The sequence below is a fragment of the Amblyomma maculatum genome, chromosome 1 (genome assembly GCF_055883805.1).
Source record: "Amblyomma maculatum isolate TAMU_Amacu chromosome 1, ASM5588380v1, whole genome shotgun sequence".
Taxonomy (NCBI): domain Eukaryota; kingdom Metazoa; phylum Arthropoda; class Arachnida; order Ixodida; family Ixodidae; genus Amblyomma; species Amblyomma maculatum.
In genome coordinates this window covers 141,544,221-141,688,399 of record NC_139344.1, presented here as the reverse complement: position 1 = coordinate 141,688,399, position 144,179 = coordinate 141,544,221, and the positions used below count along the sequence as shown (strand labels likewise).

Sequence of the window (144,179 nt, the reverse complement as noted above, 5' to 3'; positions counted from 1 at the left end):
CGATACACATTTGAACGCAATAATACACGTCTACGCGCAGTGCAGGTCCCAGCATCCCATTCGAAAGTTGGCGCGTTCTTTCCTTCGACTTTTGCCAGTCCTCCTCCTCCTCTGTGCAACGCTGCTACGTGCATGCGTTTTCGAATGACTATTGGTCTGCTTCTTTGCGACGTCACACAGCCATTAAACTATCGCTTATGCCAGAAAAATTGAAATACGCTTAACTTTTAATTACCAGGAAAGAAAATTAGGATGTTTTGTAGACAGAAACATTTTTTCAAAGCTTTTTTTTCCTGCACTTCCGGTCTCGTGCGCGCACGCGCGCGCACGCGCGCATCTTTGCCCTTCGCGCAGACACCACGGCAATCGCGGCGCGGTCGCGAGCGGCGATCTCGTTTCAGTTCCTTGCAGTGTACTTGCGGGGCACTTTCCGCCTGTGAATGTTCTAGTTTCTTATGTCGCCCATGCGAAATGAACTTCGAAGTCGGCTTACAGGTTTACAACATTAAGTCGGTGCTTTAAATGTCGGGCCCCAATCCACTGCGCCTTACGTAGTGCAGCAAAATTTCGGAGGCAACCGCTGCTCCGTTCCTGTGTCCACCAAACCAAAATACGCACCTCGGATCAAGTCAAGGCGACAACATATGCTGGTAAGTGATGTGTTTACTAGCTTGAACATACCGCACAGATAAGCGACGGTTTCACAGGTGCAATGAGTTAGTCATTGTTGAGATGCATCATTACTGTGGCGGATATTAAAATCCTACAGTCTTCACCGTTGACTTGATTGCGTGAAACTAATCACGGAGGTTGCATTTTGTCTCGTAGTAAGTTTGTAGGTTATAAACTTTTGCCTTATAGTAAATTACCTAAGACAACTGCACCTACCTGGCTCGGCCGTGCGCGAACCCGCGGAATCGTGCGCCGGCGTTGGCGGCTTTCGGCCCCGATCCCGGTACAGACTGCGGGTTTGCATTGTACGCAGCAGCAACGAATTAAGCACCCTTACCTAACTTCCTACGAGCAAATAAAGTTTGCCGTAATATCAAAGCTCCGTGCGCAGTTTCACTACAAACGACTGAGCGGTAGAGCTGGAGAGATACAAGCCGCCGCGGTAAACATGTAGTATTAGGATACGCATGCTGTATCTGGCCCTTGCGAGGTTTCACATGACGTGCAGTGATGAGGACGCACCGAAGAAACAAAGAAAACAACTTTATTTCGAGATAATTCCTAGAGAATTGCTCTCCTCAGCGAAAAACTGTGCTTTCTTAGTTTTATAACTGACCACCTTGTTGTTTCTTATGCTTGAGCCGGTGTACATTCGAATGTATGTGACACTTTAATTTTTTTTTTGTCACCATGTCTTTCTTTCATGTTCTGCGCGTTAAAGATACTCAAAGTGTGTACAGGAGTCAGTGGCAAGTGAATGTAAATACATGTACATTTCTCACACTTTGTTTCCGACACAGCACCTGTCCATATTGCACATTTCTTTTACTTGCTGATCTTTTTTTTTTTTCGCTAGCAGATCACTGTAAAAATATGACTGTCTGTCGTCCATGTCAAACAGGGGTAAAAACCTCGTCAAGCTACTGTGTTAGTAGCCTTTTGTTCCTACCTTAGCATTTGTTTTTCTGTCGACAGGAGGAAAAAAATCTGGATGAAGTTGATTGAGTCGCTCAGCAGTTTAAATTGCCGCTAAGAACTCTGTATTATTTCGCGCACATAATAATAATCAGCACAATTACACTGTTGTCTTGTAAACTGTGTAGCTTAACGGATGGGGAACAGCAAGCCCATGAAAAGAGAGATGTTACATGGTCACTTGTGAAGCCGGCTCACTTGAAATTTCCATTTACTTCCAGTTTGGCCTCAAGAAGCTGAAAAACTCTGACTGGCATAATTATTCGCAATCTAGCCTTACACACCTTGAACCCACAGTTGCTCTGCCTTTTTTACTTTTGTTTCAAGCGGCAGCTTTGATATAATACTTGAAAGGCCTGCAAGCGGTCGCACACCATGTGTAGTTGCCGCGATAAGCAAACAGCAACATGTTTTGTGTGCACTTTTGCTTAGCCGCAGCCACAAGGAAAACGCAGAGATATGGGTACAAGATTGCACTCACTCAGACAACAAAAGTCATATGTAACTGCGCTCCAGCTATTGTCAGCCGCAGCAAACATATTGAAACAATTTTCTTGGCTCCAGTGGCCAATGCTTTGCGGCGCTGATGCCAGTCTCAAAAGAACTGTGAGTTGAGCTAGTTGGTAGGTAAATATGAATTAATTTTTCATACTTTGGAAAAAAATGTGTTTCTTGTTGCCTGCCAGCAAAATTATACAGAAGAGGCTACCATAAGGAACCATTATGCATTATATTCACAACACTGCAGCAGAAATTGCTTCTGATTTAGCTACTATGTTTAGCGCCTTTAGAATTAAGAATGTGATGCAATGATCTCTAAGCAGCAAAATGAATGTATGACATGGGCTATACAACATCATATCGTGAATCACCTGTGTTCTCCCTGCTGTTGTATTCTAGCGATCATCATTAGTTCAAGTGGTCAAGTGAACATTGAGCATTCTTGCAGCTTCAATACAGTAGCCTCGGGACATTCGAGATGGTTCTAGAGGGTCGGAAACTTGCGCTGATAACATCCAGTTCTTTAAAAACTGCCTTTGTCTTCTGACTGCACTAAGATGAGGAGCACAAAAGGGAGACGAGGTGTTTTTTCAGCCTGCTCTTCATGCTTGTCCTCAACTTCGTTCTTTATGTCATCCCATCTGCCTATTTTAACATAAGAGCAGTGGCTTCCAATGAGGACCCTTAGATGGCCTGTGCAGTCTGCAGCCTCCTGTCTCACTTTTTTCTATGGAAGGGGATTATAGAATGGCTAGTGCTACCATCCTAGCAAATATGTTTTTACGATATTATATGAAGCATTCTTAGAATGTTAGAAGTGTGCACCGCAGTCTCCTCAAAATGTATGAAAACTACCTTTGACATGGCAGCAGTCTGAGATTCGAAGAGAAAGACACAAGATAGGTTCAGGTAATTTTACAGCAGAGTATTTAATGTCAGGATGGAAGGATTGTGGAAAATTTCTCATTGGGTGCATACTTTGAGCAGGAGTTGGGATTCACTTGACATAGTGGGTGCCCTTTTTTGGCAGGTGTCAGAATTGACTCCTGTGAGTCGCAATTGTAAGGTCTCATATTACCTGGCCTGATAACATGACAGCTCCAGATCAAGCACTGTACTAAGGGGAGTGCTGGTCGTAGTGGCTATTGTAGCATTAACTAAAAGCGATCTGCTTAGTTGGGCTGCTTAGCAAGTTGAAGAATCGAAAGGAGGAAAAGGATATGGCGCGAATGAAGCACAGGCTTTCATAGATGAACTTCTGATTTTTTTTTTTTTTACTGAGTTCTGTTACCTCTGGCCTCTGTTCCTTTTACAATTACAGTATTATGAACATACATTAAATGCTTCATGCAAGGATTGATTGTTTGCATATGCAATGCAGAAAAGTTGGAATGCGTACTGGAACTGGAGTAAAAAATAATGTCGTATCCTTCTCTTTCATTCAACTTACCTTGCTTGCATCCCATCATCCGAGTATGCAATTGATTTGGGAGCAAATCTGATGACCAAATTATGAAATGATTCAAGGAAGGATGTTTGGGCTTTAGGGGAGAGTTGTCGAATATTCTTCAGGAACAGGGAGTTCATGAGAATGCAGTTTAGCTTCCTGAAAGCACATGAATCTGTAAAAAATATATATATATATATATATATATATATATATATATTGTTACGACCAAGCATCCGCAATTGCGCGCTCTATTGTTCGCCTGTGGGCATGGATAAGTTTTGTGAATATGTGGTGATGGTCCAATGGCTCTAAGTGAGCCTGTTTCCAGGAATCCTGTTTTGTAAGCATGTTTTGCTTTGTGGACAACCTGCAAATGCCAAATTGACCCTGTCAAGAGAACGTCTGGAAAAACACAAAGAAACGTCCCCCTGAGGGAAATAGCCGGAAGTGCTTTCTTTCTTTTGTTCACCCTTCCAGTCGAGAAGTGCTATCCTCCAGTGATGAATGCCTCCTATCCAAAGGAGACGACAGAGTGACATGTCCGCTGACGTGCAGGACAAGAAAGGAGCATGACTCATACGGCCATTAAGTGATTTCCCGGGAATGCAGGAAAGATTTGCAATTGTCGAAAAGGGACAATGTTGGGAGCCCTATGCGGCGCCACGTGCACTCGGGTTTCTGAGAAGTAAAACCCCTTGTCAGAACCAGCCTGTGGTTTCTTTGCTGAAGAATAGAAATGTACCTCCTCTCCTCGCCGTTCCCAAGCTTTTCCCGCCAACAAGTGATCACGCCCAACGAATGAATGCCGGACCAGTCAGTGCTTCAGACCATCAGTGCAGTGATGTGTTCGATTGGATGCCGATACCTGAGGGGCGTGCCCTGGATTTGGTTGGTCAACATCTTCAGAGAGGGGCTGGACATAGGGGGGTTTTAAGGACGCTGCAGAGCACGAAATGTCGCTCTGGGCCCTGGGTAAACGGCTCATCCAGTCGCTTCTCGCTATGAACTCTTAACGCTTGCCATTTTGCTGATGTACCCTTCTTTTTCGTGTAAATAATCTTGTAAATAAGTTTCTCAAAGTGCCATTAAACCTGCTTGTACATATTTCACCAACTTCGAAGATTCAATCCTACTTCAACCCCGAGTCTCTGCACGCTACCAAGTGAAGGCCGGGTCGACATAGCCCCAGCGTCACGACAACTGGTGGCAGCGGCGGGATAAAGCCCCAACACTGGTGACCAGCGTTGGGATCTGAATCTACAAGCCACAACATCTGGTGATTGGAGGTGGATCTGAAGCTACAAGCCACAACACCTTGTGATCGGAGGTGGCATCTCAAGCAACAAGCAGGAGCAACAATCGGCCAACAAGAGGGCAGCTCGGAACATCGATCGCATGTGTGGGTGAGTGCTTGGCTTTTCTTCTGATGTGGACCAGGTTCTAGAACAGGGTTAGATTTTAGAACTGGTAAAGAGAGTGTGGAAACGCCTTTAGGTTTGGTAGTTTGCACAGTTGTTTTGGAAGTAGCCGACACTCGGAGCGATCATGGACCTACAAAAGCTGCAGAAACCGGACCTGTTGCTATTGTGTGAGGAATTGGGAATTGATACAAGTGGTTTGGCACGAAAACCCTTGATTATAAAGGCAATCACTGATCTGGGAACCGATGATGAGGAGCTCAGTGAAGCATGGAACCTCATCGGTCAAAAAAAGGAACAGCTCAGACAGCAGAAAGAGCGTGAAATTGAAAGAGAAGCAAAAAAGCTGGAGCTAGAAATTGAGCTCCGGAAATTAGAACTAGAGTTGAGCAAGAGGTCGGGCGATTGTCCCCAGCTAGCGGTACCTCGTCTCAACAAGGAGGCAGATTTCAAGATGTCAAAGTATATGCAGCCATATGTGATATCAGGGGATATCGGTCTGTACCTGGCTAACTTTGAGCGAACTTGCGAAAAACTGTCCTTCCAGCGAGACACGTGGTCTCAGAGATTATTGACGGTTCTGCCCTGCGAGGCAGCGGAGGTTGTCGCGCGGCTAAGCAAGGAGGACGCGGACAACTACGAGAAGGTCAAAGCTTGCCTTCTGAGAAAGTATAGGCTTAGCGCCGAGGCGTTCAGACAACGTTTTCGGAACGCTACTAAGTCCAGGGACGAGAGTTACCCTGAATTCCTGTACAATTTAAGAGTAAATTTGGGCGAGTGGCTAAAGAGCACAGATTCCTACAGTGATAGGGACGCTGTAGTCGAGCGAATTCTTTTGGAGCAGTTTTATAACTGCCTCCCAGAAAAAGAAAGAAATTGGTTACAGGACCGAGGCGAAATTAAGTCGGCAACTGAAGCTGCCGAACTTATTGAGGAGTATGCTTCGCGCCGACAATTCAGCAACCCAGCAGTGGATAGGCCCCGCAATCCCAAGTTCAGTGTGAAAAACCGTCAGGAAAGGCACTTTGCTAGAGTTGGAAACGAAGAAATGAAGGTTTCTTCAGGCAAATTCCCTAGAAAGGACGGCAGTGAGAAAAGTGGGGAAGTGACCAACGTGCAGAACACAAAGAATAAGCTTGAGGCTAGGAAGCCGCTCACATGCTTTAGGTGTAATGAGCAGGGTCACATTGCCGTCAACTGCCGGAAAGAAAAGATTGCTTTCTCGTATGTCAGGGACTGCGATGAAAATATGCAGCTTTTAGAACCCTACCTGCATGACCTAGTAGTCAACGGGAAGCCTTGCAAGGTACTGCGCGATTCGGCCGCAACGATGGATGTTGTCCATCCGGCGTATGTATCGCCTTCGGACTATACAGGACAGTGTGCATGGATCCGACAGGTAGTTGAGGAACAGAGTGTGTGCTTGCCGATCGCGAACGTGGTCATCGAGGGCCCTTTCGGCGAATTAACAACCGAGGCTGCCGTTTCAGGAAAGCTTCCTAAGTGCTATCCGTATTTGTTCTCCAACAAATCGGACATGCTGCTGCGAAAGAGGGGCATCCTTTTCGGAGACAGAGTTGTGCAAGCCTTAACACGTTCAAAGGCGCGAGAACTAGCTACACTGCTCATTCCAGAAAAATCCACAGCGGAGGAAACGGCAGTTAAAACAGTGGTAAATGCGGAAGATAGCAGGTCAGAAAACTTTGAGAGCGAGGCATCTCAGATATGTCAACTTGAAAGGGAGCTTGATGAGACGCGGAAGGAGGACGTTCTTGAGAGTAACCTCTTGCCGCCAGTGTCTAGTAATCTCACGAGACTTTTAAGTGGAACCCGAGAGGACTTAGCTATAGAGCAAGCCAATGATCCCAAGATACAGGAGATAAGGGAGCGCCACCGCGCCACTAAGACAGCAAACAATATTTCTTTCGAGATGAGAAAGGGAGTGCTGTATCGCTTATTCAAGGATAAGCGCGGAGTAGAGCGGGACCAATTAGTCGTTCCCCAAAAGTATCGCGGAGACTTACTGCGACTTTCCCATGGCAGCTCGTGGTCATGTCACCTTGGAATAAAGAAAACAAAGCAGAGGCTGTTGCAAGAATACTATTGGCCTGGATGTTTTAAGGACACGGAAAATTTTATACGGTCATGCGACACGTACCAGCGGGTTGGAAAGGCGCAAGATAAGTGGAAAGCTCCGATGGTGTTAGTACCAATCATTACCGAGCCGTTTCACCGGTTAGTAATAGATGTAGTTGGGCCACTTCCTGTGACAGAGTCAGGGTACCGTTATATCCTCACTATGTTATGCCCAGCCACAAAGTTTCCAGAGGCTGTTCCGCTGCGCGAGGTGACGTCCGAGAGTGTAGTGGATTCGCTGCTGTCAGTGTTTGCACGAGTTGGATTCCCTTCCGAGGTCCAAAGTGATCAGGGTAGCGTTTTCACGAGTGTCCTCACCACCTCATTTCTCGAGCGATGCGGCATTAAGGTAGTGCATAGCTCGATCCATCATCCGCAGAGCAACAGCGTAGAAAGATGGCACTCTGTTCTCAAACGAGTCCTGAGGGGACTGTGCTATGAAAACAAGCGCGAATGGGATACCTGCCTGCCTGCAGCGCTTTTCGCTTTGCGGTCAGTGCCGCACGAATCCACTGGATTTAGCCCAGCCGAGTTGGGGTACGGAAGGTCACTGCGCTCACCTTTGCGAATGGTGCGCGAAGCCTGGGAGGGGCGCGGAGAAGACCCAACAGTAGTAGAATTCATTCTGAACCTCTTGAATCGCTTACATAACACTAAGGAACTCGTTGAGGCCAGCATGAAGTCAGCCCAGGCTCGTTCCAAGGTGTACTATGATAAGACAGCCCGTCAAAGGACCTTTTGTATCGGGGACCAGGTGATGTTGCTGAGAAGTTCAAGGCAGAATAAGCTCGAAGTACAGTGGGAAGGACCGGCTGAAGTCGTTGCAAAGCTTTCTAACACTAACTACGCAGTGAAAATTCCCGGTAGGCGTAAAGAAGTGCGCATTTATCATTGCAATCTTATGAAGCCTTATGTGCAGAGGGAAGCCGTGGTAAATCTAACGTTAAACCTTCCCGAGGAGATGGGGGACAACTTGATTTGCCTCAGCGGAAAAGGAAGCAACGCTCAGGAGCTTCTCAAAAAGACAGAGCAGAGAGGAGAACTAAAGAAATCCCAGCTGTCCGATCTGGGCGAGATAATAACAGAGTTTGAGGCCTGCTTCGTGGACAGGCCAGGCAGAACTGATTTGACTGAGCACGATATTGAGCTGACTTCAGACGTGCCAGTGCGATCAAGGTGCTACCGATTTTCTCCAAGGCAAAGAGAAATTCTGGATAGGGAAGTAACTCGCATGCTGGAATTGGGAGTAATAAAACCCTCGGAAAGCGATTATGCTTCGCCTATGATCTTAGTAGAAGCTCCAGGTAAAGACCCTAGGCCTGTGGTAGACTACCGAAAGCTAAATTCTCTCACCAGGGATCAAGTGTATCCTATTCCGAATATTGAGGAGAGAGTAGAACAGGTCAGTAGAGCGGCATATGTGACTACGCTGGACCTTACTCGAGGATACTGGCAAGTACCGCTCACTGAACGCGCCAGCAGATACGCGGCTTTCGTCACTCCGACGGGCAGCTACCAGCCAACAATGATGAGTTTCGGGCTCAAAAATGCTCCATTTTGTTTTTCCCGACTCATGGATAGGGTTTTAAATGGGTGTGAAACATTCGCGGTGCCTTATTTAGATGACATTGCGGTTTTTTCCGACTCATGGGCGGACCATATGGTACATCTAAGAGCTGTACTGAGCCTTTTGCGTCAAGCTGGACTAACCGTAAAGGCCGAGAAATGTTGCCTGGCAAGGGCGACCGTGGACTACTTGGGTCACAATGTAGGTCAAGGTTTCAGGAAACCCAGCGAGATTAAGATTTCTGCGGTAGCAGACTACCCGCGGCCGAGCACGAAGACGGAAATTCGAGCATTCCTGGGTCTGACTGGGTACTACAATCACTACATCCCTAACTATTCAGCTTTGGCTAGCCCTCTGACCGACGCTCTCCGCAGGACAGAACCGACAAATGTAGTCTGGGACGAACAAAAGGAAGCCTCCTTCGTAAACCTGAAGGCTGTGCTGATTAGCCGTCCGGTATTGCGAGCTCCAGACTATGACCGAGAATTCACGGTCCAGTGTGATGCCAGTGATCGAGGGTTAGGTGCTGTTCTCTGCCAGAGAGATGACGACGGTAATGAGCACCCCGTGCTCTACTTGAGCAGAAAACTGAGTTCTAGAGAGAGGGCTTATTGCGCGTCAGAGAAAGAGTGCGCTTGCATTGTATGGGCCATTCAAAAATTGCAGTGTTATCTTGGAGGGGCCAAATTCACCGTAGAGACGGACCATTGTCCCCTGGCTTGGCTGCAAACTGCGACATCAAAGAACAGTCGCCTTCTTAGGTGGAGCTTGATTTTACAGCAGTACAATTTTGAAATAAGATACAAAAAGGGGAAGTTAAATGGGAATGCGGACGCGCTTAGCCGCTCTTTCTAAGCGGTCCGAGATGTTCCTCACCATGTATCCAAATTGATAATCAGGTTTTTTTTTTTTTCGTGCGCTTGTATATGTGTGACTATGTAAAGCAGCACGTTTGGTTTTCTAGGAATACGTGGGTCCTGAACGTCTTGAGAGTGGGCTTTTCTCGAACAACAATGGCAGTTTTCTTTTGACCTGGTCTCTTCAGACGGGAGCCGAGTGCTTGCCTCGACATGTGGTTGAGTTTCAGACAGCTCGAGCAATTTGGCCTACAACAATCAAGACAACGCGACAAGCAACAGCGAGCTTCAAGCGTTCACGTGCAGGCCATTAAGTCGTCTCTTCATGCAGCAGCTGGGACTGCTGCCCTCCGAGACTCTTCTGGCGGGGGAGGAGGCTGTTACGACCAAGCATCCGCAATTGCGCGCTCTATTGTTCGCCTGTGGGCATGGATAAGTTTTGTGAATATGTGGTGATGGTCCAATGGCTCTAAGTGAGCCTGTTTCCAGGAATCCTGTTTTGTAAGCATGTTTTGCTTTGTGGACAACCTGCAAATGCCAAATTGACCCTGTCAAGAGAACGTCTGGAAAAACACAAAGAAACGTCCCCCTGAGGGAAATAGCCGGAAGTGCTTTCTTTCTTTTGTTCACCCTTCCAGTCGAGAAGTGCTATCCTCCAGTGATGAATGCCTCCTATCCAAAGGAGACGACAGAGTGACATGTCCGCTGACGTGCAGGACAAGAAAGGAGCATGACTCATACGGCCATTAAGTGATTTCCCGGGAATGCAGGAAAGATTTGCAATTGTCGAAAAGGGACAATGTTGGGAGCCCTATGCGGCGCCACGTGCACTCGGGTTTCTGAGAAGTAAAACCCCTTGTCAGAACCAGCCTGTGGTTTCTTTGCTGAAGAATAGAAATGTACCTCCTCTCCTCGCCGTTCCCAAGCTTTTCCCGCCAACAAGTGATCACGCCCAACGAATGAATGCCGGACCAGTCAGTGCTTCAGACCATCAGTGCAGTGATGTGTTCGATTGGATGCCGATACCTGAGGGGCGTGCCCTGGATTTGGTTGGTCAACATCTTCAGAGAGGGGCTGGACATAGGGGGGTTTTAAGGACGCTGCAGAGCACGAAATGTCGCTCTGGGCCCTGGGTAAACGGCTCATCCAGTCGCTTCTCGCTATGAACTCTTAACGCTTGCCATTTTGCTGATGTACCCTTCTTTTTCGTGTAAATAATCTTGTAAATAAGTTTCTCAAAGTGCCATTAAACCTGCTTGTACATATTTCACCAACTTCGAAGATTCAATCCTACTTCAACCCCGAGTCTCTGCACGCTACCAAGTGAAGGCCGGGTCGACATAGCCCCAGCGTCACGACAATATATATATATATATATATACAGCATTTAAAGGAGCGAACAGTCTGCGAGTGCAAGGCAAACATTTTTTTTTTATGTTTATACCGTTGACATTTACAGGAATTCCTCTTATGATGATTATTGGAATAAAGAGCATTAAATGCAAAGTGGAAGGAAAAACAACGCGCCGACGGTATATATATATTTGACTGATGAGTTGGTAGTGTTGGTGTGTATTCTAGTCAATCATAGATGCTGAACCTGCTTACAGCTGCTGCATTGCAGTTGAAAACAGTTTTAGCAACATATTCGTTAAAAGACACCTAGTCTTGTACTGCTATTTTACTGTGACAAGAAATCTAAGAGGTGTTGTTGAACAAACAATTGTCAGTATAAGAAAGTATAGAACATCCCATTGTTTTTGTGTTTCTTACTGGCGTTATAACCAAGCTGCCTCAGTATTAAATTAATCTCGCAGTCTCAGCACTCACATTTACATTATGTTGTTTCTTCACTTCATTATGGGTTTCTTTCTTGGCTATGTCTTGCTGTAATGTGCGGATGTGTAAAAAGTTTTTTGGATGAAGTTCTATTTGCATTACCTATCCCTTAAATTTATCATCGGTTTACGAATGCCACAAGTGTGGGCTATGCACCTGCCTAACAGCATCAAAGTGAAAACTTTGTAAAAGAACCTAGATAAAAAATATTACCTCTGCTCATCCATTGCCTGTTTGCAAGAGGCTCGTGCAGGCATTTGCTATATGGTCCATGATGGCCATCATGCTTATTGCATATGTGGTTCAATAGGCTGCACCACATACTGATGACCAAGTCGCCATCACCCTGGCCCAGGGCAGCAACATAGTAGACATGGTTTGTTATTGTCTGTATCCATCGCTCTATCCCTTCACAGCCCTTTGACTTGGCAGCAGCTTTCAGCTTCTTCTTCAGTCCTGTGCAGAATGGTGTTATGACAATGTGTTTGCACTAATTATTAAATAGAGAAACTGCACACACCTTTACTAATATGCCAGGCATCAAAGTAGTGCCGTATATGCGGTTGGCTGTTTCTGCAATATTTCCGGATAGCTGGGTGGCGATCTGTAGATAGAATAAATTAAAATCTCATTGCATAATAATATATGGCAGCAAATGTACCTCATCCTCAATGGTTTGCGAAGATGAAAATTTTTAATTTAATGTTTTTTATTGTATAATGACACTACAAAGGCAAGCAGCACTTGCCAAAGGCACTCTTGGTGAGGTTGAAAATAATTTCTCTTAATAATATGTACACATTGTTACCTGTAGTTAAAGACTGCACTGAGACTCCTTGAGTTTCAAGTTTCTGCAAGCACCTGGCCAGGCCTTCCTTCTCCATGCTCGCGCTATTGGGCACTGCAGCTGACTGCACAAAATTCATACGAATTACAGTTTGCCGATTTCCGTATCACAGCATTGACTTACCTCTCCTATTCTTATCTGTTCGCATTGAAGGATGCGACCAGTCTGAATGGCAACAACGCTGTACGTGCATTACTTGGCGCTGTAGCCGGGGGAGTCGCAGCGCCCGTCTCCTGCGAGATCCACTTCCATTCCATCCAGCTGGCTGATGGTCTGCGCCTGCTGTTCCTGGAAAAGCTGGGACAAAAATAAATGTGCATTTGTGAGCCACTTGTAATGTTGCACCGAACTGTGTCACTGGTTGCACTACTGCATCCGCGCCGCGCGCTGGTTTTTCGGCTTATCTCCCCTCCTCCCCCTCCCCTTTCTCGGCAGGACAAATCTTATATCTCCTGTTTCCCAGCGCTTACATTTCCGATCGTTTAGGGATTAAGAGGCGTAAGTTGGAGCGACTAAGCGAGTTCACGCGAGTGATAACTTTTCTCTCTCACCCCCCTCCCAGTTTCCTTTCTCGATACAGGGTACCCCTTGGCACTTTTTTCATTTTTCCATCTGTTCCTGAGAGTGTCCCTCCTTTCTCCCCTTCTACCTTCTTTTATCAGCAGCCTATATCTGTTCTCACGTGGTTCTTTCCTGTCATGCTGTGCTTTCCGGCCATGGTGTGATCATAATCGCGCACCGAACAGTCAGTCTGTTTACTCCCTGTCGGCGCGCGCTTTCTGCGCTTTCCTTCTGTCAGCAGACGCAGAACCGTAGCCTGACAAACACCACTGTGCACAACTATACGCAGTCCCCTTCTCCTCATCCCTTCTTTTTTTTTTTTTTTCGCCTTACTACGGGTCGTTATCTTTTACGAAGGGGCATCGTATATGCAGTCAAACCAGCCTGACAAACTACACCACTGCGCACAACGCTACCCCATTCTCCACACTCCACTTCCTCCCTTCCCCGCCCCCCCCCCCCCCACCCCTTAGTATCGATCGTTATCTTTCACGAAGGAGCGTATGCAGACAAACGCAAGAGGTGCCTAAACACAAAGGTTTCAAGGTTCCAGCGAGGTGCACGAGAGATTCCCTTCGCAACGTGCTGCGGTCTCTGATCAGAATTTCTAGTCTTTCGCTGACACCTCTCGCTGTGGCATATATTACTCGGATATTATGGACCCCGAGCTAGAGCAGCGGCTTCGGCGAATGAATGCCGAGATGGGACTCGACCCCTATAAGTACACACCGTTCAAGAATCCGGCGAACCCCGACGACGATAATTCGGGCTCGCCTGACTCTCCCGACGACGGTGCGGGTGAAGATGATCGTCGGTAAGTAGCAGTAATGATCAAACGTGAATAATAAGTGTTTTAGCCGCAGAAATCGCAATATATATTTGTCTGAGCTGCGGCCGGCAGAAATTTCAGAAATTATATGAAGGGAATTAAGTTGCAAATAAATCGGGATAAATAAGGAACATCTTTACAATTTTTAAAATAGTAAACATGCTCGTTATTTATACCGATCGCTTCTATTTGCAACTCTTATTTGGTGTTTCAGCGAAGGCGAATAAAAAAAAATCGTCAGCTAAGATGTTTGATAATGAATTCAGGTGCAGGCCCACGCAAAAACACCATCATCTAAACTAGTTGAAGCACGTGTTAAAATTAGCGTTTCAACCTTTTCAATTTTCTACAGGCTCGCTTATCTAGGCACTCTTCAATACTACACGAAAAAAAAAAAAAATGCGCCAGCAGCATATGGTGCTGTTGAATTTGGTGTGTTTGTGCACATGAAAAGCGAAACTCGTTAAGCAAATAATTCTGCTTTTAGTTTCACACAGCTAAGGCGTGCACACGCGGCAACTGGGCGATAAATTCTTTCGGGCAAGCGCGAAACGAAAACTTGCAAGTCACTACTTGGATGATGCGCTCGGGGAGCACGTCAATTCATTTATAAAATTGTGCTTTACACGATAAAGTTGCTGCATACGTCTACAACTACTGAAGAAGGATTATAAATGACTTCATTTGTTTAAAATTTGGTGCACCTTCCCGAAACAGCTGCAAGTCGTGCAAAAGGGCATAATCATAATGGCTAGGGTATAAGTAAAGTGCATGTTTTTCCGAGGGACGGTGCCCCGCAGATTGACCACATGCAAGGCTAACGCAGGTGCAGTTGCGGCTTCTGTCAGGAGATGGCCACGCCACTGGAACAGGTGTGTTGTCGCGACATGCCGGCTATTGTCGCAGTGCACCAGGATGGCTGCATAACACAACATCACGCATTCGAAAGCATATGCTGTCTCCCAGAAGTGCTGAGAGTTGTCTACTGGGAAATGCGTGAGAACGGGGTCGACGTTGTGCGCGACGATGAGGTGCACAGGTAATCCAGAAATATCTCCTTGCGACTTGCTGTTATGCTTCACTTAATCCACTTTTTTTTTTCTTTAAGAGCGTACCGGTACACTGCATACAGGATGTTCACTCGCTGGATTTGGCGAACGCTCGGAAGGGGGAACAGAGTGGTATTGCCAGCTTGCGTCGTCTCCCGAATCCGGCGTGAATTTCCCTCAGACAGCTACACCGGATTTCGTTACCCTGTCCTATAAACAACGCCGATACAGATACACTGGCATGCTGACAAGAGATATGATGTGTACATTTCCCGTCACTAAATAAAAGCCTACTTATTACCTATAGCATTGTCTTCTCATGAATTCAACTTTGTGATGCAGTTGGCCTCACGGGGACATGGACCAGCATTGATTTTAATGGTAAAAACAGCTGTAAGATATGTGCACTTTGTGCATTACGTATTGTTAAGTGATCAAGCTGTGAAGCCATTATTTTTAATTGTAAGCCCACGGTCAATATTTTTTCTCTTTTGGAAACTCTCTCCCTTCCCTCGGATTCTTCAGTGAGTGTTTCTGCTGGGCCTGTACTGTACTAGTGCTACTTTCTTCTTGCCTCAATCAGTTTTCTATTTTATAAAGATGCTGCACTGACTATAATTGCAGTTTGCCTCTGGGCCATGGTTTGTGTGTCCAACCACACCTGGATAGGCTTCCAGAGCTCAAATCAAATTTGGGAACCTTACCCTCTCTCTTGAATTCAACGTTTACTAACTGCTGCAGCAGTAACTGGCAAAGGCTTGCCCAGTTTGTAGCAGATAAAGTTTACTGGTTGACCGTTGATCCACTTTCGTGCTTGACACAAATATGCATTGCATCTTGCAACAGAAGCATTACCCAGTGTCTGTGTACATTCATGCTTCTGGTTATCCTTCCTTTAAATCTTGTACATCGATCAATATATTGCCAATATGCCTTTTTTCTCATATACTGTCAACTTGATTGCTCACCGCTAATTCAGATGTGTCATCACCCATTGCATTTTGGTGATTTCTGTCTCAATGTTTGTCTCTGCCATGCAATTCTTGAAGGCATTCCACATTTAAATCAACATGCTAGCCAGTTTAGGCTGCATTGTGTGGAGATATATGCACTCATATAAAGCTAACATATTAATTTCAATGTATATGCACATAAACTGGCAGTTCTAAAAAGGCACTCACGGCTCTTGTCAAGGCATGAAAAGCTAAACTTGATAACTGCACGCCTGAGAGACTCCATGATGAAATACCACGCACTGCTAGAAGAAGCATGAGATTATGTATATATGTCAATCTAATTTGCTCTGCTTACACTGGCAGCTGCTTTCAACTCAAATGTGATAAGAAAACAAAAGGGGCATTTACCTTTCTCACAGCAGGCAGCAAGTAGCCTCTCTGGTAGTTGTAGAAAGTCGTTTCACTGACCACCTGAACATTGATGGACTTGAGGGCACGTAGAAATGGAGCCACTGTGCAACCAGAGAACAGAATGGCTGCTGCCAGCAACACATTCCCAGCTGGCTTGTCACCAAGTGACGGCTGACTTTGCCACGTCATGGGGTGATCGGGACAGCCGCTTGTGACTTGGAGCATTGATCCCGTCACACTGAATTCGCTGTTGCAACGGCGTTTGCATGTGCGGCAAGAGGCAAGTAGCTCTCTCAAGTTGCTCTCAAACACCAAGAACTTTCGTTGCTTGTATGGAGGCTCCTCTGTGTAATCACTGCAAAAATATATTGTTGAAGAGTGTAAGTTCTGCCTTTGGCTTGGTCATTATACTTGTGTTTGCTTTTTTCACACTCTTACTAGTGATTTCCACATGCAAGCCATATGTATGTATTCGTTGCTGGTCAGGTCTTTCATAGTGAGCTTATTGCAGCATTGTAGCTTTAAGATTTTTGTTTTTGAAAAAAAGAAATTAAGAAATTTGATGTGCCTGAGCTGTGGTGTACAAACCTGCTAAAAGTAATTTCTAGAAGAAGTATAATACTCTGCAATTCATGTACCTCAGAATGCTGAGATCAAAGGATTCATGGTAGGTGATATCACGTTCAGTTGTTGACGCCTCCATTTCTTCTGTCTCCGTTTCTTCCACCTCCATTTCTTCATCAGACAGCACAGGGGTTGACCTACCAGGTGGATTGAAGCTGCTAGGTAGTAGTATAGGGTCAAGTAATAGCCCAGCATCCTGTGTTGTTGGCCGTACAGCAAGACTGGCCTCAGTCTGTGTTGCCACTGAAACCTGCAGCTTGACACCAAAGTGTACCTGCACGCCTGCAAATGTTTAAAGATTACTACCATAAAAGAGTAATGCTTGTTCCGTAACTTTCCATTGGTATCTGCATAATTGCTGGTTTTTCGCAAAAAGCATTTTTTTTTTAATTGACAAAGAGCAAGTAGCCACAGTGTGAATTTTTAGACTTGAATGAAGGCATTCATCTTATTTTTAGACTTAACTTTATGACAGGCACAAAAGAAAGACAAGCTTACCAATACTCTTTCCCATCAATGAGGCTTGTGTCCCAACTGTAAGCAACTCTTGAACAGTTTGGGTGGCTGCAGCACTTGTCACAGGATGGCAGCTGCACTGGCATTTCTGAGCCTACAAAGCATACAACATTGTGATGTATGCATTTTTCCATGATTTGCGAAATATATGCTTTTACTGTCAAAAAATGGTCACAGATGGGCAGGCTTTCCACAACGCTCTTAAGTAGCTGCACCTGTTGCTGGAGTACTTAGTGTAGCCTCTTTGGGCACTTCAATGAGAACTATTTTCTCAATTCTGTTGCAGAGCAGGGAAATTTCACCTGAAGGAAGGCTTTGAGAGAGAGGCGTCTTGACTACTGTCACTCACCATACAGCTCGATTATTCAAAGTTTTTGCTTTGGCTGCGTGTGCATGAACCGAAAAAATATTGTACGCTACATCACGCTGCGTTCTGGATAAGAAGTATATGTGGCATATACCTCTCACACTAGCAGCTCAGTGCCATGCATCTAAGTCTATAATAAGAACCTTGGATCCAGGTAAGCACAACTTACGAAAGACGAGACTCCAGATGACTCTTCACTAGGTGCAGTTGCTGAAGTTGCTTGGCTGTGCGACGCCTGTGGTGTATGGGCCTGCAGTTAAAGTCATGGAATTCAGTGGTCTGTTTACTGAATGTCAATAATCAAAGTACATTGCACAACTGTGTTCTTTCAAACACAAAACCAGCTACAAACAATGTGCATAACTCATAGGTAAAATAGAAAAATCGCCACTACAAGCCACAGACATTTGCTGGCTGTTTGGTGTCTGATCTATGGCACCCCCCCCCCCCCCCCCCTAGCATATCTGCAATAATATCAACTATTTATCCATGTCTAGTGTGATGCACTTGTTTCAAAGTTGTGTGCACTAGACTATAAGACTTGCCCCAAAAGTTTTCATGGTATACTGTATGCTATACTATATGCTGTACCATTTCGGTCATATGTACTAATTTCAGAATCTAATATTCCTCTTGCAGACTGCATTTTTTTTTTTAGTCTTTCATTTGACTTTCTCCTGCACCGTCCTGTTATGTGTACTTTTCTTTTCAAAGCAGAGTATCATGTCAGGGCTTTTTGCTTCCTGGGAGAAAAGTCTCTTTTTGTATCAAAACATGCATAAAATAACGAGAGTAAAAACAAACCTGTGCAGCAGGCTTCGCACTAGTGTTCCTTGCATTTCACTCCAACTGCCTGTATTCATTTAGATACCTTGTGATTGGTATAACTAATGGGCTACTGGTAATGTAAATGAAAATCAGGATGCTGCTTCGAAAACAAACTTTATTGAATCAACATCCTAACCTAGCTGAGGCTGACCTACATCACGACCGAAAGGATTATATACGAAGCATAGGCGTGCCCAGGGTTGGCTCTGTATTACGAGGAACGACATTTCACTGCAAAGCCCCTCTCCCCCTCCCCCTTCCTCTCACCAAAGTACCTACGGCTAAAACCGCTAAAACACAGCGCAAACATGAGGATTTGTTATGAAACATTTATTTTTGATAATAGCGCTTAAAATTGAAACAAGCTTCCCCATAGACACAGAATAAAAAGTACGCGACGACGCACTCTCACAACGGTTCCTTGCAGGGTGGCAAGTGCACAGTTCTTGTAATGCATCACGCATCCTCAGCCGCAAGTATATATAAAAAAAGAAAATCTGTATGGCCATGAACTTCCACGTTTACAACTGACAACCCAAGTCTGGCAGAGTAAAGGTATGGGGTTTACTTGGCGCCCCCTTGAGAAAATTAGGGGGAGGCGGCCCCCTGCTCCCCCCCCCCTCCCTTCCGTGTGCGCACGCCTTTGGTACGAAGGGCGGAAAAGAAATGAGACAAATGGGAGGGGTATAGAGGAGGAAAGAGGATGAGCAGCAGTGAAGTACAATGAATATTCGAACAAATAACATGTGGCCTCGACTACAGTTGGTGAAAAAGCGATGGAAAAGGGAGGCGGTGAGTGAAGAGGGAGACGGCAGCACGCTGCAAGCAGGAGCTGCGTGACCTTCCCTGCACATGTGAGGAAGGCTGGAATTCTTTGGGGTTCATGGTTATATTCTCTGGGAGGCGGCAGGAAGTTTAGCTAGAAAGAAATAAACTTTGGCCTTGAGTTGACAGCTGGTGTGACTGGTAAGTGTCGGAGACGGAGTTTGCCTGACGTCTTTTGAGGATGGAATTTAGGAGGTCTCTAAACTCTCTCGTCGAAAGCGATACTGTGTTTATATGGGCGCATTGCTGTGTGGTGTCGACTAGTTATAGCGCGACTGTAAAAAATAGCAAAATCCCATCGGAAGCTCGGCACTTGTTTATTTTGAGCACTGTAATTCACAGTGACCATGACAAATCACACTTATGCACGCCACAACGCCGAGAAAGACCGCCTGAGTTGAAAAAAAAAAGTTACACTGTACTGTCCCAGGTAGCAGCAATATTACCTGTTTGTTTCAGTCGAACGTTATTTAGATGTTGCTAATTTCCTTTTTTTTTTTCAATTGCTTTAGCAATGTTACACATAAAGGTTGGTATAATGTTTTGAAAACATTTAAACAATATGAATCTAACATGTATGCAACATATGTATAGCATTCGTGAAAATGTAGAGCAACCAATCGCACGAGCACGTAGGTGGCTTGCGCACTTTGCAAAGCCCACAATGCATTACAACTCCATAATACAACCCAACTCCAACACTCACCTCTGAACAAAAATCATAGAGTCAAGGTTTTATATCCATTGCCGATGGGTGTTCCATAAGTGATAGTGGCGAATGGATAATAAGGAACAATTTCTAACAAAATATTAGGGCTGTGCTTTCATTCTACGGTGGGAATCATCTCAACGCTCTAGGTGAGAAGTGTTATTTAAGAAACATGGTTACTGGAAAAAAAAATGCCAAAAGTGCTCGGACTTAGTGTTAAATATATATGTTATGTTGCTTATATTTAATGATGAAATATTACTTTAACGTTCAGAACATAATATTGAAAAAATTGTGTGCAACATACATCAACATTAAAATAATGTTTATAATGCAACACAAAACATAATACAGCATTATAATAACATTTAAAAGTCTACAGTAATATAATGTCTCTCTTTTTAATGTTCTACTAATGTTGTTTTTATGTGACAAAACTTCAAGCAACATTCAGGCAACTTGGATAACAATTTTATAACAATATTCTAATATTCGGTGCTATCTGGGTGACACTGCGTCTAAACCTATATTATAACAATCTTTTCATTCTGCACTTACCGGCAGTGTTGGAAGAAACAGCGTTGGTACCACTCCTTCACGCAGATACAGTCTTGCTTGGATCCCGAAATTGCGAACCACGTCCGGGTTAAAATTATAGGCATCGGCAGAGAAATGCCGTCCACAAACGTAGATGGACGATTTTTTCACTGATGCTGGTTGTCCAATTAGCTGTAGCGACTCTTTGCGGAGATTGACGTCTTGAGGCACTTTGTGGAGAATGCTTTTGCTACCGTCATTTGCAATACCTTCGCAGCCAGGGACTGCACAATGTCGCAACCTCCCGCTCATGTCCCGTCAAAGCGACAATTCCACGCTTCTACAAGTGCCTTCGCGAACTCAGACAGTGGACAGTCGAGTCCAGAGCTGTGCTGAACACCTCGCGCACACGATGTCACAAAATTGCGGGTGAGGTGAACACCAGGGATGTTTAGCGTGCAAACAAAACTTCCGAGTTGCACCGAAGAGCGATGTGCGCCATAGCAGACGATGAAGCAGACGACGAGTGCCCCACGCGGCGCATCGGCAAGCAAGCGCGCCAAAACGGAAGTTGCGGCGTGCGGCGCTAGGTAAAAAAGTAAAAGCGCAAACACGCCAGTGGTGACGTGACAGTGGGCGAGGCCCGTGGAGGAGGGCCAGCCTTTGCGCGTGATAAAAAGTTGAAACGAGGAGGAAAGCCGCGAAGGCGCAGATATTCAAATTTTGATTGCAAATAACTCTGCCTCCAAATGCCGCATTTCAAAAATTCTTGCGGGAAGATAATCTTACATCGACATTCTATCACATACTAGGCATAGAGAAACTGTGTCGCTAAGGCTGTTTTGGGCCCAGAGCCTTTCACCGACCACATACTGTGAGTGACATGCACAGGTGAAATCCTTCTACTTTGCATTCCACTTCTTAAATCTCAATTTCGCCAATATGGTTCAAGTTATACACTGCATCCAGAACGAAAAGTTTCCAAAGCGTACTGGTGCCATACCAACAGACTATATTAGCCACGAATCGGCCGTCTGTGGCTTGGTGACGGCGACCGTTGTAAACTCCATTTTATAAATACTTGAGATGTATTTCTAATTTTACCAAAAACGAACCTACTAAGAGAGAAAAAGTTGACCCACATAATGGAACACGTGAATCGTCACAAGTATTTTTTTTTTTCTTGACTACACGTCCTAAAGCGAGTTCTCACCTACTCATTTCTCTCAGGTTTTTTTTTTTTTTTTTTTTTTTTTTGGTAATCAGCGCGTAGTGATTATAGAAACGCTACTCTTCGTCTTAGCCAGAGGCACACCGCGCATTTTCAGTTTCAGTTCATTGAGTAATTGATTGCCATTTCGCCCCGAACCCCACTCCACCGAGCACTGCAGTCTGCTGCCGACGCGGTCTGCTTCCTCGTAATGACGACTCTGTCTTCGAAGCAATAACCTGCACGTCAAAAAACGGTACCGTCTTTTTACGTTTGTCATCTTAATAAATAAATCGGCCATAGGCCCAGGTTGCGGCGTCTGCCACCAGTAATACATACCGTACCGTTCTGCCCGCTGCTATGGTGGTATGCAGTTTTTCTGTATGCCGACCTTGCTAGCCGTCGCTGTCTCGTACCCAGGGCTTTAGAGGTGCACTAAGCGGTGAATCGACCACGTGATATCAATTCAACCGGGAAAGCTCAAGATGCCCCACGTGTGGAGGCTGCCATGCAAAACAACGCTATAAAAGGCTAAGCTTGTGAGCGCCGGGCAGTTACTTGTGAAAAACCGCCGTTGTCGTATAAAAAAGAAGACTGTCAATTTTAAGATTTCTAGGTTCGTGAAGCCCTTCGAGCTTGCGGAAAGGTTACCTCCATCGCAGGGGATCACTGGAGAGTTTCAGAAATACAGGGGATGCGAAATTTAAATCCACTACTTGCCTTGACGCCTGCTGATGGCCCAAGAGGTGTGTTTCGGTGCCACCAACCAGTGTTGTAGCAGCAGTTCGTGAATGCCATACTATGGCCGCGGTTTTCATATTGTGTGGAATTAGCTTGAGATGGCCATCCCGCCTCGCTTCATATCAATTAATCGTGCAATCACTTAGTACGCTAACAGTACCTCGGAGTAAAAAAAAAAAAGAAAAAAGAAAAAAGCAACATTTTATTTCAACGAAATAACATTGTGCGCAAAAATCACAGCAGGGCATAAAAACATGCAAATATATATATATGTATATGGACTAAATCTTGTCATCTAAAATTCGTGAGAAATATATACATAGATATGCTTGAAGTCAATAGTAAGAGATTGGAACTTCATACAGCATGCATAATTTGTTAAGGCCACTTCAGCTGTTTCCTTCAACGCTAACAGCATCATCTGAAGTTGTGCTTGGACGGCGTTCCCCGCTCACCCGCGCCCTCTTTAACTATTTAACTACGACCCCAGACCGCCTTAGTGTCCCTTCTGCGGAGCCACTACCAACCTGACCCACATAGTTTGGAGATGTCCAGACAAGCCACTCATTCCCCTCCCAACCAGCCCGTCTTGAGCCAATAAATGTGTTTCACCACCACCATCCCAAGCTTGGACGGACCAGCTCACTCAAACCTCGTCCCCCAGCCAGTTCTGGATGATAAACCGGGCTGAGGCAGCGGCTGTTGCATTTGGGGCCTTGGAATGGGGGGCTTGTTTTAGTGTTTGTTTTCTTTATGCACTTTTTTTTTTGCAATTAACTCTCTTGCTGCTACTACTGAGGAACTTATAACTGTAGAAGTACGTCCACAGTTTGTTGTGACAGCAAAGCAGTATTAACCAGACATTAAAAAAAAAAGAGAGAGAGAGACCTCTGCATAAATGCATTCTTAGTGTTACGAGTTCAGGGGGTTTAGAACAGAAAAAGAGGACTCGCCAAAGTAATCGCTAAACGGCCCTACGAGCCCAGAAACCTCGTCAATGTCAGGAATCGAGAGTGAAAGATATCTGTCCTCTATGCTTGGCAGAGAAAAAGGATCAAATTCTTCTCCACAACGTTCCTCCGCGTCTGGCAACAGGTCACCGCCAGTGCAAAACTCTTGGAGGTTCACTCGATTGTACACTTGTTCCGTCTCATCAAAGGAAAGCCTGTGACAGTCATATTCCATCGGCAAGTAGGGTGCTTCGGAGCCCAGTGGTGTCATAAGCAAATCGAAGCCGGTCGCCTCCTCCTGGTGCTGAGCATCGGACGGCTCCGTCACAACTGTCGGCTCGGAAACCGTTGTTAACACATTATTAGGCGAGGCTGGCTCCCAGAATGCGTCGGGCCCTGAGGCGACTTTGGGCAAGGTTTCTTCAAAGTCTACGTCGGACACGGTGCCAGACGAGCGACTTGGCGACGTGGGAACTCGCTGCTCCGCATTCTTCAAGAGGTAACCTGGATAGAAGAGTGCACCAGAATGACAAACTACACGTTAATGAAAAACAATGAGCGCTAGGAAGAGAAAACTATCAGCTTAGCCGCAGCAATTTGTGCCCGCAAAACTCCTTCGTAGCGAGCACGGAGCGACTGAACCCAACAAAGAAAAAGGCGTTCATTACAGCGTTGATAATATAATGGAAATAGCAGTGTCTGTATAACCCCTGTAGAGGCTGTTCGGTGTTCATCAGATTATAGTAGTAGTAGTAGTAGTAGACTATAAAAACTGAAATTCTACAGCTGTCGCTGGCTTTCGCTTCAAGTGCTCATGCCACCTGTTTTTAAGCTCTGTGCATAGCCTCACTTCCGCGCAAACGTTCGCTTTTCGAACGTAGCACTTGCAGTGAGGTGCCCCTTTGCAGGGAAGTACACTGCCCAGCCCCTCTACCCAAGATTGGTGCGAACTGTACCTCCTATTCGAACCTCAAGCAAGTGACCACTAGTGGTCCAGTTGGCCACAGAAGTTTCAGTCAAGCGCACTTTCGCAGTCACTTCTACCTTATGTGTCAGGTGCTTAAGATAATGTACTGTATTGGACAAGCGAACGTTAGCGCAGAGGAGTTCACAGCTGACCTAGATCATCTTTGGGGAACCTCCTGTACTGGAAGTCCTTCGGCAAAGATCGATTCTTCCATCTGTTCACAGTGATCAGCTTCATTTTGTTCATGGCTGCACGGAAGCGCTGCTTGGCGTCCATGGGCTCGCATTTTTTATTTCGGCGAGTCTTGTACCGATGCCATTCCTGCAAACAGAATAGCAACAAGTAAAACGTGGGCTTTGTATCACATGACCATCGTTGAATGCATGTTTCGTTTTCGTGCAAACCACTAAGACGATGCGAGTCTCATTGTGCCGCTACGCTCGGCTTTACACCTCCGAGAATGCATAATGGGAACAGCAAAGGCGAAATTAGTGAACTCCAAAATATTTGTTTGGCTACAACAGAAAGATAAAGAGGTGCTCACAGCTAGAACCATCAGACTTGCAATATTTATAAAAAGTTACGGTGTGGAATCTGACTCTCTTTCCATCGCGCATCGTTAGTGTTTTTTTTTTTATTTATTGTTTTGATCGTTCATGTATTCATAGCAGGCGATCTTCCAGGTACCCTTAAATCAATTATTCTTGTTTTGATGAGCAATAACATGACAGCCGCGCCAATTTCGGGTTGATATGGGCTTGATTCGGTTACACGTAGTACGGCTGCAGCTTCATCTAAACACGGGCTCGCTGAAACTTCGGGGAGCACACGCCTGCAGCCCGGCGCAGGTTGTCGAATGTTCTAAAATAATTTTGACCAGCTACATTGCTTCAACAACAACAACAACAAAAAAAAAAAAACCCGCGCGATGGAATTCGCGTTCAGCTTCCATCGCCATGAGGCTGTATCGTGCTGAATATGATAACAGAGCTAACGATAACACCTTCAGATTGTTCTCTTCTAAAAGAATTAAGTTGGCAGCGGTGCTTGGTATCCAATTTAAGACCCTCGGGTAGGGAAGGCATGGTTGTTTCATCAACCTGGTCTTATTTTCTAGTGTCATGCATCCGAAAAATTCTGATAAAGTGCGCATGCGAGACAGGAGGGACTGGCTTGATACACAAATGTGCGTACAGTGATTCCACACTTAAGTGAAATATGTGAATTTCAAACAAATAATTTGCACAACACATATCTTTCGAGGGAACCCTACCATGAATACGGCGCAGTCTTCGTCGGGTGTGGTTGTCGCACTGTTTCCGTGCCTCCATAATATCTGGAATACTCCCGCCGTCCGGTCGAGCCACCGGAGGCGCTCGCCGAACGTGCCTCTCTCGAGGTGGTCAAAAAGAAAGCTGCACAGCTTGCCGGTGAAACGCCTAGGCATCTGCACAGCACCAGATAAAAACAAGTTGTTAATGACCAAATTGATCATCATCATCATCATCATCAGCAGCAGCAGCAGCAGCAGCAGCCTGATTATACCCACTGCAGGGCGAAGGCCTCTCCCATATTTCCCGGTTCCGTGCTAGCTGTATCCACTTGACCCCTGCGAACTTAATCTCATCCGCCCACCTAACTTTCTGCCGCACCCTGCTGCGCTTTCCTTCCCTTGGAATCCAGTTTGTTACCCTCAGCGACCATCGGCTATCCTCTCTTCGCACTGCATGTCCTGCCCATGTCCATTTCTTCTTCTTAATTTCTACTAGAATGTCGGTAACCTGAGTTATTTCTCTGACCCACTCTGCACGCTTTCTATCTCTTAATGTTACCCCTACCATTTTTCGTTCCATAGCCCTCCATAGCCCATAGACCAAAGTGATACAGGAAGCTATATTACCAAAGCTCGGAAGGCAGAAAAAGCACTTGTCGGATATCCTCCGATATCTTGAATACCAGGTCTCGTACGTAACGGAAATTACTGATTTAAAAAAGCATGGAGTTTAAAAAAGGCCGCAGCGAAGAGCATTCAAGATGCAGCATCTCGAATAAGCATTGTCAAGAAATTTATTACCATCCACGAACGAAGGACAAATCTGCTACATACCGGGGCGTTGCCCTACGTTTCGGGCTTTTGGCATTGCTCTCGCAGAACCGCGAAATATGGATTATTTCTTTGTCTTCAAAATGCCTTTGTTTAAATATAGGGCGGTTCTGCATGGCGAAGCGCATTCATTTGTGATAGTGAGCGTCAATACTGGGTCGATAAAGGTGATGCAGCACGAAGGCGTGGTTAACAAGCCAAAAAGGCTAAATATTATGCTCATTGTACAGACGCAGGATTCTGTCACAGAATCCCCCTCCCCCCTAACCCCCACACACACACTTCCCTGTTCCGACGCCTCTGGACAACTGCAGTCGTCTGAAATCCGTTTCCGTTGAATCGGGGCACTAAAATCAGACAACAGGCAGTGAGCAACCCATTCTGCCTATGCAATAAGTAATACGCTGTTATCGCGTCCTAAACAACAAACTTTTCACTCGTTTCATGTTTCTTAACGCCATAGCGCAAGAGGCCCCGTACTGCAGGAAATCCGGCTTTGACGGCGTTGCGAGCGAAAATCACGGGTAAACCATTGGCAAGTTGTAATTGCCAGGCGACATGGCCGGTTACAGATTGGCCGGCGGGTTGTGTGACGTCGCAAGGGCACATGACGTGGTAGGAGCTGCCAATTTGGGCTTCGACTTTGAAATTGCAGGTCAAGATGGAAGTCGAACCCTCCGGGCTCCTTAGATCCCGAGTAAGACATCCTACTGCAAGGCGACGCAGGCATGTTAGTACAGCTAGGCTAAAGCGAGGCTTTGTAAGTATCTATGTGGGGATAGCCCACATAATCCCACGAATATATGCTGACGAGTATGTGGGATAACTGTGGAACAAACGAAGGCATTATGCACTGATTAAACGAGTACCAAAGTGCTTAAGCGTTAAATGACCCCTCCTTTTTTTTTTTATTTATTCATGCCTCGCCTTTTCTTTCGTCCAGCATTCTGAATATTGCGTCCTTGATGGCGTTGGCTCGGTATAACAGCTATTTCGTAGCAGAGGAAAAAAACTGCCTCCGGTGAGACGCTGTCAGTGAACTATGAGTTATGACTGCATCGCTCATAACTATTTATAAATTCAGTATCAGAATGTGACACCTGAGGCCAAAACTGAAGGACATGTTGTCATTCCCAGCGACATCAAATCTATGGCGTGCCTTCTCCCCAGAGAAAACACTAGTGCACTTCCACTTGCCTGACCCAAGGAAAGGATACGCAGCTCTGTTTGGGATTCTGATTAATCTGACTCGGACACCCTGGCTAAATAGTCATAGATTTGGGGCTGCATAATTGATCTGATTGTTCTTGCGAAATGACTAAAGACACATCCAGCGCGCCCAGCTGTAAAAATGCATTATTCGCATGCCAGAAGTTACACGTACAGACACGTTCGACGTATGAGCATTTTCACAGTTCAGCCTTGGAAGTGGCTGCGCGCTGTTCCACTCACCATAGAATGCTGTTTCAGGCCCCATTCACTGCTCAGTCGTACCAATTTTGTATATGGCGAGCTTTTAATGTTCAGGGTAATTTAATGATGGTCCGAGCGACCGAGATGGATTAAAAATGTGAAATTAAAGTGTCGGGGCTCATTCAAGCGTAACCTCGTTAATCTTAATAGTTTTTCTTTTTTCACCTTCATTGAAACATTATAAATGCTGGGGTAACTGGCCTTAATTAAACATCAATAAATATTTAAGCAAAGTAGCTGTCTTTTTCGCTAAACCGGCAGACTGAGCATGCGGGAGTAGCCAGCCTGTTGCGTGAACAGAAAGCTCCAATCAACATAGCAAATAACAAAAGTCACAGAAGAAGATACTAAGTTTAGGTCGATTCGGTAGTAATAGGTTTCTAAAGGAATTCTGTCGTTATGTGTGCAGTCAATGGCAGGCGCAATCAAGAGATTTATCTAAACGTTCTGTTAGTTTAATTTCGTTGTTATAGGAAGGATAACGAAAAATTCTCTGGGACATATTACCTAAAATATACTCATTATTTTGCAGTTAGAAGTTGCCCTTTAAAATACAGCTTTAACATTGTCCTTACGAACAGGTTTTCCGTCGTGTCCCGTTAAAATGGACGACCCGAATTATGGACAGTTTTTTTTCTTTTAGGGCCGAACGTTTTCGATGTATTTATTTATGCTTCGTTAATATTGATCTCGCTGTCCTGACAAGGGACAGGTACGAAATCGCGAAACCTATTGAGGCCGACGTATTTTTGTCGCCTTAATATGGACATCGGCTTGGAAAAAGCAAAGCAGTCCGAACGCAAGTAAAAGGAGGGCTCGCTACCCGCGAACGGGCCCCTATGTAGTTGGAGAGAACCAAAAGATAAGTAAGAAAGGCCCCGAGAGGAGGAAACCGGGAGACTTATGGGTGCAGCGGGAATGCCTCAACGAGACTGCCATATGTGGGTGCAATAAATTTCGCTAAATGTGAGCAAATAAACGAAGCAGCGCGAAATAAAACCATAATGTCTATTTCGTGAAGCCGTTAACGCTTTTTGGTTAAACACAAACTCACAAACTAGAGCAATAAAAGAAAGGCGGCGAGCATACTACCAGGACTGCGCGTCTCGTCCTGGACGCGAGGACACCTGGTTTTCGTCACTGCTCGAGGGCCTCCTGCACAATTGCCTGCTGCACCTGCCAACTTGACTCTCTTGCTTTACAGTATAAACTTACAAAAACCGTACTAGGCAAAAAAAAAAAAAAAATGCATGAAGAAACAAGCGCTTCTAGGACTCAACGTCAGTCTGGCTTTAGGCATGGCGAGGTTAAACGCAAAAGAACGGAGCTGAACGCATGCGCAAAGCGGAAAATCCCTGCTTACAAGAAGCAAGCGCCAAAAGACCATATTCCTGAGAGCCAAACGCGGGACATCTGAATGAAATGGCATGTAGTTTAATACCCAATTTTTATTATTCTAACTATCAAAACGGTTTTTAATTGGGCTAGTTGGTGACTGACATGTTAAAACATCGTTGCGCTTTTGAAAAACAGACGTAGTCCCGAATAGTTTTCTACGTCTGTTTTTCAAAAGCGCTACGATGTTTGAATATTCTAAATATACCATGCAGCGTTTCTTTTTCCTGAGCGTTTGCCTAGCTTACATATACATCTAATACTACTGGCTTGAATTTATCTTTTTTTCGCAGACCTTCATTTTTTTTTTGTTTTTTTTTTTGTATCCATTGCACTGAATTTTTTGAGGATCACGTTGACAACGATAATGCACACAAAATTGCCAGTGTCAGTGTTCTGTCACATTTTGATTTCGCTGCACACAGCCACACATACAAGCTAGCACTAATTGCAAAGTTTGTTCTCAGTAAAAGATTTCTGTTTTTCTTCACGACTCGTTGTTATTAAGGACGACCACCTTTATGGACAGTTTTGCCCGGGGAATCAAAGTGTGCATATTAACCAAGCACGACTTCAAAGAATTTAACGTCCCAATGAGACTGCGAGGGACGCGGCAATGAAGGACTGCAGAAATTTCGACCATCACCTCGGGTTATTTAACGCGCACTCACATCACACAGTACACAGGCTCTTTGCTTTTCATCTTGATCGAAATGCGAACCCACGTCCCCGGAATAAGCAGTCGAGCGCCCTGTCCGCTGATACACCGCGGCGGGTCTAATATTTTGCACAGTACGAATGATACACTACCGTTTATTGCATAGCTAAACACTCTGCGTTTATTTTTAACAGCACAGACACCTAGCATATCTACACGCGCGCAGTGGCCACATTTTGCCCTACCCTGCTGTGAAACATGGCCAGCGGGCATCCCCGCTACTGTAAAGTATGTCTCCGCTACGATAAAGGTCCGTCCCTCTTAACGTTTTAGTGGAACATGCACCGAGCACGTACGTACGTCTCGTAACATTGCACACGTACTCTTCATCAAGCAAATAATTACACGCGCACGTTCCACGTATCCTTTCATTACTTTTTAGGGTCATGGCATCTTTCTTCTCCCGCCGTCGACCGTATAACTTAGGAAAATTCGGCTGATACAGCTGCACAACCTGTAGGGCAATATAGTTGGCTTAAATTCCAGGGTACATCCTGCTCTTTTGTTTCTAGTTAGAGGGTGCACTTAATTTGGTCCTCGTAACACTCATGTGGACTATTATCTATACGGCGGTAGTTATTTTTGGTTGACTGACATTTTCCCATAGCCCAGGCCAAGGCGACTGGAGGTGGAGGCTGTGAAAACGGGGACTGTGAATATAGAGCGAGAAAGCGATGCTGGCTAAATGGTATAGAAACCGCACAAAGGCTGAACAGAAACGTTTGGCCGGCACAACGCAGGAGTGAAGGAAAGCCGCACAGCATACCAAATTTTTTTACTCGGTGCTAGACGTTGTGTTGGATCGTCGGGTAGCGTGAACCTAAGAGAAGTATCAAAGTGTGGCAGAAAAAAAGGGTCAAGATTTGATATTTATATGTTGGCGTAAGAGCCTTGAGAGAAGTAGGCGGAACAGCTGTCTCCAACATGCCACCCGGCTGGTTTTATAGTCTGAGATCCCCAGCTCTTTAGCTGCGGAATGTGACTAATTTAGATAGTCTAATCAACTCGATGCACATTAAGTCGTGGTGGACCGCCCACTTTAGGAAACGTCGCTGGAACCTGCTCACTTATTTTCCGGTGACAATGGCGATAGCGCAAGATTCTTGCAGCTATTTCGATGGGCATGATACACTGCAACAACGTAATACAGTCCCAAAGAGAACGGGTCGTTGACCCAGGCCATCTTCAGGCCAGGTCGTCAGAAACGAGCCACCATGCTTTTTGGGAAATGGGTTTCTTCCTTTTTACCTCCGCCATTTAGAAGAAGGGAGAAGAAATGTTTGGTTCCTCCAGAAGGCGCAATTACCTAGAGTGTCCCTACACTCTCCTGCGCCCCCACAAACTGGCCCTTTCTCCCGAAAACAATGCGAAACGTCACTGTCGGTGACTGTGGGCGCCCTGTCGGCGCCTTCGGTGAACGCGTCGTCATTGTTACCTTGCCAGCCGTCGACACAGCGCCTTCACAGCCAGTCACAACAACGTCTGCACGTGCCACTATCCAGACCCTGCTCGCTGCCACTTCGGCCTGTACCCGACCGCAGCCCGCTATCAATTTCCAATGACCGGGGTCCGCCCTGGTGCTCTTCGGTCGGGCCCGTGCAGGCCCGTTTGCTTACGTGAGTCATAAATAACGTGGCAGAGACCAACGGAGAGCTTCTTCAGTCGTTTCGATTGCCTCATCTGGCTGTCATATCCAACTTACGAGAATCGCCCGACCAGTGAGTGCAATTGAAAGCACGCGAGCCCTCGAAACTCGCAGGCGCGTATATATTGTTTCTGTGAACTCATCATCTACCGTTTTATACTACTCTGGTGCAATGTGCTAACAGACGTTTCTAAAAGGTGTTGATGGACTTGTCTGTCAACCCTGGTGTGTGTGTGTGTGTGTGTGTGTGTGTGTGTGTGTGTGTGTGTGTGTGTGTGTGTGTGTGTGTGTGTGTGTGTGTGTGTGTGTGTGTGTGTGTGTGTGTGTGTGTGTGTGTGTGTGTGTGTGTGTGTGTGTGTGTGTGTGTGTGTGTGTGTGTGTGTGTGTGTGTGTGCGTGCGTGCGTGCGTGCGTGCGTGCGTGCGTGCGTGCGTGCGTGCGTGCGTGCGTGCGTGTGCGCGTGGGGGGAGGGGGATGGCTCATACTCCCTGATCTAACGACTTCACTAGATTGGCTTTCGCACAGACTGCAACCAGACTGAATCCTTTCCTTGAAATAGCTTCGTGTAGACACTGAACAGATGGCTATCTGCCTTTCCCAGTGCAAGGCAAAAAGTGTCCACTACCGCTACCACACTGCGCCCTCAACTCGCAATCTTTTGTGAAACCGAAAAAGTACCAGCGAAAAGCACACATGTGGACAATAATTAAAGGAGTGCGCTAACTTGACAAAACAGACAAACGAGAACAAAAAAATACACGACACGAAACACAAAGCGCAGTTATGTCTCGTGTCGTGTAATTTTTTCATCTGGTTTGTCTGTTTTGTCAAGTTAGCACACTCCTTTAGTTATTATGAACAACCAATAAGCCCCATTTAAAGCATTAATACATGTGGACAAGAATCCATAAATAAGTAGTTCACATGTCAAACTTCCGGCGTGTCTGCATATAAATTATCTGCAGATCATTGTCATATGTAATGTTTCTAATGTTGCTGGAATAATTCACTCAAGATTTCTGGAAATTTTACATCTCTGCTCTCAGCACTTTTCGTTTAAACGTGAGATTAACCCGAACGGATAGCTTTTGTCGAATGTTTTAGTGCATTTTTCTTTCATTTTTTAGTTCACTGGATATATATATGCATAGACATTTTCGGGAGCTACTTTTTATATTGTATTCAAAGTGGAAGATGGTACCTCTATCAATAGGGTTATTCTATCTTGTTTTTAAACTTCGCCTTAACCGGATATTATGACATCATCACGTAATAAAACAAAACACGTTAGAAGCATCGCAAATGGTCAACGCCGTTAGCTCTCTTTTTCAACCTGTCATACCTTGCTTATTAAAAAACAAAATGCAAATATTCAAGATGCTACGGCAAGCTATATGTGCACTCTCCTGAAATTTGCGTCGGTTTACGCCACTAAAACCTTCCAGTTACTTAGGCTCCTCCACGGCATCTGAAGACATTGACGAAAAAATTATCATGTTCAAGTTATCTCATGTCACTTCGATTCCTTTCTTTTTAATGGTGACGGCATATATTTCTACAAGCACTGCTCTAAGCACATGGCGCCATGTCTAACTAAGCACGACGATTTTAGCGTCAATGACTGTAAATTGTATGATCCGGCTGACAAACAAAAGTAAGGCTAAATTCTAGATGTCTTTTGATCGCACAGGAGTACCAAACCGGCAATTCATCCGTAGAAAATCGTATTCGATGAAGACAAAAAAAAAAAAAAAATAGAGAGAGAAACGTGAACTTGGTTGTGAATCAGCGCAGAAGAAAGCCGAATTTTCGAAAAATAAAAGTCGGAAAGTTCGACCCCCACGAAACATACCATATCATATTCGAAATATTAGTAGTTAGGCAAAATGTTGTGTTATGGTAAGCATATGAAGCTTTAGGATACTTAAGTTTATTCTAAATATTCTACGAGGTATCGTTCTTCGATCCAGAAAAACACATAGGCCCACACGCTGCTGAGAAAAAAATATGCTACGGAATGCTACGGAAAATGTTTTGGCAGACCAGCAATAAAAATAAACCGCTGAGGAAACAAATTCACCGTGCAGACCCATGCGGAGCAATGGAATATATACGCTTTATAAGCTCACTATTCGCGTGAGTTCCCTTGCGTAAGGACACACGTGGCCGATTATTCCTGCCCCGATGAGGATATATACTGCTAATTCCTCTCGCCCGCTAAACTGCATAAAAAAAAAAAAAAAAAAAACATTGTTGTAATGCATGAGCTGCTCATAGTAAGCTCAACCGTGAAAGCTCCCCCGCATACCTGACCATGCATACTAGTACACATTCAACGTAAACACAATGAGACGTTTTTAACGCGACAATTAATGCACGCTCAAATAATTAACGACCATAGGAAAAGAACATACTGAAACTAAAGGTGCGTGGTAAGAACAACTTATTAAGTTAAAAATAATTATGCCAACTTACCTCTGCTTGACACAGCGCGCCCGATACTTTCGACAGAAGCAGCTCGAAGCGGCCACTGACAGACAGAGGCCGGGAGCAGAAAACGCTGCGCCCAACGGCACGGCGGGAGTCCCCGCTTCTGAGGTTCGTCCGCGTGAAATAAGCATGTATAAATGACGTCTTGTTACCAAAAAAAGACAATAGCTTTAATAAATAAAGAAAGTGCTTTTGAAATACCTTTTCAACACCATAGAAAAGGCGTGTTTCAATATACGTGACTTGTACAAAACAATTACAAGTTATATGCAATGTTCTGCTGAGTTCACGAGCCCGGACAAGAAGGGAAATCCCCTAGGAGAAAGCTCGAAAACCTGTGTGGCGACATCTAGTGCGGTTTCGCTGAAACTATTTTGCCTTATCAGTTTCACAGCTCCCCGTACCGCCCAGCGGAGGCACGGACGGTCTCGAGGGAGAGAGCGCGCGGAATTGAGAAACGCGCTCTCCCTCGAGACGGGCCGTGGCGGAGGAGAGTGTCCCAAGTAGCGGTCGCGAGAACTAGTGGCGCTGCAGTCAACTCTTGCTCCTTACCGAGCGCGTCGTCTGCTCCTCGCGACGCGAAAGCATGGAGCGGCCAGCACACACGTAGCTTTTGCGTGCTGCCGTTGCACTGCACATGGCTGCAGTATAATTATAACTACATTACGACAGCTTTGGCTTCGAAGCAGCGCATTACCTTCATTAATTCATTTGTTATTGCTATGAAACAAGTGTGAGCGCCGTCGGCTTGCTCACTTTTGCTTTACTCCCTTGCCTGTGTTTTGTAGTACGTTCTTTCAGAGCATAGATACTGTCATGCAAATAAATTAGCCAACTTTTCAGTGAATAGGAGCACTAACCTTAGAAGGTAATGCAGTGGGTGTCACGTTTACTACTGCGCTGCGCAGATTGCCTCAATTACGCGCAGAAATCTGCTAGCCTGGGCAGCCTGTTCATGCAGTGCATGAAGTCTGGCTACTCGCGTCACAAGATATAGGGAACAAAGATTACGAATAAATGGCCTCCATCGTCGCCTAATCAGAGGCGCTTTTCTTAATGTCTCACTTTCGAGGTATGGCGTGGAACATAGCTCCGGATCGGCACTCTCGCACTCCCGTATACAGCAATATGTAAAAAAAGAAAAAAAAATATTCCTTTGTCGTCCAAAACAACGTCAGATGTCGAGTTATTTAATGAGTTTACTAAAAGAGGAAACAGTAACAATAGGCGTGTGTACTGCGAAAGGAAATGGCTGAACAAGCGCATGAGTCTATTCAAAAACTTATATTGCAAGTAATCAAGTCGCGCCCCTGATAGATTCCCCTTCTCCTGTACGCACACAGAGAGAGAGAAAAAGGAAAAACGACGTAACTTTATTGCTTGTAGAGGAAGTTAATGTAATTTCAAACTAGCACTGGACTGCAGTTTTAAAGCATGTACGATATTCAAGGTATGTACAGCGCCGGAAAGGGTATTAGAAGTCAGTTGCATTAACCTATGTTATTTATTAGCGCAACAAGAAAAATGATAAAAAAATGCAATATTGCCAACAGCACTAATGTGGAATGGTAATGAAATGCAGCAAACAACCAGAACTTGACTTCATCAATGCATAGACAGACATTGCAAGGTTATACACACAGTTAAGAGGAGAACATTATACCTCTTCTGGGAAATATTTGAGTGGGCAGCATAATCCTTGTGTGTGTGTGTGTGTGTGTGTGTGTGTGTGTGTGTGTGTGTGTGTGTGTGTGTGTGTGTGTGTGTGTGTGTGTGTGTGTGTGTGTGTGTGTGTGTGTGTGTGTGTGTGTGTGTGTGTGTGTGTGTGTGTGTGTGTGTGTGTGTGTGTGTGTGTGTGTGTGTGTGTGTGTGTGTGTGTGTGTGTGTGTGTGTGTGTGTGTGTGTGTGTGTGTGTGTGTGTGTGTGTGTGTGTGTGTGTGTGTGTGTGTGTGTGTGTGTGTGTGTGTGTGTGTGTGTGTGTGTGTGTGTGTGTGTGTGTGTGTGTGTGTGTGTGTGTGTGTGTGTGTGTGTGTGTGTGTGTGTGTGTGTGTGTGTGTGTGTGTGTGTGTGTGTGTGTGTGTGTGTGTGTGTGTGTGTGTGTGTGTGTGTGTGTGTGTGTGTGTGTGTGTGTGTGTGTGTGTGTGTGTGTGTGTGTGTGTGTGTGTGTGTGTGTGTGTGTGTGTGTGTGTGTGTGTGTGTGTGTGTGTGTGTGTGTGTGTGTGTGTGTGTGTGTGTGTGTGTGTGTGTGTGTGTGTGTGTGTGTGTGTGTGTGTGTGTGTGTGTGTGTGTGTGTGTGTGTGTGTGTGTGTGTGTGTGTGTGTGTGTGTGTGTGTGTGTGTGTGTGTGTGTGTGTGTGTGTGTGTGTGTGTGTGTTAGCGTTCCTAACTTCCCCTGACCATCTTTTTTTTTTTAGCATGTGATTTTGTATTCTTCAACAGCAAAAACCATATTTGCAGCGAATTCACTTCAATGCATGCATTAATGAGCTCATATGCTTGGTTGGCAGCGTATCTTGAGCTCATTCAGAAGCTTATAAGCTTTTGTGCTTGCCCGCCTCACAAAAATGCAGTTACGAAGCCGTTCGACATATCATACCTCAGTTCAGGCAGGAGCTTGACGTACCAGCCATTGCAAGTCTAGAAGGCCTAGCTTTTAAATGCCGATATAGATCATCTTCTGAGCTTTTTAGATGCTTGCCTTTTAACAACGTGAAACCGCTTGAAGAACCGTGAAGAAGCAATAAGCTATACTCTCATCCCTCCTAACTCCTTCATTACCCAAACAGCAGCCGAAAGTCATCCCTTCAATCAAATAAAGGCTTAATTCATTCATTATTTTTTTTTCTTTTTTTCTTTTTTTGTCAGCTGCCGCAGCTCGCTGCGTTTTCTGCGCCGCATGCTCAGTTATTTTGAAGATGTTTTAATTTTTGTGATCATCTTGCTTTTTGATTTTCTCTGCAGTTCTTAGATGTCTCCTCTCTTCGCATTAGCTCTGAGTTGGAAGCCCCGTGCACAATTTTTCTTCATTGACATGCTTCAGAAGAGCTGTAATCAACGCTCAATTCACATGATATGAGAACTTTATGCGCAACATGTCACTGCCGTGACTAATAACCGCTCAATGACAAAAGTATTCTCAACAAGCAGAATTCCTCACCCTCATGGCTCGTCTATTTCCTCGTCGCGAAAATACTCAAATTTCCTTCGAATTGCTTGTACTGCGACGAACTCAAAATTATACTAATCAAAATCCGTTTGTGCAGCTCAGCTGTCCGATTTGTGCTATGTACATTGATAGGCTCCTGGAATCTTGCGTTACTGGCACTGCTGTCGAAACACACGGGGCAGCGCGATTATTAGGGTGCTCTGTGCCAGCAAGGAAATAAAAAGCCTTGCTACACGAACTATAACGGGAGTACTTGAATAGAATTCCGTTTCTAAATGCAGATCAGAAATTGTTCACTTCGAAGTAAATTATATCTCTTATGTGCAGAGCTTGTGCCCACATTTTAATCTCGAGGAATTGTCTATCAGTGACACGAACAAATGACGGACTTCCAATTCGTCCCAATAGGCTTCGTTGTACACGGTGCAAAGCATGCAGGCAAGCATGAAGAGGCCTTACGTTAAAAAAATATAACAGAAAGCTTCGTCTTAAAACCGGACGCGATAGCGCCTTTAACGCTGTCTCTTCGTTCCGCCAATGTTAGGCATCTAAAGGCTGGTACATAGTTGGCAAAGCGTACATCTATTTGTTGTTGACTTTAGGGTAAAGACGCAGCATCTTCTTGGCGCACAACCTACGTTTACAGTGAACGGCATATAATTGGAGGCACACATTTCGGCGGCTTGAATCCCTGTCACAAATTGAACTGAAACTGGAAAAGAAGGTGGATGCTAAATAAAAAGCGAAACATTGCATGACAGCACGCTGAACGCTGCACAGTGAACAGCTACGTCATATTTTTTTACAAAATGACCTGCGCCTCACTATATCGCGTAATAAAAGGAAATGAAACCGAACAGCTGCCGAACGTTACTTAGAACGCTGGTTCTGGCCAGCAAGTCGACAACGCTGTCACAGCTGTTTCACGGCATTAATTTTCGGATCACACAAAAGTATTCACTGAGGTAATGTATGCTTTCGAAGCCAAAACTGTCACAATGTAATCCTAACGGCAGTGCAGCCGTGTAGAGTGCAACGGTAGCACGTAACAGCTACGTGTATGCCGGGCGCTCCATGCTTCCGCGCCGCGTGTAGCAGACGACGCGCCCGGCAAGGAGCAAGAGTGGTATCGAGGCACCCTAAGCAAGAGTCAACTGCAGCGCCACTAGTTCATGCGACCGCCACCGGAGCACCTTTCCGGGTAGAGCTGTGAAACTGAGTTTTTTCTAGCACGGCCGGTCTCGAGGGAGAGTGCGCGAAGAAAAGAGAAGCGCGCTCTCCCTCGAGACCGGCCGTGGTTCTAGTAACTTTGGCCTTATCCATGGCCTCCGAGATTAAGTAATATCGGAGGCCATAGAAGGCCATGCCTTATCGTGCCCTCTGTTGACGAGGTAAAGCTTTACCGCAAGAGCGGGAATTCGAAATCTCATCGAAATGGTTGAGGTACAGTGGCATTTTAACCAGTGTATTTGACGTGAAATGACGAGAACTATAGAAACGTGCGCTGAAGAAAAGCCGGCTACATCCTAGAACTGATCGTGGAAGTATAAAACGTAATTTCAAAGGCGGTTTAAACACGATATATGCGCGACAGAGACACCGCAGTGGGCACGAGGCGTGTGCGCAGCCCATATGAACACGTATAAGCAACATTCTGCAGTATACTTTTCACGTTTCACAGAGTACTCATGGAGGGGAGTACTTTGGAGAAGAATATGTGGCAAAGTCCATGTCATTTCGAAGCATTTATTTTTAAACGCCTCGATGACTGTACGTTCTGTAGCCGGGACATACGTTCAAAACGTTCTATATCTGTTAATGCTTCTCCGAATCGGGCGAAGTTCTCGTGTACTCGAGCATGCTGCTGCATGCGCTATATTTGCTCGCACTAATAAAGTCGTTTAAGCTTGACTGCCTCGATAGCATTACACGAAAAAGCAGCCCTCAGATTCTATACCAAGCGAACGAAAGAGAACAACGCACTGTAGCAGACGGGCGACACAAATCTTACAGCATCCTGCATCGGGGCGATCCCTCGCTTCTGTCACGTGCCTCTGCGTCACCGCTGCGCCCGATTGGATCATCGTCGTCGGCGGCGGCTGCGACAGCTGAGTGCGAGTGTCGCAAACACTACGCGGCCGCGCGCTGCCGAGCAGCCTTTCTGTTTTCATTTGTTTCTGTTTTTTTTTTTTTGTTTTTTTTTTTCGCGTTAGTTTTCACAGAGCAAAAGGACGTCTTGAGGAACTTCGTTACATTTAGACTGCGTCAAGGCAAGTATACAAATAACCATACGTACTTATGGCTCAGGACCAGCTTTGTTATATATTTTTTTCTTAACCAAGGCACTTACCTAGAGATACGCAGAGTGCGGTTTGTTTAAAAAGTACGCATAATAGCCGTTTTACTAACTGTGACATTAGCAGAGTATATAGCCCAACTACAATTTTAGATTCCTACTCCTTATAGAGCCGCGTTTGATCCATCAATAAATTTTCCAATAATATGGCTCTCCGCGATTGTGATACAAACACGCTATTACAGATGTGTGCATGATGCCTTTGAGTGTGATGCACTATTCAGTCGTAGTAGCACTTTAGTTTAGATCAGAAATCAACCGCTCAAAATGAAGTTCGCCTGCCACACCAAGCCGAGCTTATCAAACAGCAAAAATAATCTAGCAATGCACACAAGACAAAAAAAAAATTGTCTGTAAATTGGCTTTAATCCATACAACGAAACCTTACAAGAGGTCCAAACTGAACTGATTTGTTCACTGAAAACCTTTTTGAAAGCTGGAGGAGGGTGCAGCAACACACACACACAAAAAAAAAAAGAAAAATACAATTAACTATGAATAAAAGCAACATGAGAGTGATACTGAGCTAATTTGTTTTCTAGCATAATCGCAGATATAATTAGGCTGGGAGAGCCTTGGCTTAATAGATAAGGGTTTGAGTGAGGAGCACCCTTTCGTTGGTGAGCCCCTTAAGGGAAGCCCAGAATTTTCGGGCATGGCTGCCACTATCTTCTGGAAAGTAGCCTGAACTCAATATTGAATTTCAAGCAGCGTTTCAACTCGATAGTAATGAAAAATAGGAGAATTGCTTTCCTGCAACTCTTCTACAATATCCTTTTGCTGCGCTGTAGCCGTTGCAGTAGTAGAAGGCGGCGGTTCAAACACTGAGTAGTGAGGAGGTTCTACCGTGTTCTTGGAAAGCAAAACAGCGCCCTTAAAACACAGACACATAAAGGTAACGACAACACAGCGCTGTTGAGGGTGTGCTAACACAATTATGACCTAGCTTTAGAATGTGAGCGGCTTCTATGATTTCGCGTGTGACCGGATGTGAATTTCTCGCAATGATAGTGCATTTATGAAGGGATGGCTCACAGGACCGAGAGGGACATTTTAGGCAGTGAACACCTAGGTTTCTTTATGCAGTATTGTAAACGCTGTTTGAGTGTTCCATAAGACGTTAGTTTAGGCAACGCCCGGTTTGCCCCACGTAGGCCTTGCCACAGCTCAGGGTATTCTTATAGACGACACCAACTTGGCAGATAACGAAAGGTGCCTGGTGCCTAACAGGGCAGGCTGGCTTTCGTACAGCCGAGGCATTGACTCTGGGACGAAGCTTGGAAAGCTTGTCGCACCCCTCACCCTCAACAGCGCTGTGTTGTCGTTCCCTTTCTGCATCTGTGTTTTGAAGTGCGCTGTTTTGCTTTCCAAGATGATTTACCAACTAGCCCATTCCTTCACCATTGCAATCTACCGTGTTCATCTCAGCAGTACTGTTCTTGTTAACGATTTCATAGGATTGCGTACAATGGTAGAGAATCCCACATTTTCATCCCATCTGAAGCAATGATCAACGTTTAAAAAAAAATAAATAACAGCGCAAGTGTACAGCTTGAGCACTGTTTCACGGAATACGCGATCGTCCTAACTATCCGGAAGCTGCATGTCAGATTTGTACAAAAAAATAAGTATGCTTCGGGCCCTTTAACACGCCGATCTCAAAAGTTGAAGAAATACTCTTACCTTTCGGTGATGCATTTCTTGAAGTTCGTAAAGCGTACTTCACATTTTTCAGCGGCTAGTTATCTTTCAAAAAGCTTTAGATATCGTCGTCGATTTGTATGTACCCTCTCCAATAACCGCCTTCGAGATGCTGAAGATGCTTTTGGAAAATTAGTTGCTGTTGATCAGGCGAGTCACTCATCGTTCGATCGATCGCCGAGGCCACGCATTCTACAACAAACAAGATGCAACGCGAGAAAGTGGGGGAGTGTCGGTGAACGAGCAATTTCAAAAAGAGCAGAGAGCACGAGCGCCGGCTGCCTGCCCTATGACGTTGGAACCAGGATAGTCCTGCGACTTCCTTATTATTATTATTATTTTTTTTTTTAAGGTGAAAACGGGAGTGGGGGGGGGGGGCGATGGGGGGACAAATATCATTAGCTTTATTCCGCACAACATGTTTTGAGAGCCGGTGGACGGGGTGTCCGCTGTTTTGTGGGTGCAGCTTGTGGACCCCTAAGGAGCTTTTAGAGCCGTGTGGTGTAGCACCTTCTGGACTTCGCACAATCCCTCCTTTCTTTGGAAAGGTACTGCTCCATGAAGAAGCCAGCAACTCTTTCATCCTTCCAGCAATAGTATCGTTAGCTTCACAAGTGATAAGTGCAAATTAAAACTCGCGCGCCGTTTTTTCTGCCGCTCACCGAACATTTAGCGCCAACTCTATGGACGAAATCTCGCTCGCTGAAATGTCTGCTGCGCACATCATGAGAATGACCACTCGCTGATTTGATCATTCAAATTTTGATTAAAGAAGGTTCTGTGAGCTTATGCTTCGGGTAGCAATGTGAGCTTGCGCCGGGTTCCCACGCTTACGCCCGGGTACAGGGCAGTAACGGACCGTAGCAACAGCTTAAATAAACTTCAGCAGTCTCAGTAACGATACAAGATCACAAAAGTGCAGTGCTGACACTCTATATCAACCCAAACTACAGAAATGAACGGGACTATTAGCTTTTAAAACGCACAAATTCCATCGAGCGTCTGCTTCAGCAGCAGTAAGAGGAGTCACGTGATCCCACTTGCTCTCCTAGGTCGACACTAGCGCCGTTCGCTCCAGTGGTGGCGCTCGCGCCCAGACCGTCACGTATAATAGTGAGAGGTGGGCTAGTTGGTTACTAGTATTCATCATAGATACCGTCACGACTGGATTTGGTGCGCTCACAGCGCACCAATGCGGGAGGAAATACGAAGGGAACAAAAGCAAACAAAGAAAACAAATCGTCTTGCTGCACTGTGAGCAGAATGAATACAACTCGCCGAAATTTTCGCTTTATTGGCTGCGACTTCGTGTTGACTACAAAACTATATAATATTTGTATTGAGTGCCTGGCGAGGTATTACAGATCGTATTCAAGAAATTTGTCGTAATTTTTTCGCATTGCCACATTTGTTGCACCACAGCTGAATCACCGGCGTAAGCATGGTCATATCGTATGAATGTTTATGAAGGTAATTTACTCAAAATAATATAGGAAAAACCTTAGTATGGGATGTTGGGGCAATCCATGTGAACTGTTGAGAAACCTTTGGCGTATTTTTTAAAATGCATTACGTGCGTTTTCTTACAGCACTCTAGTTAAATAAATTTGATGCTGTATTTTGTTTATTGAATCAGCAACGCATGGTTCTGTCCGTGAGGTGGGACAAGGGAATTAACCCGTTACGCGTTCAAACTGTTTCCGTTGTACGTAAAAATATCGTTTCTACATTATTTTTGTGAAGGCTGGACTTGACGATTTCTTCTACCTGAAGCAATGTTGACTTAATATTTGAATGAAGAAGCCAGGAATTTACGAAAAACATTATACAACGGCAGCCTAACCCGCTCCGCAATGTACATGCACGGTCGGTTTCATCTCGGTAAGTTGAATCAGTGGTGTCAAATAGACCTCTCCCTGTTTGTAAACAATGTGACGTCGGGGAGGCGCGTGACGAGGGCGGCGCGCCGAAGGAAAACCTGCTTGGTGGCCGAAAGCGTCCTTTCTAGCCGGGTCTCCCTGCTAAAGGGAGCGCCAGGAAGCTGTCCGTTCCTGTGCAGTTTTTACCTCAAATTGTGCGTTAGTAATAGTATTCATATCCTGTCCAATATGCAACTTTCCTTACCATTAGCAATCCTCACCTTCAAAAAGATGACAGTCTAGGCAAGCATGCAATTATTTTTCTGTCCCGTGAACTGGCATGGTCAGTTGCGGACTACTTGAGGTCCTGTCAAACGCATGAAACGCAAAGCATGCTGGAAAAGGGGTCAATGCAGGCATATTACAGGCATTATTATTTTTTTTTCCCAAGATGTTTTACACAAAAAGCACTGCTGGGCCCCACGAAGCATGGGCAGTTGTGAGCGAAAACAGCAGCGCAGGCGTGAGCTTCGTGCTTGGATGGGTGATTTCTCTCCCATGTATATACATTTTGTAGTGAAAGCTACATTGGCCACGAACTTGCGATTTCGCTGTGGCGGTGCTCCGAGGAGGCACAGAAAGACCTTAGGCTAGCGATCGGCGTAGCTGGCGGACGCAACGCGCTCGCCGCTGCCGCCGTTTGGTGTGATGTCACAAGGTTGACGTCACACTTCCTCGCCAGCGAGGACGAGGAAGAGCAAATATTTCTCGTATCGTACTCCGAGCCACAATGGCAGCAGTGAGGTGCGGCATCCTGGACAGAGGATCGACCACGGTGCACAAGCGACCAGCAACGATCACAACACATCGGATCTGTAGAAAATCTGTAGTTTTTTCCATCCATCCTTCCATCATCGTTGAGCTCGCCTCCGTTCCTTACGCAAGCTGCGTTGCATGCCTGATAGCATGGAGAGCTCGCGTGCGCCGTAATCACAGTTGAAGCGGTAGTATGGACGGCGACCATCGGCATCGGAACAAGATGAAGAGGAAAAGAATCGCCCAGGAAGCAGAGGTACAGCGCGCCAAACGACTGGCAAAACACCGTGAATATGCCGCCGCGAGACGGGCACGTTTAGCAACCGATGTCTCGCCCGCTATAGCAGCAGCGACAGCAGCCGGAAGAGACCTGAGTCCTGCTTCACTGAAGACGGCCCGTGATGAACTATGAAAAGCGACCAAGACACTTCAGCGGGCTCAAGAAACCGAAGAACAACGTGCCGCTCGCTTAAAGAACAGGCGTAAGAGTGACGCGGCCCGAAAGGCTGCACGTCAGGCCGCCAGTGCGTTGGACGAGGAAGATGTTGCTCGATGTAGAACGGACAATGCGATTCGACTAGCCTTAGCTTTCGCTACGTATATCCTGGCATAGCCGAGCTAATTGCCACTGCCAATTTTTTTAGATTGTGTTATGTTTGGCCAGACAGACAAAATATTTTATTCCTACCTTATAGTCGGTTAGTAAGCAGAAAAGAATTATTTCCGCATGGTCGTGTAATTCAGTCACCTAAGCTGGGCTACAAGGAAGCGTGAATTTTCCCCCGCTGCTAGGAATACCACAATCCCGCGGTATGAAAAGTAACAAAGCGCGTTTTGTACCTCATAATACTATTCATGCAAGGCGTACAAATATCCGCAAGTGCAAATAAATTATTCGACTGGGACACTACAGCCCTTGAAAGCGCTATTTTACGATTCCGTCTAGGGATGCTTCTGTACGGGAGCGATCATGTCTCTGGCATGACCTTAGGAGCCGTCTTGTGAGAGAGCTAGTTCCTTCAATATGGCTCTGCTGAACTGGAATAATTTCAACGGCGAACAAGAATCTCTAAAAGCGCTGCCATTGACCACATTCCGTCCGGCCTTCGAGAAATCGTTCGGAAGGGCAATAAAGCAAACTAATAGTGCTTGTTTGTTCTAACAGAAATACGTGAACGCACGAGTATACCAAGTATACCAGAAAAATGTGCTTACTGTCAAGTACTATATCGAAGCCTGCCAGCTCATGAAGTTTGTCGCTTCGCTCTTTGCACGGCTCAAAAACACATTTTGGCCGCTTCTAGAATTGAAGAAACACATGTCGTTGGTCACCTTCGATCGAATATCGCATCACACCACGCGAGATCTTGACGGCATTAAAAAAAAAAAAAAAACACAGCGAGTTGTCACCACACGAGACTGGATCGTTCGCACCACGCCACCAGCAGCGAAATGTTTTGCCCACAAGGCCAATCCACGTGGCGTCCGCTCCCTTCGCTCCTCCTCCGAAACGTCATTCGTGACGTAGGCCAGGAGTGCCCCGTCAGGAGTGCACGCAAAAAACAAATGAGATTGTAACCGTCGTTGATCGGAGTATCCGGTGGAGGAAGGTTATTATGCGAAGCATACTAGCCGCACAACCGAGCTCTTCCTTGCTGCGCCGCGCTCGGCCGCGTAGCTACCACTTGACCTACATCGGCGCACCACGTGATATGACGTCACAACAGCTGTGAAAGCTGGGGCTCAGCTCGTGCGCTCGCTTGCGGACGCGCAGCCTCCACCGGAGATACTGACGTCACGCAATTGTATAAAAGGCGACGCACTCGTTGAGTCAGTTGAGCAGTGAGATGGCGACCAGGGAGAGGGCGGCTTGCCAGGCCGCAAAGCACAAGTTACGAACAGCCACGGAAACGGGAGAAGAAAATATGATATAAGCGATGTTCAAAGAAAGAGCCATTACTTTACTGATCATCATAGTGTATTTATTGGTTTGAGAAAAATAAAGGAAGAAGCAAGTAACACATGAGTTGTTCTTGTCTATGAAATGGCTAACCTCCTTAATTCAGCCGTAGAAGTCAGGATCGGATACCGGGGCGAACGCGACGAGGCAGCCCGATCATGACGATGTCAGAGAGGCTCTGCAGCGGCCGAGAACGCAAGGCCCACCGTGCAAGCGAGCGCACGGCTAGTCGGTCTCGGCTCCTCAGGATGGATGGACAGATCTTTTTTGTCGTTTTTTTTTTCTTTCTCAGAAAATGAGCTTGGGAAGAGTCGGTGAGCACGACTGACGCCCGCGAATACTCAGAATAGGCTCGGCCGACGAACCTCACGAAAAGCACGTCCTATATCCGGGAATATCTGACTATAGCGGGAGATTGACCGAAAAGCCCTGTGCCGAAACGGCCACTTCCGCCAATTCAAATTTTCTTGGAGATCAATATTAGTTGCGAGGAAACTGTGGAATAGTGTAAGGTACTGTAATGAATACGAAATTATTGAAGCGATGATGCAATCTATGCCCATCAAACTTGTTCTTTTCATGTCTGTCCTTCGCTCGCATCAAGTGGTCAAATCTACCTCATAAAACCAACGTGGAACGCTCTTGGCGGTTACTACAGGCCTCCAGAAGGGAGGCTTGTGCATGCCTATATTAGGTCGTGCAGTTTAAGAGCACGATTCACGAAAAACTTGACTTCATAAATAACTTCCGTTGTCGAAAAAGGCACTTTTTTTTAGAGCTTATGGATATGTAATACGAAAACTTAGACGTTAACCCTCCTTTTCATTCAGTGCTCGTTCAAGCAGCTAATCAAATTTTAAAGCAAGCATCAAGCGGTGAGCACATCGAGAAGGTAAAACTTCCCACTAAGCCAAAAAAAGAAAAAAAAATACAAGTGTTCAACGCTGCTGAACCAAATATTGAGCGAAAGCATTAGCTACGGGTGACCGAGCGTTCTTCTTCTTCTCTTTTTCTTCTTCCTCAGCCCACATATAAAGCCCCGCTTTAACCAAGCCGTATGAACGTGCCTTAGTGGCCTATAGGGGTAACGTGACTGCCAGGGTCTTAGCACGCTGATTCTGACATAACCGTCCCATGTGAAAAGAGAGACCAAAGTTGGCAGCTCTGCCAACTGAGCCGTGGCTTCGACCGCGCCACGCCGACCGCTTGAGTTGGGAGCCCATCTCTCGCTTTTGTGTCACGTGAGGTGTGATGTCACAGCGTAGCGTGGGTGAGACGTGGCTACCACCGCGCTACGCCGACCGCTTGAGTTGGTAGCCAAGCTCCCACCCTAGTGTCACGTGGGGTGTGACGTAACAGCGTCACGTGGGTAAGACAAACGTGGCTACAGCCGCGCTACGCTGAAGGCTCGAAACCTAGAGTAGTATTGATTTCGCAATAAAACTAGAGGCGTGTTTCAATAACGCCGCTGTTGTTGCAGCCGTTTGTGGACGCTGTAGTCTCGAGCGATTTCAAAGTTATCACGCGCTCTTCGGCAAAACAAACCAAGAAGTTTTTTCTGGCATCACGGCCTCTGCGTCCGCGATAAATATGATAGTGCAAGAGAGAGGAATTATTAGGCTAGCTTTCATTTACGGTACAGTTTTCGAGAAATTAACCATGTTCGAGCCGTTTAGTTTGAATAGGTTACGCCTGAAGCGATCGTCATATCGTGCTGGACTGTCACTGTACTAAGTATCCAAACTTGAGATCGGAATAACATCTAACTCCGGGTGAATCGTGCGCTTATCCACGCTAAAAACATTTCAGAGTAACAAACCACTTTTTATTCCAACCGAAACGTTGCAAGTAAAAATCACAGCAGGGCATCAAAAACACGAAATATAAAATTGCACACAAAGCCCAGCAGCTATCCTTTTAGAAAAACACAAACGTAAAAATACACATATAAGGGTGAAATTTGTCAAGTGCATATGAGTTACATATACAGGCACTTAAAGACATCAGTAAGAGATCGGTGCTTCAAACAGCGCACATATTTTGACAGTCCACGTCGGGCATGGCGCCAGGCGAGCGACTTGGTGACGTGGCTGCAGGTTGCCCAGCCTTCCTCAGGAGGTAATCTGCACGGATGGAAGAGCAAAAGCGAATAACCACGCTCAGTAACTATGCGCCGAGGAAACACAATGAGAGCGCTTCATCTAGGAGAGGGCAGCGGCCAGTTTAGCAACAGCAATGTGTGCCTACTGTGCTAAGGAGATAGAGCGACTATCACTCAGGGATAGAGGCATTCGTTATTGCGTTGCTACTGGGATGGGACTAGTACTATTTGTGCATTATCCTGGTGTAAGGCTCTCAAGCAGTGGCCAACAGAGAGTACAAATTGAAATTCGGCAGCAGACAGTAGCTTTTTGGTGAGGTGCCCCGTTCAGAACACAGTAGTTGCAGTGAGGCGCCCTTTTGTTATCAGGGAAGTGCGCCGCCCGACCATCTTACACAAGACTGGTCTCAGACTGTGCAGGGCCGAGAACACGGCTCCACGTGGCTGCGCACGCGCGGAGCACCATTTTGCCCAAGTCGGCAGCAAATTCACGTAATGATTACGAAGGACCGCCTCGAGGTACCTCTCCGCACTATTCGAGATCGAGTTAGATGGAATGACACTCCTCAAGTGCGTGGCCAAAAGGAGCCGTGCTCACACTGAGTATGATATACACTCTGCACGCCTAAGACCTCGATGCGACTGCCTACTCTGGCCCAGGAAACAACAGTTCCAATCTGGCTGCATTTTCGCAGTCACTTTGACCTCGGGAATGTGTTCGGTGTTTAAGAAAATACACAGCAACGGTACATTAGGACAGACGCAGTCATAACTGACCGAAGTCATCTTTAGGAAACTTCCTGTACTGGAAGTTCCTCGGCAAATATCGATCTTTCCATCCGTTCACAGTGATCAGCTTCATTTTGTTCATGGCTGAACGGAAACGATTCTTCGCTTTGAAGTGCCCGCAGCTGCGTCCAGTCTTGTGGCGGTTCCATTCCTGCAAACAGAATTGCAACATGCAATAGGTAAGCTCTTTCACATGAACAGTATTTCGCGCATGCTCCATCTGCATGCACACTAATGAGACATCACAAGACTCAGCTTGTTTCCGGTATTACACTATACAGCGTGATTTGACTATAGAGGCTCGTTCGGTCGGAAAGGCATCGCCGTTACCCAGAGCCGAGAAAAACGCACTGAAAAAAAAAAAAAAATGCCCACATAATTTCGCATCAAAATAGTTATGCAACCGTTTTTGTACCGCATTGACGGTGGTGTAATACCCTTTTCGCTTCCCATCTAGCGTCCATTTGCTCGTCATGTCGCTCTGGGATAGGGATTCGAAATTGCGTCATATGGGCCTCACATTTTATGCCGTTTATTGTAAGTGCATGTGCTCGCCGAGAAGCGAAACAGATACTGCACCTTCATGTCCCCAAAAACTTTTTATGTCCGTAAAGGCGTTGAACGTTTTTCCAAACTCTGTGCCAGTCTTTCAATGCCAAATATACAAGGAATGAAAAAGCGACGTTAAGGGCGCTATCGCGTCTACTCCTTAGGAGACGCTAAAGCATCCTCCTAATTTTAGCATAGATGCTGTTTAAGCCGGAGGTTCCGTGTGTTGTGCGCAGTTGAATGTGCTCGCAGTAATGACGTCAACATGACCGGTCATGACGCCATGAGCGGATGCCTAGTCATGTCTAATAACCGCAACTGACATCATGCCGTCACATTCAGTCATTACGTCCGGGTCTATACATGACGTCCCAATGAGCTGACGTGACGTCATGCCACGACAAGACGTCAGCATGGCGCCACATCCGGGCATGTCTAATAATCAGAACTGACGTCACGATTACGTCGCCTCCGGTCATGGTACCACAAGGCGATTCATGCATATACGAAGCTGACCCCGCCGGGCGTCCGATCTAGGCATCCGTGCGGCGCCTTTGGCGCTTCCTAGAACGCCGCACCACACAGCATACAGAAGCAGACTCAGTGTAGCAGGAATCAGCGGCGTTTAAAATTGGTTTAAGGGAAACAAAAGGCGCAGTATCGGCCACACTTCTCAGTTGACGACAACAGATAGAAATGACGAGTCTCGAAGTACAATCACGGATAACTCAGTCGAACCAAACACAAACAGCATCGCTGTGTCATCAATCTTACACGAGAGTGTAATCTGCCCTAACTTTAACTGTTTACATATTTGTATTTTAAAAACTGCGAGTGATGTCTATGCGGTTGTGCAGGTGGATTTTACAGCAAGACTGACATCATTCACGTCCTACTACAGCCTAATGATTTGACAATTAAGTACAACTAACTAATCCGTTTTTACACTGTTAATTTAAATGAGCAATATATGTGGTGAAATTGAAGGCCGTAAACATCAAAAGTGAGTTCAACTTTTAAAATTTCTTAACCGAGAGTTTGGTCCAATTAACCGAAAATCAAAAATACACATCTTAAAGCCGGCTGAGTTGGCCACCCGGCACTGAACATTTATAAAACGGGGTTGTTTCGAAACGCCAGGAGTGCAGATGTGCTTCGTAGAGTGCAAGGGATGGCACAGTTGGACGGACTTCTAAGCAGAAATGTGCAACTGAATTTACTTACACTATAACCACTTTTTACACTACGACCAGGGCGGTCGCGACCATCTCGAACGATCGGAAACGTTATGTTCGCCCGCAACGAGACCTCGTCCTGCCTGAAAGACTTGACTCGCGCCACTCGCAGCGGTTCCTCGGAGCGCGGTCTGCGCTTGACCCGGTCCGAACCCTCCCCTCCGACCGCCCACCAAGTCTCCTCCTTCTTGGCGCCAAAACACTTCCTTAAATCAGTTTTCCCTGCATTTTGGACAGAGATACAGAGACCAATCGGGAAAACACCTACTGAAACTAGTCGGGTCGTTTTCTTCAAATTTGAGATGACCAATGTTACGCTGGTGCCCACGAGTTTATTTACTCGCGAGCACAGCGTGCATTCTGCGAACTCGTTTCAGCTCTTTTCTTGAAAACTTGGCAGATAGACACATCTCCAAAAAACCGCATAAATAACAAACACACACTCAAACACCATATCTACCAGCCGTGCTCGCAGTACAAATACACACAGCGTCCAAGTTCCGCTGACCATCGGCGAGGAGTGAGAAAAAAAAACAAGCGTCCCATTCCGGCGCGACGACTCGCTCGTGTTCCTAGCTGGCATTCCACGCGCTAGCATTCCACGCGCTACAATTTCTAACCGCCCAAGAGCAGGATTCTCCAAAAATGGAAGTAAACCACACGCGGACAATGCACCGGGCAGCAGGACACACAGCTGCCGTCGTAAAGCCAGCGTCTCCTTTCTGTCCCTTGCGGCTGACGCTGTATCTACCTTATACTCGACAACCCATGCGAGCACGTCCGAACAATCGGAGTAGAGGCGACACGAGGAGCCGTTTAGTAAAAAGAAAAAAAAAAAAGTCTCAAAACGAAGAAAAATTTAGCAACCTCCGGGTGAGACGCGCATGGTCGACTGCCCGGCAACCTGCAAATCTAACTGGGCCTATTTACATTCTTATAAAGACGTCATTAATGTATTTGATAGTGTTCAAGAAGTTAACATTGTCTTGGCGGAATTACCACAGGTAACTACGTCATTATTACTAATGCAATGCGAGAAAACCAACTCAGCAAACTATAAATGCGCCTTCTTGACATTCGCGGGGCGTCTACCAGGCTGATGTTCCCAAATTCAACGAGTGTTCCAGATTTTCCCTGGGCGCTTTATAAAATTCCCTGAGTGACAGAGTACACTGTTTTATGCCAAAACGGGCTGACACAATGCTGCGTGATGCTATCACTATCCTGTCAGCATGTTAAAATTAAAATAAAATTCCACCTTTATCCAACCTGAATAGAGTCGCCGACCGATTTTTCGGCCTCAGCGGGACCCAGAAAATGGTCCGAATACCCCAACACCAGAAAAATACGTGAATTTATTCCCGAATTGTGCCGTTCCTCATAATTCGTTTTATACAGATAAAAATTGGCAGTAGTTTATCTCTGGTTAAACCTGGTAAGTTGCGCAAGCAATATTGCAATATTGCGCTTAAGGTTCGGCATGTAGTGTAGCACTGCATAGCAACTGATTTACCCCGACGCGAACTCCTAATTCTCTCTTTCCACTTTAACTACTGTTAGCGATAGTCTTTTTATTACTGCGCAATTCCTTACCCTGGGCGGCGGCCGTCCGCCCCTAGTACCCTGAGTGGTGCGTCCCGACCATCGCTTTGGAGCACGTGCCTGGATTTCGACGCGCGCATGCAACATCGGACCTTGCTTGCATCGCATGCGTTGAGAGAGTGCCAAGTGCGAGAGGACAGGAGAGTGCGGTGCGTCAGCTTTCGTTCTACTCCCTTCCCTTACGGCGCGGTTCCGGTGTCGACGCAGCTGCGGCTCAAAGTCAAGCGTGGCGTCAGCCGGGTATACGCGAAACCACGCAATAACCACGCAAGCTGTCTCTACCCATGCATGCGCACGCGCTAAACGGCCCCGAAGCGATAGTGTGCATGCCGCCAAGAAGCATGACTCTTCCCCCAAGGCGATCTGCGCATCTGCAATGGTGTCCCGTGGGATCGGATCGTGCATACGACAGCTGCCTCAACTAGAGTCGTGTTTTCATCATGTCCGCACCGCTTCACTTCATGTGCCAGTGCGACGGAGCTGCAGGTTATGCCCCGAACAAATGCACGTGTGAAGCAATAACATTGTTTCCATGGGTCGCTCGCGAAGATTGCGAGATAGAACTCACGGGAAGAAAGGTCTCCAGCTTGACGGTCTTGCCGGGGCCGTCCTTGGGTGTAATATCAGCGTTTGTTTTCTTCGGGTGCACCCAGTCGTGGGCCTTGAAGGCGTGGGTCCATAAATCGGGGTTGTCATATTCTTCCGGAGGAATCTCCTCTCCTTGCACTGTGTATTGCATCTCGCTCGGCTAGACGTAGACCGGCGGTGGGTTCCCTAGTCGTGCTAAGCCTAAAATAGGCCTGGCTCGGCCATATGCGGGTCGAGTGCTAAAGTACCCGAAAACGGGCTAAACTTGGTGGTTCCTCCCAGAAAAGGTGACGGGAGGGTACTAGGCACCCTTACTGACCTCGGTAAGATGTTTCCGGGTCCTTTAGGTCCGTATTTTCGCCCAGTGATGCGCAAATCTCCGGAGCCCATGCGAAACACGTCCGCACTGCTCGGTGGCAAGATGGCGACCGAAGAAAGCGAGCATTGACTTCGTGCACCCCGTGCGGCAGAAACAGACGCTTAGATCAAGGCGCAGCGCAGGAAGGAAGAGTTCATGGACTCACATTTCTCACATTATAAACCGGAAGTCTCGCAACATTTTGCCGTAGCTGCCTACTGAATAACACCAGAAAACACGGGGAAGCCGGCGGCCATCGCACACTGCGAACCGTAGGAAGCGCATTCTCTTTGGTCTCTCTTCGAAATTCGACGCGCCGACACGCTTGTGCCGCTTTTCTGGGACTAGACAGCACAATGCATATATAGGCCGGCGGACGCTAAGGAAATGACGCGCGTCGTATTAGCCTTGCGAAGAGTATACTCTTGAGTCTTGCATTCTCACGAATTTTGTTCCCTTCAGTAAAATTGCACCTAATCTTCCCTGAGATAATAGTTCTGATTCGCTGCGCGCGCGCGCGCGCGCGCACACACACACACACACACACACACACACACACACACACACACACACACACACACACACACACACACACACACACACACACACACACACACACACACACACACACACACACACACATATATATATATATATATATATATAAGCACATCAATTAAGGGGAAATGAGGGTGCTCGTTATAATACATGAAGGAAAGAAGCGAACAGTCGGCGAGGCTAAGGAAAGCGTTGGGGATGTTACTTTCTTTTTTTTTTAATGTTTACTTGGATAATCACAGAAATAATTAATGTAATGTGTTTAGGGGAAAGATAAATAAACACAAAGTAGAAGAAAAAACAACGTGCCGATGGTGGGGACCGAACCCACGACCTTGCATTCGGAGGTCGTGGGTTCGGTCCCCACCATCGGCACGTTGTTTTTTCTTCTACTTTGTGTTTAATTATATATACATATATATATATATATATATATATATATATATATATATATATATATATATATATATATATATATATATATATATATATATATATATATATATGTGTGTGTGTGTGTAACAAGATGTCCACAACTTTCCCGATTATATATTTTATTCCAACAGCTTCGGACGGTGGACCGTCCTTCTTCAAGGTAGAATTGAGAATATATATATAGCCGTTCGGAAGAAAGCACTATGAACCAGGAGTTATATTATTATAAAGTAGACTGATACACGCTTAAAAACAGAAGATTTTACTGACGTTTCGACTGGGGACCATGCCGTCTTCATCAGACATGAAGACTGGTCCCCAGTCGAAACGTCAGTAAAACCTTATGTGTGTCAGTCTACTTTATAATATATATAGGATATCAGACGTTTTTAAGGCGACTGATTAAAAGTAGTATGTTCAGAGAGTCACATTAAATGACTTAAACCATTTATCGCAGCACGACCATTTTCAATGTGACTCTCTGAATATGTGCGTTCGCGCTTGCGTGCGTGCGCGTGCGTGCGTGTGTGCGTGCGTGCAAACTTATGGTGCTGAATCTTTGACTCCGCCTCCATTGCGCATCAGTTCTCACTGATTGCTTCTACCTTGTATAGGTATGCAATAATCGAGGGCGATCTTTTGGGTATCCCTAAACTGAGCCTTCTCGCATTGATGAGCTGTGAAGAAGACAATTAAGCGGATTTGTGGTTGATAAGGATCTGTTTCGATTTCGTGGATCACGCATTCAGCGTCACCTAAATACGGGCTCGCTTAAACATCGGAGAGAGTCACCTTATTCTAAGATTACACGCGTGCTCGACCTGGCATCCGTCGAAGCTGGTTTGAGTGGGTTCGGAGTGAGAGCGGAGAAGCACGACTCTTCAGACGGCTGGCCTAGAACGAAAAGCGTTATACTGCAGAAAAGTTCGGAGGCGCGTGTGCTTGCCCTTCAACCTGCTCCGAGAGGACACGGTCGCGCGTTCACATTAGATGGCGCTTGGATGTGCCACTACATGGGGCCAAACCACATCTCACTACGTTGCTTCCCACCTCCACACTGCGCCCCGAGCGAGTGATGGCATCTGGAGCTCTTGAAGCTGCAGTTTGAGTGCCGCGATGTGTCTCGTGTGGTGAGTTAATGCTGTTGTGCCGGTGGGGTTATCACACAGTAGCCCACCGTCAACAGGGTTGTGCCAAGGAGTTGGTAACGCAGCGCTCGTCACCCGTTTCGTGAACGAGGGCTGTCAGCTCCCTGGACGGTAGCGATGAATCCGAGTCGGCGTTGGTGAGATGAAGAAAAAGCTTTATACACTATTTACAGGCATTTAAACAACCGAGTTAGGCTCTGGGGCCGAAAGCTAACATAGCCATACGCGACTGTTCTCGCGCAGCGACGGCCGGGGGGATTCCGCCGCGTCCGCACTGTCAGGGGGCGAACTGCTCCCGATGGACGGTAGTGACGAACTCACACTCGGACTCGGAGGCTCGGAGTCTCGAACGGAAGCACTTGAGACTCCGTCGCCGAGAACCACTGACGCTCAAACTGGTCCAATCCGACGGCAGCACTTTCGCAGGGCCAATGGCTTGTTGCGCTCTCGCTTCAAATATGCCGCGGGGCGAGAAGGGGCTCAGCGTCAGGGCCACGGCGCCGTGCTGTCTGGACGCTCAGCTCATGTTGAAACATGTCGCTTCTCTCCCTTTGGCACGGCTCGTCTCCAGTGCATTGGTGCTTTGCAGAGAAGTATCCGGATTTTGTGAAGGAGGCGTTCGCCGAAGCGAAGATGTTTGGCGTCCGGCTCAATTTCTGGGCGGCTTCGGCCAGGCACAACAATGCCCGCGCAGAAAACTGGGGCGTTTCGCGTTTCACCGCGGTCCAGCACCGCTGTGTTGAACTGTTGGCGATGCGCTTGGAGCCGACTCACAGCCTTCGTTAGTCGTACTCAAAAAAGCGAAAGAAGGCGGTGATGCTATACTCTTCAATGCGATGGCTTCAGAGAATACAGCATCGGCGGATCGTGGCGCATATTCCAGCGGAGTGCTCAGTATGATCGAGGGGTCACCTCGCAGCCGAAGTCTTTCACCCACACTCCAGTCTTGGACGAGAGAAGCGGCAGCTCTCTGGCTGCGTGTCGATGGGTGAAATTTCGCCTTTGTCGCTCTTTGGCTCAGCGGCTCATAGAGGTTGCTTTTTTGCCGTCGACGCCCCGCGGCGAAAAGAGAGCGGGAGACGTCGGAACACATGCACGCAGCCGTTGTCCCATACGTAATTGCGATAGGCTGAATGAAGCCTGTTGGTTCCAGTGTCTATTTGTAGACCATTAACTTCTTGAGTGGGAATTTCATTTTTTTTTTTTTTCCACTGCTCATTCTTCTTCCTCGTCAGCTTTCAAATCGAAGGGTGCTCGTGACGGGTAAAGCCGCAACAAGCCTTGCCGAATTTCGCGAAATCTGAGCATGAAAACTGTGGGCCGTTTTCCGACAGCAGTCATGGAATGCCATGACGAGCGAAAAGGCCCTTGCTGTAGTTTATGACTGCGTAAGCAGTCGTGGAAGCCAGGAGTGCCGCCTCCAGAGATCATACACTGCTTGCCTCAAAACAGGAAAAGATCTACGCCCTTCGATGGAGGCTAAAAGCAAGGCGCCCATGTGCTGTGCGATGTCAGTGCACGTTAAAGAACCCCAGGTGGTCGAAATTTCTGGAGTCCTCCACTACGGTGTCTCTCATAGCCTGAGTCGCTTTGGGGCGTTAAACCTCACAAACCAAGAGATCTACGCCCACCATGTGCCCAGGTAGTTCAGATTGGATGTTGGCAGGAGCAGCTCGGCATTTTGCTGGCAGGTTTCAGCACAAAATTCACAGACGACTTGATGCAGTTCAGTGGATAATACCGGCCACTATACGGACTGTCTGCACTGGTTCTGCAGCGCTCGATTCCTTGGTGCCCCTCATGGAGGCGATTCCTTGGTGCCGCTTCGCATTGGTCAGGTGATAACGAAGAGCGTCCCAAATATCAGGAAGCCATGGTTTTCAGACACCTGTTATGTGCTACCAGAACTGATATAGTGAATTGGGAACTTGGCGTTTTTTTCGGCCATCCGTGTATGCTTAACAGCAGAACACGTTGACAAATTTCGTCTTCTTTTTGTGCTTTCTTGATCGCGTAGAAGAACTCCGCAGTCCGGTGGTTCAGGTAGGCACCCCTGGTAGCAGGTCGGTAGCGTCACGCGACCTGGACAAGATATCAGCTGCTTCAAGGCTCCTCCCATATTGCATTGTGTAGGCGAAGTGCATGAGACGCACGTGGAAGCGTTGAACGCGTGCAGCAGAAGATCCAGAGACGCCTTTTCCAGAAGAGTGGCCAAAGGCGCTGGAATGTTGCCACGGAGATGTTATCCAAAGCGTTGAGATATCCAAGTTATTGACAGGGGTTCTTGCTATATCTAGGCACACCGAGTTTCTGCCGCGATTAAGGACCTTGAGGCGCGTGCAAGTGGACGCTCGTACTCATGTCTGTGAAAAGACTTCACCTATAAATCATGGGCTGATGCATCCGCTGACGACGTTATAGGCTTTTCTAGGACCGGGAGAGATACCCTGGCGGCTGATGAATCACCCCAGGAAGGTGACCCAATTTACACTGAAAACGCATTTTGAGCGGTTTAAGATGAATCCTGAGGAAGAAAGTCGCTCCAGCGTCGCGCCATGATTTCGGTCATGCTTCGCTTAGTAGAGCCAAAACCAGAATCTCACCCTGAACAATCCAGTTCGTCCACTAAAAGCCTGAGTTCGCAAATGTGAACCACATGCTTAGAGCGCTAAAAAAATAAAATAAACAAATATAAAATCGTACATGCAGCACAGTTCCTCTTGACAACACATGACAATAGTGCACACTTTTCTCCTCGATATCGCGGCACACAGGAAAGCTAAGCTTTAAGACATTGCTTTAAAATCAATAACAAGAAAGGTGACTACAAAGCAAATAAAACCTCAAGCGTTCAGCGCTAAAAAGAAATCGTCATTACATAAAACAGAAGCCACAGAAAATGGCAAATTATTCCACTCCTCCACCGTTCTGGGAAAGAAAGAATGTTTAAAATAATTACTTTTGCATTGAAATGGTCGGATATTGTTCGGGTGGTCTCTTCTTTGCGATACATAGCTTGGGGGCTGAATGTAATTTCATTTGCTTATACAAGTGCAATCGTGAAATATATTATGTAATAACTTAAGGCGGAGGCATTTTCTCCTATGACTGAACTCTTGCTATCCCAAGCTTTGCTTAGCACTTGTAATGCTTAGATTCCTACTATAATTACCTAAAACAAAACGGCCCGCTCGGTTCTGGACAAGTTGAAGTTTCGTTCTTAATGTTGCGGTGTCAGGATCCCACACCGTGCACGCGTACTCCAAAATGGAGCGAACATTCCAGTCTTTCTTTCAGAAAACGGGAATGGTTTTGAAGTTGTGATGCAGAAACCCAAGCATTTTTGCCCTTTTCGATACTGTGTAATCAACGTGTTTGTTCCAAGATAAATCTGATGCAAGGATTACACCCAGGTATTTAAATTCATACACTGATTTCATTAACACACCGTCAATGGAGTAAGAAAAGTCAGGCATTTGAACGCGTCTTGAAAAAGGCATGTGTACGGTTTTCTTCAAGTTAATGTCCATTTTCCATATCCGGCACCAATCGACAATTGAATAAACATCTTTTTGTAGAATCCTGGAATCATCACTGTTTCGCACTGTTCTATACAAGACACAATCGTCCGCATAAAGACGCACAGTGCAGGCCGCTCTGTCAATAATATTATTCATGTAAAGTAAAAACAGCGGACCAAGCACGGAGCCCTGAGGGATTCCGGACGTGACATCAGCACATGCGGATTAGTAGCCGTTGAGGACAACGTACTGTTTTCGAAAGGAGCATATAACCTTGTTATCCAGTTTGTAACCATGCAGTTTTTCTATTAACAAATCGTGCGGGACATCAAACGCCTTACTAAAATCAAGAAAAAACGCAATAAATGGTGTTTCGGTCATCATGTGCTGCCGCTATCTCATGAACAAACTCAGTTAATTGAGTTATGCATGAAAAACCATGACGGAACCCATGTTGGGAGTTATCCAAACGGTTGCATCTGTTTACATGAGCTATGATGTTAGTATATAACGTGTTCAAGTGTATGCAACACTTGTCAATGAGATCGGCCTGTAATTAGAAACAACATTCCTGGGGCCGCTTTTATGTATTGGAACGACCCGAGCAGTTTTCCAGTCCACAGGCAAAGAAGATCTACTTAATGATTTTTCAAACAATACATGAAAGTACAGGCAAATTACACTGGCACATGACTTTAGTATAAAAGCAGGGATATCATTGGGACCGCCTGACGTATTAACATTAAGCTCACATAATAATTTTAAGATACCCTGAACTTCAAAACTTATGGGGGGCATTACCTCGTTAACAGATGGTCTGTCGACGGAAATATGACAGTAGGATGGTGAATGGAAAACAGAGAAAAATAAAGAGTTCAGTAATTTGGCTTTTTCTACATCGTTGTGCACGACTGCATTATCATATTTTAAAGGCAGTATAGATGGATTACTGATAGCATTACTGCGCACGTACTTCCGAAATTCCTTAGGATTACGTTTTACCCTTTCCTCAAGAGCTTCAAGAAACAAATCTTTAGCCTGTTTAATTTCAGCTTTGACACGCGCTGCTAAGTCACAAAGTTCGGCTTTATGCGCTGGCAATCTTGTAGCGCGATATTTTTGCTAAGCTTGTCGCTTCTTTTGGATAAGAGCGCGCAACATGCGATTTATTCATGGCTTATCACGAGAACGCTTAGGGGAAAGAACACGCGAGGGAACAAATCTATTGATCAAATCGGCGATTTCCTGCTTGAAAATGCACCAAAGGTCTTCAACGCTTAAATCGTCTGCTATGGTTTCAAAAGTTGGAAAATATAAATCAAGGGCGGTGTTCATTCTGCAGTAATCTGCTTTGCTGTAGAAGAATTGGTTTATGACGATTAGAGTTTTTAGTTTCTAAGTTAACATTGGCAACGACTACGTCATGATCGCTGATCCCGAGGGTGACATGCGTATCCGAAATCATATCGGGTGAATTGGACACGTGTAGCATCTTATGCATGCTGGTCAAATGCGTACAAGTCGGTAAGGTTGAAAAATTCGATATATAATTGACCACCCATTCCTGACCTGAAATCTTGCCGCTCCAACGGATTTCTGGCAGGTTAAAATCACCAGATACAATTAATTTTCCTCACCTAATAGTAGAAACAATTTCCCTCAATGATATGAGCACATCTGCGTGTGTATCAGGAGGTCTGTAAGAAACTCCGACTGCGATTCGTTCACCATTTGTGGCGCAAATTTCACACCAGACGTTTTCAACACTGCCAGTTTCAACTTGAATGTTTGAAGAAGTTACGCCGGAAAGAACAAGGATAAAAACGCCGCCACCATGGGAGTTTCTGCCTTTCCTTTAGTGTGCAGGAAACACCTCGTGATCTGAAATGTTAGCGCAAAGCCACAATTCTGTTCCGACTACGATATGTGGCCTAATCATGCTTGTCATTAGGTGAAAACCATCAACCTTGTTTTTTATACTCCTGCAGTTTATAACCATTAACGTTAATGAACACTTCTTAGGAGTATTAGGTAGTCATTGCTTAACCACTTGCATTTCACCTTCATCCCAGGTGAACTTTACTCCATCTATGTATAAGGAATCACATTTCAAGTGTACCTTGCTCTCTGAATGAATGTTTGCTTTCGCGTACTTCCACAAACATTTTCTCTTATCGCGAACCGGGAAAATCTTCGGAAATACTCACACTTGAGCCTTTAAGTTTTCTAGCATTAAAAAAAAAACAGCCATCTTATCTTTTACAGTACGAAAATTTGCGATTACTGGCCTATTACGATTAGTGGAAAGTTTACCCAGCCTATGTGCCTTCACTACATTAATGTTTTCAATTCCAAGTTGACTACGGCAGCTAGAGGTTGACGACCAGTTTTTCGCAATCAGCAGCACTTTCCTGTCCCTCCGATTCAGTGAATAAAAAAAAAAAAAAAAAAAACGTCAATTATTGCTGCGATCACGGTTATCAAACATTTTTAAGCGGGAAGACAGGGATTCTATCTGGTATTGTTGGTGATCGCACTTTTCTTTGTACTCCTGCAGCATTAGATGCAGGTTATCAAACTGCTCAAACTTGTCTTTTATGGCCCGCACTCGGTTGAACAAGTCTCCAAGCTGAGTTTCCACAAAAGCTTGTTTGGTTTGAATTGAGGGTATGACGCGATAGCCTACGCTACCATCATCATCATCAGCCTGACTATACCCACTGCAGGGCGAAGGCAACTCCTATATTTCTTCAATTAACCATGTTCTGTGCTAGCTGCATCCACTTGACCCCTGCGAACTTCATAACCTCATCCGTCCACCTAACTTTCTGCCGCCCCCTGCTACGCTTTCCTTCCCTTGGAATCCAGTTTGTTACCATAAGCGACCATCGGTTATCCTCTCTTCGCACTGCATGTCCTGCCCATGTCCATTTCTTCTTCTTAATTTCCGCTACCAGCCCACATATAAAGCCCCGCTTTAACTAAGCCGTATGAACGTGCCTGTGTGGCCGAGGGATAACGTGTCTGGTTCAGAATGAAAGGATCCTGACAGGCTGATGCTGACATAACCCTCCCATACGAAAGGAGATGCCCGATCCAAACGTAACGCCAGGGAAACGTATACATCCAATGAGGGAACATGTCAGCTGCCGTCTGCTACCTGCCAGCGTCATTTTTCGCTCACGACGCCGACAACATCCACGCCAGATTATCTGGTGAACGGGGCATTTAACTAGTTCGCGTTAAACGTACAGCCTTCATCAAAAGTGTAGAAGAGCCCAAGGGGGCTGCTCCTGAGCTGGCGCTAATTTAGCATTAGTGGAGGTCACTTCCATTGAAGAGGGTAGGGCAAAAATCTTCTTACCACCAAGAGATTTGGGAACGCAGCTGGAAATCCATTACAAGCCGCACGAAGTGGCTCAGAAGCAGACCCCCCGCCTCCTCCCACCCGGGCTCTAAACTTTTGACAAAGACTGTACGTAGCAGGGACTGATATCGAGCATTATTCACCCTACGTCATGTCACATGAAGGTCCTTTTACGCGATCTTTCTTTTCAGGTGCCATGCGTGAGCAGAAATCTGATATAGTGCAGAAGAGTCAATAGAGCGGCTTGATGCACAACGCCCATATAGTGATCACGCCGCAAAAGTGCAATATGAATCGCAATTAAATGGACCGTTGATATCCACTGTGATTTTTCGATCTTTGCCCAGTGCACGACGCGCGGGAGACGTACCGTGAAGACGGCGTAGTCCTCATCGAGTGTGGTCTTCGCACCGTTGCCGTGCCTCCAGAATACCTGGAATACACCCGCCGACCGGTCGACCCATTGGAGGCGGTCACCGAACGTGCCTTTCTCGAGATGGTCAAATAAGAACTGGCATAGCTTCCCGCCAAACCGCTTCGGCATCTGCACAACACCAGATAAAAGCAAGTCGCTAAGGGCCAAAATACGTAGGAATTGACCAAATATTTAGGGAAATCCCCCAAGGTGGAGTAGATTTCAATTAAGGGAGTAATTACTCATTGACATCCACCCAAACGCAGCCATACGGCTACAAAAGAAGGCTATACAGCTTTACTCAGAAACTGTAGTTAAAGAAAAATTCGCCCCGGTCCGGGTTTCGAACCCGGCACCACCGCCTTTCCGGGACAGTCGCTCTACCGACTGAGCTAACCAGAACGGCTAGCACAACGGATGGTAGGGCGAGAGCGAATTGATCTATAACTCGATCTACAACTATAGCCCACTTCGAGTTATAGATCAGTTCGCTTTCGCCCTACCATCTGTTGTGCTAGACGTTCTGGTTAGCTCAGTCCGTACAGCGACTATCCCGGAAAGACGGTGGTGCCGGGTTCGATCCCCGGACCAGGACGAATGTTTCTTTAACTACGAAGTTTCTGAGTAAAGCTGTATAGCCTTCCTTTGTAGCCGTATGGCTGCGTTTGGGTGGATGTCACTGAGTAATTACTCCCTTAATACCTAAGAATTTTGGACATTTTTTTGAAAAAGAGTATCTTATTTTGTTTAACATCCCGATAACACTCAATATATCCGCAAATTTCCTCTCGGCAGGCTTCAAGTTTTTTCCTATTAATTATAAAAAACGCGCCCCGTTGGCTTTCTAAGACAGTCCGACTTTTTTTTTTTTTTTTTTATGAACGCTAGACAATGAGAAGCGAAATATTGCTACGCACGGTTTAGACCATTTCTATCAATATGTTCACAGAAGTGTCTCGCAATGTTCTCCACATTTGCCTCACCAATATTTAAAAACACACCCCTCTGGCTTTCTAGTCTTGATGACTCGCTCTGGGCGCAGGAAAAGCTTTAAAAACAAATTTTGTCGCCCAACAGAAGTTCCTAGCATTTCTGTCAACGAACGCATAACATTATCTCAAAGAATATCCCACAGCTGCCTCGCAATAAAGTGCGTGCCAGAAAGCCATGGATCTGAGTGGAAAAGGCAGCTGTTTTACCAATGCTGAGAAGACGGCAATCGTAGCTCTCGAATATCCTCTGCTACCTTAATTGATACAAGGCCTCCTATGTTCCGCAGTCAATGCACTGCTTTAAAAAGATCGCTGTATAGCACAAAAATGTGTAGTTTGCAAGGCACAGGAGAGAGGAACAGGGTACGACTGCAGACTTACAACCGGTTTACTGAAACCACGCCTCACTTCTTTATCAACAATAAAATGAATGCCCGCCCAGCACTCATGGGCACAACTTTACCTTATCAAATCAAAGAGGTTTAGTTCCTGCTTGTTCAAGTGAATTTAAGCGTCGCTTGCTCACTTAACAGAGCTGTGCCTTTCAATTCGCAAACCTTCGAAGACATTTTTAGCCGTTAACGCCGCCGGTTATATTTGCATGCTTGGAAATGAGCGTGCACGTTTTCTCACAAGACTGAAAGTGTATTGGGAATTGCTGCCCTCAGTGTGAATCGAAAAAGTCGTTATGAGCTTTAGGCGCTTATTCATGCGTCGTCGTCTTTGAACCACGTAAACCAAACTTCATCTGAGAAGGATCTCGATACCCCTCCCGTTCTGCAGTACACATACTTCATTCTCTGAATAATATCATATTTTCTTTTCTCTACAATTGTTGACTAATAAGCACAGATAGGCCAGCTTGCAGAACGTGGAAAAGAAAAACAGGCTCCGAGCCCCGCCGCGATGGCTCAGCAGTTACGGCGCTCGATTGCTGCGCCCAAGGATGCGGGATCGAATCTCAGCCGCGGCAGCCGTCTTTCTATGGTGACGAGAAGCTAGGCGCTCGTGTGCTGTGCGATGTCAGTGCACGTTAAGGAACGAAATCGCCGGTGTTCTACACTACGGCGTCCCAATGGCCTGAGTTGTTCGCTTTGGGACGTGAAACCCTACAAACCAAACCAAACCAAAACAAACCAAACCATTTGCACCGAATCCCCCCCCCCCCCTCCTTTTTTCTAGTGCATGCGAGATCTTATGAACCTAAGGCAGAACTCTACATCAGCATTAGTTGCATATAGAAATAGGACTCTCAAAGCAAGATCATCAATACAGGGAATTCCAACAGAACGAGGGTGCACCATGGAAGAAAACGACTTAACTATAATGACGAGCTCCGGTCCCTGCGATTCTTACTTGCAGATCGTCAATAGGGGGGTTTCACTTGACGTCATCCTCAAGGGGCGCTGGCGGCTATTGAGCAGCCCGCCAAATTACCATGGTCGTCGTAGCAGACACCGTAGCGCCGTAGTTGCCGCGCGGTAGCGCGACCGTGATACGCGATGCGATTGTTTTGCACGTGTCGGAGTAATAATGCGACTCAGTGGATACGCGCGTGATCTACATGGAGCAGAGAAGCATCGGTATTTTGAAAAGGTTCGGTTGTGCGGCGACATCGACCCTTACGACTACGGTGATTCCGACGTGGAGCGGGACTGCTGCCGCGAGTCGAATTCACCGACATGAAAGACTATCTTGTGCACGGAACAAGTTTTATGAAGCGAGACCAGCTTAAAGCTCATAGATCTATGGAAGCACACAATTTTCTGACGAGCGGGTGGGTGCAAGAACCACGCATCATGGTGCTTGCCGACGGCCGACGCGTCATTCTCTGAAAGGCGAATGATTTGCGGCGTGGCTGTTCATATACTAGCCTATAAATATTCCCCCTCTGATCTACTTTTAAGTGACGAGCTACAGATTGATATAACGGAATCGTTGCGCACTAGTTCAGTGAAGATCGATTTTTCGTTGCGTTCATTTGTAGCAAGTGCGCGCAGAACGGAAAAGTGTTTTCGCTGTGCCATTCGGTGCTGCGTGAGCACGGAAAGTTTTTGTGGACTGTTTTACTGCTGAAATACTGCAGCGAAAGTGTTATATCAGTGTGCCGGACCAGTGTCGATAAAGCTTGTGCAGCTAGTCCACTACAGCTACCAAAAATATGTTGCCGCTGTCGGGCGTTTTTTTTTTTTTTTTTTTTCTTTTTCTTTTTTTTTAGTTGGGCTGTCTAAGCCTTTGCGATACGCCGAAACCATTCCGCTCTCCGCCTTGTTGTGAGCTCTTCCGTTTTCTTAAACTGGCTGGTAGCAACTGTGGGAACCCGGGCCCTTTTTTTTAGTGATTACTTGACCCAAACACAGCACAGTCACATTGCTGGAACTCGGCACTGGCAGCCGCGCTGGGCGACGCGGCGCAAAACATTGCCAACTTGCTCAGCACAGAAAGCTCCACGTACGAAGGCAGTCGCGGGCACAATTAACTCAGTGCAGTTATCTTGCAGGTCACTTCTGATGGTGTCTGTACCCGATGGCGAACTTGAGACTGCGAGCAAAAGCATCGGGCGTGCGAACAACGACCGCGAAAATGGCGCTCTGGACCGCGCGACGCTAGCGCCGCCTGGAAGCATGGCGTCAGTGAAACCCCCCTATACAGTTGTCTAATGTTCTCTAAAACACTGAGCGCAAGGCCTACCATGTAACGCAAACTACTGGTTTCAACGACCCTTGCTTTCGAGGTTCACTAATTAAGTTCAGCAAATTTTAGTGAGTAAAACACTCATTAGAATCCGCTCAATTCCGCCTCAATATGGCTCTTCAGGGGTTCCGCAAAGTGTGGGCTATCAGCATTGTTACTCGTCGTAGAGCCGCAAAATGCGGAACATGGTGTACAAAACCAGAACTAGTCACATTACACGAACTGGGTACTAGTGACCTAGTACCTAGCGAGGTACTACTGGGTATTATAGAGTCACAAAGCCAGATCACTTAGGAATATTAGAAGGTGCACCCAAAATGTACCTGCTATCATCTACCTCTGCATACTGGGCGTATCCGATGGAGCTAGCTTTTCTTTCAGTTAGATCAATACTCTACCGATATTCTCAGCCAAGATGAGACCCTGGCCGTTGTTATCCGACTTCTTCGCAAAATCAGCAACTGGTTTTACAAGCTTTTTGCATTATCAGAGGAAACTTGGGAGAGAGTCCCGTTGATTAGATAAAAAAGCACTGCTGCTGTCAATAAACAAGCAGGTGTCTAGACTTATGCATGTTAGAAGTTTATAAATGACGGATGTAAATTATATTGGCCGGTAATTACTATATTTCATATTTTCTGATGCGTAGGTTGGTGTAAACTTTGTTACTCGCTAATGACCTGAGAGCCGTGCCGCTTCAATTAAAATACTGAAAATCACGAAGGCAGCAAGCAACCGATTTCGCCTATCCTCGCGAATATTTCATTTTATTACCTAAAGGCCTACGTGGGCATTACATGGAAAGGGCGGGGGGGGGGGGGGGGGGGGGGGAGTAGAGACTATTAAAACATTACTTAGAATTATATCACAAGTTAACAATATTGGTAAAATAAGAGCGGTGTTGTGAGACGCGCAAGTTTAGTTTTTTTTCTTCTTTTTTTTAAGTATTAATAGTGATCTGCAGACAAGAGCATCATTTGGTTAGGCTCTGTTGGTAATTTTTAAGTTGCTAACATTCGCTGAGGTTAGTTACAGGACGGTAAATAACCCATTGGTCTGCAAACAATCTGAGTGAAGAAGTAACAATTAGCGAGACATGATATATGTAGATAAGAAATAATGTTGGCCCCAAGACGGAACCATGTGGTACACCGGATTTTATTGCCTGAAATGAAGATTGGGCCTGCTTTATTTTAACGTCCTTTCGCCTATTAAGTATTCCTCAACCCAGTTAACAACTGAGCTATACAGTGGCGCAGCCAGAAATATTTTCCTGGGAGTGTTATACGCCGGTGAAAAAATATACAAAGAAAAAGAGGGGGACGCAACGGGGGATATGCAGAGCACAGAAAATTTCGGGGGCGTTTTCACGTTTTTTTTTTTTTTCGCGTTTTCGGGGGTCCGCGAGGGCTCCGTGCACAGGGGTAGTTAAAAGTGAATCAGAAGAAAGCGTAATAACGGAGGCTGAGCCCCCAAAAATGGCAAGGAGGAGGTCAAGAAAGAAATGTACAAAAAAGAGATTTAACCCTAGGATCAGCTACATGAACATGCAAGGAGGTAGAAAAAGAGCGAAATGGCTAGAGATAGAACAGCAGTTGAAGGATGACAAAATAGGTGTGTATGCTCCATACGAGACTCATCTCAGGGATCTAGAAGATCCGCCGTTTATAGAAAGCTACGTCTGGGAAGGGTGCAACAGAACGAGGATGAAAAAAAAAAAGGGTGGAGGGGTAGGTATGTTGATACACCAGAGAACAAATTGGCAGAGAATGAAGTCATCTTGTACAGAACATATCTGGGTATCAGGAACAATTGCCGGCATAAGGACATGGCTAGGGGTAGTTTATTTAGGAACAGGACACCAGTTCAGGCAAGAAAACAAGGATACTCAGTGACGATATAAGCCAGTTTGGAGACGGAGCCGGTATTATTCTACTGGGGGACATGAACGGCCACATCGACGACCTGGATGGATACACGGATTGTAATGGGAAGCTAAGGCTAGATTTCTGTGAGCAACACGACCTAGTTATAGTAAATAGAAAAACAAAATGCAAAGGACAAATCACGTGGGAATTCCGCAACAGGCAGGCGACCATTGACTACTGTCTAAATTCGCAGGGAATTTATAGCAAGGTCACAAAAATGGAATTAGACGAAGAAGGGGAGTGTAGTCTGGGAAGTGATCATAAACGTATTAGTCTGCTGATGGGGACCTTGATGAAAAGAGAAATGGAACTTAGACAAAAAGTAAATGCAAAATTAAACGAAGGTCAAATAACACAGATAGCAACAGACAGAGGAAGCAACAAAAAAAAAAAATCCCCATGAAAGACTGGGATTATGAACCAGTATAACTACTAATAAGGAGTAAAACTAAAGAGGTTAAAGTAGCAAACCGCTGGAATGGAAAGAGGAAGCCATAGAGCTGCTGGAATAAGGAAATCAGGGAAGCCATTGAACACCGACGGGCCGCTTCAAGGGAACACCGAGAGGCAAAGAAAGCACAGATATCTCGGGAGGAAATCGACCATAAATGGGAATCATATAATGCAGTCCACCTATCGCTGAATGGCTGACATACAGGATGCTTCTAGAGGCGGACCAAGAAAATTCTGGAACCATATAAGCTGGCTAGGTAAAAACAATCAAAGAAAACAGAACCGGATTCAAGATAACGATGGAAATTGTTTAAAGGGAAATAACGCAGTGATCTACATTACATCAGTTATAGCCGAGTCATTTAAGAGCGACGATAGGGTAATCTCCGCAAATCAGGAAGCAACACAAGATAGCAGAATACAAAGAAGCTTAGAACTGACCAATCTAAACTGGAAAAAGGCAGAAAAAATAATTCCTGAAAACACATGTACAGGAATAGATGGAATTTCGATCAAGCCGATTAATGAACTTGGTCCAAGGAGTAAAGAAACGCTGTTAAAAGCTTTGGAAACAGTCATAACAAATAAGAAAATTCCGGACAGCTGGCGGCAGAGTAAAATGAATTTGATTTATAAAGGGAAAGAAGAAAGGATGCACATAAAATCCTACAGGCCGATTACCATAACATCTGTAATGTACAGGTGGCCATGCATGCGGTGAAAATAAAAGTGCGAGCATGGGTAGAAAGTAACAAGATACTCGGAGAACTTCAGAACGGCTTTAGAAATGGTAGACGCTTAGATGATAGCCTGTTCGTGCTTACCCAATGCATCAAAATATCTAGAGTGGAAAATAGACTTTTGTATTTGGCCTTCCTGGACATAAACGGGGCGTACGGCAGCGTAAACAGGTAACTCCTGTGGAACATATTAAAAGAAGGTGTTAGTCATGAAATAACAGATTTCCTACAGGAAATTACTGGGATAACAAAGTAGAAATTACATGGGAAGGGATAAGAAGTATACAGAAGCTGCCAAGGTATTAATACAAGGTTGTCCTCTATCACCGCTGCTGTTCATGCTTTATATGATAAATATGGAACAGAGGATACAAGAAAGTAACCTAGGTTTTAACTTGTCTTATAGATTAGGCGGAAAGGTGCTAGAGCAGCGCCTCCCCGGTTTAATGTATGCAGACGATATTGTGCTGTTAGCAGATAGCCAGGAAGACTTGCAAACTCTAAGTATTGCGGAGACGAAGGGGACACTTTAGGCTTCAGTTTTAGCATAGTAAGTCCGGTCTGATGATTTTCAATGACTCAACTGATCAGGGTCTTAAAATACAAGGCCATGAAATACCCAGAGTGGCAGAATACAAATATCTCGGGGTATGGGTAAACGAAGGATTGGCATACATTGAAAATCATGAGCAATCACTTAGGAAAAAAGGGCGAAGAAATGCCGGGATAATGCAGCCTAGGGCATTGTGGGGATACAACAGGTATGAGGTTTTGAGGGGTACTTGGAAAGAGATTATGGTGCCCGGGCTTACTTTCGGAAATGCGGTTTTGTGCCTCAAATCAGAGGTACAGTCGACATTAGAAATAAATCAGAGAGCCGTCGGACGATTAGCACTAGGTGCCCACGGCAAAACCACAAATGAGGCGGTACAGGGAGATATGGGCTTGGCATCTTTCTAAGTATGGGACGCTCAGAGTAAAATATATGAGGAACACCTGAGGGAATTGGACAGTAACAGATGGGCAGCTAAAGTATTGAAATACCAATACCTAAAAAGCGTTGACTCACACTGGAGGAAAAGAACTAAGAAACTAACCAGTAAGTATGCTGGTCACAAGGACGAAGAAATAAAGAGCGTTAAGCAACAGGTGAAAAACACAGCAGGTAAAAATTGCATAAATTCGATGGAAAAGAAACAGAGTAGATTTATACCGAAAGTGGTAAAGGCAGATCAGGAAGGAAGCTTTCTTTGATAACTCAAGAGGCAGTGCCCTACGTTTTGAAGCTAGATCAGGGTGCCTTAGAACACGCAGCTACAAAAAGAAATTTAACAATGAAATTGACGCATGCGCTGTATGTGGTAACTCCAGTGAAACAATTGACCATATTATACTCGAATGTAATGGTATCCATCCGGGAGTCGATGCAGGCGCATCCATTCTTCCTGAAGCTCTGGGGTTTAGAGATACCAGTGGCCGGGTGAGTAAACCGGCGGTGGAAGCTAGCAAAAAACGACTGGAAGATTGGTGGCTTAAAAGCAGAAAAGTGGCATAATGTTAGTAATGTAGAAATAAAAATTCAATAAATAGAATGGTATAGTTAACCAATCTAAAACGGTAATTAAGAAATAGGGAGAAAACGAGCACGATAGCAACTGCAACCACCCCGTTTCAAAGGGTATGTCATCCATCCATCCATCCATCCATCCATCCATCCATCCATCCATCCATCCATCCATCCATCCATCCATCCATCCATCCATCCATCCATCCATCCATCCATCCATCCATCCATCCATCCATCCATCCATCCATCCATCCATCCATCCATCCATCCATCCATCCATCCATCCATCCATCCATCCATCCATCCATCCATCCATCCATCCATCCATCCATCCATCCATCCATCCATCCATCCATCCATCCATCCATCCATCCATCCATCCATCCATCCATCCATCCATCCATCCATCCATCCATCCATCCATCCATCCATCCATCCATCCATCCATCCATCCATCCATCCATCCATCCATCCATCCATCCATCCATCCATCCATCCATCCATCCATCCATCCATCCATCCATCCATCCATCCATCCATCCATCCATCCATCCATCCATCCATCCATCCATCCATCCATCCATCCATCCATCCATCCATCCATCCATCCATCCATCCATCCATCCATCCATCCATCCATCCATCCATCCATCCATCCATCCATCCATCCATCCATCCATCCATCCATCCATCCATCCATCCATCCATCCATCCATCCATCCATCCATCCATCCATCCATCCATCCATCCATCCATCCATCCATCCATCCATCCATCCATCCATCCATCCATCCATCCATCCATCCATCCATCCATCCATCCATCCATCCATCCATCCATCCATCCATCCATCCATCCATCCATCCATCCATCCATCCATCCATCCATCCATCCATCCATCCATCCATCCATCCATCCATCCATCCATCCATCCATCCATCCATCCATCCATCCATCCATCCATCCATCCATCCATCCATCCATCCATCCATCCATCCATCCATCCATCCATCCATCCATCCATCCATCCATCCATCCATCCATCCATCCATCCATCCATCCATCCATCCATCCATCCATCCATCCATCCATCCATCCATCCATCCATCCATCCATCCATCCATCCATCCATCCATCCATCCATCCATCCATCCATCCATCCATCCATCCATCCATCCATCCATCCATCCATCCATCCATCCATCCATCCATCCATCCATCCATCCATCCATCCATCCATCCATCCATCCATCCATCCATCCATCCATCCATCCATCCATCCATCCATCCATCCATCCATCCATCCATCCATCCATCCATCCATCCATCCATCCATCCATCCATCCATCCATCCATCCATCCATCCATCCATCCATCCATCCATCCATCCATCCATCCATCCATCCATCCATCCATCCATCCATCCATCCATCCATCCATCCATCCATCCATCCATCCATCCATCCATCCATCCATCCATCCATCCATCCATCCATCCATCCATCCATCCATCCATCCATCCATCCATCCATCCATCCATCCATCCATCCATCCATCCATCCATCCATCCATCCATCCATCCATCCATCCATCCATCCATCCATCCATCCATCCATCCATCCATCCATCCATCCATCCATCCATCCATCCATCCTCTATTGTGCGGAAGCAGTGTGGATGTTGTGGCAAAACAAAAACGCAAATGAAACGGATAAAGGGTTGGAATATGTTAAAAAGTTATTAACATTAAATTAATCATAAAACGATAACTAAGATAAAAATTTTCGGAAATCGTCAAGCCCATGCTGACGTCACGCCAACTTGGTTGTCATGGTTACCACCGCCGCTGACGACATTGTGCAGCCTAGCAACAGCGTGAAATCATGGGAGAGAGCGGTAGCGCGATGGAAAAAAACACAAAAAACAAGAAAGCTTGTGCGTGTCGCCTCCGCTTCAGGTGCTTCCAGCATGGTGTCAGAATGTCACGTGGCTAGAGGGGAAAGTGTGACAGGTATTGCGCCTTTCCTTTCCTGTAAGCCAATTATAATTATGTATAGCAGTGCAATGAACGCGTGCCAAGGACAGGAAATTTCCACTGTGCGGCACGAGCCCCGGCCTTGCTAGCGATAGCTCTACAAGGGGGGCGCGATGGATACCGTGGGCAGCAGCAACACTGAGGCTTTCGCATTTCTCCCCTGCAGATTCTGCAGTGATCTCGGACTTTTTTTTTTTTTTCTTGCAGTGCGCTAACTACAAGATTGCTCCAGGCTGTTTCCACGCGCGAGTAAGACACATGCACTGCCCTTAGCAATCGAGCGATGAACGTCGGCGCAGTCAAGACCGCATCTTTCGAAACCTTCAAAGCGCAAGCATGTTGCTTACCTCGCAGCGAGTTGCCCAATGTCGTCTAGATGCGACAAATAGCTCAATCGAACAAAGTTTGGGCCTTTTTAATGCAAAAGCATTTGGTTTGGTTTATGGGGTTTCGACCACCTGAGATTCTTTCACGTGCACTGACATATCGCACAGCACTCGGGCGCCTTGCAAGTTGGCCTCCATCGAAAAGCATCCTTAGGCACCGCAGTCGAGCGCGGTAACAACTGCACCCCCACGGCGAGGCGTGAAATAATTTCTTGCCTGTCATCAAAGTCTGTCACCAGAGCGCGTCCTCATGAACTGACATAAAAAAAAAAGAAAAAAAGAGCGTGGCCACGACAGGACTCGAACCACCATCCGTACATGTCCAAGCTAAGCGCTCTAACTGCTACAGTACGCCAATTTTTTTTTTTATTTATTGCCAGGTTTTGACAGACATCAAAATAAACTGCTGAAAAAAAAAAAGTAAAAGCCGCTAATTCCAAGGAGTATGGATCTGGCACATTAAAACAGAACCAAGGACTCTAACCCTAGTAACCAGTCCAGGGTATTTGTTTGAGATTTTAATACCTCAATAAACGTGTGAACATTTTCACGAAACATGCGTGCAGGCCGAGCATCCATATTACAGTGATACTCGGTCATTTGTGAGCGCCATATATACAACAGAGGTTCACAAGCATAACTAAATCTAAAGGACAACCATTGATTAGTCGTCTCCCGTATTCTTTACGCTCTTCCCTACCATCGTTTCTCTCTCCAGCAGATTAACCGCCTAAACGTCATCATCCGCACGGCCTACAGGCAAGCGCTGGGTCTTCAATTGTACGCAGCTACCTCACGACTGCCCGCGCCATGGGCGTTCACAGCCCCATCGAAGAGCACAATGAAGCTCACCTGATATCGCAAAACAAACGACTGGCACACAGCCCGCAAGGCTACCACCTCTTCCAAGCACTCTGTTACCCTCTGTCCAGATCAGACGAAAAAACTGCCCCCTTCCCCCAACGCATCATGGTTTCTCCCGTTCCCCGCGTCATAAATCCTAAGCTCAACAAAGGCCGCCACCAAGCTCGCGTCGATACATCCAACGCCACTAATCTCGTAAGGATGCCACCGGCCACCTTGACCAACATGCTCACACCGTGGCCATCGTGAACGCATACTTACAGCAGCAGGTCCTCGCCGCTGAGCGCACATCACGCTGCAAGTGCTAAAGAGTCTGCACGTCTGCATTGCTCTTCGTCGCTTCCGCGATGTCCGAATCTCCAGCTTTTGCTCCTTATCCTGACCCCTCTAAACCACATGTTGGACCTCGTGTAGACCTCGGGTCACGAGTTGGCCGCCGGCAACAACAGACCGCACGCTCTAGCCCGCGAGACTACTCACTGGGCAACGCAAAACTCCTCCTCTTCTCCACTAAAAACACTGGAACACTGTTTCAGGGACTTGAACCAGATCCCACTCCCATCCCGATCCCATCTACATAAGCCGACACACACACTTCCTAGCTGCTCGGCTTCTGTGTCCCCCTTCGCATCCTCGGCTTTGACGCCAGAAATGTACTGACGGCGTGCAGCAAAAGCTCATAGTGTGGGCACGGTTTGCTGCATGCTCAACTGGTGGTGCCTTGGACTGAAGACGCCACCCAGGACTGCCGTCAAACCCCTCCCTCTTCTGAATAAAAATGTGTTAAACAGCAGCTTCCTGCGAACTTGTCAATGATTCTTTCTAGCGCAAGGACGCTGAAGGGCTTTGAGGTAAATAAATAATAAAAATGAACAAAAATAAAATAAAAATGGCAAAACATTTTCAAAATTACAAAAAAAAGAAAGAAAATGTTTTAAAAGCACTGCAGCATCTGCATTGGAGTAATGCGAAAGCACGGATGCTGCTGTTGGTTGCTTCTAGTTGCTTAATTTACTACTTGTTTACCCATTTTAGTCTTTGATACTTTCAAATTGCTCGCCAATCCCTTCCTACGCTCTTTTTCGGCTCTACTTCCGGTTTCGTGACGTCACATCCTTAGCGTCACCCTAATTGACTGTCTTAATTGACTACTTTAGTCGTTGGTACTTTCAAATTGCGCACTATCCCTTCCTATGCCATTTTTTGGCTCGACTTCAGGTTGCGTGACGTAACATCCTTGACGTCACCTTAATTGACTGGTTTAATTAACTATTTTAGTATTTGATACATTCAAAAGTGGCGCTAAGCAATTGGCTAATGAGACCATTTTCGCCTTTACTTTTACATTTTTTGCCTCTAATTACCTAACTAACTTCTTGGCCTAATTATTTTTTTCAGGCACAACAATAAGTCACCCTCTATCGATTTACACCACTCATTAACCTCCTACCGCTTCTGAATTACAACTGCTGCGGAGACGATTTCGCGTGTTTTGCCTCATTTCACAGTGACACCTACCCTTACAATGAACGGCTTATACAATTGGAGGTAACATCGCAAACTAGCCTCCAATTTGACTAGCACGTAGAGTGGCACCCCAAACGCTGCACAATGAACGGTTGCGTCGTAATTTCGATCCGAAATCACGAGCGCATTTCCCCCTACATGCTTTTCTCAATGCTGGGTTACGGCAACGGCGTCGGCGACGCCTTTTCAACCGAAAGAACGGTAGACGCTCCTCGCAAAATGTCGAACTGCAGAAGGACGCCATGTGACGAAGCCCTACTGGTACCGCAAATGGCGTAGTACGCCGCCTGACCAAGGCATGTAATGAATGACCTTGGCCTGACGATGCACTTTGGCAGAGTGCGCCGGCCTCGACACCGGCAGTGCTTCGTCAGCGCCCGCATTCAGTTCAGTTCGGCGTGATCCCGGCAAGCGCTTGCAGGAGTCCCTTTTTCTCGCAATAGTACACAGCAGGGGTTAAGATAACGCTTCAAATAACGAGATGAGCTGGCACACACAGCGGTACAACTTCAATGAAATGCATAGAAACTTTGCGCAGTCAGCAGCTCTGGAGCGATAAAAATATGCCGCGAAAGGCATTTTGATAAATGACGAATAAAAAAAAAATGAATCGAAAGAAAATACGCCTTGCAGCCTTACACAAAGGCTACCCCCTACTTTACAAGCTCATTATTCGTTTAGATTTACGTAAATGTATAAGAAAACACTTGATCTCTCCTAGGCCCCCAGGAACATTCCATTCTGCCTTAAAATTCACGGAAAAGCGACACCGTAATGCATGAGGTGTTTATTTATATTGATTACGAGCCATTCATGTTGAGTTGAACTACGCACAGGCCTCAATATGCATGCGCTTTACGTAGTACACATACTGGGCACCCTCCAAGTATGAATTATGTGCTTTCCACACGAACATTTTACACAGTAAGCAAAGAACAAACAATATCGAAGCAGGAAAAGACGAATTTGACATGGCTTAAATATAAGCTTGTCAACCTACCTCTGCTTGATACAGGACGCCCGAAGTTGGGACAGCAACAGAATTATAACAACCGCCGTTGATAAAAGGCGGGAGCGAAATAGTACACAAAGGCAAACGCTCTCCACCGCTTCTAAGGTTCGTCCGCGTGAACTAGAGAGCGCAAAAATAATTTCTTGCAGTCAGACTAATTACTAGGTCTACAAAGTTAACCACCTGTTTTTATAGAAATAAGTTGTTAAATAACCCGCGAGCCTTACGTTTGAAGATACCTTACTCGCGCTACGAAATTTGAAGTCACAGTCAATCTTGCCCGGAGTTCACGCAACTGAATACAAAGGGAGATCCCCCATCTAGTGTCGCTTTTGTGAAACTGTTTATAACATTTTGCGCCCTCTTTCGGTCACTTAGAGCATTTATGAAAGACGACTGAGACAAAATGGTCTCGAAGCGATCCATCACATTTTATTTTTGTTACAACCGCGGAGGGGAAAAAAAATAAATCCTGAGCTTGCCCCGCCGCGGTGGTGCAGTGTTTAAGATGCCCGACTACTGTGCCGGAGTACCTTGGTTCGATCCCATGGAGGAAGGAAAAAAAAAAAAAAAAGTTGTTTCCTTGCTCCATGTTCGATTCCGACCGTCGGCGGCTGCGTTTCTATGGAGGATCTGCAGCGACAGCCTGCGGCTCTTTTTGCGCATCTTGGAGCGCATTCATGCACTTTGCTACTCTCATGACCACGGGGCCTCTCTGATGCCATACATATTCATTAGCATAGAGTTATAAGCGACCATATTGCAAAACGATCAGACAGGCATAACCGTGCAGGAGTAATTCGCGGCGGGAAGGAGATTTTTTCAATTGCCCGTGCGCCCGCCCGTGCAGCGGAGACGCGGCGGATCTGCTGTGCGTGGTCATAGCCTCCATAAAGGAGGCTAGGCGTGGTTCGTATTCGCCGTTGCTTCTTTCGATTCGCGGCATTCTATGGTCACAAATAGTCGCTGGGTTGCTGGCTTGCACACATTTTCACCGGTCTGATAAAATATTTTTCACGTCCCCGAATAAGCGACGCTAAGTTTGGAAAGCTGCCGTCCAACGAGCAGTGAGCTGGCAATCATGCCCGGCTTTGCCGCGTCCAGATTTTTCGCGAAGCATTTTTCCCGAAGGAGGACACAGTATACCTTCACCTGCGTTAGCAGCCTTTCTCAACTCGTAAGAAAAAATTGTCAAAAGAAATTGAACAACTCATATAGATGCACGTCTACTGGGACCGCCATGCGCGCTGTTAAGGCGGAGTCACGACACCGTGTCACACCGCGGAAACTTGCTGCTCGTTGGGGCGCCGATGTCAGGAGTCTCCCATTTCGCTACTATTTCTACCAAATTCATGCGCTATACGCGGGGCTGGGAAAAATTAAATAGCGAAAGAGGCTGCACAATACTGGCACATACCCTGACAAGCAAACATCTCGTTTCTCGAGGAGTGCGCATAACAGGATACTCACCGTTGGAGCGGAAGTCCCAGGCGTTATATCCGTGTAGTTCTAGCATTCCGGCGCGCATAATTTCATATGGCAGCTTTTGTTGTTGGGCTAGTTGGTTTGATTCCAGTCTTGCGAGACTCAGTGCACGAAGGCGAACCACAAGAACACGAAGGACGACTGGACGAAGCGGATACTCCTTGCTTTTGACGTCGTGCGCCGAGCCCCGCAAGCATTTCGTATTGCGCAGTTGAGGGGACCCAACCACACGTCGCGTACTGTGGCAGCGGCAGCTCCTATAGGGCATCGGCCCGTCTAACGGTCCAAAGTTCCATCCATCGTCTGCGCTCAGCGCGCGCCTCAGATTTCTAGAGCAGGCGTCGCGTAGCGAAGGCATTCCTTCAGAGCGCAACCGCAACCGAAACCACCGAAACCAGCTACCGTCTACCGCTTGCCCTGTCACTTGACGGCTAAATTCCCATGATGCTTTCTATTATATTCTTTTGTGACTAGGCTTCACCCCCAGCCCGCGGCGCTCCCTCGTTTTTTTTTTTTTCTTCCTCCATGCCGTCCGTCAAAACAAACTATGGCCAGCGACGAGTACGGCAGGCAGGCAGCAGCGCATAGCATCGCCTGGCGCACCTCCGAAAGCCGCTGTTGCCGAAAGCTGCTCCACGCTTTGTGCAGCGTGCTGCTTTTGCACAAGTATAGCAGGCAGTCCTTCTGACAGCAGCTTTTTTTCTGATACGAACGTGCTCTGGATCAAACCAAGCAGCACTACATATGCTGCGCCGCTCCTATAGGTCTCGGCTGCGGCGACGGACAACGTGGACCATCGGCGCACCATCTGCGACAGCCTCGACAAGTTTTAGTGAATGAAAACGGCTATTAAGTAGAGTTTTGGTTACAGTTAGGTGTACTCAACAATTGTTTACATCACAGCATGGACGTACATATAATCCCTACGAAGCGCCGGTGTGCAGCCGCATGGTCGACAACGGCAGGAGCGACCGTCGCCGCGTGAGCGCTCACCTGCATGCGCTGCCTGCAAGACACCACAACAGCCACAAGTGGAAAATGGTTTGCAAGAAAACTTTCTGCAAAAAAAAAAAAAATAAAAAAAATAAACTTCTCGGCAAATAAGAAATGCGGAGGAATGAGTCAATCAGCTCAAAAAAGAGTACTTTTGTTGGTGTGTTGTCGCCCTGAAATTCGCCCGGCCGGCGAACAGGCCAAACTGCTTTGACGCACACAGTTTCCTGCTTGTTTTGGGTGCCGAACACTGTCACACCGAACCAACTCTGCAGCAACCTGTTCGGCTTTCCGGCTGTTCGTGCGGTGTGACATACTGTTGGAGAACAAGTTGGTTTGGAAACTTGTTGGCGGTTTGTTGGGCGAACTTGTTCGATTGACATCGCTTTTGTGTTTCCGCAGTGTGACTCTCTTACGATTCGCCACCGACATGTGCGACAACCGACGCGGCCCCAGCGCAGCACCAGTCAAAGCTCGTCGAATTTACACATGCCGAATGTGTGCGCGTGCGTGTGTGTGCAAACGCTGGCCAAGCCCGGAGCTCGAGGGAGAGATCGTCGTTCTAGCAGGTCAACAGGAGGTGGAGGAGTTTTTTGTCGCGCCACCGTAACTGAGAAACCAGAGCTTGCTCTGACATGAATTCTCCGTTTCCCTCTGAACTGACGAGCGTATAAAAAGCAGCGGCTGTTTCCGCTGAGAGAGACTTCACAGACCACGCAAAGACGACGCCAGACACCTGCTTTGCGAGCGTGTCAGTCTTCTCTCCGGGCCTGCTTCTCTGCCCGTTCCCACGTAATGCTGTATTAAACGTTGTTTTTGTTAGTCGGCGTCTCGTCTTTGACGGGACCGCGGAGGCCTTCCGCCGAGTCACGGAGCCGCCAGGCAAACGCTGAGCGGTTGTTGTCCGTACTTCACTGGTAGTGAGCCATGCGCTGCTGGCCGCGGTGCAGACGCGACGCCGCACTTTGACGACGCCGGAGCCATACTCACTCCGGTTACCGCTGGCTTGAAGGAGCTGGCGTCAAAATAAAGCAGAAAGCGAGCATTCAAGTACTGTCACCGAAAAGAGAGGAAAGGCCGTCGCAAGTCCTCCATGGAGTGCAATCATCGAAAGGAGAGGAAACTCCGTTTGCGAAAGGAAAAGGAGCGACTATCCCAACGGCACAAATGCGCCCGTGCCGAGAATATTCGTGACTGGTGCGCAGAGCGTAAGGAGAGGGATAGGTTGTTCAAAAAAACGATTGACTCATACTCGTGTGTTTCTTCAAACAGAAACAGGAAGGTAAGGTTGTTCCGGAAAACGGACAGCCGGAGCTTCAGTGAAACGGGTGGTCTCAATGGTAACGCCGATGGCCACTAGCGTGAGAATGTAAGCCTCGAAGTTGTCACTTATTGGTGTTTTTATTCCTTGCGTATGATTTTGAATATATTGTATTGTATTATCTTTGTTTGGAAGTGATGTACGTTTGAAGTGCAATTTTCAAATTTGTGGATGCGTTCCAAGTGCTTGTATACGAGGGAAAGAGTCTGGCATAACTTAGTGAAGTTTGTGCCGTGCTTGCTGGCTGACCGGCTGAGTTTTCAGCGTAGTTGTGATGCTTGTGGGTGCGAAGAAACCTCTCCGGAAGACATTTTGCAGAGTGCTTTGGTAACCAGAACGTGCGAAGAAAGCCTGGCTGACTTCTCACCCGGGGTACCCCGCAGGGTGCCGTTCTTTCACCCACGCTTGTTAATATCGCCATGGCTCCTCTCGCGGTTCAGTTATCGCCTATTCCCGATCTTCAGCACTTTTTTTACGCCAACGACATAACTCTTTGGTACTCGCGCGGATCTCCTGGTCACGTTCAAGACACCATTCAGCATTCAGGGATTGGATATCATTTCTTGCTTTCTTGACCATGCAGGCCAATAGAAGCAGAGTTGGACGACCCCAGGTAGCAGCATCATCACAGCAATCCCTCCGGACAGCGGATGCAGTCCCCTGCCCTTCGGGATCTCCCTCCCCCGGCGGGGCAGTCTGTTCGATTCGCCACCGACATATGCGACAACTGACGCGGTCCCAGCGCAGCATCAGTCAAAGCAACGAGCATTTAGGCCATTACAGCGCCGTGCAATCGGCCGCCCAACGCTTCCTCCCGCGGACGTGATCCGACATGCTGCATTTGCACGTGCCGAATGTGTGTGCGTGCGTGTGTGCGCAAACGCTGGCCAAGCCCGGCGCTCGAGTGAGAGAGCGTCGCCCTCGCCCGTCAGCAGGAGGTGGAGGAGTTTCTGTCGCGACACCGAGACTGAGTCATCACAGTTTGCTCGGACATGAATTCTCCCTTTCCCTCTGAACTGACGAGCGTATAAAAAGCAGCGGCAGTTTTCGCTGCCAGGGACACTTCAGAGAGAGACAATGCGAGACACCTGCGTTGTGAGCGTGTCAGTGTTCTTTCCGGGCCCGCTTCTTTGCCCGTTCCTAGTTATGTTGAATTGTTTGTCGACGCCTCGTCTTTGCCGGCACCGCTGAGGCCTTCCGCCGAGCCACGGAGCCGCCAGGCAAACGCTACCAATGGGGCCGCAAGCCACAGTGGGCCGCGCTCGTGGATGCAGTTGATCACTGCATAATTTTTGTTGAAGCTGTCCTGTGATCTTTCCCTGTCTACGATAGCTTGCATGATCACCAGTCCAACGCAGAGAGTAATCAACGGGAATGGAGCGTTTTAATTGCGCATTTACTGTCTTATGCTTAGTTTCGCAAATTTGTCTTGGCAACTTTTTTTTTTTTGCCTCTTTTGTTATTCCTCCTCCCCTCTCAGCTTGTTCCTTTTTTCCTTCCACACCTTTTCCTTCTACACTTATGTAGCTAGTTTCCTTCTCCTCCTGGGCGGTTCCCTTTGTCCGTCCACCAGCCTGACGTTTTTTTTTTCTCTCCCCCCCCCCCCCCTCCCCATCTTCTAAAGTCCGCCCATTTAACTGTAAACTTTTCTCCGTGCCTGCCTTGTCAGTTTTCTTAGCCCAGGTGGTGTTCCGCTGTGCGCCTCTAGCTAGCAATATTTCCTTGGGATTCCGACATGCTAGCGGCTGCCCTTGTGTAATTGTCGGATCACATGCATGAGGAGCTCGCGGCGCATTTTTTTTTTTTTAGAAACCTAAGCGACACCAGCATGCCGCATAGTTCGCCATGACTTCCCCACCATAGAGGAAACTCGTGTGAGCGACTTGCAGACACGCACGCCTACCAAGCGCAGAGAACCGGCATCTGACGTCGAAGTACGTTTCGCCCTCCTCTGTAGATGTGATTTATAAAGGCCCCGTCGGCCATTTCCTACACTTTATTCATTTAGTAGTGTTAATGACATTGTCACGAAATTGGCGCACGTGTTTATTAAGTCGGCGCGAAGCTCGCGCGGCGCCGCATCAAAGGTTCGATGACTTTCGAGAAACGCTTCCTTCCCCCGCGCGAGTTGAGCGCGTAGCCTTGAACGCATTGGTTTCACCCTCCTTCTCATCACCAGACAGTGACGGTGACTCAACCGGCCGGAAAGCGCTAGTCTTATCTAGATTTTTCGATGGCGCCTAAAACCAAAAACGACGCGCGGCTCGGCGTGAGAAAAGGGAACACTTCAACAAGCGAAGTAAAGTGTATGTGCTCGTTAGCTTTGGCGCGCTGGAACAGACAGACGCGGCGCGCCCTATTTATGGAGGTCGCGTCGCTTGTGTGAGTGAGTCAGTGTGTGAGCTAGTATTGCGGCGTGTTCGCAAGTGCTACTGCTCGACTCCCGGGGTTCACCCACTGCTGGCAAGCCTACAGACCGGAGAGGGAGCGGCGCTCGTCTTACATGGCGGCCACATCGTGACCCTCAAGGCGTCGGTCTGCAACAGTGCCCGGTGAACAATTTGGTGTTTGTTTATTTGACTTTCTCGTGTATTGTTCTGTGTTGTAAAGCCTCTGTGTTATTGAATGCCTCTTTAGTTGCATGCTTAGCGTTGTTTTCCGTGAACCTCTCGTCTGCGCATTTTTAGCGTTCGTGTGTATTCCTCTGTATCGTATCTTGCTGTGTATAAAATTTATTTTATTATTTTTTCTTCTTCTGGCTCCGGCTTGAACCGGCGAAAGCTTGGCACCAAGCGACCACCCCTTTCTGTCACTGGTAGTTGAATTCCGGTTGAGCTTGCCACGCAAGTCGAGGACATCTCCTTTGTTACCGGAACAACTACCCTCACTCACTCTTAGGGTGTCTGTGAGTGTGCGCACTGTTAAGGGCGCATCGTTAATAAACCTATAATTATTAATGGGTGACAGGCATTCCGATGTCTACTGAGCTGTTGAACCTCGAATGATGAGCTGTTTATCATGCCGTACTTCTCAATCGAGACTACAGTAAAAAACAAATTAACAGTATCTTTTTTTCTACTTATTTGTAGACACTCTGAATAGACCTTGCATTCATTACACGCCCTCCTGCTGCAAACAAGTGGTCGAGCGGCTGGCTGCTACCTGTTACCCTACCCTGTCAAAACTTAATTTTGTGGCAGAGGACTTGAAAGCACGATTAAAAAGACAATAAGTATCGTTACAAAAACAAAAAAACTAGCATTCAAGTCAGGATTTGAGGCAGGACGTTCTTTCAACGAAAGAGAAAATAGGCATGCTACAATCCTGACCTGTCTGACAGAGAGGAAAACATGCATGTGTATTAGAAACCATAGATCGCTTGTTGTGCCGTGCTGTAATGAAGTTTTCCATTCTCATAGCTCTGTCGCTGTATCAGCAACCGCATGCGCAAGCACCGCGTGGACAGAGCGATAAGTGTGAATCTGCCATACTTTCTTTTTTGCCGAGAAAAGTGGCAACCTCACCAGAAAAACAGCTAAATCTCTTGAAAAGTCTTCTGCGTAATAGAAGTGCCTGCGGCATTGTCAAGCCCCGGTAATCGCTTTCTCGAGCTTTCGGGCTTGTCGCGTTGAGTTCTTTTCTTTTTTCAGGCTGTTTTCTCCTCTTCGGCTCCAGCTTCATTAATTCCTATTCTTCTCCCACACTCGTTGCATCCTTCTCAGCCGCTCAAGATAATGGTCCCAAATATAACGATCGACAAGGCCAATTTTAATAGGATAAGACACATCGAGTGAAATATAATCAATGAATGCGCTTAGGCCTGAGCGTTGGTTGGAAAAGTTAAGCGAAGGACTGGAGAGAAAGACTGCAAAGAGCATGCTTTTCGGCCGATTCCACGAGCATTGGTAACAGAGGAAGCTTTGGCTAGGACGGGGCGCGATTTGTCGCCTGTCGCATACCCGGTTACTGCAGTAATACAAAAATGACGGCGTTAGAGCCATTCGTGATGTCTTGAAAGCTCCATCTCCGATTCGCTGACGGAGGCTGTAAGTTACGTTCAGTGCTAATGAATAAGAGAAAAAGGATGCATTCTTAAGCTACACAGCCAAGTCCCTGTCCCATATGGCCGCACCTTTCCTGCAGGCTTTTTTTACGAAACGTAAATCCCAACCGCTGTCTGTTGACAGCTCATGATTTTATTTAAGTTGCACACAGAGCCTTATTTAACTCAGTCGGGTTTGAATGGGATATTTCCTTTCTTTCTTTCTTTCTTTCTTTCTTTCTTTCTTTCTTTCTTTCTTTCTTTCTTTCTTTCTTTCTTTCTTTCTTTCTTTCTTTCTTTCTTTCTTTCTTTCTTTCTTTCTTTCTTTCTTTCTTTCTTTCTTTCAAATGTAGCTAATGCTGAACACGACCGCGGAAAACAGCAAGAATTCCACGGAGATGAGAGCTGCGTAAGAAGCGAAGTGTATCTAAAGTAACCAGAGTGGTTTATTCTGCAGTAGAGGAATACGTACAGGAAACAAGAGAGAGGCGGAAAACCGGCCCGGGCGACGCAAATCGCTGCAGCGCAAGAGTGGATAGTTTCGGATTCCACTTAGCCTGTCACAGCGCCAACGCGGCGGGGCTTCACTTTGTTGTTTTGGTCAGTTTGCCGAGTGTATGTTTTTAACGTGGATGGGCCGCACGTCCTCAGTGACACAGACATGTGCTCGTTACTAAAGCCTTTAGTTCCCGAGTAGTTCATTTTTGACGTACAAGGATGGCGCATCAACTAACGTTCGCTTCGCCACTCGTCGGCCAGCGCCCTACAAGCAACCGCAGTAAGTTCTAACATCCCTTTAGTAAACGCGTCATTTCCCCACTCAGCAGTGGGTGTTTTTTTTTTTTTTTTTCTTTAGGAGGTCCAACATTTAAGGCAAAGGTAACTGATCGTATATTTATTTTAGCCCTATAGGGCTACGAGTTGGGGCTAGGACACAAGGTAAGAGGCAAATTGCTTCGATTAGTTCGCTATAACTATAATCGAGCTAGTTAACTTTTTAATATTTATTCAGTGGGTATGCTGTATTTGCAGAATTTTATCTCGTACTCCAAATAGTATAGCCGAGAAAACAAATTTTCTTTAAAGTAATCGCGTTGCAACGCCCAGCCTTATAGGCAGTTTCACACCCTAGCGCAGTACTTGCAACGTAAATCTCTCCACCCAGGGATTTCGCACTCTGCTGCCATCATCTGAGAGCCACGCGGTCATGAAACGGGCGCATGGCAGTTCGTTGTCAATTTCGACCACGTCCTCGCTGATAGCCGCCGTATCGGTACCCAATGCGCGCATTCATTTATCTTGCAGTCCGGCCTCAGAGCGCGCATTTGTCGAGCGGCCTACGCTGGACGTGCCGCTGGCGCTGTTTTATTGAGTGAAACACCTACCATAGTCACATCTGTGGGTTTGTAATGCCGCACAGATATGACCCTCAGTTCAGGTAGTTTATACTTTCAATGAAATACTCCCTCGCGGAGCGAGCATCCACGTCCGCGTGTCTCACAGCCATTCTGTTTGCGCCACTGAAGCAACGAGTACGCTGTTGTTCATTTTTACAATATTTCCTCTATCTGTCGTCAGGTGACGCTGCTCAGAGGACCCTACTAAGGCTCCTCTATTTTTTAAAGGTAGCGACAGGTCTTGATCCAGCCATCCCTCCCTCCGATAGGCCGGTCGGCTGCACGTGACCTCTTCGCCACCAAGCTCCGCCCAAAGGGTCCAGCGGTGCTCGCTGCGCCGCTGAAATGCATGGTGGTATGCGCTTTTCAGCGTGATATTGGCCGATAAGTTAAGCAAAAGGTACTTCACATGCCTCTATTGCATCTTTAGGAGTCTATATGCAGTACTTAATGCTTAAGCGAACGCAAGAATTACATCTCTGAACTCAAATATTGAACGTACGCGTGACATGCGGCTGCGCCGGGCTGCTGTGCTTTCGGCTGCCAGAACCGTGCGGAAGACGGGAAAAAGTTATTTCCAATTCCTCGGGGTAACGATGATAGCAACAGAAGGAAGCTATGGCCTCATACGATCGAGCTCAAGATTTTCATGGCCACGGAGAACACCCCAGAAGTGATTTCTGTCTGCTTCAAGAGCCGTTCGCTTGCCCGGGATGACCTTTGTTTGGGCATATGCTATCAAGAACGCTATGACTATGTAGCCATTTCTTGTGGAGTCTAGTGAAAAGTCACTGCCGTTTCATGCTCCCTTACTTTCTCCGAACAGATCAGTACTGCAATATAACGCGTGGAATCAATGGTGTCAAAATGTTCAGAATGAAAAGGCAATGCTTGATAATGCTTATTATGAAAATTAAGTCCGTACACTTGATCAGTTAATTGATACAAATGAAAAATGAAACATATCGGATAAACAGGTGGGTGCAAATGTGTCGAGACTCGAAACGATCGAAACTGAAAGTCAAGATTTGCTTCTGTTAAATATCGGTGTATAAATAAGAACATAAACAAACATTTGCACCATAAAAAAGTGTAAAAACAATTCTGTGTGTGAAACGCTATTGAGCCATTCTTTTAACGGAGGAGTCTCGCGGCGCTGCATCGAACGCAAACAATTTCCGCTGGACGCGCACAGGGACTCGTCAAGCTTCAAGAGGCGGCCTCCAAGCTTACTGGTTACATTATTGCCCGACAGGCTAGAAGGAAAACAATATAAAGCAAATAAAGAATAGAAAAGTGAGAAAACACTATCCGTGAGCTTTGTATCGCATCAAACCCGATTTTTTTTTTGTTTTGTTTTGTAGTTGTTGGAAGATATACAGGCGTCGTTAATGCACACTTGCAGAGAAACTGACTTTTCTCTCCAAAATAAAGCTATTGGAATACTGTGTAAACGAAATAAACACGAGCCAAAACAGTGTGTAAAACGGAGTACACCTGAACGGTTACAAACGCAAGGACACCCTTTGCATTAGAGCTCTGTGCGCAACCACGTTCCCAAAAGTTGCAGGAAACTCGCAGTTTACTTATTTTTTAGTAAGGAAACCAGCCAAATACGTTTACTGAAAAATCGTTCCTACTTCAAGTTCGCTCCTAATTCCAAAGCTAAATGAATGAACAGTTTCTTAGCCTCTATACTGAGGCGAAAGGTTCAGAAGAATGAACTGGCTCGTTTAACGTACGCGTTTTTTTTTTTTTATGTTTATGCGGCACGCGCATATTTAGTTATATTTCTGTCTTTTTAAACTTCTTGAGCAGCATAGGACAGAAATCTGTTAAATTAACCGGTTTATGTGTGCACTGGGTGCGGCTTCATGAGTACACGGTATGCATGACCAAGTGCGGCGCGTCGTCTAGATGCTAGCGCTGCCCCATGGACCCCTCGAGAGGGCGCTCGTGTAGTTGTTGCTACCATAACCTCCTTTAATGTCGCTACCTTAAAAAAAAAAAAAAAAAGGAGGTGCCTTAGACCAACGTTACTAGTTTGTTCTAGTAACGTTGCCTTAGACCCTACCGTTGAGAGAACGGAATCACGCCACGGCTGCCGTCAAGTTATCTTCCGTCCTTGTACGCACTGCATATTTGCGACGATGGGTCTTTCACACATCGCTTTGCCGGTGCTGCATTTATTGGCTTTACCTTAACGAATGGTGTGTCACGTGTCAATCGTCTTTAATTAGTGTATATACCGCTTAGCCTGTAGCCTTGCATCCTGCCATTGTTTATGCTCTCTATGACCCTCCCTTCCACTAACTTCTACAACTATACAACTCCACCCCTATTTCCTGCCCATATCTTCAATTACTTATTTGACTCAGCACTTTTTCCGTTAAGAACGATCCTTGACATTTATCCTCTACTGCTCCATCCCTTTCATTTCAAGGTCACTCTGGAATTTGTGGCAACAAGTTAGGCGACCTGACAGCTGGCAGCCGCAGTCTGTACATACGGCCACTCACTCACGATTCTGCCCTTTCGCTAAGTCCATTTTACGACCCTCGGAAAAACCGGTTTGACTGGTCTGTTAAGGGGGTATCGTCAACTTTTTGCTACGGAAGCAGCCCTGCGCCCCAATATGGCAAAACCCTTCACCCTTCCGTAAAATCGTCGCTTGCTTCGCTCTTGATTTTAGTGCAAATGCATTATTGCTCGATGTCTAACCGGGCTTTCAGGATGTGCGCGAATGATAGTACGCCTTTTCTTTCCTGTCAACCAATTGCTAATGAAAGAATTAGTAGGGTATGTAAACATGGTAAATAGTGATGATGGCAGTTAATAACAAATACTAATAAAATAATAATTTACGATATATAGTGGGATAAATTAATAAAATAACAACTAAAATAACAAGAAAGTAGATAAAATAAGAAAAAAAAATTAAGAATAGAGAATGAAAGGAAAATAAATAAGGCTAAGAAGTTAACAGTAAAGCTTACAAAAACGTCGTGGTAGCGCTAATGGTTTCGAATTCTCCGTATGAAGTTTCTGCGGTGACCTCTAAATTTTGGTGCTAATGCACTATTTCACGAGGCCTAACGGGCCTTCAGGATGTGCGTCGCTTTACACTGAGTGTAACCCTGCCACAACAAGCAGCAACAGCTCACCCGTGGTCAAGCTCGCGGGCCCAAAAGAGGCTGCACAATGGGAAGTGGGGAGGGCCGGCCGCGCACCCGGCGTCTTTAGTAGGCGTCTCGAGTCTGGACGGACGCTGACAAAAGTTCCCTCCGTTACGCCTTGGGGCCGGGGTCATTATCGCATTTGCTGGACAACAGAATTGTCTCGCTCGTGTGGCACCGACAGTGACTCAGCCCTAACGCGATGTGACTGGCATCTTTGTGTTCGCCACTGTTGCCTGCATAGGCGCACAGCGCAATTCCTACGGCACATCAGACCACGCCAAGATGGGTCCTTCTACTGTCTCGGCCGAAGAAGTGTGACGTGTCCGCGGGCGACTCGCAGAGGTCGCGCAGCTCGATTCGTCACGGAGGGGGAGACCCGCGACAAGCGCCGATCGACATAGAGTATACACACTGGCGTGCGACTCGCATCACGACAAGCCCCTCTCCGAACTAGATATGAACGAAGAGCCGACTTTCGCGCCTTTACGGCCTCTGCTACCGCGCTCGGGGTAGATCAATTCGGACACATTTCGCGTATGAATATGTCCTGTCATCAGCGAGGAAGAAGACCTTATGGTTATGCACATGTTCGGGTAGTCGCCAGCGCCCCGTTTGAGGTACTTTGAGGCAGTCGCTCGCTGACCGATTTCTCGCGACGCGACTTCAAGTCGCAAAACTACTGAGCCAATCCGCAGCGCTTCTGTCTCCTTCTTAGGGCGGGAAAATTCAAGACTGCATGCGCACGTGTGCATGATCCACTTACCCAGAGTGAAGCGTACTAATTCACGTTTGTACTCGTACTCTTGGTCATGTGCTCGACGCTCGGGCATGAGCCGATTTCGCGATATGCTATTTCGCGAGACCGCAAACAACGCACATACCACCGCAGCTTCCGTCTTCGTCGAACTACAGCGCTTTGGCTGTCGAAACAGCCCTAAACATGGCCACAACCATAAGATCTTCTTCCTCGCTGATAATTGCACATATTTAACGTGAAATGAGTCCGAAGTATCTACCCCGAGCGCGGTAGCAGAGGCCGTAAAGGCGCGAAAGCCGGCTCTTCGTTCAAATCTATAGTTCGGAGAGGGGGTTGTTGTGAAGCGAGTTGCACGCCGGTGGGGAACACTCGATGTCGATCGGTGCTGGTCGCGGGTCTCCCCCTCCGTGACTAATCAAGCCACGCCAATTCCGCGAGTCGCCAGTGTGAACCAGCCTTAAACGTGGACACGTTGAATAATGTGCGTATATACTAGAGCGTAACCAAAGCGAAACTTATAGCAAAACAACAAATACCGACCGACAGCTAGATCGAATTAAACCGTGACGGGCATAGTTAACCGCGATTAGACTACGGTGGACCACACCGCGGTTATGCCACTAATCGCGGTTATCGCAAACCGAGCTTGGCGACCTCAGTTTGCTTCGATAACCGAGGTTATGGCAGTGTCGGTTGACGGAAGCTGCTCGTTGCCGTCCGAGTGTGCGAAGCGTACGAGCTGGTCTGGTTTAACAGAGATTTGCGCACTATATCACGTTTAAAGACCCACAAAATGGGCAGTGTCTACTGTGCTGCCCGACGTCTTCGGTTACGGCCGACGGCGCAGCGACCATTGACCTTGCAGCGACTGCGTACCGCAGTCCCGTTCTGTCTCTGCAGTATCGTTCGCGCGGCTCGTTGCTGAGCGGAATGAAAAAAAAAAAAAAAAAAAAAAAAAAAAAAAAAAAAAAAAAAAAAAAAAAGCGCGGCCTTAGCTGTATTACGAAAGTACTCAAGTTCGCAACGCTGGCATCACCGGGTGCCACGAGGTGGCTGAGATTCGTTGTACTTACCGCGGCGATAACTCGGCATACGGCGGCGCCGTGCGGTACCTTAGTCGGCATTATAGGCCTAAATTATTTCGCTTCGAAGCCGCGGCGTACGGCGCTTTGGAAATGATCAACGCTATCATAAATCGTCTACTCACGAAACTGCCTTATTGCGAATCCTATTCTGTCATAGTAAAATAACGATATGATTAACTTTGGCGATGCATTAGTCGCAGAGCGAGGGTACACGCAGAGAGGATGAATCGCGGTGCACCGGCGTCGGCTGGCTTGACAGAAACTTGCTTGTAGTCGCTCTTGCCAGCTATTCGCCGCTGGCCAGCAATCCTCAATGATGATTCATTCCTGAGTTTTCCAGATGCCAAAAATGTTAGCAAGCTTTATTCCTGATTTCGGCGCAAGGGATCAGCCGTGTATATATAGTTGACTCGTTCTCATTCGGCTTGCGGCAAGGATGCATACCTTGTTAGCGGGAGGAGGGGGCCACCGCGGCGGTGTTTACGGCGCTCGAGGAAAATTGCGCTGTTGACGCGCCGTCGGACGGCACTTTAGAAACCAAGTTATAAGGCAATTGTAAATGCAGCTTCGTTCCGCCGATCACCGCGTCGCTTCGGTTTTTGTAATTAATGGGGAATGGCCGCCGTAACCGAGAACGGCTGCAAACTGTGTAACAACAGCGATCCGCGATTGGCGGTTAACCGTGGTTAAGTTCGGTAACCTCAGTTAAGCGTAACCACGGTTAAACCGGCCGTATAACCAGGCATAACTCGGTTTTAACGTTAGTTTTAAACCCTGCAATTTTTACACGATTACTTCCTAGAGCCAACGCTTTGGGTACAGGAGAGGTTTAGAATAGCGGGATGTGTTACCACAGTACGCTTGCGCATGAAGCGAACTGCGCTTGCACAGTGTGGTAGCGTGTGATAAGCGTGTGGTAGCGCTTTCGCCTCGGTGAACGGGTCAGGAAAGCGCAACACCCATGGCGCTGTACTGAAACTTATACAATTTAAAACATGTGAGATGCAAATCACTAAATTCTGCATGCTTCCGAATCCACCCTGAACCACCCGCGCGCACGCATGCCTTCCGACACTTAGGTCCTTGAACACACTCCGGCTTCACGAAGGGAACGTCGCGGTCTGTTACCATTCGCTATTCACGAAGCAGCGGAAAGAGCTAGACAAAAAGAGGACGTTGAGCTTTTTTGTCCTCTTATTCGCTGCCATCCACGGTAGGCTGAAAATATATGCCTGTGATAGAGCAATTTCTTGGCGTGCGTATTTTGAACGTTTGGCTTTTTTTATTACGCCTGCACATGTTGCTCTCCCTCAGTGCCGGCTATAGCGTGACAAGCCTGACTGGCTACTGGCCTCTTGAATTCATTGTAATTTTATTTCAGTCGAATAAACGTATTGCAGCAGAATCTCATTAATTCAAGCTGGCTTAACATATACATGTCAGTCCCATTCGCATTTTAATAACAACAGGTAGATTATTACCATTTTTGGTTGTGTATGTTGCCGCTCTATCTTGCCGCGGGGACAAAGTCCCACAAGCCACTAGTGACTTATTCGGGCTTGTTGAATATTGTAACTATGATGGTAATAACGGTTTTATTATTATAATTGAGTTCCCTACTCTACATCCGTCCTCAAAGCTATATCTGTCCATATGTTTGCCGCTTTTGGAGAATGCGTCGGTCGTTTGAAATGGCACTTGCGAATCGAACTGTGGCAAGGTCGACAGAGTACAGGAGAAGTTTTTACGGGTATATATCTATATCGCTTTCCTTGCACAACTTCCTCCTCTCGCTCCACACGGAGTATCCCACCGCTTCTTCCTTCTCTTGACTGCCGTCGTGCCAGGGTACATATAATTTTTTTTTTTTTTTCTGTACAAATTCCTTCATGGCCCCGTTCTGTGCCTACTGCGCGTTCCGCGAAAGAGCATGAGGGAATTCAGACCGTTTCAAGTTTCTCCGTTTCTGCATTCCCATTCCCCTATGGACCGAATGCAGTGGTTGCTTAACTCTTTTTGTCCTCACTTTGACATCTTCCGAAACCTGGTCTACACATTCATATTGGTTGTTCGTAGCATTGTATTCTAAATAGTATTTTATCACATATAACTTCCACTTTCTAGCCTAAATATCGTACTTACTTCAATTTTGCTTCTTCTCCTGCTCAATGTTGTGTTGTTTGTATCTTTAACTGCTTTTTATCTGTTTCTTATTTATATTTTAACTTTAAAACTTTATATTTACATCTTACTGTCCCGCATTCAATTGCATTTCTTTATTGTATTTTCTTGTATTTCTAGCTTATGCTTTAGGTACTAAACATTTGTTGCGCCTGGGATGGTTTATTTTTTGTTTGTATATTTCTAGATAACTATAGTCAACGACTGATATTTGTTATATTTCTCCATGTAGTATTTGTGTGTGTGTGTGTGTGTGTGGGGGGGGTAAGAGAGAGAGAGAGAGAGAGGGAGGGAGGGAGGGAGGGAGGGAGGGAGGGAGGGAGGGAGGGAGGGAGATGTGCGCTACAAGACATGCTACTCACTGGTTTCATTCTCTCCGTGACTCTTTTTGTATAAATTTCATTTCATGCGTTATTTTTTTCTTCTTTTGTGTTCTATCTTTGTGTGTAAAACTTGCGTGTGCATTGTTTTTTTTTTCTTGTGCTGCTGCACAAAGACCATATGGTTGTTCCTGTGCACATTAAATGAAGATTTATCGTCATCATCATCATATTTATTATTATTATTATTATTATTATTATTATTATTATTATTATTATTATTATTATTATTATTATTATTATTATTATTATTATTATTATTATTATTATTATTATTATTCAAGTCGATCGTGGCCAGGAAGCGCAGTTCCTTGTGCTTGAGATTAGTGTGCCGCTCGGGTTATTGCCCAGTAATTTAGAAAAGTTATCTGGGAGAACTTAACGATGCTTTATTATGTAAAAAATTCCGTACCGAAGTATTAAAACTGTGCTTGGATAATATGAGCGAACATAAGATTGCACACAAGACGCTACGTTGCACTATTTAAATCGCGACAAACATAAAGCACAATGAGAACTAATTTTGTCACGTGCACAAGTACACCTGCTGCACCTCCTTAATAAATGACAGGTCCTTTTCTATAGCTCGCACGTTTGGATGGCTACCGCCGCCCCACGTTTACGTTGCCGATAGCCATCACTGCTACGAGATATCATTTGCGGCTACAAACGCGGGCGCTCAAGGACCTCATGTAGGTGTAAAACGTGTTGTGTGTACATGGGCACTTCGGAATAATGCTCTGTCGCGTGTGAAGCATTGCAGTTTCACAAAAATATGCATGATAAAAAAGTGGTGAGTTTCTACAGACGCAAGAGGGTCCCGGTATTTGGCTGCGCGAGGCAAGAAATGCGCGCCCTATCTCACAAGCAGCTATCACCAAGTGAAGCCGAGAAAGGGTCGAGCGGCTTCAAGACGGTGAGGGAAGGACACTGTCCGTCACAGGAACTGGGGAGTGTGACTAGGGGCCCGAAGACCTCGACGAAGCCAGGAAGGGGGGCGGGAAAAGCTCCGTCCCCCATGCTTGACAGGCAACTGTTATCGTCCAGAGACACCTCTGCGTCTGGCAGCAGGTCACTGCCAATAAAAGGCTCCTGCAGGCTCTGCCAGTTGTACACTGATTCCGTTTCAGGAAAAGGAAACATGCAATTGTCAGCCTCCATTGGGTATGGCGCTTCCGAGCAGAGCGGAGTATTAGGAGAACCCAAGGCAACCTCCCGAGGCCCGCATTCTTCCGACTGCTGCACAGTGGACGGCTCCTCTGCTTCCGGCTTAGAAACAGCACTTGACACATCATCCGGCAAGGCTGGCTCGGGGTAAGCGTCGGAATCGGAGACCACTTCGAATGAGGCCCGCTCTGAGTCTGCGTCGGACGCTTCTCCGCTCGAGCTGCTCGGTGAGGCGGGAACACGCTGGTCCACTCTCTTCAGAAGGTAATCTGTGTAAAGTGAGAAACAGAAGGACAGTAATACAGTGTATGTCTCACAGTGAGAAGTATACAGCACTATGCGTGAGCTCTGAAGCGCCGCCGAAATAATAGATTCGGCAGTTAGTGCGCCTATCGACGTCTGAGGCACGTCGCAGGGGCCTCTACTCCGCGCATGTAGCGCCCGCATACAAAGCGTGCACAGCAATCTCTGCCTCTTTTCCGAAGTGGCCGCCCACTGTGCGATGCCAGTGGCCACATGTACCGACCTTCAGTGGGGTAGGACAGTGTTGCGCCGGAGAGAACGGCGACAAGCCGATGCCTCTGGGAGACGGGTTATCGCTTCCGGAAGTATAAGGAAAGAAAAACCGACGGAAGCATTCCGGCGGAGCTGAAGAGTAAAAGCTTAATGTTCCACATTAATTCCCGACTTTTTGTTTCACGGATAGAAACCAGATCGTTCTTAAGACGACCTAGCAGTTCTCTTGGTGAGCAGGTGGTGTGCTAGGGTGGTCCGTTTTACTTTCATAAAAAAAAAAAAAAGGAGGGGGGGGCGGGGGGGCGTATTAGAGCAGTACTATGCAGCGAATGCGCCTGAGCGAAGAAAAATGGATGAAACACAATGAGAAGCAGCACAGAAGCGAGATTGGAATAATACGGAAAACTAATGTACGCTCCCCGTACACCATGCGTTTACTTCTGCTTGACAAGCGTGTGTAAAATCAACTGCACCGGTTACGAATCAGTCTTGATTATTCCACAGCGATAAGAATGCATACACACTACTGCGGTCGCAGTAAACTGTGTCGCATCTACTACTGTGCTGTAGGGGCAATCAATGTAGACAAAAATGAGACAGAACAATGCGTTCTTTCGGAGTCTAGCTGCGTTCAAATCGAGGACCGCAACTACACTGGAACGGTGCAACTGAGGGCTTGAAGGCAGCAGCTCAATTTACGAGCGCCATGCCTCACCCACTGCATCCCAGGAAGCCGAGCACAGGTCAACGGAAGCATCGCAGCTCCCGCGCCGCCGGTGTGGAAGCACGCGACATGGCACACAGTTGTGAGTCTTGCTACTTGCTTGTGAAATTGCCTGCCGATGTGATCGAGAGGCTCTTCTGCCAGACGAGCGCTAACATTGGCGACGTTACCCCTTTTGCTGATCGCGCGACACTTTCACAATTACTTGAGCCTATATAGCATGCCGGCAGAGCGGCCCTTAACGCGCAACTGACCTAAGTCGTCTTTGGGGAATCTCCTGTACTGGAAGTTCTTCTCTGAGCGTTGCTTGTTCCAGCTGCTCACAGGGCTTAGCTTCATCTTGTGCATAGCTGCACGGAAGCGCTGCTTGGCGTCCATTGCCCCACACTTTTTGATACGGCGATTCTCGTAGCGATGCCATTCCTGCAAACAGAATTTGCGGTGTGTCAGATCTGAGCAAACTAATGGGCGACTGAGTGACGCGCGCGTTTGCTTTGTGGGGTTCATCGATCATAACCTCGCTTGTAGCTGCAAGTGTGTGCCCAAGAAACTTTCTGCGTCCGTGTTATAAAACACGTTTTGGAGTGTTTTTTTTTATAAACTGGCGGGTAAAACAGACATTTGTATTTGACTGTAAAGCAAAGCAAAGCGCATTTATCATTAAGCGGAAATGGCAAAGCTGCGGCCATTGGAACGGCAAGTTCTGGTGCTGGCCGCGCTGTATGGCTCCGTTCGGTTTCTTTTCTTTTTTCTTTTTTTTTTGTATGGGGGGGGGGGGGGGGAGGGTGGGGGGGAGGGGTTAAACCAGAAGTTTTAAACACAGGATTTTGAGATATTGAAATTGGATCATGTCTGTAACACCATGGCTGTGGCTCAAGAAATTGTTTTGCCCCTGCGTGCCGTTTTCGAAAAACGCGCGCTGCACAGCGACGTCAATCTCCGGACGTCGCTGCGTGGCGCACGTGCCTGCAGTAAGCTAAATGGATAGATTTTTACAGACAGCGCGCACGTTTGTAAACGAAGAGGCGGTCAGTAATTATTTGGCATAAGTCCATAATGGCCATTTGGCATAATTCTCGTAGCACGCTCGTGTTTCCAGATCTTCGCCTTTAAATCTCGAAGTCCAACCGCGTAATTACCTATGCGTATACAAGACGATGGCGAAAGACGAGAAGGCCCTCCCAGATTGGCATAGCTGTTGCCCATGACGTTTAATGTTTTTTTTTTCTTTTCTGCTGGACGATAGTGAAAGGCGAAAAGTTACAAGCCTCACCCGGTGCTCTATACGCCACTGGCAGACAAAACGCCGAACACAAGCGCTGTGTCAAGCCGGAAGACGTTCAGCGCCAAATGTCGCCACCTTGCACGTGTAATTACGCGGTTTGAGTCGTAAATATAGAGGCTAATATCCCAGGACACGGGAACATGCTATACAAAAAATCCTGCGAATTCAGTAGTCTAGTTGCAGCCTCTACGTTTATAATACGTAAATACAAAAATTTTAAAGTACAGTGCATCACTACAAGAGAACACGGTATTTGTTTTCGCACGTAGATTATGCTGCCAGGCGGGTACACAAAGTAAGCATATAAATTTTATCCGCAACCACCCATTCTAGCTAAAATAAATCAATAAACATTGCAGTCATAATATCGGACGCGCATGCTTCTACGCACTCCACAAAGAACGTTTGTATTTATAGTGTACCCTCCCCCTCCTACAAACAATGTTGTGTGCACTGTCGCATTCGATGAAATCTGGAATACTTTCTTTTCATCGACTTCTTTTCATGGCTACTTTCAACGAAGTTCTGTGCGCGCAAGTCATATGCGCGGACAAAGATGTGACTTGACACAGCCGCCGATTTACTCCCACATCCTTTACAAGCGGCGCCTCTCTAGCTTAACAAAAAAGCAGAATTACTACAACTCGCATCATTAAATAAAATGAGGTCAATACCAGGCTAAAAGTAAAAAGCCAGCTGGTAACAACACTTAACTTTCAAGTTTGGAAACTTTTTTCACGCAGTCACATTGGTTGATAAAAATTAGAGGGTCACTTAAGCTCCACCTTTGAGGGCATGATGCGTTAGCGTTTCACACACACAATGTGTTTTTCATTTCTTCTGAACGTTTTATTTATTTTGTACTTACATTGGCTATCCATTCTGAGCAGTCTGATACCTTTGATGCATTTCTATATGTATTTATTTAAATTAATTATTGATCAATTACACTCTAGATTTTCTTAATTAGCGCCATCAATCATTGGCTTTTTGTTCTGAGAATGTTGACACCTTTGAAAGACTTTTTCAATTTTTCATTTTTTTTCTATTAACGAACTGATCAATTAGCATCAGCCATTAGCTTTTTGTTCTGAATTGAGCCCCCCTTTTTCAATTTTTATCGTTTTCAATTGTTTTAATTTACTATTTGATCAATTACACACTCAAATTTTCGTATTTAACATCAAGCATTGGTTAATTCATTCCAAGAATTTTTACCCCTCTGAACCACGTTTTCCATCTTTTTATTTCTTTAATTCATCAATTGATTACACATATTTCATTAACCGGTCATCGCCTATCACACACAAATTAATAATCAATCACTTGAACACAAATTACCATAATACTCCCCGATTATTTCCGGCAAGCGGTGCTGACTATATATATATATATATATATATATATATATATATATATATATATATATATATATATATATATATATATATATATATATATATATATATATATATATATGCTGCTACTACGCCGACGGCTTTTCTACCAACAAATAACCCGGCGAAACTAAGTGGGTGGAAGCGCACACTGACTCATGAAACCAAGCGGTCGCACTCCTCACGTATTCAGCAGCATTCAGCAAGTAGTCTGATTTCTCGGTCTTGGCGCTGTGAGCGACGCGCGTGTCTCTCGAGCGCCGTACCATGAAAACTGCACAGTCCTCCTCAGGTGTGGTCGACGAACCGTTGCCGTGCCTCCAGAATATCTGGAACACTCCCGCCGCCCGGTCGAGCCATCGAAGGCGCTCGCCGAACGTGCCGCTCTCAAGGTGGTCGAAGAGAAAGCGACACAGCTTGCCGGTGAAGCGCCTCGGCATCTGCACGGTGGAAACGGAAACCAACGCGTCAGATACTGTAATACGGGAGAGCGGGTTTTATTAATGTGTAAGCATTACTTCGTAATGTTTACAGATTTCTGTCCGTAGACCGCGTCCGCAGGCTGCGCCAGCAAAATCGTATCCGCAGCAGTTGTGAGTAATTGAGAAGCGGTAGAGGTTAATGAGTGGTGTTAATCGATAGAGGGTGAAGTAATGTTGTGCCCGAAAAATAATTAGGCCAAACAGTTAATTAGGTAATAATTACAGGCAAAAAATGCAAAAGTTGTCCGCACCGGTTGTAATTGAGAAGTGGTAGGTGTTAACAAGTGGTGTCAATCGATAGAGGGTGACGTAATGTTGTGTTCGAAAAAAATGATTAGGCCAATAAGTTAATTACGTAATTACTTAGAGGCAATAAAATGTAAAAGTAAAGGCGAAAATAGTCTCAATAGCGAATGTCTTGGCACCACGTTTGAATGTATCAAATACCAAAATGGTTAATTAAATCAGTCAAGGTGACGTAAAGAATGTGACGTCACGCAACCGGAAGTAGAGCTGAAAAAATGGCATAGGAAGAATTGGCACGCAATTTTAAAGTACCAAATAGTAAAATGGGTAAACAAGAAGTGGATTAAGCAACTAGAAGCAAGCAGAAGCAACCAACCGTAGCATCCGTGTTTTCGCATTACTCCAATGCAGATTCTGCAGTGATCTTTAATTTTTTAAGGTTGTTTTACACATGCCACTAAACGCATTCCTTTTCGAACGTAAGAGAACACGTGCGTCATTTTACTGTGCATAAAATAAGCTTGTGCACAGCGTCTTTCAAATCAGAAAGCCACGTTGCACCAAGTGAGCCGCTGTCGCCATCATAAAACAAACTATACTCCGTTTCTGAAGCTGCGTGCAGCACTATGAAGAAGTAAGGATGACCTGGGCCAATCAGAATGACGGGCACATATTGATTGTGCTCCCGCCATACTGTTACATCGTGATCGGCAGACGCTCAGAACCACAATCATGTTGTGCGCGTAACCCTGATTGATCCGGGACGCCCTAACACTTTCAGTAGTGCTGCGACGTCTGAAACGGAGTGCAGCAGAGTGGCTGAACGCTAGCATACGCAGCTAACGCGAACAGCAGGCTCACGTCGGGTTCCGGGTGCCCGTAAGTCTTCATACAGCTTATTCGCCCATTATGAGCCTTAACATGTGGAAGATGCGGTGCAAAGGTATGCACTGTGCACTCCAGCGCGCTTATGGACGTTTGCAGACCAGGGGATGTGGCAATGGTCACGAGGCATGGAGTACGATGCGGGGCGGTGTGCGTCCGACTACAAAGCAGCAGCACGGCGCTGCCCTTGAGTGACGCGGAGCGGGAATTGGCGGTGCTCGATTGCGAGATATGAGACACGGCGTCGCGCATACGTTCTCGTGGCGACCGGACGCTGACCCCTGTGACTCATCTCGCCTCGCTTACAGGTCTCAGCGCAAACGCCGAGCAAAAAGAGCCTGCAGCACCATCATAATTTGAGTACAGGAAGGGACATCGAAACAGCACTGACGCTGCTTGGAAGCATTGACGCGGTTGGCGGCTACCGCGTTCCGCATTCTTCGTAAAGTTGCAAGTTGCAACTGATTTGTCACACACTGCCTTTTCTTTCGGGGATGGCGATCGTAATTGCTTTAGCTGATGCATGTTTTCACAGACATTTTCCGCACCGACGGCAAATAGTGTTCCTGTATATGCTCCCGCGGGAACATATACAGAAACACTAACGGCAAACGAAGCTAAACGCCCACTAAAGCATGGGGCTTCCTCTAAATAGAGTGTACACCGACTGAATCCTGGCCCGCGTGGGAGCGTTTCTGCGTTTCTGGGCGTGAAACATGCGCGCCGTCGAACCTCCAGCTTTGTTGCGAGCGTAAGAAGTGGGCACGATAAATGCCCGCAGCAGCAAAAGTTCGGCGGCACGGCCGCGTGCGCAGGAGAAGCGAATTCGCGCGCCAGAATTCAGTCGGTATATAGAACTTATAACAGTATACTGGTTTATCACACGAGTAACACACGAGGCGTGGACGTATACTGGATTACCAGACGCATCTGCGTGCGTGCAGTGGCCCTGTCTGGCGCCGCCCCTGCTACTGCGCGAACGGGTAAACCAGTATACGTCAATACTCGAACCCCTATCCGCTATGTATGCTGAAAATATCTATTATAGTGCCACATCAATACTAGCAGGTGGATGAAATATGCTTCCTTCCTCCACTACTGGTGCCGGGCAGTCAAGCAGTAACGAGCGTGGAGAAGAAATGGCTGAGGATGAACCCTGCTAAACCTATGGCGAAGTGAAAGCATCGTTTTGCTTGGGTTTGCTTTGACTAGTCTTGTGTTCAGGCATTGGGAGGGCATGGTTTTGAAGCGACTAAATTGCCGATACCCTAGAGTCGAGGACGCCGTCAAGTACAAGAGGGAGCACGTGATTCCCTAGCTACAGTCAAAGATCAAAGTCAAACGGTGGTATACTATAGGTGGTACCTTAGTTAGGCTATATGACCTCTGGCTCGTTGAAGGCCAAGCGGCCTGCCAGATTGCCTTGGCTATAAAACATGGCGTAGTGAAGACTTCGCTTCAAAGATGTGTATGTCCGACAAAGACACTTTTCCTCCCCACCTTTCAAAGCAGAGCCCAGACTGCAGACATGGGCTAAAAGAAAATTTTGTATAGATTTAATCATCTTGAGCTTGCGTATTACGAAAATCAGCATTCTCAAATGTGACTACAATGCAACGTTTCTTGTGTATACATGTATACATAGTACAAAGGCGCCTGTCGGCAATGAGATATTAGCGCGGTGCAAGGTGAACGGCATCGACGAAAAACAGGGCCAGGAATTTAGCAGCCATATTGTCACTCGCGTCACTGCCGTTTGTATTATTTGACTGTTTTGCTGCTCTTTTTGCTTGCATATGTGTCTCGGAAGAGCGTTATTAGTACTAGCAAGCTGAAAAGGTGTGTGGTAAGCAGCAAGTAACCAATCATGCTGATGCTTGCTGCATTTTGGCTACGATTCGAGTGTGGGCTGAGCCCCGAGGCATTAAAACTGAGCACTAGGCAGTCTCTGAGCAATGGCTTAAGGCGTCATACTCGGCTAGGCCGAAGTAGCCGGATCCAGGTTTTGCCCGACCTTGCTGTAGGTGCTGCAAATATTTTACATTTTTATAAACTTCATTCAATCTCTTAGCTATATCTCATCAAGACCTTCTCGGAAGCACTTGTAAAATTCACTTTCAGGATCCATTTGAAATTGATATTCAGTTTCCATTTCATTTGACGTCGCCTCAACATGTCAAATCCCCCTTGAGCATGATGGAACCATTAGACGAAAGCACCGACCGACTTGTTAGAATCGTAAGGATCCTGCCTTCGACGATGGTCATCGCCACTGGCCGCACGCAGGCCCAACGCTCGGGTCTCTTCACACGGTTGAGAGCCGCAGCTTTGCCACCCAACAATAAAGTTCAATGCCAGAGGACCAAGCTGATTCGAAATGAAAAAAAAAAATGGATCATGAATTCTCAATGAATACGGCCCCAGGGCTTCAATCGGAACTTCGTGTGAGTCTCCATGTACTTCTACGCAGCCTTTAGCCTCCACGCACCTTACAATAAAAGTCTGCGCATGAGGTTTAGTTCAGCTGTCTTGCATGATGCAAATGATGCCTCTGTGTTAACATGCAACTTGCAAGTCTTTTTAATGAAGGTGGAGAAAGAGCACTGGTGAGCGATATTCCATTAATGAGACCGTAGCGCTCGTTTGCAGAGAATTTTCTATGGAACTGCACGAATTTGCGTTCAACATCGCACGGTGGCATACCGAAGTCGCCTCGCATATCACGATGCTAATGCTAGGGTTTTATGCCCTTTTACTTCTGCAGAAAAATGACATGGCGGCGAATATAATGTTGATGCCGATGTGGACTACAGAAAGCCGGCCGGGATTTAGAAGCTGACGTCAGCTGCAGTGTCTGTCCGTCGAGAAATTATCATCTGCCCACTATTCCAACGGCTATTTTTCGGTTCATGTGACAACGTGCCCTATTTAGCTATGCCGATAAAAAAAAATGGCCCGACGATAACCCTACTGGGTAGTGGGAAGTTTGAGCGCAGCTGTTCGGGTATTTTAGTTTCGCGATATGCTGAGATAAAGAATTTCAGAGACATGTTTGCATGTGTGTCGACGTCTTGATTGTAACGAAGCAGGTGGCAGCATGACATCTGCCGGTGTCACCCCCGGGCCTCGTCGACCTGTCGTTGAGCAGCCCATGGGCGACGTGGACGCGTTGCTCTTCGACAGAGGCGTATTTCACCGCGTAAAAATACGTAAGACCGCGTTAATAGCTCCCGACTGCGGCTCCCCTTTCAGATTCAGGTTCGCGTACATCTTAATCACGACTCCCTTAATTCGTGCTTTCTTTAATTCATGCATATAGCATACAGTCGTCAGCTACCACATTATGTGAAAGACAAAAGTCGTCCGAACGTCCCTGCGTAGCCAATGGGTTTCGCGTCTGACTGGACTCCCATTCCACTCCCATCTCACCTTTTGGTTTAGCAACTGCAAATTCAGGTAACAATCTGTACCAACTGTATGCCTGCAATCCATGCGGCCTAACAACTAACTACATGCCCGAAGCACAGTCGTGATTATTCGCACACAACGCCGACTATAACACCGACGCCGGGGTTTCGGCTGATACGGAAACCTTAACTACAGATGGCTAGCCACTGTAGTGAAGATTAATTTAGAATAGGGGCACCCTACCGGTTAGGGGAACAGGGTAACAGCGGTGCGCGAGTGCGCATGCCCAAAGTGATTACCGTACTCCTCGCCTATTCATCGCAGCACTCGGCGCGTGCGCATTGTCTCCCCACTATTACCCTATGCCACTAACAGGCTGAGTCCCCCTATTCTGGCTACCTCGGCCGGTTGCGTTCCCAACGCTGTGTTGATGCGAAAAATGCAAATATGGTGGCTTCTGAGCAGGCAGGGATAGTCTAATGAGAGGCTTGTGATTACAGATGCGCCTAAAAAGGTAGCAATCACGCCATCAGAGGTGATTACGTCTTTTTTTTTTTCGGGTAAAAAAAAAAAATCAGTGATTGAACACTGATAGAGAGGAAGAGGGAAGGCGGGAATGTTAAGCGGAATGGTGTTACAGCTGGCTAGAAAGAATTAATTAGGGCTCGGTTCAGGTGTCCACAGAACAAGTGGGGTAGAGACTGCGCTTTTTCATCTATGTGAACCAATTATTATTATTATTATTATTATTATACTCCCCCCCCCCCGTCCTTCCCTTCAAACTTCACGCGTTTTAGAATTTAAGAATTGTATACAGAGAACAAGCGCCATATGCACTCGAAGAATCTGCTGACTATTTATGAACATCGTCTGGTACTACCTATACTTCTCCTTAGAGCACGCGGACAGTTTTACATACAGATATAACTATCATAGGAAATGATAATGCTTACGCAGGGCTCTTTTTTCAGAAATAAGAAAAAGCATTCGTGAAAAGAAAGAAAAAACTATCACCAGTAGTTCGCGGTTGCCCAGAAGTAGTTGATTACGTGTGAGGACTGTAAGCACATCCGAAGCGAAGAAATTGGTCTACTTCATATGCAATTCGCAGATTCTTACTCTAAATACTCCGTCAACGGTCAACCAACTCTTTTGCGTGTTTATTCAGAAATACCAATTTAAGCTCTCCTATAAGGAAATGTTTCTACATAAATTTTGACGTCGTGTTCAATACACTGACCTAAGCACAACAAATAATGTTTGTTTCTAACGTTTTCATTATGCGGAGAACTAAATATTTTCGAAAAGGAGGTGCCTTTAGAAAAGTGATCAGCACAAAACTGGCACAAAAATAATTTATTAACACGTTGAAAGAATACGTTATATGTATTCGCGCTTTTTTTTTTTTTTTTTTTTGCAATGACTGTTCTGTTTTAAATAGACATGCATTTTACACACAAGTCTCTAATTAGTTATTTTGACTTTTAAAACGTTAATGTCACGCACCTTTCTTCCTTTGAACTTGCAAAATACATATATAGAGAAACCTCTCGTTTTTACACAAAGAAGGAAAACATTTTACAGAAATTTAACTTTAATTGTGGCATACGTATAACATGTCTACTCTTTTCATTTCTTCTGTAACCAAATGAAGAGTATTCACACTCCTATATGCGTTTTCGGGCCTTTTGCTGGGAGAGCCTGTTAATTAGATCTTCGATGTTGACCCGCCTAAGGGTGTCTCCACGCTCAGCAGCGACAAATCGCTGAGGCGGCTGTCAGCCATCGTTGATCTAAGTCTATTCTTGATCAATTTCAGCTTGCTGAATGATCATTCAGCCGTGCAGTTTGTGACCATCAAGCACAAGAAAATTCGAATAGGAACATCGTCGGCCATGTAGCGAATGACCACTGTAAGCTGGTCCTTATAACTTACATCATGTCTGGAATCAACCTAAATAGAAAAGTACTTGGCACTGGCAATCTCGCAGGTGATTTTCTTCCGGACTTCAGTTTCAAGAGCTTCTACAACCTCTTCCACAATGGTTGAGGAGAGGTGGGGTGTTTTTCCCCGTCAAACGTTCCCAAAGCTCTTTATATGGGCAGCAAGGAGGGATCAAACTTGGCGATCAGTTCAAGACATCCAAGAAAATTTCCGTTTTGAGTAGATCCGATTAAATCGTTGGATCTCCTGAGAAAGAGAGCCCTCGTTCTTCCAGAAACATAACAACAGCAACTACGCGCTGAAGGTCATTTTTCCAGTACGTTGCCCGTTACATGCAGTGCTCTGCAAGGAATCGACTGATGGATGTTCCAGTCGAATGCCGCTTGCACATGTCAAGCACGCACAGTCTTTGATGTTCACTTTCTTCATGTGCATTCAGCTTCTCATACGCCTTGTTCCAGCTACTGAAGCCATCTGGCTCCACAAACTGGTCCTTTCCTGCCGACATCAGGGTACAAGGAAAACAGTATATGGATCCCTTGAAGGGACTATAAAGCATCCATTCGCGTAAGGCGACTTCACTACTGGTGCGATGAGCATAAAACATTTCTTGCTAAAGTGGCGGTGGTGGTCCTTCGGTGCCACTTCAGTTGGCTGAAAGTACCTCTTCGAGCAAGAGTAATCACCTTTCATGTTTCTAGCATTTTCACTCATATCTTGGGTTTGTTCCACCCAAAAGTTAATAGTGTCTGCATGCAGAGGAAACCAGTCAGTCAGCGGCATCCGTGGACATGCAGGGACCCTCACAAAGGGGTGTCTTGTCTGTCTCAATCGGACTGCACGTTTCTAGGGAAGCTGGTTTCGTCGCAGTGTGCGGTAAATTTGGTGGCTCGATCGAGCCTGAGGCAGTTGAGGTGGACGAGAGTGCCTCGTTTGGGCCTGCATCAACACAAAGAGGCTCGCTAGCAGAACCCTTTGATTGACCACTGGTCGACGGCACGGGCTCACAGCTCGGGCTCTTCTCGCTGGCAAAATAGCTAGAAAGCTTAGGCATTTTCTCCAATGTCTCACTTAGGCGCTTTTTCTTCACTGTTGCCAAATGGTGCTTTTGAGCACATGAGAGATCATTTTTCCGAGGCAAGGTACAGAGCCCCACTTCCTGTAAACAAGTTTACAAAGTCGTAAGTAGTTGATACGAAGTATATTTCTACATCATAAGTTTTCGTCAGGCGCTACACCGATTAATAATTTGAAGAAAACGTCCTGAGTTATAATAAGGCGGTTGATTACGTCACTGAAGACGTGTCCAAGAAAGCAGTCATCGGCGATCAACACGTCATTGCGGGAGAAGTAGCCGACCTGGTCCGGGCATCTGCCGCTTTTCATTTACGGATTGCTACCTTGACATATGTTGTGCACCTGTCTCTGCTGTGTCGGAAGTTCACATTATACGACGGCACAGCCGCACCAGTACAAATAACAGAACACAGAGATAATTAGGGTGCACCTGCCAACATCCTTATTTATGTTAATTGCGGCAACGCTAACTCCAAGGACGGAAAAAGCAGAGCAGAAAAGATCGAAGTGCCAAAACGCCGCAAATTGATATGATTGCTAGGCAAGATCGTATTGAGTTATCGCGTCGGCATAAGACTATTTGATGAAGACGGAAGCAACGGCAAGCAATCAGTTATTGTTTATTAATATAGTTATGTAAAAGTCTAGAAGCATAGAAAAAATTGGAATGTGCCTTCATTTTTACAAAATAACAAACAGCGGCATCACAACACAAAGAAATTGCACAAACTGTATACGGAATATACTTTAAACTGCCTATGTCAGTTACTTCATATCGAATATATTGAAAGCAGTCCCTGTTTTCCCCGTAATCCTAAAAATATAAATTTTGAATCCCGTACCTTTAAGGTCACCAGATGATGTGGTTGTCCTCTTAGCCAACGAGAACGAGATAATGACGAATACAATGAACAGGGAAGAGATCAGAACATAAAAGTTTCAACTTGGTTGCGCACGACGGCAAGAATATGTCAATAGTAAAATTGGTGCATACTGAGTGGGACCGGAAAATTTAAGAGCGAGGCAGCACAGGCCACGCGGTACTTCCAACTGAATGCTTTATTCTTCAGAGACAGGAGGAGGTGAGACGGAATAGACGCATGGCATCAAAATACAATACTTTTGGCCGCATGACCTCTCCGCCCGGTACCCGATGCCGAAGACCGCAATAATACGCACCAGAAAAGTGCCGAGAAGGATAGGTATTAAAATAAAAGGCAGAAGGAAGGGAAAACGTCTACTTGCACTGAGCGTCGGTATCAAAACGGCAGAAATGAGAGCACGAGGCCACTGAGAACAATAAATGATGAGTGGCAGGGTACATATAATCTAACTGAACTCAAATAACTCATATCCTCCAGATCCTGACATGTGGGAAGGTAAGGCATTCATTCCCGATCTTTCTAATTTGGTTGTGTGCCTCTACCGATTCCCGCTCTAGAGATTCCTTACTTTTGCATTCAATTCTTGTTTCTTCAAGTGTCGCCTCATATAGCATCTAACTTGCCGCTTCACTGCGATGACATAACTCAGGCTAGACAAAACAAGACCCTGGAACAGAGATACGATACTCGCAGGTGCTCGACCACAACAAAGCCGGGAAGGGCAGAGGTGTTTTCGTGCGATGCATCCGGCCCGGCCCGCTTGCAGAAGTTTCATATGTTCAACTCGGCGGTCGATGGCTATGTCTTTTATAGATATTTTTTCTGAGAGTCTGTTGAACTGCATTCGGCTATTGCCTCCTTTCGTGAAGGCCCATGCCCCAGCAAACAAACAAACGCGAGCCAGCAAACGCTGGCTCGCATTTCCTTTTTCAAACTGTGCTTCGGCACCGTCCTCCATGTTCGGCACGCCGACTTCCCGGTGCCTCGCCGTGGTAGCACGCCCTAAGAATTGAGGTGTCGGATTACGGCGCGGCCCACACGTCGAGATCAGTCTGGCGTGTTGTGCCTGCGGGGTTGGCGTGAAGAGCCATGGTGCAACGGCCATCAATTCATTCTATTCCCTTGCTCCTCTTACATGCCTGTCACCTTTCCTATTTGCGCTCTTAGCACGTGAATAAACACTAGCTTGCACCTAAACGCTTGCGGTTTACGGGTTTTCGGGCGAGTGTAAAGATTGGTATCTCCGCTGCCGAACTGAGGAAGCTTTTGGGATTAAAGATACGATGTGAAGAGCAGTTTTTTTTGTAATGTTAGATAATGCAGTGCATAAGCTCCGTTTCAATTATGTTCAGTTTTAGTTTCAGTTTTTTTTTTTTTTTTTTTTTTTTTTTTTTTTTTTTTTTTTTTTTTTGAGCCAGACCAGGAAACCCGCCAATTTTTTCAACCCTTAAAGGGCCGGAGGGCCCCTTAAGACCGGTGGGCCCGGTGCATTTGAACCCTTTGAACCTTGGATAATCCGTCCCTGCCCTTACAACCCGATAACATAAATAAATATATTGCCCCCCCCCCCACACACACACACACAGACACACACAGAGACTTTCTTCCTTCGATTTCGAAGGTCGATTTCGCCCATTCACAGCGTGGAAATCTTGTCTCAAAGTTTACTAGGGCACTGAGGTATCAAAGTGCTTTCCACCGAAGCGGGAGGCTAGCTGTAGCCTTTGAAATTGAGTGCCTATACCAATAGCTTATAAGCCGTTACCAGTGATTGGTCATTTTTGCCAGAAATCTGTAAATGTAGCTGTTCAGTCATTCATTTTAGAAGCTTTCTGCGCTTTCTTTTTCACATCCGGTGACTTCGAAAGGCTATTCCGCTGAAGTTGCGCTCACTTTTTTACAACGAAAGAAATAAAATAGTAACAATGCCACGGCAGCCCACGCTCCAAATGCTCTATCCATCGTATAGATCAGTAAAAAGAAAAAAAAAGTGGGGAATACGAACTGAAAATGAGAAGCTTCAGACAAGTGTCTGAAAAGCAGGAAGCCCTGTAAACAGCCGAGAATGTGATTGCAAAATATGAAGCGCCGCTCGGGCGGCTGTGAAACTAGACGGGGACCACGCTTCTCTCCGACCTTGGTTACGCGGTCGCTTCCGCCGATGTGTCTGCACTCGACGAGGCGACGAATCAAACGCGTCGGAATGGTATGTGTACAATTTCTTGTTTAGAGCATGGCAGACACACTGAGAGCCACGCAAACTACGCATACACGCGTCGCACTTGGACGATACGCTATCCATCAAGGAATGCATGCACAACACATTTCACCCTTAAACGGTGTTCTCTTTCTCTCAATTGCGAAGATATATATATAGGCCGATTCGCGCGGGCTCTATCATTCTGGAAATTTTGGCATGGTGCCTTTATCATGCTCAGACTCAAGAGCTGACCGACCGAGACGACGGGCGTGAACGGCCAAGGAACCCTGACTCTGTAATCGAGGGGCGCCACATCTTGCGTGCCGAACCACTCTCTGCTGCACGGAGACTAGTATCCAATTGGTGAATATCAATTACAAAGGATGGAATACCATGACCGTCGTATTTGTCCAGGTAATAATGAAAAAGTTGGCTTATTACTTTTTACTAATTGAGGGTTTTACTAATTGGCGAATGAAAAATACTGCGCATACTAGGTCACGCGACCCCCAACAGCCCTTAGTTGGTTTCACTGGGGTTGGGATACTTCATTTCTTTTAAGAGTTTGGTTACATTTAACTGGGGAACCCGGTATATACTGAACATTCCACTCCCGAAAACTGGTCCCCAGTCCAAGTGTCTATGTCAGGGTGCACTTGCTCTTAGCTTTAAGAAGCAAGCCAAAATGTAAATAGGTAACCGAGTAGAGAAAAGACGTGAAAAGAAGAAAAATGGCGTGCAATGTATAAAATGACGCAAATGCAAAGATGAAAACTGTCACCGAGGTGTGACGGATCCCATAATTAATGTGCAAAAAGATCATCACTGCCTCAAATTTCTGGTATCGGGTGCAAAGTTCGGTCAGGGCTGTGTGTGCTGATATTAAAGACATGCACCGCCCGTTCCCTACATCGAATTGATACAGACGTAAAGGCGCTCACTGCAGCTCAGATATACCAGTGAAATTTCGAAGCTATTGTGCAATCATAGTAACTCAAATACGAATTACATTAAGGAAAAAGCGGGATTGATGCATGAAAAAAAATAAGTAATACTTCACCACTGCCTTCGCTGGAACATGGTTGTAACACTGAGACAAAGAAAACCATGCCGCTGAATGATACCCGTAATACTACTGGTCGAACATTTTTTGCGTACTGGGGCAATTAGACGTTCAGGCTGCTATAGAATGAAGGACAAAGACCGTGACGCGGCCAGACAGGCATGAATCAAGGGGATCCTGGGCAAAATATTACTCATTCATGAAAATACGCCGGGGGGCGCGACCATCCCCCACCTCTCTATAACGCCGCACTCCCCCTCACGTACGCACGAAGAGAATCGCAGGCGGGGTCTCGTTATCAGAGTCCCGCCTATACGTTATGACAACTCATGTGAAGTCGCACCTTCTTTATTTTTCCGGTTCGAAAGCATTAGAGGACACCAAGTGCTGAAGAGATATCCAGTGCGAAAGAAATATTATATATTCTTGGCCTCTCGAGGCCCAATCGCCCAAATAGCAAGCCGCAGCCGCTTCATGTAGTTCGCTGTGTCCACAACGGACGCATTGTTCGCTCTATGAGTTCGAGGGTGCACGATTTTTATATAAAAAAAAATCGTTACATATTGCAAAACACATAAATAAATTACGAGCAGTGACGTGACTCAACAGCTGGAAATACGTATTGGGTAAAGCTTTGAAGGAACGTCCGCTGCTGTTTTGTCATTAATGGTTAAGGGGGGACGCTGTAGGCTGGCATGTGCTTTCAGTTAACTTGAACTACGATTTACTAGAATTCGCGGCACATACAGCTGATAAAAACGCTGCCCTTGCGTGTAACCCTGACGAAAATTCGCCTAGCCCCTGAAAGTCTTGCTTTACACAGTTATTTCGAGCAGGATAAGAAAACATAACATTTGATGTTGGTAGGATATTATACAGAACCATTTCAGGAACATATATTTAAAGGAAAGTATGTTACGCAATTGGAATGAGCAGAATTAGTGCACAAGTTGATGCATTGTGAGCCCATGAAGATTTGCAATTGCTTGACTTTAGAGCGCTATTGAATGACAAACTGTTTAATCATTATAAACCAGTTGATTTCGCACGTGCGTTGTACAGAAGACACATATTGCGAAATAGGTATTGATGTTTGTTGAGCAGACATATGTCAGCTCGACAAAGATCTGATTCTCTTTCGCAATATTTGTGGTAAAAATATTAGATGGTAAAAAAGAACAGAATAAAGCGTGCATATTTTGTTATTATTCCCCGACAAGTACAAACGCAAATGTAGGAATATAGGTGGACTGTCACAAATGCTTTTGTTTTGTTTTCTTTTTTTTAATTTTAATTTGGGCTGAATCGCACGTTAATAAACACTGCCTCTATGCAGCACATTCTGCATGTGCAGAAAAATACGCCAAATGCATCTTTTCTAATGTAAATGAACAAGCAGCAGCGAAAAGCACTGCACAAAATAGAAAAGAAAAATGTGTCCTAGAATCTAATGCTCTACTACACCGCAGCGGTACATGCAGTGAAGTTTGTCCACTCCTGACACCATTGCGTAAAGTATCTCTAGACAGGCCGTTTTACACACCCGACATCACGCGATGCAAACCAATAAACCACGTTGAATCCTCGTGAATAAGTTCAGAGAACATTGTCAACTTACCTTTGTTTGATACAACCCGCGCGCCGCTTGAAAGAACAGTTCAGCTAACCCCTCTGACGCGGGCTGCGTGCGCAATACTCAACTCGGAGTCCCACCGGAGAAATCCCCGCTTCTGAGGCCCAGCCGCGTGACATGCGGTGCTAAATAAAGCCACCTTTTTGTGGCGGGAGTTCAAAAATAATTTTAACAAACTAAGGTTTCAAGCGATAATTTTTTATCTGAAAATGTGGCTGATTTTTGCTTTAAATAAACTAAATCGATCGAATTAAAACTAAGTAGCAAAAGCTGCCAGTTTCACGCGTCTCGCCGCAAAGGGAAATCCCCTTTTCTTTGCCCATTTTAAACATGTGGCGACATCTAGAAAACCCAAGACCAATTATTTTTTTTACTTGCAGCGCCATCTCTTGTTGACTTAGAGCAACGCGTGAGAGTGCGGGTAATTCAAAACGATCAACACTCGCGCTTGAAAGAAGAAGAAGAAGAAGAAATAAAAAAAGAAAAAAAAAAGAAAAAAAGATTGATGTGTGCGGAAAAAAATAGCGGATGTTACCCATAAGACATAATTATCGTAAAATGACTCAATAGCCAAAATGTAGGCTACATCATAAAATTAGATTATGTATTTAAAATATAAACGGCAAACTACAACAAGCAACACAACATCGAAATAGACTCAAGAGGATCAAGTAAATCTCAAAATGATCATAAGAAAATAAATAAGGGAGAGTAAGGAGGACGAACGGATACATGGAGAAATATTAATGAGACGCGCGCGTAAACTGTGTTCTGTAAATGGCAAAAACGTATCTAATAATGCGCCGCTAGAAATGGGATTATTTAGAGTGCCCCTTCTGTAAGCAGTTCCAAAAACGTGAGCACCTTGAATGTGTCAGCGTGGAATTGGAGCTCATTTCGATGTGTAATAATGCATACTGATTTAACAGATTCTGTTTAAATTGACACATAGTGGCATGCAGGACTGGCTCTGTTTTCAAAGTATGAGGACAGCAGCACGTTCTTGTCGACATCCTACTCGAGCAACTGGCCGGGGTATCAGCCTTCCCCGAAATATTTTTTTGTACTGTCATGCACCGCTTACCTAAAGAACCACTGTCGCCGAAAATCGTTCTGGATTTTGTCTACAATGTCTTTTTCATGACCGAAAAGACATCTCGGCGCAAACATTGTGAACTTGGGATGGGTTTTGAGGCAACACCCGTGCACCTGAAATCACATCGCAAGCAGCCCTATTTAACCAGAGTGAATAAATTTCGATTTTAAAAATTTATCGGTATAAAATTTCCATAAGCTTTTGACACGAAAGATGCAATTATTTTTTTTTTTTTTAAGTCGTATATCGGACTATACATTGAGAGCCACACTATCAGATTAGCTAGCAAAGCATGCACGTGTTAGTTTGCCCTGGCCGAGGGAATTTGGCCCGGCAGAGTTTTTTATGCATTCTGACTAGCAAACGAGAACAAGAAATGGTCGCTCGCCGCCATCACTGTGGGTACTCGAGTGATTGCAATACCTTCGCTTGAGGGCATCGCGTTTTGCTTCGATGTTATTGCTATCGCAACCTCTCCAGAAAGTCGTTTTGTCTCACCGCTGTAGGACACCGAGCAGTATTCGTATGGCACCGGGACCGGGGGGAGTTATGATTCTTGAAAGCCACCTCGAAAGCGCGGTGGCTGCGGCAGCCACGCAGGCCCTATGTGATGGGGACACAGTGAGTCTTGTGGTGTTTGCATTGCTCCGCGCGCGTTGGAGAGAGCGGCAGCGCGAAAGTAGCTGATGCTACCGCTCTTGTTCACGCCGGCGTCTTTACAGCGAGTGTGCGCGGTAATAAAAAAAGAGATGCTTCTGTGTTTGTGCGCGCGTGACGCCATGCTTATTGACTTAGGTTTTCTGACGTGTTTCTATCGCAATCGTTGTTTCGGTCTTCCAGCAAAGCAGTGACTTCTTTTTTTTTTCTTTCTAAACGTGCCTCACAAGGCATCAAACCACACCATGGGCGTGGATTAAGCAATCTGCTTATAAGGTAGGCAAATAGTTTCAGATAACTGCTTGTTTATCATTAAAAAAAAATACTCACAGCTTCACAACTCTGATGGGAACTTATGACTGACTGAAAACTTGCCGTGTCTGAGCGTTCGAATAACCGGTATTTAAAACAATAAAAAGAAAGAGCTAGAAGCGGCATAATTGCGCACTTGTGATAGACTTGTGATATATACTTTTTTAAAGCTTGTATAAGCTACAGCGGTGTATCGTACGAAAGATTCCCTTTTTATCTACCTGATTTTACTTCTTTTTGAACCAAAGCAATACCCTTTTTTAACTGCGGGTGAGAATAATTGCTGTCGTTGTGCAGGCAGTTAAAATAAACATTTTGGCTGTGATATCTGTCGTTGACAAGGTCGCAGCGCGCAATGATCCTTCGTGCCCGTGTGGGATGCGTGTGGCCCGGGGAACGACGATTGCGCCACGGACTCGCGACAAGCGACGCGTGTGACGGCTGCGGTGCGGTGGAAACTCTCGAGCACCTGCTCCTCCACTGTGCCGCGCTAGCTGAGCCACGCCGCGAGATGCTGGTGGCCTGCAGATCACAGGGCGTAATCGCGGACAGCGTCACAACGCTCCTGTGGCCGCCAGGTAGTGCGCGCATTCGCGAGCGAACCCATGTCATGTGAGCCTGTGCGCGTTTTTCGAGCATACGGGTGTGGAGGCCCGTCTGTTTCATCTCGCCAGGTAGTGCGCACCGTGACCGAACGCTCCGCGTGTGCTATCTCGGATGATAACGACCGGACGTCCCACTCCGGCCGTCAAGTGCAATGTGCCATGCGCGTGTGTTTTCACCTTTATTTTTTTTTTTTTCGAAGAGTTTGCCACAAGGCATAAGTTGAGAAAGGGGGAATGGGATGCAGGAGATAGAAAGTTAAAAGAAGGAGTGCAGTCCAGTTGTGCTTATGAATTCGAGAAGGTTAGCAGTATAGCGATTGTCCATTGTCCATTTCTCATAATCACTATCGCGATTCCACCGCAGGCCCACCTTCATTATTATCCGTTGCCTGATGTGCGTTGTTGATGGACACGTCCACAACAAGTGGCGCACATCGCAGACGTCAGGTGGAGTGTCACAGTGAGGGCACTTGTCAGTCACTGGTAGGTCTTTTTCCCACCATCGATGTCGAACAGATGGGGTCAGAGCCGCCCCTGCCCGAATCCGGCGCACTGTCACCTCCTCCTGCCGAGTAAGACTACGGGGGAGAGGGTGCGAACACGGAGGAATGAGAGCGCGTGTTCGGTGGCGCAGAACTTGCGAATCGGAAACGTGGGACAGGAACGGATCTGGGGGAAGAGGGGAAGGTGGTGGATCGTCTGATGTGTTTATATGCGTCATAGCATCTGCTTGTATGTTATGTGGATCGCGAGCATGGCCGCGAATCCAGTGTATGCGAATAGGACATGGGTACTTTGAACATAGCGAATGTATGGACTGTGTTATTTGGAATGTGCGTCGAACGGCCTTAAGCTGTTTAAGGGCAGTGAGAGAGTCTGTGTAAAGATGAACTGCATTGAATGTAGGAACTGGTGGGAGGGAATGTATAGCATTGTAAATTGCTTGGAGTTCCAGTGCCAGAGGGGTGCACGTATCCACGGTATATGTCACGTGAGTGTTGAGATGCGGATGAGAGGGACTATACACGGCAGTAACTCCTCGCTCTGCAGTATGTGAAGCATCGGTATATAATATTCACCCTTCAGGCAGATGTGCGGATGATACCGACGGGGAAGCAGTGGGGCGATTGTCCGTGAGCTGGCAGTACGACCATGGAGGTAGTGTCTTTAAGTGATGTAGTTGTAAAGACTGTTTGCGAGCTCTGTTTGCCATCCGCTGATCAACGAGTTCAGTGAGCGTATTTAGCTGGGCATACTCCTGAAGTACTGGTATGGGTGTTAGGCGGGGGAGGTACGTTATTGCACGCATAGCCTCACGATTGATGGCCTCAAGGGAGTCCCACTGTCTGCGGGTGAGACGTTGAAACTGTGCCTGGTATATTATACGTGGCTGGAGGACAGAGCGAACAAGCTGGCGGGCCGTGTGAGCACGCGCGCCGCCAGAGCGCATAGATAGCGCATAGCATTTTTAGTGACAGAGACACAGCAAGCGCGCGGCTGGCTTGTTTGTTTTTATTTTCCGCCGCACTCCTCTCACTGCGGGCGCGGCGCTATCGGCTCTCCAGCGACCCCCCCCCCCCCCCCCCCCCACACACACACACACACACTCCCCCCGGGGACGCCCCGGAATGTACAATATTGTATTATACTCCTTTACCTCTTTATCTAAACTGTCTTTTCTCCCTGTCGCTGACCCCTTTGATTTCTCCTACCTGTCTCCTTGCTATCCCTTTATCTCCGCCGCCCCAGTTAAAGTGTTTCAGCTCATTTCGAAAGAAGGTACCGGGGCAGGCAACATATCTTTTTCCTTCCTTTATTATTTTTATTTTATTCCATAGTAAGGCAATGGGAAGAGATCAGGAAGTTTTAGGGGATCGGATGGATGCAGTTACTACAGGACAGGATTGATTTGAGGGATATGAGAGAGGGCTTTGCCGTGGATTATGTCTTCTGCAATTTCTCACAGAAGCCCCCTGTCATGTACGCTGTGTGTTCCTCCAAGCACCGGGAGAACGAACGATCAGCTTTTGTGTGTTTGTGTATGCCGTGCGCCTCGCGAAGCGTTGGCGGACTAAACACATTCCCGAAAGCAGAGCAGCGACGCGGCGGTGGGGACCGGAGAATCGGCGCCGGGAGGACTGCAAGGAGGAGAAATTTATGGGCTCCCGCACTGCCCGTGTCATCCGAGCTGGCCGCTGCTCGCGGCTGGGAGCGGGAGCCTGCAATGGTCGCCGGCTTCTGGGAAGCGTTCGAACCTCTGAGGCGTTGGGAGCTTGGGACGCGAAGACAGCCGTGGACCTGGCGAGGAGGACTCTCGAAGGGAGAGAAGGATGGGAGGGAGCACGGTGGACGCAACGACGAGAGAAGACGACAGAAGGGACTGAACCGGAGTGTCGTGCGGAGAGGCCGCACTCCGAGTGATACGTATCATACGCGCGCAATATGTAAATAAATTCCTAATAATCAAGATATGCCAAGTGTGGTCGAGCTTCGTCGGGGAATGCCAGAGGGGCAGAGCAAGGGACCTGCCTGACTCCCCCCCCATGTCAGATCTGGGATTAGTCTCAATGTCACCGGCAAGAAGCAGCAATTCTGCAAGGTAGAGCATGCCACGCAATTATTCAGTAAGCGCATAAAGACATGGTAGCAGCACGGCAAACTCAGTTGCCACGTTGAGATGGTTTTTTCTTGGTTGTTGTACCTATTGGAAAAATGTTGGTCTCCAACGGAGCCGGGCACGCGGTTCGTGCTCTCGAGTAGCCGTGGATTGGGTTCACGGGGCGGCCAGTGAGACACCATGCCGTCATATATATAGTCGTTGTAAATAGCCTGTATATATAAAACCCATATACCAGTGCTCGACAAGAGCCCCCTGTTTTTGCTACAAGTATCTTCCTACTGGAGCAGTACTTCATTTGAAGAAGGACGAACGGAGGAACAACAGAAAGTCGACTGTTCCTTCTGTTGGGACACGCTTTCCACAGCCCTCTGCTCTGCTTATAATTGACTCTATTTTTGAAAAGCAATTTGCAGTCTGTAGGTCTAAAGCGTCCACTAGACGGCAATGACAAATCGATAATCTCAATGATGGTTCGGGGTTGAGATCACAGTTTTACAACCGGAGTTAATTCGAAACAATGCTTGGTAACCTCCGATATCTCGCTGTTGATGCACACGTTAACCCATGATAATCGGGCGACATATAAGCTCCACTTTTCAGGCTATTACGCGAGCGTTAACGGCTGCCATATGTGAGCGGCTCCCATTGCGGATTCACGTTGACGCACATGCGCTTTGCTACGCGCTTAATTACTACTAACACACTAACACAGCGCTCCTGTGCCTCGTATCCTTTTCAAACGTCGGGTTTTCTTAAGCGCAACGATGTTTGAACATGTACTAAATTATGTCTTAAGAGCGCTGAAAGAACATGAGTGGTATTTATACAGGCGATTGATTCTCTCCATAAGCGACGGAGACTCCACACACGTAACGCCTTAGCGAGGGGGGGGGGGGCGCAGCTTTCGGTTTTGCTCCGCCGGCAGCCATCCTCGGCCACGGCCGGTCTCGAGGGTGAGCGCGCGCACTTCTTCGAGACCACGTCCTTATATAAATGTGTTTTCTGCGATTAAACTTTAGTTGAGAGTCAGCTCTTGTTCCTGTGGTTTCTTCCTGTCGTCCCCGTTTGTTCGCGCTGTTTTTTTGGATGGGTGCCTCGGCCGGGGTACGCCGCGGAGGACTGGTGAGACGGGATGCCCATTGCTCATATGCGTTTTCTAGTTTTAGTAAATAGCTATTCATGGACACTCTAACCTGGTAGACAGTAAACGTCCCGTGGAGGGACTTTACTCGCGGTCAGCTCGCGGCATTCGCAGGAGTCGCCATGCGTGGTGCTCTGCATGTCTGTGCCTATGAGAATGAGTACAAACACATAGAAAACGCATGGCAGAGTCGGAGCGGCTACCGGCACCTAGCCACATCCTTGGCGCATCTCATCATACTCTGGTCTTTTGTGTTTGACGTCTCTTTTGCGCGTCCCTAATTCCCCTTTGTTCTTTATTTTATTTTGCGCGCTTCTTTTCGTTGAACTTGCAGTCTTCCTTGCATTATTTCGCTAAGTGGAAAGAAGCGTTAGTGGACAGAAACACTTGCCCTGTTTACTTCGCCGTTCTTGCTGAGGTACGAAGACCTAATCACAAAGCGCACTCTGGTTGTGCCCTTTACATCAGGACGCGTACAATATACAATTATCAGTTTCAGCGCCAACTTCGTCCATCCTGACAATAACGTGTATACATACGAATGGTATAAGTCTTTGAAGTGTGGAATATATCTCGGTCCCAATGTTCTCTCGTTTGCGACGCTCTAGCTCTATTCTCGGGTGAGAAATTGATCGGCGCATTCCTGTCACTGCAGCAATTAGGCCCCAATTCCTTAAAGGCAAACTTACGTAACACCAACAAAGCGAAAACGCAGCAAAGCACTACAGCATGCTTCTCACACTAAATGACAACTCGGCGTCAAAGTTGTGCTACCTGTCACAGTTTATAATACGTTCAAACCTCACAGGCATTCGGAGCCCTGAATACATGGACTCGGCACAGGCTGAGTCAGCGTCGGGTAAACTAGGTCACCCTTGCCCGACCCGGTTGCTGTCTACATGAGCTCGCTTCTAGCGAGTAAGTATAACAGAGGCACATAGCATTAAGATCTGCATTTTTTTTTTTTGCAAATTTCCTGTTCGTATTGGAATCCGTTGCCCTTTGCTATGGAGAGTTCGCTTATCATTTCTTTTTTTCGTTCATGAGTGCCAGACACTCGGTCACCGCGTCTCGGGAGCGCGTGAGGAGTAAGGCTCCGCTGCGCGCACGTAGCGACGAGGAATATGCGCCGCAAGCACGCAAGGGCGTGCTGTAATCTCTCGCGGTGACCAAAGGGTCTCTTTGATAGAGAGAGGGAAATCAACGCAAGGTACGCCTGTCAGGGATCGCTGGATCGCGATCCACAGGCTCGAGCTGCGCTCTCAGGTACGGCCCGGAGCGGGCGAACTGGTCTGCGCTGGCAGAGGCCGGCGGACAAGAGCAGTAGCGTACGCACCTTGCGATGTCTCGGAGGGGTCTCTCTCTCGGCCCCGCGAGCGCGGCCGTCGAAGCGGTGCCGTGTTCCCGCCAAAAGGCACCAATGAGAAAAGCCATTGGGTTGCAGGCAGCTGGCGGCGGTCGCACAAAAGGCGACAGTGGAAAGCCCGAATCCCACAACCCGACAACGTCCTTTTTTTTTCTTTCTTTTTTTTTTAATCGACCGGCATACACGACCTGATTCTGTCGATTTTAGGTCAGCAATGAAGCTTGGCCGCTGTTAATGGGCCTATATCACAGCCCATCCCATCTCCGGACATAGTTGTATATGAGATGGCCTTTTGCCGCGCATTACTATGCAACAACTATAAGATTACAAAGCAGAGAAGACGAGAAACCGCTTAGCAACTGCGTGACGCGCGAAAAGAATGTCTCACATATGCCTCCACGGCTACATGCATGCGAATATCTCTCAGCCACAAGCGCAACAATATCGATGGCAGCTGCCATTAAATATCCCGCGATCTAGACCACGCGCTTAGTGTTCAGTGAAAAGCAGTGCTTTGTTCAATAAACTGATTGAAAATTAAGTGATCACTCATTACATGCATCAAAAAACAGGCGACCGATATTATTAAAAAGGCATTCATGCAACGTAGTATTACTGTTAAATTATAGTGTATGGTTTTATAGGTTTTCGCGTTCCAAAACTACGCAGGCTATGGAGAGGCCATAGTGGAGGGTTCCGTATATTTCGACCGCCTAGAGTTCTCTAACGTGCCCTGACATTGCACAGCACACGGGGCGCCTTGCCTTTCGCCCTCATCGAAAAGCGGCTGTCGCGGCCGGGATTTCATCCCGCGACCTGACAATCAGCGGTCGAGCGCTATAACCACTGAGCCACCGCGGGGAGCGCTAGTAGAATATATGAACAGCATATATATGCATGGACTGTGCTTTTCTTGGTTGCATTGAAATGCTTCTAGGTGGAGCTAGAGACTTTTTTTTTGTTTTTTGTTTTAGTTAGTGAACGTATATGCATCACTGCCTGACTACGTGAAGCTAAGAAAAGGCATGCTTAAATGCGCGCTAAAAACAGTTTGAAATCCAAACTTTGACGGGCGGGGCGGTCTTGCTGTCAACAACCCAAATTTAGTGGTGTATTTAAATCATAGGGGCTGTCATGGCGTGCTACCATGAGCACTACCGCATTCGCTGCAAGCTGCCGCGGTTAGCCTCTCCTTAGTATGCAGCATCCATGTGGATGCAATGTCTGCCGAGGGCGTGTCCAAAGCCCCCTATCTTATCTATGTCCAGCCATAGGTGCCCGGATCAAAGTATGCCGATCGTCGCGTTTAAAGTAATGATAAAAAAAAAAAGGAAATGGCTTTATCGGCGCCGCGCTGCGGCGAGATAACGGCTGCTATATAGTGTGCATGCGTCGCTAGTGGCAGCTGGTGTTTATTGTCGATTCTGTTCGCGTTCCTAAGCGCGCTGAATGTTTCGGGACCTCTGTCAGCAATAAAACTCTGTGACACAGAAATATATGCTTGTTTTAGTTACAATCTAAACGCCTAACTTGAAGCAGGTGGGGGCTTTTGTATCGCTTATTACGAAAGATGAAAAAGAAATTGAAGTGTCGAGGGGGAGCCTCATTTCGCAAGCCAAGCCAACGTTTCACAAGGGGATATGTATTCGCAGAGGCTCTCCCTCAACCCTTGTTCACTTACATTTCCTATTGTGTAGCCATCTTCTTCCTCTCGTTCTATCCTGGTTAGTTGGTTGGTTGGTTTGTGGGGTTTAACGTCCCAAAGCAACTCAGGCTATGAGAGACGCCGTAGTGGAGGACTACGGAAATTTCGACCACCTGGGGTTCTTTAACGTTTAACCCTGGTTAGATAAGCCAGATAAGCGAGCATACGTGCGGCGAGCTCCGGCTGAATCCTTGTCATTTGCATTTCCTCTTTTTCTGCGAACAAATGTAACAGACGAAGGCGGGCTAGTTGTTGGTTGACCATGGAATGCATATTGCAAGCGCGCGAAGCGACAGGGACGAAGAGAAGAGACCACAGGACAAAAACGCGCGTTTTTGTCCTGTGCTCTCTTCTCTTCGTCCCTGTCGCTTCGCGCGCTTGCAATATGCATTCCATAGTCTGCGAACAAAACATGCTTGCTTTGACGATAAGTTCTTCGAGAAAATTTAAAGAAGACGATGAAAGTGTGCTACTCCACAGACGTCGCGAGGCGATGTTGCCGTGCTGGCAGGCGTTTCGTCGGAGATTTTGGTGCGTTTAATGCTGAAGCGGTGAGCTCGTCATGAGCACCACCAGCAAAATACGGCATCGTGCTACCTGTCGATTTGGGATCCAAGGCCCGGTGCGTTCAGTTACCTATTTGCAAACGTTTAACGTCATGCAATGAAAGTACCGAAAAGCACGCCAAACTCAAAAGCTCGAGATTGTGTGTCATATGTCCAAAAACGTCCTCACTGAGAAAAATAAAAAATATGAGCCCGTGTTTAGAAACAAAATTAGTTGTGGTTTCATCATCATCAGCAGCAGCCTGACTATACCCACTGCAGGGCCAAAGCCTGTTCCATATTTCTTCAATTAACCCGGTTCTGTGCTAGCTGCACCCACTTCACCCCTACGAACTTCTTAACCTCATCCGACCACCTAACTTTCTGCCGCCCCCTGCTACGCTTTCATTCCCTTGGAATCTAGTTTGCCTAAGCGACTATCGGTTATCCTCTCCTCGTACTACATGTCCTGCCCATGCCCATTTCTTCTTCTTGATTTCCACTAGAATGTATGGGGGTTTGAGTTAATTGTCGCAAGAATGCGCCACGGGGGAGGGGGGGGGGGGGGGCTAGACGCTACAGTCGCTTTCTAGCCCCGACATGCAGCCCTAACAGACAGAGCTGTGACCCCCAACCCGCGGTGCGAGAAATCGCTACTGCGGCGGGTTCAAGCCAGAGGGGATGTTTTCGAGTTTGTTAATATTCATATTAGTATAAGGATCCCATACTACTGAAGCGTATTCAAGAAGTGGCCTGATAAATGTTTTGTAAGCTAGAAGTTTTATTTCTTGAGTAGACTGGCGTAGGATTCTTCGCATCGTCATCTGTATATATGGAGCAGAAAAACTGATTAAAAGAATTCGCTATTTGATATTTGTCAGTGACAGTTACATCTGCAATGGACATAGCGGGGAATGGGTCTTTTCTAGATGAAAAATGTCGCCAAAACTTAGCAGGAGATGAAAGAAGAAAGATTTTCATTGTTATATTGTGGTAGTTATATTTTGCTGTTTTTATTGAACTCTTGAGCTGTTGGCGCATGCCGGTAAGTTTCAGAACATTGGCCGCAGAGGGGCACTGTCGGATTTTTTTTTCTCATCTTTTTCGTTTTCCGTTTTAGACGTACAATTTATTTAGTGATCCAGGGATTAGTGTTGTGTACAAATTTGCAACTACGTGGCACATACTCATTCACACATTTCAATGCAAGATTTTTAAACATTAACCATAAACTGTTGACACAGCATGAATCAGACTCATAACAAGACGTGAAATATGAAAAGAAGTTATCTAGTGTGTCCAAAACACCAACGTCATCAGCACGTGTGAAGTTCGGAAACACTCGCTTTTCTTTCTTGCAATTTGTAATGGCGTTGAGATGCAAGTTTAGGCATACCATCTTATGATCCGATATGCCGTCGATGAAGCAATTCACCCGATACAAAAAATAAATTTAAAATAGAGGCGGTACCATTTTGAATACGTGTAGGCTGCCTGACTAGTTGGATTAAGTCATGGAAAAGAATGATGTCGACAAACGGCTCTGCAAAAGTTGACAACGCTTCAGGAAAATCTTTAGTCCAATCGATTGATGGAATATTAAAATCACCCCCTAAAAGTAAGTTATTGGAATATTTTGAGCACTCGCATAAAAAGCAATTCATTTCATCAAAGAAAGTAGTGTCAGTGCTAGGGGGCCTATAAAATGCCCCTATAATTAGATTAAGCTCCTTCAAGCAGATTTTAATAATGACGGACTTAATACCAGATATGTCCTATATAGCCAACGTGCCCACTGATATAGTCCAATATAGTCCTATATACGACTTAAGAAAAATAATTGCACCTTTCGTGTCAAAAGCTTATGGAAATTTCATACCGATAAATTTTTGGAATCGAAATTTATTCACTCTGGTTAAATAGGGCTGCTTGCGTTATGTGATTCCAGGTGTACGGCCGGTGTTGCCACAAAACCCATCCCAAGTTCGCAATGTTTGCGCCGAGATGTCTTTTCGGTCATGAAAAAGACATTGTAGACAAAATATAGAACGATTTCCGGCGACGGTGGTTCTTCAGGTAAGCGGTGCATGACAGTACAAAAAAAAAAAAAAAAATACGGGGAAGGCTGATACCCCGGCCAGTTGCTCGAGTAGGATGTCGACAAGAACGTGCTGGTGTCCTCATACTTCAAAAATAGAGCCAGACCTGTATGCCACTATGTGTCAATTTAAACAGAATCTGTTAAATCTGTATGCATTAATACACATCGAAATGAGCTCCAATTCCACGCTGACACATTCAAGGTGCTCACTTTTTTGGAACTGCTTACAGAAGGGGCACTCTAAATAATCCCATTTCTAGCGGCGCATTATTAGATACTGTTTTTGTCGTTTACAGAACACAGTTTACACGCGCATCTCATTAATATTTCTCCACGTATCAGTTCGTCCTCCTTACTTTCCCTTATTTATTTTCTTATGATCATTTTGAGATTTACTTGATCCTCTTGAGCCTATTTCGATGTTGTGTTGCTTGTTGTAGTTTGCCGTTTATATTTTAAATACATAATCTAATTTTATGATGTAGCCTACATTTTGGCTATTGATTCATTTTACGATAATTATGTCTTATGGGTAACATCCTCTACTTTTTTCCGCACACATCAATCTTTTCTTTCTTTCTTTTTCTTCTTTTTTTCAAGCGCGAGTGTTGATCGTTTTGAATTACCTGTCCTGTCGTTGCCTCTGTTTTTTGTGTTGTCTTTTTTGCGCATAGCCTTAATGGCATTACATAACATACTTTCCTTTAAATATATGTTCCTGAAATGGTTCTGTATAATCTCCTACCAACACCAAATGTTATGTTTTCTTATCCTGCTCGAAATAACTGTGTAAAGCAAGACTTTTAAGGGCTAGGCGAATTTTCGTCAGGGTTACACGCAAGGGCAGCGTTTTTATCAGCTGTATGTGCCGCGAATTCTAGTAAATCGTAGTTCAAGTTAACTGAAAGCACATGCCAGCCTACAGCGTCTCCCCTTAACCATTAATGACAAAACAGCAGCGGACGTTCCTTCAAAGCTTTACCCAATGCGTATTTCCAGCTGTTGAGTCACGTCACTGCTCGTAATTTATTTATTTGTTTTGCAATATGTAACGATTTTTTTTTTTTTTTATAAAATCGTGCACCCTCGAACTCATAGAGCGAACAATGCCTCCGCTGTGGACACGGCGAACTACATGAAGCGGCTGCGGCTTGCTATTTGGGCGATTGGGGCTCGAGAGGCGAGAATATATAATATTTCTTTCGCACTGGATATCTCTTCAGCACTTGGTGTCCTCTAGTGCTTTCGAACCGGAAAAATAAAGAAGGTGCGACTTCACATGAGTTGTCATAACGTATAGGCGGGACTCGGATAACGAGACCCCGCCTGCGATTCTCTTCGTGCGTACGTGGGAGTGCGGCGTTATGGAGAGGTGGGGGATGGTCGCGCCCCCCGGCGAATTTTTATGAATGAGTAATATTTTGCCTAAGGTCCCCTTGATCCATGCCTGTCTTTGCAAAGCAAGATGCAAAGCAAAGCGCATTTATCATTAAGCGGAAATGGCATAGCTGCGGCCATTGGAACGGCAATGTCTGGTGCTGGCCGCGCTGTATGGCTCCGTTCGGTTTCTTTTTTCTTTTTTCTTTTTTTTTTTTGGGGGGGGGGGGGGGGGGGGGAGGGGTTAAACCAGAAGTTTTAAAAACAGGTTTTGTAGATATTGAAATTGGATCATGTCACTAACACCATAGCTGTGGCTCAAGAAATGTTTTTGCCCCTGCGCGCAGTTTTCGAAAAACGCGCGCTACACAGTGACGTCAATCTCCGGACGTCGCTGCGTGGCGCACGTGCCTGCAGTAAGCTAAATGGATAGATTTTTACAGACAGCGCGCACGTTTGTAAACGAAGAGGCGGTCAGTAATTATTTGGCATAAGTCCATAATGGCCATTTGGCATAATTCTCGCAGCCCGCTCGTGTTTCCAGATCTTCGCCTTTAAATCTCGAAGTCCAACCGCATAATTACCTACGCGTATACAAGACGATGGCGAACGACGAGAAGGCCCTCCCAGATTGGGATAGCTTTTGCCCATGACGTTTAATTTTTTTTTTTTTCTATTCTGCTGGACGATAGTGAAAGGCGAAAAGTTACAAGCCTCACCCGGTGCTCTATACGCCACTGGCAGACGAAACGCCAAACACAAGCGCTGTGTCAAGCCGGAAGACGTTCAGCGCCAAATGTCGCCACCTTGCACGTGTAATTACGCGGTTTGAGTCGTAAATATAGAGGCTAATATCCCAGGACACGGGAACATGCTATACAAAAAATCCTGCGAATTCAGTAGTCTAGTTGCAGCCTCTACGTTTATAATACGTAAATACAAAAATTTTAACGTACAGTGCTTCACTGCAAGAGAACACAGTATTTGTTTTCGCACGTAGATTATGCTGCCAGGCGGGTACACAAAGTAAGCATATAAATTTTATCCGCAACCACCCATTCCAGCTAAAATAAATCAATAAACATTGCAGTCATAATATCGGACGCGCATGCTTATACTCACTCCACAAAGAACGTTCGTGTTTATAGTGTACCCTCCCCCTCCTACAAACAATGTTGTGTGCACTGTCACATTCGGTGAAATCTGGAATACTTTCTTTTCATCGACTTCTTTTTGCTGGGTATGGCTACTTTCAACGAAGTTCTGTGCGCGCAAGTCATATGCGCGGACAAAGATATGACTTGACACAGCCGCCGATTTACTCCCATATCCTTTACAAACGGCACCTCTCAAGCTTAACAAAAATGCAGAATTGCTACAACTCGCATCATTAAATGAAATGAGGTCAATACCGGGCTAAAAGTAAAGAGCCAGCTGGTAACAACACTTAACTTTCATGTTTGGAAACTTTTTTTACGCAGTCACATTGGTTGATAAAAATTAGAGGGTCACTTAAGCTCCGCCGTTGAGGGCATGACGCGCTAGCGTTTTACACACACATGTGTTTTTCATTTCTTCTGAACGTTTTATTTATTTTGTACATACATTGGCTATCCATTCTGAGCAGTCTGATACCTTTGAATGCATTTTTATATTTATTTATTTAAATTTATTAATTGATCAATTACACTCTACATTTTCTTTATTAGCCCCATCAAGCATTGGCTTTTCGTCCTGAGAATTTTGACACGAGACTCCTTTCTCATTTTTAATTTTTTTTTTTCTAATAACAAACTGATCAATTAACCCTCTAAATAGAGAGAGGCGAGGATGACGCTTAGCCACATGCCAAGACATTCGGCCACTTGGTGGCGCCAGAAGATGGTCAGCGGTGTGGCATTGCCCCCCTTCCAAGGGGCATCGACTCGATGCCGCAAGCGTAGGGGAATAGTAGAAAAGCGGGGCAAGTTATACGGGAAAGTCTCTGGCTCTGGTTTGGACCCTGAAATGGTTTAACGATTGTAATATGGCTTCATTCTGGCAACGTGAACTATTTCAGATTTCGGCTGCCGAGAGGAGCGTACAGTGCCTTGTGGTAGCACCTCGTGTTCACCGCGCTGAGGCGGCGGAGCACCTCGTAAGGTCCAAAGTATCGTCGCAAAAGCTTTTCAGAGCGCCCTCGCAACCGTATTGGGCTCCATACGCAGACTTGGTCGCCGGGCGTGTAAGTCACCTCTCGGTGTCGCAGGTTGTAGCGCTGGGCGTCGTGTACTTGTTGGCGCCGAATTCGCTGTCGGGCAAGCTGGCGTGCAGCTTCTGCGTCACGAATAAATTGGTCAGCCCCCACGACAGTGGAGGGAGCAGAATCTGGAAGAAGCATGGCATCCAGCATAGTCAAGGGTTCGCGTCCATGAACCAAATGAAATGGAGTGAATCGTGTTGTTTCCTGGAGTGCAGTGTTGTATGCGAACGTGATGTACGGCAGAATTCGGTCCCAGTTCCCATGATCGTCGTCTACATACATAGAAATCATATCGGCAATTGTCTTGTTAAGCCGCTCAGTCAGTCCATTAGTTTGAGGATGATAGGCTGTTGTCTTGCGGTGGGTGGTGCCACTGAGTCGAAGTACCTCACTGTGCCGACGTAAACGAGGTTCCTCTGTCAGTTAAGACGACTGTTGGCGCACCATGACGGAGTACAATGTTGTGAATGAAGAAATGCGCAACGTCATCTGCGGTACCACGGGGAATGGCCTTGGTCTCACAGTAGCGGCTAAGGTAGTCAGTGGCAACCGCTATATACCTGTTACCCATGGAGGACTTCGGAAATGGGCCCAGTAAGTCCATGCCCACCTGTTGAAATGGGAATTTCCGGGGATCGATAGGCTGTAAGAGCCCAGCTGGTTTAATGGGTGGCGTTTTCCTCCGCTGGCACTCACGGCAGGTACGGACGTAGCGGTGCACAACAGCAGCTAGCCTGGGCCAGTAGTACTTTCGGCGTATCCGTGCCAATGTGCGAGAAAACCCGAGATGACCGGAAGAAAGGTCATCGTGACACGCACGAAGAACTTCGTCATGTAGCGTTGTGGGTACTACAAGCAGATAAGCAGTTTCTGTTGGACCGTAGCTCTTTGTGTAGAGCACACCATCGCGCAGGCAAAATGACAGTCCGCACCTGAAGAGCTGAGGAGGAGATGACACGGTTCCTTCGAGGTATTCAATGAGGGGCTAAAGTTCAGAGTCAGCCCGCTGCTTTCGGGATAAGGTGGACGTCGCGATAACACCGAGAAAAACGGAACCGTCGTCGGAGCCGTCCGCGTGGCAGGGAGTAGGGGCGCGGGACAGACAGTCAGCATCACTGTGTTTCTTGTCGGACTTGTGCACGATTGTAGCGTCAAATTCTTGCAACCGAAGGCTCCATCGAGCAAGCCGACCCGATGGATCTTTCAGGTTTGCCAGTCAACACAGAGTGTGATGGTCGCTCACGGCACGAAACGGACGACCGTACAAGTACGGACGAAATTTCATGACTGCCCATACAACAGCGAGGCACTCCTTTTCGGTAGTTGAATAGCGAACTTTTCTTTCTTACTTCAAGGAAGAAGAAGGACCAGGCCATTACTTCGCGGAGCCGACCTCGGGACGACCCTACCTCGAGGAAGAAGTGGACACCGGTCCTTCATATCTATCCCAACCTTCACCCCCACCCATAACCTCACCCCCACCCTTAACCGCTCCCCCACCCCTACATCCATGAAGCAACTTAGTTCTGCCGCAAGGTAAACGCCTACCGTAAGCAGAAATAAAGACGTAATAAAAAAAAAATTAACTTCGGAACGGGACAAAGTGCGACTGGCGTAAGCAATGACACGTTCTGCACCGTCCTGCCACTGAACAAGGACCGCACCGAGGCCAACGTTACTGGCATCCGTGTGCAGTTCCGTGTCGGCCTCTTCGTCGAAGTGGCCAAGTATTGGCGTACATTGGAGACGGGACTTGAGTTCCGTGAAAGCGTTTTCCTGGTCGGGGCCCCAAAAGAACAGCTCGGCGTCTTTTGTCAGGCGGGTCAGAGGCTCAGCGATCTTAGAGAAATTGTTAACAAAGCGACGATAGTACGCGCAGAGGCCGAGAAATCGACGGAAGCTTCGTTTATCCGCTGGTTTGGGGAATGAAGAGACAGCGGCCGTCTTCTCTGGGTCTGGGCTAACACCTCGAGCGCTGACAATGTGGCCGAGAAATTTCAGCTCGTTAAAAGCAAAGTGGCATTTTTCGGGTTTTAGAGAGAGACCGGCAGATCGGATGGCCTCGAAGACAGCGCGCAAACGTTTCAGGTGCTCGTCGAACGTGTCCGAGAAAATCACAACGTCGTCGAGATATACGAGGTATGACTGCCACTTCAGGCCAGAGAGTACAGTGTCCATCATTCGCTGAAATGTGGCAGGGGCCGAACACAGGCCAAACGGGAGCACTATAAATTCATACAAACCGTCCGGCGTAATAAAAGCGGTCTTCTCATGGTCTCGCTCGTCAACCTCTATTTGCCAATATCCACTGCGGAGGTCAAGGGACGAAAAGTAAGTGGCATGGCGAAGGTGATCGAGGGAATCGTCTGTGTGTGGCAGGGGGTACACATCCTTTTTCGTGACGTTGTTGAGGCGTCTGTAATCCACGCAAAACCTCAAGGTTCCATCCTTCTTTGCGACGAGGACAACAGGCGAAGACCAGGGGCTCGTCGACGGTTGGATAACGTCGTCCTGGAGCATTTCTGTTACTTGGCGGCGGATGGCATCACGTTCTTTTGAAGACACCCGGTAAGGACGCTGACATAGTGGACGTTGGTCATCGGCAACTATAATTCGGTGCTTCGTTAGTGGCGTCTGTCGGACCTTGGAGGTTGATTCAAAACAATCACGGAACGAATTGACAAGATTCTCTATGCAGTTTCTCACTGGGCAAGAGGTGCGGGTTTACATCAGTCTGAATGGCTGTAGGCATCGCATTGTCGAGGTCTGACGTGTTGGATAAAGCATACTGGCCTGTACATTCTCCAAGTTCTTCAAAATAAGCGACCGTCGTGTTCGCCGTCAAATGTTGGGGTTCACATGTGAAGTTTGTCACTAGCACTTTGGCTTGGCCACGGACAAGTTCGACAAGGCCCCGAGCTACACAAACTTGTCGAGTTAGAAGTAGTGATATGTTAGCTTCAGCAATGCCACGCGTGCCGGTGCTGTGATCACATTCGACTGTGACGAACTTGCTCGCACGCGGAGGGATCGCTATGTGGTCGTCACAGACGCGCAACATCGTTTTCCGGAAGTCCGTGTTGCTATCAACGGCCCGCTTGGTTGAAAACGATACCATGAGCTGCTCCCGAAGGTCTATAACAGCACCATACTCTTGAAGAAAATCCATGCCGAGAATCAGATCTTTGCAGCACTCTTGTAATACGGCAAATGTACCAGTGAAAGTAAAACCGCAGATCTCTATGCGGCAAGTGCACATGCCAATCGGCGTCATTACATGACCACCGGCGGTACGCATCATTGGCCCAGACCAAGGCGTCAGAACCTCACGGAGTGCCGTGGCTAGCTGGCTGCTCATGACGGACAAATCGGCGCCGGTATCCATAAGTGCGGTCACATCACAACTGCCAGCGGTTACAAAAATTTCCCCGGAAACAATGCGTTCGCAGCACGTCGGTAAGTTCATCGGATCGGATCGTCGCCGCTCGGGCCGTCGCGTCAAATCGTCGGGTGGAGGCTGTTTAATCTGAAACGTAGCGGCGGCCCCACCCCCGGAGGTCGCCGTGTTTAGTTTTCCCGGTAAGGGGACGTGCCTCTGAATTGCCTAGAGGAAGAGTACCGACTGGGCGAAGCAAAACATGTCGATCGCGACCGCCGTTGTGGTGACGTTGGCTGCATCTCGTTAGCAGCCAGGTACTCCTCAATCTCCTGTGGTCTTTCGCCATAGCGGGGTCGAGGCGCATTTGGTGGAAATCCTCTCAAGCCTATTCTCCGGTATGGGCAATTGCGAAGAATGTGACCAGGTTCGCCGCAGTGATAACAGAGCGGCCGTCTGTTGGGCATGCGCCACAAGTGCGCCTTGCTGATAGCGGGACGCTGGTATTGCTGCGGCTCGACGGGGCGCAGATCTTGTTGCTGCTCGGCGGGGCGCATGTAGCGAGGCGGTGGTCCGACAACGAGACGGAATGGATCTGGCTCGGGAGCAGGTCGACGTAAGACATCACTATAAGTCATGATGCATGGCTCCGGTTGTGGTGCTGTTGGTGGTGGTGGCTGCACCGCTCGCCGAATTTCATCACGGATAACGTCCACGGTAGAATAATTCTTTGCAGAGGGAGCATTCAAGTGGAGGTTTTGCAGCTCTTCGCGGACAATGCTCCTCACAAGCTCCCGCAATGCCTCGTCCCTGGCTGCTGGCACTGACGCGCAGCAGGGTGTGGCCGCTACGCTTGCCTGGCGGCCGTATTGGGTACTCTGTTCCTGCAGGGAACGTTCCATGCTGGTAGCTTCTCTCGCGAAATCTGCGACAGTTCTTGGGGGGTCGCGAATGAGGCCAGCGAACAACTGCTCCTTCACCCCACGCATGAGGTCATGGTTCGTAGCGGGGTGGACAGCGGTTCAAACTCAGGTTGTAGGTCTCGCAGGCGACGGCTGGCTTTATGGACAGGAGTCGCGTCCACGCGTTGATGAGCAGCGTCACTGACGTCTTCGGTTGCAACGTACATAGGATCTTATCCTGCACAATCCACCAAATGTCACCAACACACGTAGCAAGCAGCACAACAACCGAGCTGACCCTTTTTAATCAAGCGAAAACTCGAGAGAGACGAGGATGACGCTTAGCCACGTGCCAAGACATTCGGCCACTTGGTGGCGCCAGAAGATGGTCAGCGGTGTGGCAGTATTTAAATAACAGCGTCAGCCATTAGCTTTTTATTCTGAGTTGAGCCCCCCTTTTCCAATTTTTCATCGTTTTCAATTGTTTTCATTTACTATTTGATCAATTACACACTCCAAATTTTTTTATTTAACATCAAGCATTGGTTATTCATTCCAAGAATTTTTACCACTCTGAACCACGTTTTCCATCATTTTATTTCTTTAATTCATCAATTGATTACACATATTTCATTAACCGGTCATCGCCTATCCCACACAAATTAATAATCAATCACTTGAACACGAATTACCATAATACTCCTTTTTTATGCATCCCCCGATTATTTCCGGCACGCGGTGCTGACTATATATATATATATAGTCAGCATATATAGTCAGTCGCTCACAACTCCAAGACCTAGAAATCAGACTACATGCTGAATGGTGCTGAATGCGTGAGGAGTGCGACCGCTCGCTTTCATGACTCAGTGTGCGCTTCCACCCACTTGGTTTCGCCGAGTTATTTGTTGATATATATATATATATATATATATATATATATATATATATATATATATATATATATATATATATATATATATATATGCTGCTGCTACTACGCCGACGGCTTTTCTACCAACAAATAACTCGGCGAAACCAAGTGGGTGGAAGCGCACACTGACTCATGAAACCGAGCGGTCGCACTCCTCACGCATTCAGCACCATTCAGCATGTAGTCTGATTTCTCGGTCTTGGAGTTGTGAGCGACGCGCGTGTCTCTCGAGCGCCGTACCATGAAAACAGCACAGTCCTCCTCGGGTGGGGTCGACGAACCGTTGCCGTGCCTCCAGAATCTGGAACACTCCCGCCGCCCGGTCGAGCCATCGAAGGCGCTCGCCGAACGTGCCGCTCTCAAGGTGGTCGAAGAGAAAGCGACACAGCTTGCCGGTGAAGCGCCTCGGCATCTGCACGGTGGAAACGGAAACCAACACGTCAGATACTGTAATACGGGTGAGCGGGTTTTATTAATGTGTAAGCATTACTTCGTAATGTTTACAGATTTCTGTCCGTAGACCGCGTGCGCAGGCTGCGTCAGCAAAATCGTATCCGCAGCAGTTGTGAGTAATTGAGAAGCGGTAGAGGTAATGAGTGGTGTCAATCGATAGAAGGTGACATAATGTTGTGTCCGAAAAAATAATTAAGCCAATAAGTTCATTAGGTAATCAGTTACAGGCAAGAAATGTAAAAGTTGTCCACAGCAGTTGTAGCTGAGAAGTGGTAGAGGTTAACGAGTGTTGTCAGTCGATAGCGGGTGACGTAATGTTGTGTCCGAAAAAAATGATTAGGCCAATAAGTTAATTACGTAATTAATTAGAGGCAATAAAATGTAAATGTAAAGGCGAAAATAGCCTCATTAGCCAATGGCTTGGCACCACATTTGAATGTATCTAATAACAAAATGGGGAATTCAGTTAAGGTGACGTCAAGGATGTGACGTCACGCAACCGGAAGTAGAGCTGAAAAATGGCATAGGAAGGATTGGCACGCAATTTTAAAGTACCAAAGAGTAAAATGGGTAAACAAGAAGTGGATTAAGCAACTAGCAATAGCATTCTGAGAAATCTCGCGTTCTTTGTGGAAACGAAAAGGGCCAATTTTCCCCTTCTCCATAAACTCAGAAATGTTCGACAGTTGACAAAGACGTCTTAGAGAGGCATCAAAAGAGTACAATGATTTAACACCATGTATACGAAGTGAAGGGGGTGGAGGATTATCCTGCTCGCCGCTCCGCGCGTGCCTTGCTTTACCGATTTTCTGTGCTCTCTCCCTGCTTTGCAAGTGCTCTGAAAGCAACCAAATCAACAGATGTTCAGCGTGCGACGTCCGCGATCGACAATGATGTGTGAATGTGCCCTACGACCAAGAAAATATCTAGGAACGAGGCATTTTTTTTTTTTTTTGGGGGGGGGGGGGGGGGGGGTGGAAAACATGCTTGGCTGAGCCGCTTTTACAGATTTCAGCAAATTGGCCAATTAATGAACCAACATTATTATTATTCATAACAAAATATGTTGGAAGTGCAATAAAAAAGCGATCCTAGTTATGGCTCGATTGACACTACTCGCACGGAGCACCCTATTCGCGTCACAGGTTTCATAAATGCAAACCAAATATAAATGAAGCACAACCATTTAATAGGAACCGAAATAAAGCACGATTGTAGTACAAGCTTGGATTTCACCTTCCTTCCGAGCCAGCGAGCCGGTTATGTCGCGGGCCGCGCGCGGAGCACGCATGTGCTTTTTAGACTGCTAGCGTTCGTGCCTTTGAAGAAACATCTCTTCGGACTATAGCTTATTCTTCTAGGATAGGATAGGATAGGAAATACGTTAGTTTCTCTAGGAAGGTCTTGTGCTAGTAGTAGTAGTAGTAGTAGTTTGCTTTAGTAACGTCGTAAGAATAAAAACAAATCCGTATATAGATCTCATGCTACAGGCCAAAACGATGATCAACAAGCGAGCAGCTTTATTTCAGAGTACTGATAATACTTCCGCAGTTTTTAAACATATTATATACGACAACATAGTTACATAGCTGACTTACCTCGAGATAAACGTCCTACGCTTTAGCTAACGTGGGAAACGCATTCACAAACAATATTTACTCATCGCCGTCTGTCGTCTGCTCTACAGTGCAGACGTGAATAAAAATTTTCTAGCCTATAATTACGTTTCCTCCATGGAAATACGCGGAAGGTTGTCCAATCATCAAGACGGAATGCAGGCGGCATGTCGCGATGCGCCTGCGGGGGCGCGTGCTCGTTCGAGAGAAAGCGCGCGGCGCACGTCGCGAAGGCAGCGAGCCGAGCCGGCGGCGTGCCAGTGTGTGTTTTTCTGCCACAGATGGCGTTGCCAATCAGGAGCTGCACGCAGGCGGTGAAATTAAAGGTGCAAGCATGGGTAGAAAGTAACAAGATACGAGGAGAACTTCAGAACGGCTTTAGAAATGGTAGGCGCTTAGATGATAGCCTGTTCGTGCTTATCCAATGCATCGAAATATCTAGAGTGGAAAATAGACCTTTGTATTTGGCCTTCCTGGACATAAACGGGGCGTACGACAACGTAAGCAGGGAACTCCCGTGGAACATATTAAAAGAAGAAGGTATCTGTTATGAGATAATAGAGTTCCTACAGGAAATATACCGGGATAATAAAGTAGAAATTACGTGGGAAGGGATAAGAAGTACGGAGGATGTCAAAGTATGCAAAGGATTAAGACAAGGCTGTCCTCTATCACCGGTGCTGTTCATGCTTTAGATGATAAACCTGGAACGGAGAATACAAGACAGTAACCTAGGTTTTAACCTGTCATATAGATTAGGTGGAAAGGCGGTAGAGCAGCGCCTCCCCGGTTTGATGTATGCAGACGATATTGTGCTGCTAGCTGAGAGTCTGGAAGAATTGAAAACTCTAGTTAAAGTATTGCGGAGACGAAGGGGACGCTCTAGGCTTCAGTTTCAGCGCAGTTAAGTCGGGTCTGATGATTTTCAACGGCTCAACTGATCAGGGTCTTAAAATACAAGGCCATGAAATACCTAGAGTAGCAGAATATAAATATCTGGGGGTATGGGTAAACGAAGGATTGGCATACATTGGAAAGCATGAGCAATCACTTAAGGCCAAAGGGCGAAGGAATGCCGGGATAATGAAGCATAAATCATTGTGGGGATACAATAGGTATGAGGTTTTGAGGGGTATTTGGAAAGGAATTATGGTGCCCGGACTTACTTTCGAAAATGCGGTTTTGTGCCTAAAATCAGAGGTACAGTCGTCATTAGAAATAAATCAGAGATCCGTTGCACGATTAGCAGTAGGTGCCCACGGCAAAACTACAAATGAGGCGGTACAGGGAGATATGGGCTGGGCATCTTTCGAAGGACAGGAAGCTCAGAGTAAAATATTTTATGAGGAATGCCTGAGGAAATTGGACAGTAACTTATGGGCAGCTAAAGTATTTAAATACCTGTACTTAAAAAGCGTTGACTCACAATGGAGGAAAAGAACTAGGAAACTAAGTAGTAAGTATGCTAGTCACAAGGACGGAGAAATAAAGAGCATTAACCAACAGGTGAAAAACACAGAAGGTAAAAATTGGATAAATTCGATGGAAAAGAAACAGGGTGTGGAATTGTACCGAAAGTGGAAAATGCAGATCAGGAAGGAAGATTTCTTTGATAACTCAAGAGGCAGTGCCCTACCTTTTGAAGCTAGATCAGGCTGCCTTAGAACACGCAGCTACAAAAAGAAATTTAACAATGGAGATGACGCATGTGCTGTATGTAGTGTCGTGACGCTGGGGCTATGTCGACCCGGCCTTCACTTGGTAGCGTGCAGAGACTCCGGGTTGAAGAAGGACTGAATCTTCGAAGTTGGTAAAATATGTACAAGCAGGTTTACTGGCACTTTGAGAAAACGTATTTACAAGAATATTTACATGAAAAAGAAGGGTACATCAGCAAAATGACAAGCGTTAAGAGTTCATAGCGAGAAGCGACTGGATGAGCCGTTTACCCAGGGCCCAGAGCGACATGTCGTGCTCTGCAGCGTCCTTAAAACCCCCCTATGTCCAGCCCCTCTCTGAAGATGCTGACCAACCAAATCCAGGGCACGCCCCTCAGGTATCGGCATCCAATCGAACACATCACTGCACTGATGGTCTGAAGCACTGACTGGTCCGGCATTCATTCGTTGGGCGTGATCACTTGTTGGCGGGAAAAGCTTGGGAACGGCGAGGAGAGGAGGTACATTTCTATTCTTTCTATTCTTCAGCAAAGAAACCACAGGCTGGTTCTGACAAGTGGTTTTACTTCTCAGAAACCCGAGTGCACGTGGCGCCCCATCCGCTCCCAGCATTGTCCGTTTTCGACAATTGCAAATCTTTCCTGCATTCCTGGGAAATCACTTAATGGCTGTATGCGTCATGCTCCTTTCTTGTCCTGCACGTCAGCGGACATGTCACTCTGTCGTCTCCTTTGGAAAGTAGGCATTCCTCACTGGACGATAGGGCTTATCGACTGGAAGGGTGAACAAAAGAAAGAAAGCACTTCCTGCATTTCCCGCAGGGGGACGTTTCTTTGTGTTTTTCCAGACGTTCTCTTGGCAGGGTCAATTTGGCATTTGCAGAGTGTCCACAAAGCAAAACAGGCTTACAAAACAGGATTCCTGGAAACAGGCTCACTTAGAGCCATTGGACCATCACCACATATTCACAGCACTTATCCATGCCCACAGGCGAACAATAGAGCGCGCAAATGCGGATGCTTGGTCGTAACAGCCTCCTCCCCCGCCAGAAGAGTCTCGGAGGGCAGCAGTCCCAGCTGCTGCATGAAGAGACGACTTAATGGCCTGCACGTGAACGCTTGAAGCTCGCTGTTGCTTGTCGCGTTGTCTCGATTGTTGTAGGCCAAATTGCTCGAGCTGTCTGAAACTCAACCACATGTCGAAGCAAGCACTCGGCTCCCGTCTGAAGAGACCAGGTTAAAAGAAAACTGCCATTGTTGTTCGAGAAAAGCCCACTCTCAAGACGTTCGGGACCCACGTATTCCTAGAAAACCAAACGTGCTGCTTTACATAGCCACACATATACAAGCGCACGAAAAAAAAAAAAAAAACCTGATTATCAATTTGGATACATGGTGAGGAACATCTCGGACCGCTTAGAAAGAGCGGCTAAGCGCGTCCGCATTCCCATTTAACTTCCCCTTTTTGTATCTTATTTCAAAATTGTACTGCTGTAAAATCAAGCTCCACCTAAGAAGGCGACTGTTCTTCGATGTCGCAGTTTGCAGCCAAGCCAGGGGACAATGGTCCGTCTCTACGGTGAATTTGGCCCCTCCAAGATAGCACTGCAATTTTTGAATGGCCCATACAATGCAAGCGCACTCTTTCTCTGACGCGCAATAAGCCCTCTCTCTAGAACTCAGCTTTCTGCTCAAGTAGAGCACGGGGTGCTCATTACCGTCGCCATCTCTCTGGCAGAGAACAGCACCTAACCCTCGATCACTGGCATCACACTGGACCGTGAATTCTCGGCCATAGTCTGGAGCTCGCAATACCGGACGGCTAATCAGCACAGCCTTCAGGTTTACGAAGGAGGCTTCCTTTTGTTCGTCCCAGACTACATTTGTCGGTTCTGTCTTGCGGAGAGCGTCGGTCAGAGGGCTAGCCAAAGCTGAATAGTTAGGGATGTAGTGATTGTAGTACCCAGTCAGACCCAGGAATGCTCGAATTTCCGTCTTCGTGCTCGGCCGCGGGTAGTCTGCTACCGTAGAAATCTTAATCTCGCTGGGTTTCCTGAAACCTTGACCTACATTGTGACCCAAGTAGTCCACGGTCGCCCTTGCCAGGCAACATTTCTCGGCCTTTACGGTTAGTCCAGCTTGACGCAAAAGGCTCAGTACAGCTCTTAGATGTACCATATGGTCCGCCCATGAGTCGGAAAAAACCGCAATGTCATCTAAATAAGGCACCGCGAATGTTTCACACCCATTTAAAACCCTATCCATGAGTCGGGAAAAACAAAATGGAGCATTTTTGAGCCCGAAACTCATCATTGTTGGCTGGTAGCTGCCCGTCGGAGTGACGAAAGCCGCGTATCTGCTGGCGCGTTCAGTGAGCGGTACTTGCCAGTATCCTCGAGTAAGGTCCAGCGTAGTCACATATGCCGCTCTACTGACCTGTTCTACTCTCTCCTCAATATTCGGAATAGGATACACTTGATCGCTGGTGAGAGAATTTAGCTTTCGGTAGTCTACCACAGGCCTAGGGTCTTTACCTGGAGCTTCTACTAAGATCATAGGCGAAGCATAATCGCTTTCCGAGGGTTTTATTACTCCCAATTCCAGCATGCGAGTTACTTCCCTATCCAGAATTTCTCTTTGCCTTGGAGAGAATCGGTAGCACCTTGATCGCACTGGCACGTCTGAAGTCAGCTCAATATCGTGCTCAGTCAAATCAGTCCTGCCTGGCCTGTCCACGAAGCAGGCCTCAAACTCTGTTATTATCTCGCCCAGATCGGACAGCTGGGATTTCTTTAGTTCTCCTCTCTGCTCCGTCTTTTTGAGAAGCTCCTGAGCGTTGCTTCCTTTTCCGCTGAGGCAAATCAAGTTATCCCCCATCTCCTCGGGAAGGTTTAACGTTAGATTTACCACGGTTTGCTCCATAGCTAAGTCCTCTCGGTTTTCACTTAAAAGTCTCGTTAGATTACTAGACGCTGGCGGCAAGAGGTTACTCCCAAGGACGTCCTCATTCCGCGTCTCATCAAGCTCACTTTCAAGTTGACTTATTTGAGATGCCTTGCTCTCAAAGTTTTCTGACCCACTGTCTTCCGCATCGACCACTGTTTTAGCTGTCGTTTCCTCCGCGGTGGATTTTTCTGGAATTAGCAGTGTAGCTAGTTCTCGCGCCTTTGAACGTGTTAAGGCTGGCACAACTCTGTCTCCGAAAAGGATGCCCCTCTTTCGCAGTAGCATATCCGATTTGTTGGAGAACAAATACGGATAGCACTTAGGAAGCTTTCCTGAAACGGCAGCCTCGGTTGTCAACTTGCCGAAAGGGCCCTCGATGACCACGTTCGCGATTGGCAAGCACACACTCTGTTCCTCCACTACCTGGCGGATCCACGCACACTGTCCTGTATAGTCGGAAGGCGACACATACACCGGATGGACAACATCCATCGTTGCGGCCGAATCGCGCAGTACCTTGCAAGGCTTCCCGTTGACTACTAGGTCATGCATGTAAGGTTCCAAAAGCTGCATATTTTCATCGCAGTCACTGACATACGAGAGAACAAACTTTTCTTTCCGGCAGTTGACGGCAATGTGACCCTGCTCATTACACCTAAAGCATGTGAGCGGCTTCCTAGCCTCAAGCTTATTCTTTGTGTTCTGCACGTTGGTCACTTCCCCACTTTTCTCACTGCCGTCCTTTCTAGGGCGTTTGCCTGAAGAAGCCTTCCTTTCTTCGTTTGCAAATCTAGCAAAGTGCCTTTTCTGACGGTTATTTACACTGAACGTGGGATTGCGGAGCCTATCTACTGCTGGGTTGCTGAATTGTCGGCGCGAAGCGTACTCCTCAATGAGTTCGGCAGCTTCAGTTGCCGACTTAATTTCGCCTCGGTCCTGTAACCAATTTCTTTCTTTTTCTGGGAGGCAGCTATAAAACTGCTCCAAAAGAATTCGCTCGACTACAGCGTCCCTATCACGGTAGGAATCAGTGCTCTTTAGCCACTCGCCCAAATTGACTCTTAAATTATACAGGAATTCAGGGTAACTCTCGTCTCTGGACTTAGTAGCGTTCCGAAAACGTTGTCTGAACGCCTCGGCGCTAAGCCTATACTTTCTCAGAAGGCAAGCTTTGACCTTCTCGTAGTTGTCCGCGTCCTCCTTGCTTAGCCGCGCGACAACCTCCGCTGCCTCGCAGGGCAGAACCGTCAATAATCTCTGAGACCACGTGTCTCGCTGGAAGGACAGTTTTTCGCAAGTTCGCTCAAAGTTAGCCAGATACAGACCGATATCCCCTGATATCACATATGGCTGCATGTACTTTGACATCTTGAAATCTGCCTCCTTGTTGAGACGAGGTACCGCTAGCTGGGGACAATCGCCCGACCTCTTGCTCAACTCTAGTTCTAATTTCCGGAGCTCAATGTCTAGCTTCTTTTCCTCTCTTTCCCTCTCACGTTCGCGCTCCCTTTCCTCTTTTTCCCTCTCACGTTCGCGCTCCCTTTCCTCTTTTTCCCTCTCAAGTTCGCGCTCACGCCTCTTTTCTTCTTTTTCCCGCTCTTTCTGCTGTCTGAGCTGCTCCTCCTTTTTTTGGGCGATGAGGTTCCATGCTTCACTGAGCTCCTCATCATCGGCTCCCAAATCTGTGATTGCCTTTATAATCAAAGGTTTTCGTGCCAAACCACTTGTATCAATTCCCAATTCCTCACACAATAGCAACAGGTCCGGTTTCTGCAGCTTTTGTAGGTCCATGATCGCTCCGAGTGTCGGTTACTTCCAAAACAACTGTGCAAACTACCAACCTAAAGGCGTTTCCACACTCTCTTTACCAGTTCTAAAATCTAACCCTGTTCTAGAACCTGGTCCACATCAGAAGAAAAGCCAAGCACTCACCCACACATGCGATCGATGTTCCGAGCTGCCCTCTTGGCCGATTGTTGCTCCTGCTTGTTGCTTGAGATGCCACCTCCGATCACAAGGTGTTGTGGCTTGTAGCTTCAGATCCACCTCCAATCACCAGATGTTGTGGCTTGTAGATTCAGATCCCAACGCTGGGCACCAGTCGTTGTGCTTGTAGATTCAGATCCCAACGCTGGTCACCAGTCGTTGTGCTTGTAGATTCAGATCCCACCGCTGATCACCAGTTGTCGTGACGCTGGGGCTACGTCGACCCGGCCTTCACTTGGTAGCGTGCAGAGACTCGGGGTTGAAGTAGGATTGAATCTTCGAAGTTGGTAAAATATGTACAAGCAGGTTTACTGGCACTTTGAGAAAACGTATTTACAAGAATATTTACATGAAAAAGAAGGGTACATCAGCAAAATGACAAGCGTTAAGAGTTCATAGCGAGAAGCGACTGGATGAGCCGTTTACCCAGGGCCCAGAGCGACATGTCGTGCTCTGCAGCGTCCTTAAAACCCCCCTATGTCCAGCCCCTCTCTGAAGATGCTGACCAACCAAATCCAGGGCACGCCCCTCAGGTATCGGCATCCAATCGAACACATCACTGCACTGATGGTCTGAAGCACTGACTGGTCCGGCATTCATTCGTTGGGCGTGATCACTTGTTGGCGGGAAAAGCTTGGGAACGGCGAGGAGAGGAGGTACATTTCTATTCTTCAGCAAAGAAACCACAGGCTGGTTCTGACAAGTGGTTTTACTTCTCAGAAACCCGAGTGCACGTGGCGCCCCATCCGCTCCCAGCATTGTCCGTTTTCGACAATTGCAAATCTTTCCTGCATTCCTGGGAAATCACTTAATGGCTGTATGCGTCATGCTCCTTTCTTGTCCTGCACGTCAGCGGACATGTCACTCTGTTGTCTCCTTTGCAAAGTAGGCATTCCTCACTGGACGATAGGGCTTATCGACTGGAAGGGTGAACAAAAGAAAGAAAGCACTTCCTGCATTTCCCGCAGGGGGACGTTTCTTTGTGTTTTTCCAGACGTTCTCTTGGCAGGGTCAATTTGGCATTTGCAGAGTGTCCACAAAGCAAAACAGGCCTTACAAAACAGGATTCCTGGAAACAGGCTCACTTAGAGCATTGGACCATCACCACATATTCACAGCACTTATCCATGCCCACAGGCGAACAATAGAGCGCGCAAATGCGGATGCTTGGTCGTAACAGTAGTAACTCCAGCGAAACAATTGACCTTATTATACTCGAATGTAATGGTATCCATCCGGAAGTTGATGCAGGCGCAACCGCTGTTCCTGAAGCTCTGGGGTTTAGAGATAACAGTGGCCGGGTGAATAAACCGGCGATGGAAACTAGCAAAAAACGACTGGAAGATTGATGGCTTAAAAGCAGAGAAGTGACATAATGTTAGTAATGTAGGAATAAAATTTAATAAATAGAATGATGGTTTAGTTAACCATTCTAAATCGATAATTAAGATATAGGGAGAAAAATGAGCATGATAGCTACTGCTACCACCCCGTTTCAAAGGGGACGCTCCTATATTCCATCCATCCATCCATGCAGCGCGCCGCCCAGCGATGCTTTGGGAGCCTATAGGGAATATGTAATAATTGGTTCACAGGAAGGGAAAGGCGCAGTATCTGTCACACTTGTTTCTGTGGACACCTGAACCGCGCCGTAAGGGAAGAGAGGAAGGTGGGAGTGAAAGTGGAAAGGGAGAAAGAGGGGCCGTAGTGGAGGGCTACGGAGTAATTTCGACCACCTGGGGATCTTTAACGTGCGCTGACATCGCACAGCACGCGGACGCCTCTTCGTTTCGCCTCCATCTAAACGCAACCGCCGAGGTCGGGATCGAACCCGGGTGCTCCGGCACAGTAGTCGGGCGTCTTACCACTGCACCACCCTCGGCCGGTTGCGTTCCCGACGCT

General features: G+C 46.5%; 3 protein-coding genes across 6 annotated transcripts; all 3 read right to left on the bottom strand.

Annotated features, from left to right (window-relative positions):
• Nucleotides 1–22,606: 22,606 nt before the first annotated feature.
• LOC146204193 (uncharacterized) lies at nt 22,607–34,302 on the bottom strand. The gene is made up of 4 exons (XM_084589136.1): nt 34,152–34,302; nt 25,616–25,789; nt 24,495–24,663; nt 22,607–23,879 (listed from the first exon to the last, which is right to left on the bottom strand). Exons 2-4 carry the CDS (start codon nt 25,787–25,789, stop codon nt 23,338–23,340), a joined length of 885 nt encoding a protein of 294 aa, XP_084445262.1. The 5' UTR covers nt 34,152–34,302; the 3' UTR covers nt 22,607–23,337.
• Nucleotides 34,303–47,832: 13,530 nt separating this feature from the next.
• LOC146204192 (uncharacterized) lies at nt 47,833–78,556 on the bottom strand. Of its 3 annotated transcripts, none has more exons than XM_084586249.1 (4): nt 78,358–78,556; nt 62,645–62,818; nt 48,902–49,064; nt 47,833–48,146 (listed from the first exon to the last, which is right to left on the bottom strand). In XM_084586249.1, exons 2-4 carry the CDS (start codon nt 62,816–62,818, stop codon nt 48,046–48,048), a joined length of 438 nt encoding a protein of 145 aa, XP_084442375.1. In that variant the 5' UTR covers nt 78,358–78,556; the 3' UTR covers nt 47,833–48,045. The 3 variants fall into 3 exon arrangements, with proteins under 3 accessions (XP_084442375.1, XP_084442366.1, XP_084442379.1); XM_084586240.1 differs by lacking the exon at nt 78,358–78,556 and adding an exon at nt 76,876–77,170; XM_084586253.1 differs by lacking the exons at nt 62,645–62,818; nt 78,358–78,556 and adding an exon at nt 52,868–53,304.
• Nucleotides 78,557–93,659: 15,103 nt separating this feature from the next.
• On the bottom strand, nt 93,660–112,737 carry LOC146204191 (uncharacterized). Of its 2 annotated transcripts, none has more exons than XM_084589133.1 (4): nt 112,605–112,737; nt 98,982–99,236; nt 96,369–96,537; nt 93,660–95,143 (listed from the first exon to the last, which is right to left on the bottom strand). In XM_084589133.1, the coding sequence occupies exons 2-4, from the start codon at nt 99,234–99,236 to the stop codon at nt 94,569–94,571; spliced, it is 999 nt and encodes a 332-aa protein (XP_084445259.1). In that variant the 5' UTR covers nt 112,605–112,737; the 3' UTR covers nt 93,660–94,568. The 2 variants fall into 2 exon arrangements, with proteins under 2 accessions (XP_084445259.1, XP_084445261.1); XM_084589135.1 differs by having other exon boundaries at nt 93,662–95,143; nt 99,063–99,236.
• Between the last annotated feature and the right edge of the window lie 31,442 nt (nt 112,738–144,179).

Excerpts from the sequence above, each read along its gene's own strand:
- LOC146204193 (XM_084589136.1), bottom strand. The coding sequence starts at position 25,789 with ATGCCTAGGCGTTTCACCGGCAAGCTGTGCAGCTTTCTTTTTGACCAC. Across the intron at positions 24,664-25,615 it reads AAGACTGCGCCGTATTCATG|GAATGGCATCGGTACAAGAC; the intron begins GTAGGGTTCCCT and ends TTCTGTTTGCAG. Across the intron at positions 23,880-24,494 it reads GTTCCCCAAAGATGATCTAG|GTTACCTCTTGAAGAATGCG; the intron begins GTCAGCTGTGAA and ends TCTTCTATCCAG.
- LOC146204192 (XM_084586249.1), bottom strand. The coding sequence starts at position 62,818 with ATGCCGAAGCGGTTTGGCGGGAAGCTATGCCAGTTCTTATTTGACCAT. Across the intron at positions 49,065-62,644 it reads AGGACTACGCCGTCTTCACG|GAATGGAACCGCCACAAGAC; the intron begins GTACGTCTCCCG and ends TTCTGTTTGCAG. Across the intron at positions 48,147-48,901 it reads GTTTCCTAAAGATGACTTCG|ATTACCTCCTGAGGAAGGCT; the intron begins GTCAGTTATGAC and ends CCATCCGTGCAG.
- LOC146204191 (XM_084589133.1), bottom strand. The coding sequence starts at position 99,236 with ATGCCGAGGCGCTTCACCGGCAAGCTGTGTCGCTTTCTCTTCGACCAC. Across the intron at positions 96,538-98,981 it reads TGCTGAATGCTGCTGAATAC|GAATGGCATCGCTACGAGAA; the intron begins GTGAGGAGTGCG and ends TTCTGTTTGCAG. Across the intron at positions 95,144-96,368 it reads ATTCCCCAAAGACGACTTAG|ATTACCTTCTGAAGAGAGTG; the intron begins GTCAGTTGCGCG and ends CACTTTACACAG.